At 40.3% G+C, this 144179-nt stretch overlaps 2 protein-coding genes across 2 annotated transcripts in view; both read left to right on the top strand.

Annotated features, from left to right (window-relative positions):
* The first annotated feature begins 31581 nt into the window (after positions 1–31581).
* cachd1 (cache domain containing 1) lies at positions 31582–127262 on the top strand. Its single transcript, XM_073475753.1, has 27 exons — positions 31582–32084; positions 68740–68802; positions 75645–75793; positions 83506–83612; positions 90268–90394; positions 91810–91954; positions 92058–92274; positions 92409–92558; positions 95885–96169; positions 96845–96994; positions 101032–101155; positions 101288–101405; positions 103661–103829; positions 103985–104127; positions 104970–105151; positions 107366–107476; positions 109114–109236; positions 109872–109971; positions 110077–110193; positions 111365–111525; positions 111888–111974; positions 113929–114045; positions 114714–114865; positions 115348–115509; positions 116452–116529; positions 117342–117443; positions 123351–127262. The coding sequence occupies exons 1-27, from the start codon at positions 31836–31838 to the stop codon at positions 123599–123601; spliced, it is 3939 nt and encodes a 1312-aa protein (XP_073331854.1). The 5' UTR covers positions 31582–31835; the 3' UTR covers positions 123602–127262.
* A 9359-nt stretch (positions 127263–136621) lies between these two features.
* raver2 (ribonucleoprotein, PTB-binding 2) overlaps positions 136622–144179 on the top strand; it is a 94844-nt gene continuing 87286 nt past the window's right edge. Inside the window, exon 1 of the mRNA XM_073476943.1 lies at positions 136622–136894. Within this exon, the coding sequence (XP_073333044.1) occupies positions 136622–136894 (273 nt within the window). The remainder of the gene's footprint in view (positions 136895–144179) is intronic.

Here is a 144179-nt window from a genome sequence, read left to right as displayed (position 1 = left end):
TATTTTTCATGAATATTTTAATGAAAAATCACCATTTTTGGCGAATACACCGCCCAATTTTTTCAATAGCTCCCAGGTCATTTGAGCCATCGACTCCAAATCAATGGCCAAAGGTCTTGTTATACTGGTAGAATGAGACACAGCAGTTTTTATTGGATTTTAGTGGAATTTCTATTTTTCATGAATATTTTAATGAAAAATCACCATTTTAGGCGAATACACTGCCCGATTTTTTCAATAGCTCCCAGGTCATTTGAGCCATCGACTCCAAATCAATGGCCAAAGGTCTTGTTATACTGGTAGAATGAGACACAGCAGTTTTTATTGGATTTTAGTGGAATTTCTATTTTTCATGAATATTTTAATGAAAAATCACCATTTTTGGCGAATACACCGCCCGATATTTTTCAATAGCTCCCAGGTCATTTGAGCCATAGACTCGAAATCAATGCCGACATGTCTTGTTATACTGGTAGAATGAGACACAGCAGTTTTTATTGGATTTTAGTGGAATTTCTATTTTTCATGAATATTTTAATGAAAAATCACCATTTTTGGCGAATACACCGCCCGATATTTTTCAATAGCTCCCAGGTCATTTGAGCCATCGACTCGAAATCAATGCCGACATGTCTTGTTATACTGGTAGAATGAGACACAGCAGTTTTTATTGGATTTTAGTGGAATTTCTATTTTTCATGAATATTTTTTTCAAAGAATCACCATTTTTGGCGAATACACCGCCCGATTTTTTCAATAGCTCCCAGGTCATTTGAGCCATCGACTCCAAATCAATGGCCACAGGTCTTGTTATACTGGTAGAATGAGACACAGCAGTTTTTATTGGATTTTAGTGGAATTTCTATTTTTCCTGAATATTTTTTTCAAAGAATCACCATTTTTGGCGAATACACCGCCCGATTTTTTCAATAGCTCCCAGGTCATTTGAGCCATCGACTCGAAATCAATGCCGACATGTCTTGTTATACTGGTAGAATGAGACACAGCAGTTTTTATTGGATTTTAGTGGAATTTCTATTTTTCATGAATATTTTTTTCAAAGAATCACCATTTTTGGTGAATACACCGCCCGATTTTTTCAATAGCTCCCAGGTCATTTGAGCCATCGACTCGAAATCAATGGCCACAGGTCTTGTTATACTGGTAGAATGAGACACAGCAGTTTTTATTGGATTTTAGTGGAATTTCTATTTTTCATGAATATTTTAATGAAAAATCACCATTTTTGGCAAATACACCGCACGATTTTTTCAATAGCTCCCAGGTCGTTTGAGCCATCGACTCCAAATCAATGGCCAAAGGTCTTGTTATACTGGTAGAATGAGACACAGCAGTTTTTATTGGATTTTAGTGGAATTTCTATTTTTCATGAATATTTTAATGAAAAATCACCATTTTTGGCGAATACACCGCCCGATTTTTTCAATAGCTCCCAGGTCATTTGAGCCATCGACTCCAAATCAATGCCGACATGTCTTGTTATACTGGTAGAATGAGACACAGCAGTTTTTATTGGATTTTAGTGGAATTTCTATTTTTCATGAATATTTTTTTCAAAGAATCACCATTTTTGGCGAATACACCGCCCGATTTTTTCAATAGCTCCCAGGTCATTTGAGCCATCGACTCCAAATCAATGGCCAAAGGTCTTGTTATACTGGTAGAATGAGACACAGCAGTTTTTATTGGATTTTAGTGGAATTTCTATTTTTCATGAATATTTTTTTCAAAGAATCACCATTTTTGGCGAATACAACGCCCGATTTTTTCAATAGCTCCCAGGTCATTTGAGCCATCGACTCCAAATCAATGCCGACATGTCTTGTTATACTGGTAGAATGAGACACAGCAGTTTTTATTGGATTTTAGTGGAATTTCTATTTTTCATGAATATTTTAATGAAAAATCACCATTTTAGGCGAATACACCGCCCGATTTTTTTCAATAGCTCCCATGTCATTTGAGCCATCGACTCCAAATCAATGCCGACATGTCTTGTTATACTGGTAGAATGAGACACAGCAGTTTTTATTGGATTTTAGTGGAATTTCTATTTTTCCTGAATATTTTTTTCAAAGAATCACCATTTTTGGCGAATACACCGCCCGATTTTTTCAATAGCTCCCAGGTCATTTGAGCCATCGACTCCAAATGAATGGCCAAAGGTCTTGTTATACTGGTAGAATGAGACACAGCAGTTTTTATTGGATTTTAGTGGAATTTCTATTTTTCATGAATATTTTTTTCAAAGAATCACCATTTTTGGCGAATACACCGCCCGATTTTTTCAATAGCTCCCAGGTCATTTGAGCCATCGACTCCAAATCAATGGCCAAAGGTCTTGTTATACTGGTAGAATGAGACACAGCAGTTTTTATTGGATTTTAGTGGAATTTCTATTTTTCATGAATATTTTAATGAAAAATCACCATTTTTGGCGAATACACCGCCCGATTTTTTTCAATAGCTCCCAGGTCATTTGAGCCATCGACTCGAAATCAATGCCGACATGTCTTGTTATACTGGTAGAATGAGACACAGCAGTTTTTATTGGATTTTAGTGGAATTTCTATTTTTCATGAATATTTTAATGAAAAATCACCATTTTTGGCGAATACACCGCCCGATATTTTCAATAACTCCCAGGTCATTTGAGCCATCGACTCCAAATCAATGGCCAAAGGTCTTGTTATACTGGTAGAATGAGACACAGCAGTTTTTATTGGATTTTAGTTGAATTTCTATTTTTCATGAATATTTTCATGAAAAATCACCATTTTTGGCGAATACACCGCCCAATTTTTTCAATAGCTCCCAGGTCATTTGAGCCATCGACTCGAAATCAATGCCGACATGTCTTGTTATACTGGTAGAATGAGACACAGCAGTTTTTATTGGATTTTAGTGGAATTTCTATTTTTCATGAATATTTTTTTCAAAGAATCACCATTTTTGGCGAATACACCGCCCGATTTTTTCAATAGCTCCCAGGTCATTTGAGCCATCGACTCCAAATCAATGGCCACAGGTCTTGTTATACTGGTAGAATGAGACACAGCAGTTTTTATTGGATTTTAGTGGAATTTCTATTTTTCATGAATATTTTTTTCAAAGAATCACCATTTTTGGCGAATACACCGCCCGATTTTTTCAATAGCTCCCAGGTCATTTGAGCCATCGACTCCAAATCAATGGCCAAAGGTCTTGTTATACTGGTAGAATGAGACACAGCAGTTTTTATTGGATTTTAGTGGAATTTCTATTTTTCATGAATATTTTTTTCAAAGAATCACCATTTTTGGCGAATACAACGCCCGATTTTTTCAATAGCTCCCAGGTCATTTGAGCCATCGACTCGAAATCAATGGCCAAAGGTCTTGTTATACTGGTAGAATGAGACACAGCAGTTTTTATTGGATTTTAGTGGAATTTCTATTTTTCATGAATATTTTAATGAAAAATCACCATTTTTGGCGAATACACCGCCCGATTTTTTTCAATAGCTCCCAGGTCATTTGAGCCATCGACTCGAAATCAATGCCGACATGTCTTGTTATACTGGTAGAATGAGACACAGCAGTTTTTATTGGATTTTAGTGGAATTTCTATTTTTCATGAATATTTTAATGAAAAATCACCATTTTTGGCGAATACACCGCCCAATTTTTTCAATAGCTCCCAGGTCATTTGAGCCATCGACTCCAAATCATTGGCCAAAGGTCTTGTTATACTGGTAGAATGAGACACAGCAGTTTTTATTGGATTTTAGTGGAATTTCTATTTTTCATGAATATTTTTTTCAAAGAATCACCATTTTTGGCGAATACACCGCCCGATTTTTTCAATAGCTCCCAGGTCATTTGAGCCATCGACTCGAAATCAATGGCCAAAGGTCTTGTTATACTGGTAGAATGAGACACAGCAGTTTTTATTGGATTTTAGTGGAATTTCTATTTTTCATGAATATTTTAATGAAAAATCACCATTTTAGGCGAATACACCGCCCGATTTTTTCAATAGCTCCCAGGTCATTTGAGCCATCGACTCCAAATCAATGCCGACATGTCTTGTTATACTGGTAGAATGAGACACAGCAGTTTTTATTGGATTTTAGTGGAATTTCTATTTTTCATGAATATTTTAATGAAAAATCACCATTTTTGGCGAATACACCGCCCAATTTTTTCAATAGCTCCCAGGTCATTTGAGCCATCGACTCCAAATCAATGGCCAAAGGTCTTGTTATACTGGTAGAATGAGACACAGCAGTTTTTATTGGATTTTAGTGGAATTTCTATTTTTCATGAATATTTTTTTCAAAGAATCACCATTTTTGGCGAATACACCGCCCGATTTTTTCAATAGCTCCCAGGTCATTTGAGCCATCGACTCCAAATCAATGGCCACAGGTCTTGTTATACTGGTAGAATGAGACACAGCAGTTTTTATTTGATTTTAGTGGAATTTCTATTTTTCATGAATATTTTAATGAAAAATCACCATTTTTGGCGAATACACCGCCCGATTTTTTCAATAGCTCCCACGTCATTTGAGCCATCGACTCGAAATCAATGCCGACATGTCTTGTTATACTGGTAGAATGAGACACAGCAGTTTTTATTGGATTTTAGTGGAATTTCTATTTTTCATGAATATTTTAATGAAAAATCACCATTTTTGGCGAATACACCGCCCGATTTTTTCAATAGCTCCCAGGTCATTTGAGCCATCGACTCCAAATCAATGGCCAAAGGTCTTGTTATACTGGTAGAATGAGACACAGCAGTTTTTATTGGATTTTAGTGGAATTTCTATTTTTCATGAATATTTTAATGAAAAATCACCATTTTTGGCGAATACACCGCCCAATTTTTTCAATAGCTCCCAGGTCATTTGAGCCATCGACTCCAAATCAATGGCCAAAGGTCTTGTTATACTGGTAGAATGAGACACAGCAGTTTTTATTGGATTTTAGTGGAATTTCTATTTTTCATGAATATTTTAATGAAAAATCACCATTTTAGGCGAATACACTGCCCGATTTTTTCAATAGCTCCCAGGTCATTTGAGCCATCGACTCCAAATCAATGGCCAAAGGTCTTGTTATACTGGTAGAATGAGACACAGCAGTTTTTATTGGATTTTAGTGGAATTTCTATTTTTCATGAATATTTTAATGAAAAATCACCATTTTTGGCGAATACACCGCCCGATATTTTTCAATAGCTCCCAGGTCATTTGAGCCATAGACTCGAAATCAATGCCGACATGTCTTGTTATACTGGTAGAATGAGACACAGCAGTTTTTATTGGATTTTAGTGGAATTTCTATTTTTCATGAATATTTTAATGAAAAATCACCATTTTTGGCGAATACACCGCCCGATATTTTTCAATAGCTCCCAGGTCATTTGAGCCATCGACTCGAAATCAATGCCGACATGTCTTGTTATACTGGTAGAATGAGACACAGCAGTTTTTATTGGATTTTAGTGGAATTTCTATTTTTCATGAATATTTTTTTCAAAGAATCACCATTTTTGGCGAATACACCGCCCGATTTTTTCAATAGCTCCCAGGTCATTTGAGCCATCGACTCCAAATCAATGGCCACAGGTCTTGTTATACTGGTAGAATGAGACACAGCAGTTTTTATTGGATTTTAGTGGAATTTCTATTTTTCCTGAATATTTTTTTCAAAGAATCACCATTTTTGGCGAATACACCGCCCGATTTTTTCAATAGCTCCCAGGTCATTTGAGCCATCGACTCGAAATCAATGCCGACATGTCTTGTTATACTGGTAGAATGAGACACAGCAGTTTTTATTGGATTTTAGTGGAATTTCTATTTTTCATGAATATTTTTTTCAAAGAATCACCATTTTTGGTGAATACACCGCCCGATTTTTTCAATAGCTCCCAGGTCATTTGAGCCATCGACTCGAAATCAATGGCCACAGGTCTTGTTATACTGGTAGAATGAGACACAGCAGTTTTTATTGGATTTTAGTGGAATTTCTATTTTTCATGAATATTTTAATGAAAAATCACCATTTTTGGCAAATACACCGCACGATTTTTTCAATAGCTCCCAGGTCGTTTGAGCCATCGACTCCAAATCAATGGCCAAAGGTCTTGTTATACTGGTAGAATGAGACACAGCAGTTTTTATTGGATTTTAGTGGAATTTCTATTTTTCATGAATATTTTAATGAAAAATCACCATTTTTGGCGAATACACCGCCCGATTTTTTCAATAGCTCCCAGGTCATTTGAGCCATCGACTCCAAATCAATGCCGACATGTCTTGTTATACTGGTAGAATGAGACACAGCAGTTTTTATTGGATTTTAGTGGAATTTCTATTTTTCATGAATATTTTTTTCAAAGAATCACCATTTTTGGCGAATACACCGCCCGATTTTTTCAATAGCTCCCAGGTCATTTGAGCCATCGACTCCAAATCAATGGCCAAAGGTCTTGTTATACTGGTAGAATGAGACACAGCAGTTTTTATTGGATTTTAGTGGAATTTCTATTTTTCATGAATATTTTTTTCAAAGAATCACCATTTTTGGCGAATACAACGCCCGATTTTTTCAATAGCTCCCAGGTCATTTGAGCCATCGACTCCAAATCAATGCCGACATGTCTTGTTATACTGGTAGAATGAGACACAGCAGTTTTTATTGGATTTTAGTGGAATTTCTATTTTTCATGAATATTTTAATGAAAAATCACCATTTTAGGCGAATACACCGCCCGATTTTTTCAATAGCTCCCATGTCATTTGAGCCATCGACTCCAAATCAATGCCGACATGTCTTGTTATACTGGTAGAATGAGACACAGCAGTTTTTATTGGATTTTAGTGGAATTTCTATTTTTCCTGAATATTTTTTTCAAAGAATCACCATTTTTGGCGAATACACCGCCCGATTTTTTCAATAGCTCCCAGGTCATTTGAGCCATCGACTCCAAATGAATGGCCAAAGGTCTTGTTATACTGGTAGAATGAGACACAGCAGTTTTTATTGGATTTTAGTGGAATTTCTATTTTTCATGAATATTTTTTTCAAAGAATCACCATTTTTGGCGAATACACCGCCCGATTTTTTCAATAGCTCCCAGGTCATTTGAGCCATCGACTCCAAATCAATGGCCAAAGGTCTTGTTATACTGGTAGAATGAGACACAGCAGTTTTTATTGGATTTTAGTGGAATTTCTATTTTTCATGAATATTTTAATGAAAAATCACCATTTTTGGCGAATACACCGCCCGATTTTTTTCAATAGCTCCCAGGTCATTTGAGCCATCGACTCGAAATCAATGCCGACATGTCTTGTTATACTGGTAGAATGAGACACAGCAGTTTTTATTGGATTTTAGTGGAATTTCTATTTTTCATGAATATTTTAATGAAAAATCACCATTTTTGGCGAATACACCGCCCGATATTTTCAATAACTCCCAGGTCATTTGAGCCATCGACTCCAAATCAATGGCCAAAGGTCTTGTTATACTGGTAGAATGAGACACAGCAGTTTTTATTGGATTTTAGTTGAATTTCTATTTTTCATGAATATTTTCATGAAAAATCACCATTTTTGGCGAATACACCGCCCAATTTTTTCAATAGCTCCCAGGTCATTTGAGCCATCGACTCGAAATCAATGCCGACATGTCTTGTTATACTGGTAGAATGAGACACAGCAGTTTTTATTGGATTTTAGTGGAATTTCTATTTTTCATGAATATTTTTTTCAAAGAATCACCATTTTTGGCGAATACACCGCCCGATTTTTTCAATAGCTCCCAGGTCATTTGAGCCATCGACTCCAAATCAATGGCCACAGGTCTTGTTATACTGGTAGAATGAGACACAGCAGTTTTTATTGGATTTTAGTGGAATTTCTATTTTTCATGAATATTTTTTTCAAAGAATCACCATTTTTGGCGAATACACCGCCCGATTTTTTCAATAGCTCCCAGGTCATTTGAGCCATCGACTCCAAATCAATGGCCAAAGGTCTTGTTATACTGGTAGAATGAGACACAGCAGTTTTTATTGGATTTTAGTGGAATTTCTATTTTTCATGAATATTTTTTTCAAAGAATCACCATTTTTGGCGAATACAACGCCCGATTTTTTCAATAGCTCCCAGGTCATTTGAGCCATCGACTCGAAATCAATGGCCAAAGGTCTTGTTATACTGGTAGAATGAGACACAGCAGTTTTTATTGGATTTTAGTGGAATTTCTATTTTTCATGAATATTTTAATGAAAAATCACCATTTTTGGCGAATACACCGCCCGATTTTTTTCAATAGCTCCCAGGTCATTTGAGCCATCGACTCGAAATCAATGCCGACATGTCTTGTTATACTGGTAGAATGAGACACAGCAGTTTTTATTGGATTTTAGTGGAATTTCTATTTTTCATGAATATTTTAATGAAAAATCACCATTTTTGGCGAATACACCGCCCAATTTTTTCAATAGCTCCCAGGTCATTTGAGCCATCGACTCCAAATCAATGGCCAAAGGTCTTGTTATACTGGTAGAATGAGACACAGCAGTTTTTATTGGATTTTAGTGGAATTTCTATTTTTCATGAATATTTTTTTCAAAGAATCACCATTTTTGGCGAATACACCGCCCGATTTTTTCAATAGCTCCCAGGTCATTTGAGCCATCGACTCGAAATCAATGGCCAAAGGTCTTGTTATACTGGTAGAATGAGACACAGCAGTTTTTATTGGATTTTAGTGGAATTTCTATTTTTCATGAATATTTTAATGAAAAATCACCATTTTAGGCGAATACACCGCCCGATTTTTTCAATAGCTCCCAGGTCATTTGAGCCATCGACTCCAAATCAATGCCGACATGTCTTGTTATACTGGTAGAATGAGACACAGCAGTTTTTATTGGATTTTAGTGGAATTTCTATTTTTCATGAATATTTTTTTCAAAGAATCACCATTTTTGGCGAATACACCGCCCGATTTTTTCAATAGCTCCCAGGTCATTTGAGCCATCGACTCGAAATCAATGGCCAAAGGTCTTGTTATACTGGTAGAATGAGACACAGCAGTTTTTATTGGATTTTAGTGGAATTTCTATTTTTCATGAATATTTTAATGAAAAATCACCATTTTTGGCGAATACACCGCCCGATTTTTTTCAATAGCTCCCAGGTCATTTGAGCCATCGACTCGAAATCAATGCCGACATGTCTTGTTATACTGGTAGAATGAGCCACAGCAGTTTTTATTGGATTTTAGTGGAATTTCTATTTTTCATGAATATTTTAATGAAAAATCACCATTTTTGGCGAATACACCGCCCGATATTTTCAATAACTCCCAGGTCATTTGAGCCATCGACTCCAAATCAATGGCCAAAGGTCTTGTTATACTGGTAGAATGAGACACAGCAGTTTTTATTGGATTTTAGTTGAATTTCTATTTTTCATGAATATTTTCATGAAAAATCACCATTTTTGGCGAATACACCGCCCAATTTTTTCAATAGCTCCCAGGTCATTTGAGCCATCGACTCCAAATCAATGGCCAAAGGTCTTGTTATACTGGTAGAATGAGACACAGCAGTTTTTATTGGATTTTAGTGGAATTTCTATTTTTCATGAATATTTTAATGAAAAATCACCATTTTTGGCGAATACACCGCCCAATTTTTTCAATAGCTCCCAGGTCATTTGAGCCATCGACTCCAAATCAATGGCCAAAGGTCTTGTTATACTGGTAGAATGAGACACAGCAGTTTTTATTGGATTTTAGTGGAATTTCTATTTTTCATGAATATTTTTTTCAAAGAATCACCATTTTTGGCGAATACACCGCCCGATTTTTTCAATAGCTCCCAGGTCATTTGAGCCATCGACTCCAAATCAATGGCCACAGGTCTTGTTATACTGGTAGAATGAGACACAGCAGTTTTTATTTGATTTTAGTGGAATTTCTATTTTTCATGAATATTTTAATGAAAAATCACCATTTTTGGCGAATACACCGCCCGATTTTTTCAATAGCTCCCACGTCATTTGAGCCATCGACTCGAAATCAATGCCGACATGTCTTGTTATACTGGTAGAATGAGACACAGCAGTTTTTATTGGATTTTAGTGGAATTTCTATTTTTCATGAATATTTTAATGAAAAATCACCATTTTTGGCAAATACACCGCCCGATTTTTTCAATAGCTCCCAGGTCATTTGAGCCATCGACTCCAAATCAATGGCCAAAGGTCTTGTTATACTGGTAGAATGAGACACAGCAGTTTTTATTGGATTTTAGTGGAATTTCTATTTTTCATGAATATTTTAATGAAAAATCACCATTTTTGGCGAATACACCGCCCAATTTTTTCAATAGCTCCCAGGTCATTTGAGCCATCGACTCGAAATCAATGGCCAAAGGTCTTGTTATACTGGTAGAATGAGACACAGCAGTTTTTATTGGATTTTAGTGGAATTTCTATTTTTCATGAATATTTTAATGAAAAATCACCATTTTAGGCGAATACACTGCCCGATTTTTTCAATAGCTCCCAGGTCATTTGAGCCATCGACTCCAAATCAATGGCCAAAGGTCTTGTTATACTGGTAGAATGAGACACAGCAGTTTTTATTGGATTTTAGTGGAATTTCTATTTTTCATGAATATTTTAATGAAAAATCACCATTTTTGGCGAATACACCGCCCGATATTTTTCAATAGCTCCCAGGTCATTTGAGCCATAGACTCGAAATCAATGCCGACATGTCTTGTTATACTGGTAGAATGAGACACAGCAGTTTTTATTGGATTTTAGTGGAATTTCTATTTTTCATGAATATTTTAATGAAAAATCACCATTTTTGGCGAATACACCGCCCGATATTTTTCAATAGCTCCCAGGTCATTTGAGCCATCGACTCGAAATCAATGCCGACATGTCTTGTTATACTGGTAGAATGAGACACAGCAGTTTTTATTGGATTTTAGTGGAATTTCTATTTTTCATGAATATTTTTTTCAAAGAATCACCATTTTTGGCGAATACACCGCCCGATTTTTTCAATAGCTCCCAGGTCATTTGAGCCATCGACTCCAAATCAATGGCCACAGGTCTTGTTATACTGGTAGAATGAGACACAGCAGTTTTTATTGGATTTTAGTGGAATTTCTATTTTTCCTGAATATTTTTTTCAAAGAATCACCATTTTTGGCGAATACACCGCCCGATTTTTTCAATAGCTCCCAGGTCATTTGAGCCATCGACTCGAAATCAATGCCGACATGTCTTGTTATACTGGTAGAATGAGACACAGCAGTTTTTATTGGATTTTAGTGGAATTTCTATTTTTCATGAATATTTTTTTCAAAGAATCACCATTTTTGGTGAATACACCGCCCGATTTTTTCAATAGCTCCCAGGTCATTTGAGCCATCGACTCGAAATCAATGGCCACAGGTCTTGTTATACTGGTAGAATGAGACACAGCAGTTTTTATTGGATTTTAGTGGAATTTCTATTTTTCATGAATATTTTAATGAAAAATCACCATTTTTGGCAAATACACCGCACGATTTTTTCAATAGCTCCCAGGTCGTTTGAGCCATCGACTCCAAATCAATGGCCAAAGGTCTTGTTATACTGGTAGAATGAGACACAGCAGTTTTTATTGGATTTTAGTGGAATTTCTATTTTTCATGAATATTTTAATGAAAAATCACCATTTTTGGCGAATACACCGCCCGATTTTTTCAATAGCTCCCAGGTCATTTGAGCCATCGACTCCAAATCAATGCCGACATGTCTTGTTATACTGGTAGAATGAGACACAGCAGTTTTTATTGGATTTTAGTGGAATTTCTATTTTTCATGAATATTTTTTTCAAAGAATCACCATTTTTGGCGAATACACCGCCCGATTTTTTCAATAGCTCCCAGGTCATTTGAGCCATCGACTCCAAATCAATGGCCAAAGGTCTTGTTATACTGGTAGAATGAGACACAGCAGTTTTTATTGGATTTTAGTGGAATTTCTATTTTTCATGAATATTTTAATGAAAAATCACCATTTTAGGCGAATACACCGCCCGATTTTTTCAATAGCTCCCATGTCATTTGAGCCATCGACTCCAAATCAATGCCGACATGTCTTGTTATACTGGTAGAATGAGACACAGCAGTTTTTATTGGATTTTAGTGGAATTTCTATTTTTCCTGAATATTTTTTTCAAAGAATCACCATTTTTGGCGAATACACCGCCCGATTTTTTCAATAGCTCCCAGGTCATTTGAGCCATCGACTCCAAATGAATGGCCAAAGGTCTTGTTATACTGGTAGAATGAGACACAGCAGTTTTTATTGGATTTTAGTGGAATTTCTATTTTTCATGAATATTTTTTTCAAAGAATCACCATTTTTGGCGAATACACCGCCCGATTTTTTCAATAGCTCCCAGGTCATTTGAGCCATCGACTCGAAATCAATGGCCAAAGGTCTTGTTATACTGGTAGAATGAGACACAGCAGTTTTTATTGGATTTTAGTGGAATTTCTATTTTTCATGAATATTTTAATGAAAAATCACCATTTTTGGCGAATACACCGCCCGATTTTTTTCAATAGCTCCCAGGTCATTTGAGCCATCGACTCGAAATCAATGCCGACATGTCTTGTTATACTGGTAGAATGAGACACAGCAGTTTTTATTGGATTTTAGTGGAATTTCTATTTTTCATGAATATTTTAATGAAAAATCACCATTTTTGGCGAATACACCGCCCGATATTTTCAATAACTCCCAGGTCATTTGAGCCATCGACTCCAAATCAATGGCCAAAGGTCTTGTTATACTGGTAGAATGAGACACAGCAGTTTTTATTGGATTTTAGTTGAATTTCTATTTTTCATGAATATTTTCATGAAAAATCACCATTTTTGGCGAATACACCGCCCAATTTTTTCAATAGCTCCCAGGTCATTTGAGCCATCGACTCGAAATCAATGCCGACATGTCTTGTTATACTGGTAGAATGAGACACAGCAGTTTTTATTGGATTTTAGTGGAATTTCTATTTTTCATGAATATTTTTTTCAAAGAATCACCATTTTTGGCGAATACACCGCCCGATTTTTTCAATAGCTCCCAGGTCATTTGAGCCATCGACTCCAAATCAATGGCCACAGGTCTTGTTATACTGGTAGAATGAGACACAGCAGTTTTTATTGGATTTTAGTGGAATTTCTATTTTTCATGAATATTTTTTTCAAAGAATCACCATTTTTGGCGAATACACCGCCCGATTTTTTCAATAGCTCCCAGGTCATTTGAGCCATCGACTCCAAATCAATGGCCAAAGGTCTTGTTATACTGGTAGAATGAGACACAGCAGTTTTTATTGGATTTTAGTGGAATTTCTATTTTTCATGAATATTTTTTTCAAAGAATCACCATTTTTGGCGAATACAACGCCCGATTTTTTCAATAGCTCCCAGGTCATTTGAGCCATCGACTCGAAATCAATGGCCAAAGGTCTTGTTATACTGGTAGAATGAGACACAGCAGTTTTTATTGGATTTTAGTGGAATTTCTATTTTTCATGAATATTTTAATGAAAAATCACCATTTTTGGCGAATACACCGCCCGATTTTTTTCAATAGCTCCCAGGTCATTTGAGCCATCGACTCGAAATCAATGCCGACATGTCTTGTTATACTGGTAGAATGAGACACAGCAGTTTTTATTGGATTTTAGTGGAATTTCTATTTTTCATGAATATTTTAATGAAAAATCACCATTTTTGGCGAATACACCGCCCAATTTTTTCAATAGCTCCCAGGTCATTTGAGCCATCGACTCCAAATCAATGGCCAAAGGTCTTGTTATACTGGTAGAATGAGACACAGCAGTTTTTATTGGATTTTAGTGGAATTTCTATTTTTCATGAATATTTTTTTCAAAGAATCACCATTTTTGGCGAATACACCGCCCGATTTTTTCAATAGCTCCCAGGTCATTTGAGCCATCGACTCGAAATCAATGGCCAAAGGTCTTGTTATACTGGTAGAATGAGACACAGCAGTTTTTATTGGATTTTAGTGGAATTTCTATTTTTCATGAATATTTTAATGAAAAATCACCATTTTTGGCGAATACACCGCCCGATTTTTTTCAATAGCTCCTAGGTCATTTGAGCCATCGACTCGAAATCAATGCCGACATGTCTTGTTATACTGGTAGAATGAGACACAGCAGTTTTTATTGGATTTTAGTGGAATTTCTATTTTTCATGAATATTTTAATGAAAAATCACCATTTTTGGCGAATACACCGCCCGATTTTTTTCAATAGCTCCCAGGTCATTTGAGCCATCGACTCCAAATCAATGGCCAAAGGTCTTGTTATACTGGTAGAATGAGACACAGCAGTTTTTATTGGATTTTAGTGGAATTTCTATTTTTCATGAATATTTTAATGAAAAATCACCATTTTTGGCGAATACACCGCCCGATTTTTTCAATAGCTCCCAGGTCATTTGAGCCATAGACTCCAAATCAATGCCGACATGTCTTGTTATACTGGTAGAATGAGACACAGCAGTTTTTTTATTGGATTTTAGTGGAATTTCTATTTTTCATGAATATTTCATGAAAAATCACCATTTTTGGCAAATACACCACCCGATTTTTTCAATAGCTCCCAGGTCGTTTGAGCCATCGACTCGAAATCAATGGCCACAGGTCTTGTTATACTGGTAGAATGAGACACAGCAGATTTTATTGGATTTTAGTGGAATTTCTATTTTTCATGAATATTTTTTTCAAAGAATCACCATTTTTGGCGAATACACCGCCCGATTTTTTCAATAGCTCCCAGGTCATTTGAGCCATCGACTCGAAATCAATGCCGACATGTCTTGTTATACTGGTAGAATGAGACACAGCAGTTTTTATTGGATTTTAGTGGAATTTCTATTTTTCATGAATATTTTAATGAAAAATCACCATTTTTGGCGAATACACCGCCCGATTTTTTCAATAGCTCCCAGGTCATTTGAGCCATCGACTCGAAATCAATGGCCAAAGGTCTTGTTATACTGGTAGAATGAGACACAGCAGTTTTTATTGGATTTTAGTGGAATTTCTATTTTTCATGAATATTTTAATGAAAAATCACCATTTTTGGCGAATACACCGCCCGATTTTTTCAATAGCTCCCAGGTCATTTGAGCCATCGACTCCAAATCAATGCCGACATGTCTTGTTATACTGGTAGAATGAGACACAGCAGTTTTTATTGGATTTTAGTGGAATTTCTATTTTTCATGAATATTTTAATGAAAAATCACCATTTTTGGCGAATACACCGCCCGATTTTTTCAATAGCTCCCAGGTCATTTGAGCCATCGACTCCAAATCAATGGCCAAAGGTCTTGTTATACTGGTAGAATGAGACACAGCAGTTTTTATTGGATTTTAGTGGAATTTCTATTTTTCATGAATATTTTAATGAAAAATCACCATTTTTGGCGAATACACCGCCCGATTTTTTCAATAGCTCCCAGGTCATTTGAGCCATCGACTCGAAATCAATGGCCAAAGGTCTTGTTATACTGGTAGAATGAGACACAGCAGTTTTTATTGGATTTTAGTGGAATTTCTATTTTTCATGAATATTTTAATGAAAAATCACCATTTTTGGCGAATACACCGCCCGATTTTTTCAATAGCTCCCAGGTCATTTGAGCCCTCGACTCCAAATCAATGCCGACATGTCTTGTTATACTGGTAGAATGAGACACAGCAGTTTTTATTGGATTTTAGTGGAATTTCTATTTTTCATGAATATTTTTTTCAAAGAATCACCATTTTTGGCGAATACACCGCCCGATTTTTTCAATAGCTCCCAGGTCATTTGAGCCATCGACTCGAAATCAATGCCGACATGTCTTGTTATACTGGTAGAATGAGACACAGCAGTTTTTATTGGATTTTAGTGGAATTTCTATTTTTCATGAATATTTTAATGAAAAATCACCATTTTTGGCAAATACACCACCCGATTTTTTCAATAGCTCCCAGGTCATTTGAGCCATCGACTCGAAATCAATGGCCAAAGGTCTTGTTATACTGGTAGAATGAGACACAGCAGTTTTTATTGTATTTTAGTGGAATTTCTATTTTTCATGAATATTGTTTTCAAAGAATCACCATTTTTGGCGAATACACCGCCCAATTTTTTCAATAGCTCCCAGGTCATTTGAGCCATCGACTCGAAATCAATGCCGACATGTCTTGTTATACTGGTAGAATGAGACACAGCAGTTTTTATTGGATTTTAGTGGAATTTCTATTTTTCATGAATATTTTAATGAAAAATCACCATTTTTGGCAAAAACACCGCCCGATATTTTCAATAGCTCCCAGGTCATTTGAGCCATCGACTCGAAATCAATGGCCACAGGTCTTGTTATACCGGTAGAATGAGACACAGCAGTTTTTATTGGATTTTAGTGGAATTTCTATTTTTCATGAATATTTTTTTCAAAGAATCACCATTTTTGGCGAATACACCGCCCGATTTTTTCAATAGCTCCCAGGTCATTTGAGCCATCGACTCGAAATCAATGGCCAAAGGTCTTGTTATACTGGTAGAATGAGTCACAGCAGTTTTTATTGGATTTTAGTGGAATTTCTATTTTTCATGAATATTTTTTTCAAAGAATCACCATTTTTGGCGAATACACCGCCCGATTTTTTCAATAGCTCCCAGGTCATTTGAGCCATCGACTCCAAATCAATGGCCAAAGGTCGTGTTATACTGGTAGAATGAGACACAGCAGTTTTTATTGGATTTTAGTGGAATTTCTATTTTTCATGAATATTTTAATGAAAAATCAACATTTTTGGCGAATACACTGCCCGATTTTTTTCAATAGCTCCCAGGTCATTTGAGCCATCGACTCCAAATCAATGGCCAAATGTCTTGTTATACTGGTTGAATGAGACACAGCAGTTTTTATTGGATTTTAGTGGAATTTCTATTTTTCATTAATATTTTAAAACCTGCCTCTAACCTAACCCTTGATCCAACTATGAGATCCAACAAAATGTCAATACAAATAGGCAAACCCTTCTGGAGAAACAATTTTCGCCCAAGTTCCATCCCATTCACTTTCCATAGGGACACATTTTGGCGAATATTTTCAATAGCTTCCAAATCATTTGAAAATTGTTCCTCCAGAAAGTGTCTAGGAGCATATTTCAGGCCATTTGGAGTCGGTTGGTACCTATTTGTATTGTCACTTTTTTGGATCACATAGTTTGATTTAAGGTTAGGGTTAGGTTAGAGGCAGGCTTTAAAACATTCATAAAAAATAGAAAAATAGAAATTCCAGCAAAATCGAATAAAAACAGGCGTGTCTCATTCGACCAGTATAGGAAGACATTTCGGCATAGATTTTCCGTCAATGGGTCAAATGACCTGGAAGCTATTGAAAAAAAACGACATATTCATTAAAAATGTAGATTTTTCTTCAAAATATTCATGAAAAAAAGAAATTCCACTAAAATACAATAAAAACAGGTCTGTCTCAGTCAACCAGTATAGGAAGACATTTTGGCATTGATTTTGAGTCAATGGGTCAAATGACCTGTCCAATTTGTTCCGTACAAAATGCAAACCATTAAACCAGTTTATAAAATTAGAAAAAAAATCCTTCAAAAGCCTTCAAAAAAGCATTATATAATGAATTTAATATAGTTTAAAGAATAGATTGGAGAAATATGTTCACTTTCTTTGAAGACTTAGATGAGTGGGTTGGATTGTTCGTACACTAAATATATAGCAACAGTCAAAATCCAATTAGCTTATATTAACACAAGGACAGGAAACAGCTAGCCTCCCTCTGTTAAAAGTTATAAAACCTGCCTACAGTTCCTCTGAAGCTCACTAATGAACACTAACAAGTAATTTGTTTAAGAATGCTTTTATTTGTACAGATTAAACATACAGAATAAAATATTAAATAGTGAAGAGGTAAACGTATTTTGTTATCTTTAGACATAGCTGGGCTAACTGTTAAAGATAAGCTAACCAACTGGTCACTTCATATTAATCGTAGGGAAATGATGGTGATATCAATCTTCTTTTGTCTTTGAGTATTCTCAAATTATTGAAGTATTCCTTTGATCGGATTCATGGCTGTTTGTGGGCCACTTAAAGCTGTGGGGGGTGAGATTGTCGAAACCAGGCTCAGTTTTGAAAGCATCCAACTGAAAAATTCCCAGTTACTCCATCCAGGCCATCCTCCAAAGGTTAGATGCTGCCATTCCGACAGACTGCCATTACGACATACCGCCATTCCAACATTGTACTATTCAGACATGTCACCATTCCGACATACCACTATTCCGACATGCGAATGTCCCGCCATTCCGACAAAGTTTCGTCCCGACAAGGCTAACCGTAACCCATAACCCTAACCCTAACCCTTTTAAAAGATTTGTCGGAATGGCAACACGTTTAAAAAAGAAATAAATACCACCATTCCGACCTTAGGAGGCAAAAAATGTCGGAATGATGGGACGTTTAATTAAAGGTTTAAGTGTTGCCATTCTGACAATTAGGGCCTAATGGCGGTATGTCGGAATGGCGGTTGCCTCCCCCTCCAAACCACACCGACCTCACTGGCTAGCTTGGAGATAATGTGTTGCACAAGCTCTCTCAGCTTTTTCAAACTGATAAATACATGAATAAACAACAATGCCACAGTCATATAAACAGAAGCAAAATAGCCATCACAATGGCAAAGGATAGTTACTCCTTTGCCATAGGTGAATGCTTCGTGCCAACTGGGTTAGCTTGGCTCAGGGGCTGTGTGCTTTTTTGATAATGTTAGCCGCTGAAGTTGGCTGTCGCTGCTGCTGTTCTTTGGCTCAGGGGCTGTGTCTCTATAGTGGCTGAACAACAGGCCTAGGGGCTGTGTCCTGGGAGCACAGCGCATCATCATTGCTAACCGTATCCAACTAGCATTACCTTGTGTCTCACATGTCAGAAATTACCTATCATAATTAACGTAAACCACAAACATGGCTATTGTAAGTACGCACAAGCTAGCATGTTAGTATTGGAAATTTTGGCTACGCTACCTTGCCAGCTTTAGCAATACATCCACTTGGCCTTGTGAAAGACTCCTGTCGTGGACATTGAGTGCATGGTATGTGTAGCTCTCTTCACAACAGGACAGACACAGGTCGTTCTTTGAAACGGGCGTTTATTGCTGCAGACATATCTTGCTTCTCATCCCTGCACGTCTTGCTCACGCCGTGAGAACTGTATATACATGAACAAACATATTGCAAACACACGTAGGAGCTACGTTAGCATGTAGAATGAAATGCAAATGCGGTGCGTATAAAACAAAGAAATACAAACTTCAACAAATACCTCGTTGGCCGCTTGCCGTGAAAAGAGGTTAAAGTCCTTTTAGAGTCCTTTTAGAGTCCTTCGTTGTCTTCTTTTAGCTTCATAATTTAGCATAACGAACGAATGACGATAACAAAGTCTGATGACATGCGTAACATGTGTCCTATACAGTGTCTCCACAAATCTCACCGTAGTGATAACACACCTGGGAAACATTAGTTCCGGCCATGAAATAATTACTGATTACAATGACTAATAACATTTTCATCTGTCCCATGACGTTTTAACACCTCAATTTTACATTTGCATCATATTATTTATTTATTTATTTAACTTAAAATTATCGTTTAATTTATGAATTATTTATGCCTAATGAACTTAAATTTTATACGGCACTTACAGTATGTAGGTATACAGACAGGTAGCCTGTTAAATTATTTTGTATGGGACGAACAAAACAATTAGATGGACTTCTTAGAGGCATGCGATGGCCAAAGATACTGGACTTTTTCTTTTGTTTGTCAGAGAATTTGCTGTATTGATTGTTGTCGGGATGTGAAGAGATTTTCTTCAAATCCAACAAAAAATGCTTCTAGAATAACCTAACAAACCTGACCTTAAGCTCATTAAACCCTTATTTTCTCTTATTTTATAAACTGGAGGCTTCAGATGTATGTTAGTCCAGTTATACTGTGTACATCAAACTGCTTTCCTAATTAAAAATGGCCCTATTTGAACAACTAGGATTGACACCAGGCTTTGAAACTCACAGATCTGTGGGTGTAGAGTTTGGTCTGAGCTGCATGTGGCTGTTCAAATTAATATTGTATCTTTATCTGTGTGAGACACAGAATTGGAAACATGATGACACAACACTGGCATCTTTCAGTGCTTCACCTCCCCCTGTCTTCCTCTTCCTGTCTCACTCCTCTTCCTCTCCATCCCCCCTCTGCTCCTTTTATCTCCTCTTCTCTCGCCTTCCCTCTCTTCCTCCCCCCTCTCTCCCCTCCTTCTCTTTTGATATGTTTTTTTTTTTTTAAGGTCCGTGTCTGTACTTGCATGCAACACACACACACACACACACATTCAAACACATGAAACAACATTTCTCATTATCGGCCCCAACCAGCAGGCGGCTTTGTAATCAGACTGTTTGTTTATGTTTGTTATCCTGCAAAAACACACACACACACACACACACACACACACACACCTATACCTATCGCTTCTGGTTTTCCACACGCATCTTTTATACAAATGCACACTGAGTCATATTTTTTCTGTCTCACACACACAGATGTCAAACACAGCACAGCACAAAGCCACAGCCCCAGCATTGAATGGAGCCAGAAATAGCATTGGGTTTGACTTGGAATCGGCTTAAGTCTTCAAAGAGAAAATTTTGATGTTGCAAAGGGAGTGAAAGAGTGAGAGGGGTGAGAGAGGGAGACGGTGGGAGGAAACTGAGGGGAGAAGCGAGCAGATCTGGTTGTTATATCCAGCTGCAAAAAGGGGGCAAAAACTTCAAAGACTCATGTTGCCATGGTAACTGTATGGTGCCTGCTTTAAAGCCCCGCCCCCCCGCCGCCCCGCTCAGACACGGATTGACATACATGTAGCAAATGTATTCATAAAAAATGATGGCAGCTGAGGAGAGGAGTGTGTCCTAATACTTTATTTTTCCATCTCCCTCCCTTTCTTCATGCGCTGCTCTCAATATCCAGCAGAGATGGTATTGATGTGTGTAGTGATGGGTACTGCTGCAGCTAATTAAAACCCAATAGGGTTAGCAGCACAGTTCCCCCGTGTGAAATGATTGGTTTAGTTTTATCTGACTCTGTGAAGGAGTTTCTTCATGTTTTTTTCTGTATTGATGTTTGGGGCTTGTTCCCTGTAATTATGACATAGTATCACTTCATAGCCAGTGGATCTAAATTCCAGTTGTAATCAGATCCATCTCCCACTCTGTCCTTTTACTGTGTTTTCGTGTTTGTGCAGACTGTATTTGCCTGTGTTGCAGCTCTTTTAATGACTGTTAATTGGATTTTTAAGCACAAGCTAAACCTTCGTCCTTTTGAAGATAAAGTGCCAACAGAGAGAAGTTCCTTTATTTTTGTTTACTTGAGCAGCTTTGATTTGATCATTCTCACATTTTAATGTCTGTATGTCTGTTGTGAGTTGGTCAGTCCAACACTTAAGTCACCACTGAAATATTGTAACAACTTTTGGATGAAAATTTTCCATAAAATTGGGTACCGACATTCATATTCACCTCAAGTCAAAATGTAATTTATCCAGTACTATCCAATACAATATTACTCTATATTCTTTGTTTTCTCAATAATGATGTCTTGGTTCCAGCCACAATACCGTCGATTAGTAATGTTTTCTCCGTGTGTGTGTGTGTGTGTGTGTGTGTGTGTGTGTGTGTGTGTGTGTGTGTGTGTGTGTGTGTGTGTGTGTGTGTGTGTGTGTCATCATGGAAAATGTGTCCCTGCAGACATGTATTGTAGCAGGAACTGCCACAGAAGCAGTTGTGAGTACTTTGCCAGGTATTTATAAATCCCAAATGTCTGTCTGTCATGCGAGATCGTAAATGGATTTGCATTTATATCACCTTTATCTGGTCTACCAACCACCCAAAGCGCTTTACAGCACTTGTCATATTCGCATGCACACATTAATAAACTCGCAAAGAGGCTGCTATGCAAACAAACCAATCAGAAATCCAATCCAAACCAAAGTGGCCCGTTGAGCAAGTTGGTGTTCAGTGTCTTGCCCAAGGACACATATAACCACCGACCCTCTGATTCGTGGACCACCCTCTCTTCCTCCTTAACCACAGCGCCTCAGATGCAGTCATGAAACTTTACAGGTGTGTTGTTGAGATGAAAGTGAGTTTGAAGATGGATGTGGTCCGACCATGGGGACATGAAGTAGGCAGGTAGAAAGTGGAGAAGGGTTTCAGTCATTCCCGTTCAGCTTAAGATTTTAGGTACAACTAAAGACTGTCTCACGATGGGATCACACCAGCTACGACCCTAGTGGATGAAAATAAACGTATCATTATTACTACAATTATCAAGCCATTGCTAATAATGCTTTAAAGGTTTCAAGGTCACATAGGTCAACAGACATGTATAGTTGTGTCTCCATGCCTGTCTGTAACCACTGAACAACGTGATCCTCTCTGCCTTTTTGATCCATTTCTCTCAGTTTTTCGCTGTCCTTCTCTCATGACCACGCGAAGCACAAGAGTCTGTCATGCATTAAGAAGAACTGGGTCTCACTAGTTTGTCCCTGGAGCGTTTCCTGTCTGCAGATGGATGGATGGATGCCAAGAGACTCTGAAACTGAAGCTCTAATGCTGCCGTAAGTTCAAGTCAGCTGGGAACTGAGAGGTTGTTTACGTCTAAAATGATTTCTGTTTTTACCACGGGGTGATCACCAAGGCGCCATGATCATGAAGAGGGAAAATCAGGTTAGGAGGACAGGATCTCTTCTCTATACTTTAATTAGAGGTTTTATAGTTCTTGTTAGGGTCATATAATGTTGGGTAACGGTTCTATTGAACTGATTATTGACTGTTCAGTGTGTTAACAGCTAACCACAGACGTGGATAATTCAGAGTAAGATAACATGCCACAGATAAGTCACAGTAGTCCATGAATTAACTCTCTAACTGACCAGTTTATTGCTCTGTTTGTTGTGCTCTCTTTGAAGACATTTAGAGAGGATGACTGATGATTTTCCTCAACATGCTGATGCAGTTGTCTAAACCAAAGAGTATTGGGAGCAGCAGTACCCAAAACATTTCCTCTACGTGGTTTGAGGCTGATCCAGTACCAGCTGGAAGAAGGCGATGGCAGAGAGCTGCGGTAAATCATGACAATCATGCAGTGGCTCAGAATCAATGTCATGCAACCTCATACCTCCAGTCAGTCAACTTACCAAATGAAAGCAGGTTGATTCCCATGCACATGAATATCTTTCATTCTCTAAACAGACGGCACTTTGTATTATTTTCTGCTGCCATGAGGTGTGATGCTCAAAGGAGCAATAGTAAAGAAATTAGCTTAGCTTAGCATAAAAACTGGAAGCTGTGGTAAAACAGCTAGCCATTATCTGTTAAAATATCTGCCCACTCTAAAGTTCATGTATGTATGCACAGAATGTATATAACTATTATTGATCAAAACAATCACCAGAGTAAATGCTGGCAATGTACATTTCTGCAAATCACTGATATGTTGTAATTTTATGTTTCTTTATCTTCAGTTTTCAGTTTCATGTTGTGATAACACTGTGTTTATGGTCTCGTTAGGTTTGGGCACAAAACCTACTTGATTAGGGTAAAGAAAAGATCATGTTTTGGCCTACCTGGTTCTGTTGCTACAAACAATAGACAGTGGTTTAGGAATTACAAATGATTAAACATTGTCTCCAAAAGTGGTCTCACTGTCAGGCTACCACCGTCCTTTCCTCCTCCTAATATTAAGGTTCATATGCATGTCAATATGTCGAATGGGATGTAGCATGTATGTAGAACTGTAGACATGTATGAAACTTAGAAATTTGACATGTCTGTAGTTTGCAGAAACATATAATGCCAACATTTTACTCTGGCAACTGGGCTGTATTAGTTTAATCCGTAATAAAAAAGTGTGAATATTACAATATGTGCTTTTATGCTGCGTTACTTGTTCTATTTACTAGGCAACAATCAATTGTCAGGTTTCCATAAATATAGTGAAAACTTAAACCAAATTTACAGAAAATCTGCAAAACAAAATGTTTTTATGAACAAATAGAAAATGTGCATGAAAATAGGTGAATAACACGGCACTTATATACTGCACAGACCTCCTAACAACTAAAAACTAATGCAATATAAATCATTAATTAGTCAGCTTTGGACAGCTTTCAGTCTTTTATGCGAGGCAAAGATAACTGGCTAGTTCTTTAGCTTCATATTTAACATACGGACATGAGAGTGATGTCGATCGTCAAATAAGAATATTTATGGAAATGTCGAAAGATTCTTGCAGTCTAATTTTGACCCAGCCAAATGTGAAAAGGATTTTTTTTTAAATCATTAAAATCACATTTACATCAGCTTTTCAGTCCCTTTGCACATAAATATGGGTGCCTGCTGTGCCTACCAACCCACAACCCTGTTCTTTTTTCATTGGTTGCCTCTGTCAAAAGATGTGATTAAACAAGCCATTTTGATTTGCATGCACGTCCTCTATGGGCCTGATTTAAATTATACTGCCTCCTATGTGAGCATCTTCTATAGCATTAGGGAAGTCTATATACAATAAAACCGACAATGAAGTTTTAGCACGAGCAAAACCATACGGCCATTTAGATTCTATGTTCATCCTCTCTGTTTGTTGACTTCCTCTGTAAATAATCTTCTGCCTGTCATATCCTACTTGTGTACCATACTTCATAATGTTATGTAAGGGGCTTTGTTGTGCCAGGAGGAGGATTGCTGTGAAAAATCTAACAAGCTTCTGTTGCACTATCAACCCCTGTGTTTACTGATTATTGCAGTAGGGAATTGCCATGCTCAGACAGTCAGCTTTATTCACGCAGCATGAGAAAATCCAGTGGTAGCGTTGTCTCCTTCCCACACACAGACACGCACAACAGTATTCTAATTTTAGAAGCTGTGTCACATTCGCTGAATTTGGCATCAAATCCAGTCTCGACTTCCTCAGGTAACAAGTATTATTGGATCCTGAGCCAAAACTTTTCTGTTCAGATGTAATAAAAAAATCTCTCTCAGTCAGAGCTGCCTTTTATTGCCAGATGTGAAACCCCCGAGTCTTCCTGTCTTGCTTTGAACAGACCCTCTCTGCATCTCAACCCAAGTCTTATTTAAAATATTCACAAATCCAGAATTCTGGACTAATCAGTCTCACTTTCTCCTCTTCTCCCCTTTATCTTCCCCAACCAGGTGGCTTTGTTGGTCTATGCTGTAATTAAAATAATGCAAATGAGGTAATCCTGTAAAACAAATCCTTCTGTCTCTGTTAATGAAGACCCCGACCCGCTTTCTTGTGTAATGAAATATTTTACTCTGAATAAAACCAGCAGCGCTCTCTCCACAGAGATATAGCAGCCCGACAGCCAGTCAAGATTAGCAGTTTTACAGACGACGGCCTCCATTGGCTGAGCTGCAGTGTGAAAATGATCCAAGAGATAAAATTAAAAAAAACAATGAGAGCAAGTCAAACTAATGTTGCGGAGTTTTTTATGGCTTGACAAGCCAACAATCTGTGTCATGCAGGAGTAATCTATATACCTGTTGTTGCTCTTTTGGAAATCAAACAATGAGTTCTCTCATGAGCTGCAATCATCACCGTTGTTGTGGTCACTAGACGAAGCAGTAAAGGCTTCAATAAAACATCCAGGTTAAAATACAACCACAGATTATGTTTAATGACCCCCGCCTCTGTTGTCTCATTCCAACATTGTGTTTCCACTTTATTATGTACTTGTAGCTAAAGCTAACACAATTCAGTACAACAGCCCTGCAATCATTCCTACACTGATGAAGCTTATTATATTCAGGTTCTTCAGACTGTCCCTGAGACTGTTTGATTGAACTTAATTGTAATTTTGTAGGCTGTATTTTGTGATGCTGTTAAATGAAATCAGTTATTTATTATGGAAACCTACCAGTACTGTTGTGTGCCTTTTTTAAGAAAAAATAAAGTGGTAACAGACAACTTTCCCTCCTGTAGCATTTCGAAGTGGTATTGTTGGTGCTGCTCACACAAAAACAACTGGATCGTTCTGTTTTCCTGAGTCACAAATAACAACTACACAGGACAAAACATCGAGTTTATTCAGTCATTTAGTCTACAATGGAGACATGAAAGTGTCTGGATCAGGATCACCAAATCAGTTTTGCCTGGTAACAAACAAAACTGCATAGTGAAAGTGAGTTTTATAGGCCACCAATCTAAACACAGATTGTCTCATTTTATAACCATTATATTGTGTAATCAACATTTACATCCAATAATACATTAAAACAAAATATTGTATTGTGATTTTAATATTGGTAAGGAATTAAATAATCAAAACATCAAACATGGCACACAGGTGGTGCAGAGGCAAACCACTTGCTCGTGATTCTTGGCAGTGGAACCTCAGCACAGCATAGAGTATGTTTGCTGGTGAGAAGCTGGTGAGGGATCATGCACCTGTTATGTTCACTACCAAATGTTACTGGTTGCTCTGGATGCAGGGAGCGGATTCATATCTGCCAAAGTTTGATGGATGAGTCCAAGCCTGTGTTTCCTGTTTGACTGAAGCGTCACACACCGTTTGCAGTCTATGGTCGTTTATTATCAATGTCAGAAACGTCGAGTGTGCATGTGCTCTCCTTTTACACCTTCACTTTTATCGTGGGCAGCACCTCTCCAACATTGGTGTGTGTTCCTCCATTCACTCATGTTGAAATATGTTTCCTTGAACAGAAACATAATGTGACTGTACCTTTAAGAATCCTTTGGTTAATCTTTGGAAAATCAATGATCTGCATTTTAATCACATCACAGACCAAGTCCTTAAACAAACAGTCTCTCTTCTTAATGGAAATTAAGGATGCAAAAAGACCACATGGTGAGTCTTTTTCTGTCCCTGACCTCTTACTCTGAACATCTGTGCATCGGTGCTGCGAACAGAGTACACCTGTGGTAGCACCACGCACGCGCGCGCGCGCGCACACACACACACACACACACACACACACACACACACACACACACAGGTGTGGAGCAGAGAGAGTTGAGTAGGTTTTAAAAATCCTCCAGACTCACAAACACGTCTCTCACCCAGATGAGAGCTTTGATGAGGTCAGCTCTGCCTCTGTGGCTGAGTGGAGAGGAGAAATTGACCACATAATTTAAAAAAGTTGTGGCATTGAAATTTCACTTTGTGTTATTTTAGTCTGCTTCAAATTATGTAAATGTATTCATCCTTTCTAACGTTTGCACAAGGATCCTTATATATATTCTCCTGTGCAAATATTGCAACCAATTCAGGAAATTAATTTCCTTCAAAAACAGTTACTTTTTGTGTCGTTATAAATAAATAAATAAAGGCTCGCAAATAAACTTCACTTCTGCCTGTTGAACTGGCAGGTGAAACAACCTCTAGAAAACAGGGATTTTCTGATAATGTATGCTGTGCACACACTACATGTAACCACTCAACAAACATCCTTGTGTTTGTAAGTGTCTAAAAGAATCTGACGGCCATGCCAACATCTGATGGCGTCTGCAGCCAAAGACACAGACAGACGACCCATTCAGGAGCATAGCAGAGTCTGGAGTTGGAAACTGTTCCTGCTGCAGATCCATGGTTTGCAAAGTGCTTCCCAGCTGCATCAATCACACTTGTATTTCAAAAACAGAGCCATCCATGTGAATTAAAATCACGAGGGGACAATTAGAAACAAATGAGAAGTTTGGTAAAAGAAAGAAGAGGTCTAAATTATGAGTTTTGGTAGCTATAAAATCCACATCTGATTTGTTCCACTGCAACATTAATCTCACAGCCCATGTTACAATGGCAGGTTCGTGGACTTAACTCTCTAAATACCAAAAACCAAAATACCTCTTCATTTGACAGATGTTACTTCAGTTAAAAGGCACTGAAGTTATTTTGGCTCCAGTTTGAAACGATTATGGTGAGCAGGCTGCTCTGTACTCACTGTGATCAAGACCATAACTAAACATGGTTGACTGACTAAAACATGAAAATTATATATTTATAAACACTGTGTTGATGACGCATCATGAAGAAAAGAAAATGAAAAATAATCATAACACAGCTAATGCGAAAATGACTCACTAACAGAGGTGAGGTTGGTTATTCCAGCAGAAGCATGACTATCAGTGATAAACATTTGAAAAGTTACCTGTATAGCCTCCCATAGTCTGTGATAATTAGATGCGAGTTTAGGGGTTAAAGACTCCACTGTTAATTCTATTGTAAATGAGAAGCAATACACCGCCACCTGGGGCCTCATTAAACAACCAACAGAGCTGGACTGAAGTTAAGTTTTCATCCTGTTCCACCTCCACAAGCTATCTCTGAAAGTTATGGAAAGAATTAATCAAAGCACTGGACTGAACTGTGGCATCTAGTGTTTTATGTTTTTAACAAAAGGGTCATTCACTTTTTCAAATATCGATTTAATGTCAAGGACAAAGAGACATATCACCTCTCAGCAACATCTGTAAATAATTTGTCCTCTCCAATTTATTCAGTCAGTTTACTTCCACTCAACTACATTTCGGAAGCAAATATTGAGCTTGTTAGTCCACTACATTTATTTGATAACTGTAGTTACCACTTAGTTCAGCATCAGAGCCAAAGTCAACCCCATCGCCTGGATAAAGCATGGCAAATTATGTTTCTGCAAAACCACAGATAAGTTCAAACTTTACGTTTCTTTCTTTCTTCTTATGTTGAAACTTTACATTATGGTTACATTTAGGCACAATAACCACTTGGTTAGGGTTAGGTGAACATCATGATTTTACCTGCTTTGGTCGCCATAAAACACTGCTTGAAATTGTCCTGAGGTCTCCTTTACAAATGTAGAAACATAGACTCAATCTGCGGTCACTGGCTTGGCAGTAATTTACTTTTACTTACATAGTACATGTATTGAAAGAAAATTACTTTTGATTCTACGTTTAATATCTGATACTGTAAGACTTTCACTTTAGCACTATTTGTTTGACTTTCACTTTTACCAAAGTAATATTTTAACATGTTACACAACTGTTGGTTAACTCTCTCCTCTGGGAGTTTTAATATGGGCAGAAAGTCTACATGTCTACAGGATGTCTTTAGTTGAATCCAGATCTTTGTAAAATTGGAAAAACAAACAAACATGCGAGCTGTTTATTTCCTCCAAACAAACAGCCGACAGATATTTTGTGCCTGAATGTGACACTGATTAACCAGAAAATCTCCCAAAAGTTATTAGAAGTCGTGAGGTGGCTGGTTGCGCAGCTGCAAATCAGATTCACTCTGCAGTGAAATAGGCTCTATAGAGACAGACAGAGACAGAGCACTGATTAGAGGTCAGCTGTTGGATGGGTTGAAGTGCTGTTATACTTCAAAGCCTCACATCATCGGCCTTGATGACAAGATTCTTTAATAAATTAGTTATCTGTCAGGGTTTTCTTTTAATGTTGCAATCAAGATGTGATTTGCTCAAATACACAAGCCTCTGATCTTTGTCAAAGCAGCCTGAGTGAAATTGAAGCTGCAACGAAAACAAGAAGTGGATCTAACAGGAGTGGAGTCTCTGCGTGCTGATTTCATTCGTCTTCATTCAAATGATGCAGTTTTACCTACCACGATTACCTGCAAGAGAAATGATTCTGACAGTGATGTGATTTCACAGTCTCACATATGTCACCAGTTTACTCATGTGCCTGTGTGGACTTTTACCTCCATTCTGTCTTCTTTAAATACTTTGCTGTTATCTAAAACTGTTTAAAGACACAATCCCACACACTGGCTTGCAGAAAAGATCTATAATTATCCTTTCGCCTCATGAAAATTAAATGCCCTGTTAAAAACCCTTCACGATAAAAGAAAAACACAAACAGCATAAAGTGACTGGAATTAATGGGATACTTTGAGGGCAGTTTGGCTGCTGAATTGATCAGTAAGCCACTTCTCTACTTGCATTCAAGGTAGCTTTGTTCAATTAATCGCATCGCATGTCTGACTGTCCTGGAAAATAAATCTCTCCTCTGTCGAGGTTTGCCCCCCTTTTTCCCCCATCAAAAGCATTTTATTGTGGAGGTTTTCTTTTTTGGATTGTTAAAAGGTGTCATTGTCAATTCATCTCATTTCATTTTGGTGATTATTTTCTTGATTAGTCAATAAGTTGTTTGGTCATTAAAATGTCTGAAAATGGTGAAGAATGTCGATCAGTGTTTCCCAAAGCCCAAGATGACGTCCTCAAAGGTCTTGTTTTGTCCACAACACAAAGATATTCAGTTTACTGTCATAAAGGGAGTAAAGAGAGCAGAAAATATGCACATTAAAGAAGGTGGAATCAGAGAACTTTGACTTTATTCCTTAAAAATGTACTCAAACCAATTAATTGATTGATAAATAGTTGGCGATTAATTAAATAGTTAACGACTAAGCGTTGCAGCTCTAGAGGGTGTTGTGTGATTTTCGGCTGTATGAATGAATTTGACTTAACTTTTAAGCCAACAATAATAAAAGTAAATAAATTATTCAGCAACATTTTATTCCTGGCAGTGTAAAAGATTTGCAGCCCCATTTAGATCTTCATGTTAGGGAATAAAATATAGTTATCATCATTAATGAAAATATGAAAATATCTAAATATCGGCAAATATTTTGTAGACTCACGAATGTTCGAAGTGGGTGGAGATTTGAGTTGCAATGATTAGGCGATGGAGAGAAAATTACTTGTCAACTGTTCCTAATAAGTTAACTGTTTTAGTCATTTGCTGGTCCCAGCTTCTTAAATGTGAAGATTTCCTGCTTTTCTTTGTCATTTCTGACAAGTGACTTTTGGTTTTGAACTGTTGGTCAGACGAAAGAAGCAATTTGAAGACGTCACATTTGATGTTTCATGGACAAAACAATCGATTAATCGTGAAAATAATCGTCAGATTAATCGATAATGAATATAATCGTTTTTTGCAACCCTAGAGGAAGCACTGGGCGGGTGCACTGAGGGAAACTGGACATTTTTGCGGCATTTCTTAAATCCTCGCTACAGTCCTGCGAACTACTCCATGCATACATGTGCTTCATATATCAGCAATGACTTAATAAGTAGTTAGATAAAAAATAAAAAATGATCCTTGATGTTTTTGTCTATTTAGGATCACTCTACGCCCGCCGTGTTTTTTCCCAGCAGCAGTTGAACGCATCATGAAACCCTGATCCATAGATCCGGAGATCCAGGCGCCGGTAGGACTCCTGTGTTTCCACGCCTCCCACTTTCACCCCCATTGTGGTGAATCTCCGGCTCACACACACTTTGCCAGACTTCCAGGAGTTGGAGCGACTGACCGAAGACGGAACAGCGACGAGGTTTTCAGAAAAAGAGAAACTCTCCTGTGTCGCGCATGGATCTACTTTGTTCTCTCGGGGGATTTCACGGAGCTGCGATGGTTTGCGCCGCTGGAAATAGTGGAGACTCGTACCGGAGAGAAGGGGCACACGGACTCTACGCTGCAAAGTTGTAAAAGTAGTTTCCCTTGAAGTTTTTTTCCTTTCCGCCACCAGCTCAGACTCCGTGTTTCTCCAGCCTGCAGACCCACAGCCATCATGGCGAGGCGGACAGGGGACAAACCTCCGCCGTTCACGCCGAATACGCGCGCTGCTCTCGGGGATACGCACCTTCGCTTTCACGGGGGCTTCTCGGCTTTTTCGTGGAGCTTCGTTCTAATGTGCGCGGCTCTTTCTTGTGGATATTGCGGAGCCGAGACGGAGTTTTCCATCCTGGAAGAGGCGCAAGTTTTGGCCGATCAGATGAAGAAGCTGTCCTCTCAGGAGCTGGGAGTCTTCACCATGCAGGTAAACGTGGAGGAGAAAGCTTTTTGGAAATGTGTCCGTGTTGTGTGTTTGCGTAAAAGCTGAGATATGGTTTAAAGAGCCAAAGTGGCGTAAACGGGATTGTTGAAGTAGTGTATTAATGACCACAGAGGACAAGTTTAGTTGACAGAGTTGTTGGGGAACAGTTGGACGTGTGGTCGCTCAGTGTTGCAGTGCAACAACAGGCGCTTTGAAGTAAGGACGCATTAAATCCGGAGGTTTGGCTTTTGTTTAACCTCTTTATCCCCTAATCTGGTTCAATAGACGCCTTTTTAATTTTTTTAATTTATTTATTTTTTTTTTTTACTAAAGATCAGTCATTTGAACACATTTGCGTGCTGATAAATCCAAATAACCAGGAGAATATTTCCTGTCACCCACAATGATCAGCCCTGAAGCAGCATTTCATTGTATCATCAGTGGGTTGACCTGATTTATCCTCATAATGAATAAGATCAGCTTAATACAATTAACCGTGACGTGTGCAGGGTCATAAGACTGAATATGAAGATGGACACATGCCATTGTGCACATGAAAAGCCAGTTAGTATGATGCCTTCAGAGGATCTGTGCTCTCAAGTCCTGAACATCAAATCACAAGAATGAATAAATTCTTCACAGGCCTGATCTGAAGATCTGCTCATGATCAAATACAACATGTCAGATTTTATTCGCAGGTCATGTGTCCAGCAGCAGCAGTTTGAATCAGGGCTGCAACCAATCATTGTTTTCATTCTCAGTCCATCTATTGTGATTTTTTTTTTTGAAGCATCAGTTCAGTGATGATTAATTAAATGCCCATCACATCACATGTGCCCAGAGCTGAGGGGGATGATGACTCTGCTATCAAAATATTCTTCGATTCATTTTCTGCCATCGACAAACCAATTCAGGGCTTCAGTGAACAATTGTTGTCACTATCGATTAATCTGGGGACCTCCATGATAAATCGATTAATCGTTTAGTTTATAGAAAGTGAGAATTTTGCTTCTTTTGTCTGACCAAAGAAAAGCAGCCAATGTTTGGCTGAAAAAATGTATTGATTTAAAAAAATTGTTGACAATACATTTTTTTTTTCGATCAACTAATCGATTAATCGTGGCAGCTCTGACTGACATGATTTTTGTGTTTGATTTTTGCTTTTTTCGTTCCCCATTGGAGACTTAAAATCCCATTGTTGGTGAATGTGTGCTCATATTAAACTATACAAGCCTTGATTGATCCTTTATTCTAGAGCTGTAATTGTTACATCAATTAGGTGTTTGACAAAATTTGAATTAGAGCTGAAACAATTTGTCAGTGAGTCGTTTAGTCAGTCAACAGAAAATTAACCGACATCTATCTGAAAATTTTCAAGTGAAAATAGAAAACGTTAGTTCCACCTTTTTAATTGTGAGGGTTATTATTTGTATTTTGAGTTAATAGATCGCACACTTTGTCTTTTGGTCTGTAGGTCGGACAAAACAAGAAACGTTGAGATTTAGGAAACTGTAACAAGCACTTCTCACTATTTTCTGTTGTTTCTTAGACCAAATCTGATCAATCAGACCTAATTAATCGAGATAATAATCAGCAGATGAATCAGTCATGACGTTTGTTGCGGCTCTAAATGAGTTTAAACACACGGTGTGAACACTGCAGAATCATTAGTTTGCTCTATCCATCCGTGCACGGCTGTGTTGAGTCACCAAATGGCAGGAGGTGCAGGGTGCAGTGCCTGGTGCTGCAGGGTGTGTGTGTGTGTGTGTGTGTGTGTGTGTGTGTGTGTGTGTGTGTGTGTATGTATAGGGGGGGTGTTTAGCACTTCAGAGGCAGAGGCGCTCACAGGCCCTGAACACAGAGGCGAGGCAGCGGGGGGCCCCGACCCCAAATGGTGTTTCATCTTCTCTGCTTCCACACTGAGCCGCCTTCATCCTGGCTCTGGGAGTCGGCTTTGAGGGCTTCCTCTGATCCCTCTGGATCCGCCTTTGTCACCGCTCATCCCTCCCTGAGCTCCAGTTTGTGCTCAGTGTCCATCTTTTCCTGCTCTTTGCATCATTGTCTCTGCTGTCTGTGCACTCTGTCTTTCTTTTTTTTTTTTTAACAGTGTATTAGTCTTGTTTTCAGCTCATGCTGGGTCATACATTTACAATTAATCTCCCTCTTTTACTCTTTCTGGTTCTGTCTTTAGTTCTGTTTTTCTCCCATAGCAGAGTACGATTGTTTTATCAGTGTGCTAATATTTTTATGACTGATTCTGATTTCTAATAGTCTGTTCTGTTCTATTAAAAATATGCATCCGGCTTCATCCCTATGTGTCGTGGGAAAACAGTTTTGAGGCCATCGTGTTGTTGTGCAAGCTGTGAAAATCTGACTTGGCACGACGCTAATGTGAGTTTGATTGAAGCGGCACATTTCATGGATTTGTCAGAGCGGTTTTCCACTAATGTAAGAGATGTGCATCCAGCATGAACAGCCTGCATCTGCCCACGAAAACAACTGCAGGAATCTGTCGGCCGTGCTGTCTGTGTGGACGCCTGCTCTGATGCTCAGATGTGGCCTGACTCTCAGCCTGCAGGTGTGTCTGTTGAACCACATTCACTTTATCTTCCTGCCTCTTCTCCCTGTGCAGTGAAGGAGGCATTCATTTTGTCCTCCCTAAAATTAGTTTGTATTGACTTTAAAAAAGATCTGATTTCTGGAGTCGTAGCCCACATTCATTTGTGTGTTTTCCTTTTTTGGCACAGCGTCATCAACCCGCAAAGTTCTCTCTGTGCTATTTGGGAGAAGATCTGAAGGTTTTGTTATCAAGCGAGTGTCCCGGCATCTCCATTTAAAGCGTAATTCTAGCCCTCTCCACTCCACCCCTCATTCTCCGGCAGATGTGTAATTTGAGGCCCCCCTTGTCAGCGCTTCTGAGTCACTGGGTCAACCTTGTTCAATCTGTCATTGAGTTACTCAATTATCAGGGGACGTGAGGGTGTACAGTCGACGCTTGAAGTTGATAGGTCAACTTTCAGAGGATGTTTTGTTGGATTTATATTGTTAAAGCGATGCCCTGTGAAGTTTGAGTGATCTTTTTAAGGTATTCTTTCGCAATATACTACATTTAGTTTATTTTTATGAAATCAGTTCATTTCTGTCTGATTACTGTAACAACGAACTGTAAAGTTTGATGTAGGGTTAAGTGTTACTCTCCACTCCCTTGATTATTTGATCATTGGTTTAATCTATAAAATATCAGTTGTGCCCATCAATAATTTCTTAGAACCAAAGATGATGTCTTGAAATGCTTTATTAATTATTATTATTAATTATACGGTCCAAAACTGAAATGTATTTATTTTGCTGTCATTATGACACAAAGGCAACATATCTTCAAATTTAAGAAACCAGAACCAGAGAATGTTTTCATCAGGAAATAACCTCATGAAGGTCTTTGTGCCAAAGCTTTGTTATTGAATTATATTCCTCAACTCAGTTGAAGTGAACAATGTGCAGGAGTTTTTGTTTGGATTTTGTCTGCCTGTGGTCTTCTCTTCACTTACGCACCTGTTGGCAGCTGCTCAAAAGTTTTGCTCTGTGAATGAGGAAGTTGATTGAAACAATTAATCAAGTGTCAAATTTGTTGCCAATAAATCTTCCTCGTCTTCTCAGTTGCTTAACAACTCCTTTTATTAGCTCATTTGTCTGACAGGTTCATAACAGAGTAATTATGATCGTTAGCTCTTGCACAGTATCAGCATTTGAGTCATATTTCAGTCGTCCCCACATGAGAGGTGCCCTGGTTAGTCATTTTGACATCATTTACATACTACATGTCCTTGTACCTGGTGTGTTAATCATTTAAAACAGCTGTTGTGTGGCTCTTGTTGTGAAATGTTCTGATATCGATATATTGGCCGACATACACACATTCTTTTCATTTGCAGTGATCCCTCAAAAGTGGTTGTCTAACACTTGTGACAAAGATTTGTTTAAAATGACAGCAGTGCACTGAAACAATAAAACTTCAGTGGGAACCCTGAGCATTTTTTTCCCCTCAAAATCTCTTCAATCAGACAAGACAGACGTAGTTACTGATACATCTGTGATCCGATGATGTTGGCCAAAGGATTTATCAGTCGGGCTCTGTTATGTATCACTTGTTTCATCTTTGATTCAGGGTTCGTACAAAGTCTTAACAGATTGATAAAATGCTGAATTTCAAGCATTGTGTTTTGGAGGTGAGGAATATTCTTGAATTTGAACATAATCTGGTGTTTTATTGACACAATCCCTCATGTAAACCAAAAATCTTTTATAATTGCCGATAAATTATCAGCCTGGCATTAAGACATTTATATCATCGACCTTTTTATTGTATTGGTTAAAAGAAATAATACATGTTTTGCAAGGAGAGGAAGGAGAAAGTCTTCAGTGTTAACACAACAAATCTTAGTAGAGCTTTGGAATTTTAAATCGTCTTTGCTCACTACACCTTTGCCTTTTCTACCCTTAGATGTGCAAATACTACAGGTAATGAACTTCTTCCGAAATATAAAAATGTAAAATCACCGGCCATTAAAAGTAAGTGCTCATCGGTTATTGGTATCAGCTGAAAGATATCCATATAATGTTGTGTCAGAATTATCAAGAATTATGAATCTTGATCAAATCATACGATTAAGGTGAATATGAATAGCTGGTAAAATAAACCAAGTGACATTATACAGTACATTGAATGCTGTAAAGGAATTAGATGTGATGATGAAGGCTTCAAGAATCTGGAAATTGTTAGTTAAGATACCTCGAAGGTGCTTGAATTTGACTAAACTGCTGTGCAAACCCTGTTGATTCATGTCAGCCTGGCTTTGTCTCTCAGACCTGCAGGCTCTCAGTGTCTAAAACAGAAAGTTAAGAAAGGTTTTCCACATTCAAGTAGATACATTTCACATCTTTTTAAAATGATTAATGACACTGACCTCTGCCATGTGACGCACTGAGTTTTTTGGGAAAGCGGACAGCCTTCTCTGATACATGTAACTAATGAGCACTTCACGTCAGCGTCTCTGTGGCTTACAGCAGCAGGTTTTACACGACTATTTGGACTTTGGCTTGGATGTAAATATGAAATCTGATCTCCTTTTCCATGTTATTAAAACACGGGCCTGGTGCTGCTCTTGTCATGTGGCCGCCTGCTCGAGCCAGGACCACAGTACGTTCCCAGCCACAGATATAGAAACACACACTTGATTGCTATTGGAAACCTAGAATAAAAGAGAATGTGTAAAAAGAGATCAGTCATCGCTGTGTGAGAAGTCCAGTTGGCTTGGTGTTACTGAGAGGGTATCGGGTGATTATTTACAAAAGACATTTCACTGTGTTAGTTTTAAGGGCCTTAATCCACAGAGAAGTGTGGTTTGTTATTGAGGCCGGCTCGTCCAGTATCCCCGACCCCCTAATTGAATACTGATAGTAATTTGAGGGCAGTGGAGGTTTGTGCAGGAAAAGGCTCCACCACTGTCATTAAGTTGTGATTTTCTGGGTTGAGTTTGGTCCAAGTGCAACACCAGCCCCAATCCCTGCTTTGTTGTTTCTCTTCACGTGGACTAGAAGTTTTTATTTAGGGCTCGTTCACATTTATAAATATCTTCTCTCTGCGCTCACTCGCTTTGTTTCCACCTGTGTATTTTTTTTAAGTTCATTTCTCTACTTCCTCTCGTCTCTCGCTAGCTTATGCTGTGTTTCTTCTCTTTTCCTCACTTTATATTGGATGAGTTGCAGAGATGAGGAGGAGGAGGAGGAGGAGAGTTAGAGGATATACAGCAGGACATCAGAATTCCTGCTAGGTTCTCTGCAGTAAAGCTTCAAAGCCTTCTTGCCTCTTACTGCATCGCCTGCCTGGCTGTGTGCTCAAACAGTCAAGGTTACTGTGAGCCTCACAGGCCCTCTGCTACATGTGGGACTATTACTACCTCTCACTCATTCTCTACTTTGACTTTGAGTCCACATTTCTCTCTGTTTTGCAGTCCAGCATCACGCATATCCAGGCGTGTTCTTTTTCAATTAATAATATGAAGCTGAATTTTGTATGAATGACTGTACATCCGGTTGGACATGCTGTTGCGCTCAATGCACGGCTTGTAGATGTTGACTGCATGTTAAACTGTACAAAAGTTTAAAGTGTGTGTATGAGCCAGGATGCGTGTAGAACATTCTTCTTCACAATAACACTCATCCAAAGGGCAAACAGACACTTAGGTGTCAAATATGTCCCTGAGCACATTCCTGCACTTGTCTTGTTGGGGGATATGATGGGGCTCTTTTTGTTGCCCACCCCTCAGGGCACTGAGGTTACATAATATAACCAACTACTCCCTGCCAGTTAGTCCAGTGTACCAAATCACAGAATATGGAAACATAACATAGATGGATAGATATCGTCTCTTGTTTTGGCCCCCTTTGTCACGGTTTAACTGCAGTTTTCACACAAAAATTTGAGTTTTATGCAGGATATTGAGTTGAACTCCAGGTTCATGGATGAGTGTTTTGTTTATCACAGCATCAGTCAAGACTTTGGTGTGAGCTGTAGCTCCATACCATCCAGTCGAGATTTTGTTTTATTTAAATATGGATTCATTGATTTTTTTTTTTTTTTTTTTTTTTTTTTATATATCTGCAAAGAAGGTTATGTTTTTTTACCCATGTCCGTTTGCTGGTTTGTCAGCAGGACTACACTGGTCTCGGCCCAGAAAAAACCCCATTTAGTTTTGGCGTGGATTCAGATAAAGGGACAGATCAAGGATTTTTTTTTCTCAGAGAATAATGCATGGATCTTGGAAGAAAAAAAACAGATGTATTTAGGTGGCTGGTGTTTATGAGTGAGTATAAATTGATGCAGATTTTAGATCTGGAGATTTTAAATTATGGTTAAGCAGTTGTGGGTTGTTTAAAATTAAGAAGGATACAGAGCTATGGAGTTTGATATTGGATTAGGCTTGATTGAATTAAAGGGGACCGTTGGGCCCTGGTGGAAGTATGTGCTCCATCTACATTCTTGTTTTTGCTAAGAAATTGAAAATACAAAAATGAACATTCGATATTCATCAGCTTATTGCTAACTTTTCATGTCTGATGTTTGCTGGGCAGGTAGCGTTTTGTTTTTAGCCCCTTTGCTGAAAAACTTTAAGTGGTTTTAATTTAACAACTGGTGGTCAGACTGGTTAATATGATTTACCTCCAGCTCTCGTGTTGTCTCGCCACACTCACATAAACATCTGCCAGGTTTTGGAAGCTGTAGGAATTTCTTCTCTGTCACCATTCGTCTGACCTCCTCTCTCTCGTGTGGGATGTTCAGGTTGTCGGAGCAACAGGTGCTTTGCATTAGTCAGACTTGCATTGCACTGCACGGCACAATTCCTCGTTTTTTACTCCGGCCATAAATCGTGATGTGCCTCAGCGGTTTATGAGCCTTCGAGGCTCGGCTGAACTATCTGCTCCTCTCTTCTTTTTCCATTTTAACTGTCGCTTTTTTCCAAACTGTTATTGCAGGGAGTGTTTCTTTCTTTTTTTTTTGGGATTCATGGTCCCAAGTTAATGCTGATACATGAATACTTTATTACTCCAAGTTATTTTGTTCTGTCTGTGTGTGCTTTAGTGTGTTTTTATCCAAATTGGAAATGAACATGGTAACTGGTGTGATAAGCTGTTGGGTATACATGGCCTTATTCTGAACTGAATGTTTCTATCATGTAGAATTTAAAATTATTCATTAAAATGAGGAATTGTATTTCTTGAGTCCATTTTTCATGGAGAAACAAGGCTCTCTGCCAGCAGCTGCAAAACTCCACAGGGACATCTGCACTGTTTTAAAACTTGGAATGACTTCGATATCAGTCATCAAAATTCTTGGCCTGTCCAAAACCCGGGAAACAACCTAGTTCTGTCAACTATTACCTTTATCATCCCGTCACAATGCAGGAGAGAACAGAGCAGACGGCCACGTTTTCATTAAATGTGGAGCCGTTGTATGTTTTGGCTCAAGTCCAAGCACCGAGAGGCTCTGGCGCCCCTTGTTTCCAACTGCTCTGCTTCAAACTGTCTCCAACCTCCAAACTGAACACATATCAGAAACCATGAAGTCCCCAGACTCGTTGGACAAAACTGGGATTTAAGTTCGGCTGTTAGACGGAAAACGGTGTCGCTTCTGGATTCAAGAAAAACAACCTCATGTAGTTGTCAATCTTATATATTTGAATTCATCCAAGGGAACACAAAAAGATGTCTCAGTGTTGCAGTTTCATGAAGAAAACATCTAATAAATTCACAAATCAACCCCAAATTGCTGTTTTATTCTTTGGCCACATCACCCAGCCCTACTTATATTAATTTTACAGGTTTAATCCTAATTGACAACAATAAAAGTTACATTTAGAGCATCAGGACTTGATTTTTTTCTTATAATGTGTGGAATGTGTGGTTTTCTGGTCACAAGTCACAGTTGATTTTGTAAAATGTCCCATTCAGTCTTTTGACCTGGCCATGAACATGTTGAACAGCTGCCAAACTACCTCCACAGAGACAGACACAGACATCATGTATCATTCGGAGTCTGGCTTCATCTTGATCTCAATCTACCTGCAGCCCACTTCCATATCTTACTTGGTGCTTTGAAGCCTGCTGGAAGAAAGATACGGAGAGAAAAACATTTTCAGGGACGTGTTTTCTTTTTTCCCCCTTCAGATTTTGGACAACACGACTCCCATTCATTTCAATCAAATCCCTTTAATTTTTTTCTTGCCTGTGTAAGTACAGCCTAGTGCACCGTCTCTTGGCTCCTGCTGGACTGCGGTCAGGATGGAGCAGAAAACTGATGTTCTTCCCCTTCTGCACCAGCTGTTGTGGTTTAAATCTGTCTGTACTGTCGTGGCCAGATCATTTATCTGACCGCTTTTTGATCTGTTTCCCGCATCTCCCAGTTGAAGAAGGCCTCTCTCTTTCTCTTTCTTTGGCCTTGGCTGAAATTGGTTCTGCAGTGATTTGCAGCGTCCTCAGCCTTGGCCTTTTTTGTCTGCCTTCTCTTGCTCTCTCCTCACTTTTATCCAGTTTTGACATGCCCTGTAATGCTAAGCTCCCGTTAAGAATCTAGACCATGATTTCTGTTGCTGCTATCTAAGTGCAGTGTCATTAAACACGGTCAGATCAGAGAAAAATAACATCTTTTCCGGTTGCAAACATCCTTTGGTTATCAGTTTGACCGGAGATAAACATCAGGATGCCAGGCGTGCACGCATACATTCACGTGTCTGTGTATTGTGTCATACTTAATTATAGAGCCGAAAAGGTTATTTAATGAGTTCAATCGTGTCAAGCCAAAATGTTAAATACTGACAAGACTGCTATTTCACATTCGTTTCACTGCTGCGCCCACCTTTTTAATTTAAGTGCACGGCACATAATTAAGGAGCACCCAGTAGGGCTGAACGATTTATCGTTTTCTGATCGACATTGCGATTTCAGACAACGCGATCATGTGATCACCAAAGCTGCGGTCTTTGCAGTGCTCCTGACTGACCCAGGATCTGTTGTGTCAACTAATTTACACATACATGCCGTCTCCCTACCATCCTGCCAAGCTCACCAATCAGAAGCGGCATGCTACTCGTGGACAGGTCACGCTAACCAATCAGTATTAACCTGCTCCTTAACTTGTTCTGAAATGGCTTCAGCTGGACCAGAAGCGGTGTTAGGGGTTTTAATCCCTAAGAAAAACAGCACATCGGTCATTTGGGAGTATTTCAGGTTTGAGGCTGCAGACGTGTACCAGAAACAGGTACTGTGCAAAACCTGTCGCGCTAAAGTTGCAACATCCAGCGGAAACGCAACCAATTTATACCGGAACTTGAAAAATCACCACAGGCATTTGCATGATGAGTGCATGACGAAAAAGTCTGGTGAAAAGTCCGGTGAAAATGATACTCAGGCCCACTGTAGCAAACAGACTACAATTACAGCATCTTTTGCCAGTGTAACTCCGTATATAAATATCTAATATATAATATCCGTTAATAAATACATTTGGAAGCAATTTTTAACTTTAGTTTTCATCCTTGCATTAGAGTAATAGCAATAGCAAGTAATTGAATCAAATCAAAATCGCAATATTTGCCAGAAAAATCGCAATTAGATCTTTTCCTAAAATCATTCAGCCCTAGCACCCAGTAATACATTTTAACTTCACTTCTTATCACATTATGTAACGATTGTAAACAGGAAAGATGGTGGAAATACTAACAGGTTTTTCTTCATTTAAATCACATGTAACAAGACATTGCCATAATATCAATTGTTTACCAGTGCGACACGTAAACAGTTTAGTCGCCCTTTTTTGGTGCATGTGCAACCAAAATACTCGCACCCTGACGCCCTGCTTACCACGTCTAGTTTAAGTTTAAGTATTTGCTGAATTGATCTGTTTTGATCATTCATTGTAAGCTGAAAGTCTTGGAAAGTTTTAGGTTTTGAAGAGTAGCTGAGACCAAAGAAACAGACATTTGAAGAAATCATTCAATCATTCATCACAATCATCAATCACAGCGCACTTTCACATTATTTATTTATTTTTTTACATTTTATAGATGAACTGATTAATTTATTGACTGATAACGTAATGGTTTGTTGTCGGGATTCGACCACAGGGCTCATTCCCATTATTAGTAATGAAGGATACCAATAATATTAGGAACCGCTACACATTTGCAATAAAAGTTTTAAATCTTTGTGTCGAAGTTTAGAACAAACAGAGATGGAATGTGACTACATGCAATTAACTCTTGTACTCTACTGAAGTACAATTTTGATGTACTTTATTTGAGTATTTCCATTTTCTGCTACTTTATACTCCACTACATTTATTGACAAAATATGTATGTTATTTTGCAGGTTCAGAATAATTAAATGTTGATTGGCTATTGCTTGTGATGCATGGCCAATCAGATAGTGTTGTGGGCTGGACATTGGACAGATTTTTTTATCAGCAATCAGACACAAATAACACAGATGCTGATAATCAGAAAAATGCTGAATCGGTCTGTCCCTAGTTTCTTGCAGCCCCTATCATGTCACATAATTGGTACCTGAATCCGGACCTGTTCACTCTCGGCTCACAGATGCAGGTTTTGATTCCCTCAAATTATTTATTAAAATTATTAAAATGTGAAAATAGTGAAGCATGCCATCACATACTGCCATTAAACCCATCTTCACAAGATCTTCACTTTATTTTTATGCCATAAAAAGAGAGAAAAGCAGATCATTCTTACTGCAGATATTTTGAGTATAATAATGGGTTCTATGAGAATTCAGTTATCAAAACAGTTTTCGATTAATTTCCTCTCTGCAGAACAACGCTAATTTCCGGTGTATTGAACTGAGTTGTGTGCAGCCAAGCCTTCCAGGTTTTCAGTGAAATTAGCTAACACTTTCCTCTGCTTATTAAACAGGAGAGCTAATTAACTGGCTGTGTTTAATCAGCTCATTCTCACTTTTTTAATGATTCTCCCTTTCTCTATTGCCTCTCTCAGTCTTTATCTCCCATACACTGTCACTCCGGCTGCCTAGTCTTTACTCACACACACACACACACACACACACACACACACACACACACACACACACACACACACACACACACACACACACACACAAAAAGCGATAACAAATGCACTCAATGAGAGAGAGAAAAGGATCTTCACTGGTGATCCAGGCTTTGTGTTTTTCTTCTCCAGATTCCTGCCAGTGTTACTTAGTTAGCTCCAACAGGGCTGACCTGGCAGTGTGAGCCAAGGGACCCCAGGCCACCCCTTAGCAAGTCAGTCCCTTCACTCGCCACAATGGGCAAGACTCAAAATGAACTCTCCCTGAAAGAGAGAAAGAGGGAAAAGGAAGGGGCGGGGGCTTCTGGTGAAGGCAAGGGGGCAGCGAGCAAAATACCCGATTGGGAGGGCAAGGAGAGTAGAGGCACCGGTTCCCTCCCCTAGACACCATGCATTTGTAAGGCCCCCATCCCCCCTCACAATGCACACACACACATCCACATACACTCCTGCAGAAGAGGCTTTGCATTCTCGATGAGGAGAGAGTTGGAGCTTCTACTGTGGAGAAGCAGATCAGACTGTTTTTCATGCCTCTTTTCTCTCTCTCTCTCTGTTGATGCCTCTCTCTCAGGGCTCTGTGCTGCATACATAAACTCGCCGTAAACCCAAACTTCACAGTTGTGAAGAAGCAGTGTTTCCCAAGTTGTCTTAGATTCCATCCAATCTGTATGCCTGTTTGCAGTATTTTTGTGTTTTAATAGGCGCATTTTTTATCTGACTGTGAATATGAAATGGTGGGCTTTGGGGTTCTTCCTCGAGGCGGAGCGCTGTTAAGAGTGCAAAATGCTAAAATAGATGCTGAGGGTGGGTATAAAAGGAGACTAGAAGAGAAATTGTGCAGTGATGGCAGCCAAGAAATGTCTCACTGTCACCGACACGGTCACTGCAGTTTGCATCCTTCTGTCTGATGGTGAGGAATTGTATGACTCGGGGTCACGGGGTTGTGGAGGTCGGCTCAGTTAGTCTAACTTCTCTCCTCACGGCCATTCATACACATAATGACTTCTGCAAGTTAAAGGTGCAGTCAGTGATGATTAACACAGCATATATAGTCACTGTTATTAGGTCACTTCAATAGCTGCTGAGATTTCAAGTTTAAAGGTGCACTATGTAGTTTTTTTAGGATAAATTCAAACTCACAATTTTAATATTTACAATATTAATGAGGTGATAAAACAAACTTATTTATTTCTTCCATAACTGACATAACAAGCTGTTCTCAGGGGAATATAAGGTCCCCAGAACACTGTTTAAAGCTAGAAAGGTGGCAGGGTCCGCCACATATAAACAAAGTAAAACAGTATGAAACTGTGTTGTCCTTTTAAGGTTAGTTTGTTTATTCAATCATGAAAACAAAGAGAGTTTGTTTATTTAGGAATTAAAAACAATCATTCAGTGAAGATTTTTCTCCTCTGGTTAAAACTTGCTCCCCAAAACTCCCCAAAACATAGTGCACCTTTTTAATCAACAGGTTTATTTGCTGGGAAACATCCCCTGATGCTTTGTAGTACTTTACACGCATTCTGAATTGTGGATTATTTTCTCAAAACCCAGGGAGAACATTGGTGCACCAAATTAGAAGCAGGCAAGCTTTGAACTCCGCAAACTTGAATACAGATGTCGAGCTGCAGCCCATGATGAAGTCAACATCAGTCATATAGGCTGGAAAGCATAGCTTTGCAAATGTCTGCCTCCAAACATGTTTATTAAAAACATTCGAGGGCTCTTGGGTTAAGCACGTAAATCCTCACTAATGGGTATATTAGTAATTGTGGATTCACTTTTATTGTATGTGAATGAAAGGATGAAGAATGTTAAAAATAATGATGATGAAGAGCTGAAGGCAATAGTTCGCCATTTGCTGTCTTGCTAAGATTGACAACATATGTCTCCTCATGATTACACCAAAATAAGCCTGTAAATGCAGGGTTTTTTTAAACACAGGCAAACTCTAAAAATAGGCGAATGACTCTTTTCCCACTGATTGATGTTTGTGACCTCTGACGACAAGAAAGCACCAGAAAACCAGAAACTTTAGAAAACAGCATGGCGACCAGCAACAATGACAGTGGTTACTTGTTTTTATATCTTTTACCTCAGCCTTTTTGTCAAATAGAGATGCATGATAAATATGATTGGGACATTATATGATCAGTTATAGATTGGTATCAGTGATATTATAGCCTATAAATAGAGACAATGATACGAGCCATTGCTCTCACTAACTTGACAAGCGCAGCATCGACACACTCCAATACAGTGGGTGGTGGAAAGCACTTTTAAGTTGGTAAGCTAATAAATACAGAGAAGAAGAAGAACAAGTGCAGCACGGCGTTGTCGCAATCGTGGCGTCAAACTGCTGCACCGGTCTCGCTCACTTCATCTGTGCCTTTTTTACCCTCAGGTGTAAATAAACTACAGGTCACAAACTTCTTTTTGAAATATAAAAATGTGAAATGTGCCACAAAAACGAGGTAATTTTCAGTTATTGGTATCAGCTGCAAAAAGGAAATCTGTTTACGCACCATCGTCTGGAACTTTAACACAACGCATCACAGCATGGCGCCAGAGAAAGGGCAGAAATAAGCGTGTCCACCCGGGTGTCATGTCCCATCACTGCCAGTCTGAGCTGAAGCCAGTAAATACCTACAGAGTCATTTTACCCGGGACTTTACCCTTTTGAAGACAAAAGCCTGATGTCTGCTGCTAATGGGGTTTTTGTCAAGTGTGAAAGGGTAAAATATGGAGCTGATGCCTGGAGGTGATTAGCATAGAGACTGTAAGCAGTGGGAAATGGCTGGCCTGGCGTTGCACGTTCTGTCGTTCATATCCTTTTGACTGAATATTATGTGATATGATATTAAAAGAATGTAGATAATTGAACCCTTTTTGTCGCCCTTTTCTGTGTTTCTTTTGGTTTTCCTTTGTAGCTTGAGGTCTTCTCCTCGTCTTCACTACACTTCCTACTCTATCCTTTCTATCTCCTCCACCATCGTCTCATCTCCTCTGCTCCCCGTTCCTGTCTCTCGGTGTAATTGTGTCCGTGGGTGTCGGCATGTGAGGCTGTCCTGTGCCTTTTGTCTTGTGCTGCCTCGCCACCTTTGAAGAAAAGTCAGGAAGTGACCTGGGCTAATGAGTTGAACTTTCTTGCTCCCGTCTCCATAAGACAAGGCTGGTCGGAAGATGAAAAGAAGTGCAGCGTTTTTTCTTTTTTTTATTCTCGCAGAGAAAATGGCAAGGTGGAAAATGTGATGTAGCTCGCTAATTAGGAGGCAGGGAAGAGTTTCAGGGCTTTGAGTGTGAGATGAAATATGGGTAGACTGCGTCAGACACTTCCAATGTTCCAAACACATGTAAACACCTGAAGTCACAGTCTAACACTATCTGTACCTCGACCTGCACACACACACACACACCTCACATAAACAAGACTTGTTTGAAGCTACATGTACGGAGCGGCTGCAGCTGTGTTTAGCTATCAGTGTCTCCGAGCTCAGTTATGTGTTTGCCAAACGACTGGCTTATTTGATCTGGACTGACTCACGGGTAATGGAAGACGAGCATTAGGAAAGCCAAACAGGTTTTGGTGTTTTAACACTGAAATGGATGTTTTCTCCTGCCGGCATGCCAACGTGACTCCAAAACAAAAGAAGACAGCCAGGAAAAATGAGCTGCACGGAAGAAAGTGTCCTCTGTCAGACACTCTGCTTTCAATCTGAGTTTATTCAGAACTTCAGTGTGGTTTCAATATAATTATTTCAATGCAGAGAAATGGCAAAGCTATTGCACTGCGTCATCCTCAAGTGTGTGAGCATGGCGGTTTCTCACAGAGACAGTTCCTCCCCGTTGGAATGTCAGCCCAGCAGAGAAGAGAGCTCATTTAGGTTAGACACGATAACCAAGTCCTTAGTTCTTTAATGTATTCAGCTCTGTGCCCAAATGATCACCATAATGTGTCACGCCGGGTCCCAGACTCATAAAAACATATTGCTCTTGTTGTGTAGGGACCGTCTTGAATTCATCTCGCAGCACATTTCAGCTCTTCTCCTCTGGTTTCTGTCCTCTGCCAGGATTCTCATGATTTTTCCTCTATGAGTGTGCAGGTTCTCGTTATGGTTTAATTTCACTGCTAAGTTACAAAAAAAAGAGGCAGATAGGATCGTCTGGTCTCTGTGTTTGTCCACAAACTGGGCTCCCTATGGAGACCGACAGCAATTAATCCTTTGTGTCTGTCCCTTAAATCAAATTATTTAATTGCAGATTTTGCACAGAAAATTCTCTTAACACCACGGACGTTATTTGTTTTTATGTTTCTGGCAGCAGCACCAGTTTCATCCTCCTGTCCCCTGTCCAAAAGAAACCCCACTGTCAGCATGTAGTGTGCCCGTGCAGACTGAAATCAGTACTGGTGGTCCAGCTGAGAGGTCTAATGTTCAGCCAATTGTACAGCAAGCTGGTCTGTCTCACTACTTAAGCATTCATTTGCACAGTTAACTTTTTCTACAAGACAAATCGATTCCTCACTTTATCCAGTCTCATCCATCCTCTCCTCTCCTTCCAAACTTCCATCTCCACTACTTTTTTTCTTCTCTGCAGAAGCCCCGCTCGTTGCCAGGTTTGGCTGGCTGGTGCCGTGCCAGATTTTCTCGGTCTGTCTAGTCCTGGTGTTAGCACTGTCAGCCAGCTGGGGTTTCTGCTGGTATCTCTTGGCAGCTGAACAGGAAGAACAAATCCCGTCTTCCCGTTTTACATTTTATGGAACTTGCTAATTCATATGTGGATAAATGTTACAGTGAAGAAATGCAGAAAATGTGCTCTGGCAGTCAACTGCATAAAAACTTGCAGGTAGAGGCATATCGCTGAAGATGTCACTACTTTTGTTAGATAACCATTACATCTGTGCTATTTACAGACATTTTTGAACACTTCTCCGCAAAAAAACAAAAAACTTCCCATCCAACCTTGTCCTTTTATTTCATTGTTTCATCACAAAGTAAAAACTGTACGAGTTGTTGAGGGAGGAAATCCTAGGAGAGCTGCTTGTGTTCAGTCAATAATTCTCTAATTATCACAAAAGCACAGCGAGCATTAGTCACTTGATGAAGAGGTGCTAAAATTGAAACGGTGAGAAGAAAAGATAATCAATGGCAACCAGTTTTAGAATATTTCAGCATAGATGTAGCACTGTATCTGGTGTTATGTGAGATTGTCTTGCTCTCTGAGCAATCCTTTAAGTGAAGCGTACAGCAGCCTCAAACCTGCTCTGTCTGATAGAGAAGTTCAGTTGATGGTGAACAAACCAGATCTCTTACCTTTTCCAGGAACGTTAATCCTTCAGTGTTACATGGTCTGTGTGTGAAAGGGCTCTCCGACTGATACTGAGCTCTGTGGGAACACAAACCTGTGTGTGTTTGTGTTGTGCTCATTGGTGTGTGTACAGGTATTAGTGAGTTGTTTTTCATTCCTTTAATAAGGTTGAGTGATATGATGACGCACTGGAGATCATGAGATGATAGACATTTGTCACCTTGCAGTGATTGTGTTGAAGAGTGTTCTCCTCTTTGTTGACTCCGGGCATCACAGAAAATGTTACAAATCAGAGATCAGGCCAGGTAGTATGAGATTTACAGGAGTTTTGCATCGATGTGATGAAGTGCATTCATTCATTTACTAATTACTTCACTGGATTAGCTGCCAGAAAAGCCATTTTGACAGTATCAGTGAATAGTTTCTTTGTTGAAATCCATCAGAATTGACTTGGGCTGCAAAGTTAATTGAAATATAATCAAATCACAATTAGGCCAATTGCAATTATCCAAATTGCAGAAAACTGTAACTGTTTTTTCATAAAGGTAAAATGTGTGACAACAGCGTTACAGTGAAGTACTGTAGAGCTGCAGAGATGTCCTGACCCACAAATCTTGTTCTCCTGATGTAAGAAAACATGTTTGTTTGGTCCAGACCCCGACACATGTCACATCATCACGATTTCAATAGCTTTTTTCTGTGAAAATGATGATTGTGATGCACAAAGGATCATCCACACTCCTCATGATCATATCTCAATTGCAATATCTGTCAAAATAAAAGCAATCTGATTTTTTTGACCATATTGTGCAGCCACATAATTGACTATATAACAATATACGAATGAATGAATGAATTGCTTTTTAAATGTATTTTTTGTTGTTGCCATGCTATTAAAAGTCCAAAAATGGAAAACCTATTAGTTTTCACCATCAAATCCAGTTTTTGATTGTTTTTCTTGTCTTGTTGTCTGCACACCAAAACATTTCATTTCATAACAAAATAGGGGGCTGGATAATGCTATTAATATATTTTATCAATAAATAAAATGAGACACATTTAGAATGTGAAAATAGGAGTATTGTCAAGTATTTAATGAGGTCCCTAACGAGGCATTTTGATTGACCATTTCTGGAAGATTGTGCTTTGACAGAAGCTGTCATACGTCTCCTACATACCTAAAAACAGCATCACTGCTCTCCCTCTCCCTTTATTCACAGCAGCGAAGCCACTCATCATTTACATACCAGAAACTTGTGAATGTCCTTGGGGAACTCTCTCCCTCCCCCGTCTCTGTGTCTCTCTTTTGAAAGCACTCACACTTGAGCTTCTGCACACAGCGATGATCGACTCATGAATCTGAATAGGAGAGGTTTCCGATGTTTAGACAGCATAGGGAAGAAACCTGATGCATATTCAGTCGACACCCCCTATAGGCCTGCCTGCTGTCTGAGAGCTCGGCTTGACTCGTTTGTGGAACACAGACACTGTTGTGTGTATGTGTGTGCCTGGTGTTTGTGATTGTTAATGATCGTAAACAATATATTTTTTCTCCATATTTTTGCATATATGAGATTTGTGGATAGGAATCAAATGCCTGGGATTTGAGTCCCAGTACAAACACGCCTATTAATTGTAATTTGTCACACATTTAGGACTTTTTATTGAATATTCTCAGTTCTCGTACTGAGGGTGCTCATGGTTCTGTGCTTTCTTACACCCTGCCATTCATGGCACGGGTTTAATGAGGGAGGGAGAATGACACTTATTACTCAGGGAATTCAAAACCATCAAAACATCTGGCTCCTTCTTTTTCTGTAAACTTGATGTGTGCATGCTGCATAATGCACCCAGAAAAACCATCTCATTAATGTCTCTTTAAGTTACCATGCACAGTATGCTTGGAAAAGTCATGTTTTTTAGCTTGTAATGAGAACATTTCGTACTTGACAAGAAACCTCAGAATCTGCCAGTGGCTTTAGTTTGTCTTCACTCAGCCTGTCCAGGACGCAGAAGTTTTTCCTAGTAGGGGAAGATCGCTTGTTTGCCTTCCGGACTGTAGTAGCCCTTACTGGCAGTCACTCACATGGCTCCACCCGTCCTCTGGGGATTTGTTTTACCATATGTCACTTCCCAATGTAACTTCAAACTAAGCTGAAATGTGCCTATAAATTTAAAGAAATCCTGTGTATAGAGCCGTGGCAGCCCACAAGAGGTGTAAGGGTGAAAAAAATGAAAAAGTGATATGACTGTATTTATGGGGCTTCCCCTAGCAAACCACAGCCCAAACGTACTGAGTCAGCATGGACATTCTCCTAGCCTCCTGCGATGAAGGTGCACACAGGCTAACACTGGATTTATTAAAAAATAACTGTATATATATGTGTGTGTGTGTATATGTATATGTATATGTATATGTGTATATGTATGTGTATATATGTATATGTATATATATGTATATGTATATGTATATGTATATATGTATATGTATGTGTATATATGTATGTGTATATATGTATATGTATATATGTATATGTATGTGTATATATGTATGTGTATATATGTATATGTATGTGTATATATGTATATATGTATGTATGTATATATGTGTATATATATATATATATATATGTGTGTGTATATATATATATATATATATATATGAACTTAAGATAAAGCTAACAGTTGTAGCAATTCTAGAAAGCAGGCTACAGCAGCAGCTCAGATTTAGCCTGGGTGATTCTATCTTCTCTGTTCGGTTGGTTTACTATTTACTGGCTAAATTTGGAATAGATGCTAGTTAGCTAGTTTTTGGTCAGATAGCCTAGCTGGGGGCCCTCTACCTCAACAAAATACTGAAGCAAACCTCTCATTGAGACAAGACATTAACTTACAAACTTACATTTTTTTAAATAAAATTTTTTCATCAATGAGTATATTTTATAATAAGAAGCCTTGCTCTTCTTTATTAGCTGCTCCCGTTTGGTGTGTTAATTCTGCTGTTTTCTGATGATGCAAACTGACCAGCACATCAGTTTTAACTTTAAAGCTTGTCACTGTAAGACTGTAAATCCTGGATTCTATTGCGAAAACAACTTGACCTTGACCCAGCCTACTTACAACATCCCGAATGTTTCCCACAATGTTTAAACCCAAATAAAGACATTTGGTTCAAAGCAACAGTGTGTTACATTTGGTTGCCTGTCAATGGCGCCACATCTCCACACCTCCCTTTTATGAGGAAGGAAGTTGGTGAACTAGCTCACTGGCCACTCTATAGTATAGCTTATTCATGATGGAGCATATCTATTTGTATTCATTGTCAGTGTTGGTTGTTTAACAATAATGACAACAACTCCCATGATCCCACACTATGTCATCAAACTCTCTTGTTATTGTTGTGATTGTGAAAACCCTAGTGGCAGATTTTACACACCGTGTGGTTAAGTAAAATGAATCTTCGGATAAGAAAAGGACTGACTCAAATAAACTAACTCAGGACAACAGAGTGAAGAGTAAATCCATGCCCTGGCTGTCTTACCTGTGCAGTTTCCAGATATCCATTATAGTGGAGAATCTGTGAAATGTTTTTCTGATGCTGTATTTGTCTGTGACAGATGGAAACACCTGCACTGTGGATAAAGTCCACAAATCTTTTTCTGCATGAATTAGCAGTCTGAGATTGAATCAGTGAACAGAAGTTTATCTGACAGCTTTTTTGTCCAGATCTGCAAAGGCTCAAGGTGTGAGTTTGTAGCAGTGCTGACTGACCGTGCCTCACCTGAGCCAAAACCAACGGGTGGAAATTTATAAACTGTCTTTGTTTGTATTTCTATTCCCCCCTCTGTTTTAATACCTCCACACAAACATCATCCCTCTCTACTTTTATCAGACATATCTTCAAGCGTACTAGTTTTTACTTAAGTCATTTTTATCATCAACATCGATTTTTTTGATAGGTAAATATATCCATCTTTGCAGGATCTTTTTATCCATCATTCCCTTCCTTGCATATCCTCTTTCCCTTCATTCTTTATTTACTTTCTCACTTCTCTTTGTTTCTTTGTGCTTTGTTTCTTCTCCATTTGTGTCTCTGAAGATGTTCTGCTGACTTCTGAGACAGCTTCCTGATACAAATTGTGCTCTAACATTACCCCCTGTCACGACAGCACAGAGAAAAAGGAGATTTGTGTATATGCGTGTATTTTATGTGTGTACTTTGGCATCGTGGTTTCCTGCAGCAAGTGAGGGTCACAACTCATAAACTGTCCTCCCTTTAATTCACTTGTGTTTGTGCATGTGTGTGTGCAGTTGCGCTGGCTATGTAGACAAGACAGATGAAATTAGAATGAAAAAGTATTTACCGTGTCATGTTAAAAGCTGTTATTTGCCAGTAGATGCATGATGCATTTTGGCGAGTTGGTCATTTTTATGTGAGTCAATATGACTGCGCATAAATGTGCTTGTATATCCGTAATTCAGCCAAGCATGGGCCAATGTTTTCCTTCCTCACCACAGCTCCCAGGTTGCCTCCCTCAGCACACTGAGTAGCCAACACAAATCCTGCATCCAGTTAATCATCTCGTGTCATAAAGATTGGTGCTATGCTGTACTGTGCTGTGTTAGGCTGTGGCATGCATTACTCTACTCAGACGCTGAGCTACGCTCGAGATTATCATTCAATATCTCCATGTCCTTTACGGGCACACGTCTTTTACATACTGTAGCTTGCAGATGGGTTGTGTAAAATCATCAAGCTCACCTTTTGGCATCTGGGCAAACCCCATAATATCCCCCAATACAAGATGTTGTGTTTCTTTGTGTTTTTCTTGACACTAATACTCACACAAGCATTTTGAGCAGGTTTTTCCCCCAAAAAATTATTATTACTTTATGACCCATTCTTTTGAAGATCTGGAAGCAGCTGGATAAACTATTTTTACTCCGTGCACTGTACCTGTATATCTGGACAGTTATTGGCCATATAAAAAATATTTTAAAAAACTGTCAAAAGGAACATTAATAACGATACGCCGTTACAGCGTCTAGTCAGCCTGATCCAAAGAAGAAGTGGAAACACCGTCACCATCTGTTATGTTGTTATCACTACACTACAATTTTTCCCCGTAAATAGTATGCAATTTATGAACTACTGGTTTCGCACCAAGGTTTCCGGGCATACTAAAATAAATCTCAGACTGTTTAAGTGTACCAAAGACCATGTTGGTAAGGAATTTCAGATGCAGCCAGCGACTGAGTTCTGGCTGGTAAAAATGTGAGGATAATGTCAATCAAAACAATGAAAAAAGCAGGCGACGTTTCATTCTCCCAGGTACTGCAATTTGACACTGATTGATTTAACGTGAATGGTGGCACCAATTTAGTTCAGATGTTAAAAGTACAGTTTGGTACCCAATAGTGCTCTCAAGCCTGTTGTATACATTTTCCTTGATTGGAGTGGTAGGGTGGGGCTGCAGCCACGCCACGAATGGTCTGCAAATGTTAAAGGTGGGTTGAACAGTTGCAGCCTAAAATAGTTGATTGTTGAGTCTACCACCTGGGAATGAGACTCAACAATCAACTATCTTTCCCCACAATCAACTTTACCCACCTTTTTAAGTGTTCAGTGTAGCCAAAGGGTGAGACTGCATTAGTTTTAGCAAGGCCTACCAAATAAACTGTCATCATAGAACTGGCACACACAAATCATGCTAAACGCATGATAATGATCATGCATCCACCAACATATAACTCGTTTCTCCCAGACTGCTGCTAATGGTTAACTCAAGGTTAGAGGTGTAAACATGATGCTCAGCAGGACCAGGCTGCACTATTTTGGCTCGGCAAAGGCAAAACCAGTATCATATGTAGCTTTGGGCTTCTCAGCAGAGCGACCCATGTCTCTATTAATCAGTGCGTGTAACTGCCCTAAGAGTACATGAAGTAGAACAAAGCACCCTGTCTGTAGAGAGACCTTATAACAGTGGCCAGACATGATCTCACATCGTGCTCAGAAACCCGAGAAGGAGACCACCCCCGGAGGTTTCCTTTCCTCCACTCTATCCTATGTCTATACTCTTTATCTCTTCCACATCTCTCCTATCTGTTCCTCTTTTTTTTCCTACTGCTCCTTCACAATCACCGGCCTAAGACCTAAAGACACACATTATATTTGTTGTGGCCATTTTTACTATCCGTAATCTTCTCTCACTTTATCCCCTCCTATTTTAGTTTTTTTAAATCATGAAAAATACATCATCTCTGTCTATTATTATTTTACTATGGTGACAAGACTTTATCTATCGTGTGGCTCTTATGTACATGTGCAGATGCTTGTAAACTGCAAGTAAAACCCTTACAAATGAGTCCACAGCACAGGAATGTGAAGATAATCCAGGGTACTTTGTGCAGACAGTGCAGGCGCCCCATCTGAACATCCTCTCACTTGGCTGAGAGCGAGGCTCTGTTGGCAGGAAGCACATATCAAAGTTTCTGAATTTATTGGTGCGAGGCGATGAGCCCTTTGCCCCTTTACTTGCAGTTTATCAGTCTCAGTTCTTTCACACACTCTTTCTGATCTTTTTGACTTCTCTAAGGGGTCAGTACGAAGTTTTGGCCTTGGCAGGGTGCACCACCAGGGTGTGACTGGGGACTTGTGGTGCCAGAGGCTGCTGGCAGGCTGGCATCGGGCCTTGAGATGGCTGAAGTCCAGTATAGAGGTTAAATGTTTGTGAGATGCTTGTTTAGTTTTCACTGCTGTGCCGCCTGTTTGCTTCAGTCACGTTGTTTGCCATCTGATTTGGAACCAAGTTTATTTTTATTTTGTGATAAAATACCAATCCTGTTCTTTGAGCGAGGGGCAGCAAACTTGGAGTAGCACTTGTTGAATTTCATAGTTAAAGGCAAGTATAGTAGACATTAGCCAACCCTGATTTGCAGCAGAGGTTCTTTTTTAGTTTGAACTCTCTGACCCCTCAGTCCTCATAGTAATTTACTAGCATTCTTGATGTGAAGTTGGTCATACGAAATGAGCACAGTTCTTCATTTGGATCTCGACTAATTGCTGTACTCCCCAGTTTTTTACAAGATTTACACATCATCGATGACCTAGAGTGCACGGCTGCACACAGTGCACGACGATTCAACCACAATCATCCTCTGGCTCTCCGTCACGTTGTGTGGACCAAGCACCATAATTTATGGACTTCTTGATATGCAGAAACATTCAAAGTGCCTCTAAAGCACAGAATTTTCTCATTATGGTGCATTCCTGCATCGAACATTTTTGAAGGCAGTGTGTGAGGTTTTGTTTTCGTCCCACTTCGCTCACTAGATTTTATCAGCTTAATGGAGGCGCTCAGGTATGCAGCTTTGATCTGTCTTTGGAAAGTTTTCACATTGGCTCCACTTTAACAGCAAGATGCTATTCCCATAATGCACTGCTGGCTTGGCGCTACTGCTGCGACATACTGAATGAGTTGCTTTCAGGCTTAAATCCAAAACGTGGGGAAAGTCCATGTGGCGTCTGATATCTCATTAGCCTGAAGTGATGAGTCCATAACATAAAAATTCTGGTCCATCATGGATGTTCCATAGTGCTAACCAGGTTGTGTAAATCCTCATTAAAAAATTAGGATTGCCACCATCAAGAACTGAGTTTTAGTATTTCTAATTAGTCAGGTCTGATTAGCGCACGGTTACTGTGGCCTGCAGCCTCGTTTTAATGACTCGACTGCTTTGACATCAAAGAGGCCTTGTGTGGGGAAAACAACCTGCACCCCATGCCCTGTACCGCATGCCCTCTACATGCTCTCAGACACGCACACACTATATTTTAGATGAATTATATTATACTATGCAAGCTAACATATTGGTGTTATCCTGTCCTTCGCTCTCCTTTTCTAGCCTCAGTTAAGACCGTTTAATGACGAGTGCCCACAACATTCATTGTTTCTTAACACCCAAAGAAGAAAGCGAAAGGCGGAAACCTCATTTGCTCTCGCTAAGCTGCAAGATGATGTCTCTCATTTGAGTCACAATGCCTTATTTTCAGACTGTCGCTAAGCCACAGTTCTGCTGGTTCATTACCATCCTTTGTCTTGCAGGGGAGCTAAATGGGGCAATACATGACATGCTGGAAGTACGTTTCATTTCACTGAGACAAGAGGGTGAAACGCCTACAATGTGGCTCTTCTGCCATCATGTTATGTTGATTTACATCAGTTTTTAAACTTACAGTCCATTTTTTTTTTCAAGAGTTGGCTACAGAATAGCATTGTCAATTTATTTTTGGGGGAGAAATAATGAAAGGGAAGTACAAAATATTTTTTATAGAGGCAAAGCTGTGTGGTTGCATCAACCAAATGAATGGAAATGTATTTGGGATCCATGCCAGTAGTCCTATCAGTTATGATGAATCCTTTATATAACTGTCCTTGGTTCAATCCCATCACCAACTTCTCTCAGATTTTACTTCCCTCTTTATTACCAGCCATCAAATAAAAGGTAAAATACCGATAAATCTTCAAAAACGTACAGTCATAGCTTCAAATAAACAAGAAGTCTGGATTTGGTTTTCAGATGTTGTTATCAAACCACAATCCTGCTATCTTTTCCTTCTCTTCATGGCTCTTGTCTGACCCCGCCCGCTTTTCCACAGTCCTCCCCTTCCCCCCTATTTTCTCTCCTCCACCCTCCATTCCCTCCCTTTTTCTCCCACATGTGGAAAGCATTATATCCTGTCTGGTGGAGAGGGAGAGCAAACATCCCAGGCCGACACTGAGAGCCTCTCGGGTAGGTGTAGGGGGCGGCGGGGAGGCAGTTGGGAAACTGCATGGCGGTGACTCTCTCTCTCTCTTGGCCCTGATGCTGTTTGGACAAAAGGGGGTCTTGTTATTTCAGAACCACAGCACCCGATAGCTGACAGGCTTCACCCTCCCACCGCATTGGACTGGACAAGACCCTGGTTGAATGAGGGAGAGGGAGATAAAGAAAGGCCCAGTTAGAGGTCTTTGCGCTCCAGTATTTTTCTCATGAATAATTCCTATAGCATCTGTGGATGTGAGTTTAAAACTCTTGTAGGTCTCATTGTGCCTCATTAGGGAGCTGATTACAGCTGGTCACATGTGGCAGTGCTGTGACTTCTCACCTGATCGCTTCTGTTCAGCCTCTTTTGAGAGCACAGTTAGTTTTGGGGTTTTAAAGCTTCTTATACCAAAAAACTGACAAACAGAACTGAAATATTTATGGTGGCGAAAAAACATGTTCAACCAGGCCAAACAAATGCAACCACTGAACTATACAGAATAAGGCTGCAACAATTAATTGATTAGTCCATCAGTTGATCGTATCAAATCGAACGTTTGCGACAAAAGACATTTGATGATGTCACCTTGTGCTGTAGGATATTGTGGTGTGCATTTTCCTTGTTTTTTCATGTTTAATACACCAAATGACTTTTTATTGCTCATACTGATCAATATATTGTTGACCTTAGTTAAATAAGCACTGTTAAGGTCTAAATGTACAAGCTATTGCCTCATCAAGAAGTCGTCAACCTCTTTGGATCATGACTGTTGTTGAGAAATAGAATAAGTCCCTTATTCTATTTTTTTCAACAACAGTCATGTTGGAAAATGTGGTGGGAAATGTTTGAAATCAAATGTTATATGTTGCCCCACATTGAAAAGCCATCATGTATGTGGTCGGCGTGACACATTGGGACATGAGTTAAGACCGGGAACCTTTGTCCAAGACTTTTAGACCAAAGTTGGATACCACAACAGCAGGCTGGAATCACCACCACACCCTAAGTGCTTGGACCAGGGCCTGCTGAATTGTAATGTGCACAGTTTTCTCTCCATCTTTTTATTTTGTTTTTTTTTTTATTTACAAATCTGGCATTACTTACATCCAGAGTTTATATTCCTACACCAGATTCTCTGATTGCTTACAGAAGATCCAAACATTCTCAGTGGTACTATGACTGAAATCAACATTACTTGTAGTCCAGCAGTAGCAGTATGGGAGTGCAGTATAAAAAAAGGAGGATGAGGGGGGACAAGCTTGAATGTTCAGTGTTCCTGTGAAGCACCCAGTGCATGCTCGGATTTAGACCTTGCCTTAGAACGAACCTTGGACTGTTTTATCCATTACGGCTTAAAGTCACGTTACTACGACAACCAAGTTATGTTTTTATGAAGATATAGAGGCTAGGAGTCATTTCTTCATGTGGCAGCAATCCTACCTATTTTTTAAGTGCACATGAATGTCCAAAGCACACAGATACATGTAAAGATGATTAAGAATGCAGCACAGTAAATCAGAGCTATCCATGGTATTCCTTTGACTAGCAGGCTGCACTGATGCGTGCACTCCTCACACTAACTAACTCAGTGTGTGGGCCGGGGCTTTGGAGACATTGCCTCAGGTTGTCCGTTAGTTAGATTCAAGCAAATTTAATTGACCCCCAGCACCCTCTAAACGCAGCAGCGAGCGGTTGGCAGACGGCTCGTCATTTAATTAGCGAACCCACTCTGCTTGGTTGAAATGGAGACGCTCTTAATTAGCAACGGTTTGGTTTCTCTGTGGCCATTATAGTGACATTTAGAGATCCACATTTGACACGTCTCTTCCTGCGTGAGCGCCTCCTTTTTCTCTTCTCTTTTATGTTGCTGTGGTCAAAACCTTGATGAATTTAGGTTCATTCCACAGTCACTAAGGCGTGCTTTGAAATACATGCACGGGATTTGCTTACAGTGTGTTGAGCATCGAGCAAGTGATTAAGCTTTGGTGAAATTTTTAGAAATCATGAGAAGAAATTATATTGATTCTCTTGTATTTTCCATCAAATCCGTAGTTAACAATAAAGATGTGCAGAAAAAGTTTTTCCAACAAGGCAAACTCCCATTTCCCATCATAGGCTAACCTTCTCTTTGTCCAGTGACTGATAAATGTGAGCAACAAAACCTCCAATCACACACATGTGTATGTTCCACTGATTCAAAGTGAATCACAAGCCACTTTAATTGACTTAATTTGTCCGACTTCCTTCTGCCGTGTCTGTAGATTAGAGAAATTACAAGTCAAAAGTTAAATTATGAAATTAAAGTCAATAGAACCGTTGTGTTTGAGACCAGTGAATAGATTCACCCAGAACCAGAACTGCATGTGTTATCTGGTTTCTCACAGAGCTGAGGTTGTGTTGTGCACAGTTATAATTGATAGGAAACACGGTGAAGCCTTTCAAAGCATTCCTAGTTTAGTTCACCAGGTTTCTCCCAGTAGACAAATGGATGAATACAAATGCTCTTTTTCGTCTGTTGTTCTGGCCCGTGTGTTATGGAGCTGTAAGCTGCAGGTGCAATTATTTCAGACTTTTTGTGTTGTATTGCAGAAAATACAGAAACTGTGCTCTCTTTCCCTTCTCTCTCTCCCTCACTTCTCCACCTCCCAGGTGCCTGTTTCCTCACTCTGCTTTGTAGTGTTCGGAAAAAAAAAATGGAGAAGGGAGGGCGAGGTTGTGGAGACATGGCAAAGAGTCTAGGAATAAAGTAAAAAAAAGAAAAACAAATCAACACACACGGACATCAGAGGCGAAGCTCTGATGCCGCATCCCTGGCTCCAGCCCTTTGTAGTGCAATGAGCGGAGAGTTGGCTGGGGGCAGGGAGGGAAGGATGGAGGGAGGGAGAGAGGAAAAGCCAAGGGGGGGATAAAGCAGTGAAGGAAGGAGGAGGCTGAGCTGTATAGCAGCAGCATGAAGGAAGCAGCAGTTACTCTCCCATGGGCTTTGGGCTTTTATCTGTCAGTTGTATGGAAACCAATCTCTCAGGCCCTACAGCTCCAAAACATCTACACTGCAGCTTCATGTGTGGATGTGAAATGTGTGTGTTTGTGTGTGTGCGAGACGTTCACATTCACAGAAATTTCCCACAATGAGAAGCCTGTAGTGACGGCGGGTCGATGCCGTGCATACACACTCTGCAGGCGGGCGCATAGTCACTTCGACTTGTTCACACATATTCAAGATGCGCCCCGCCCGAACGATGCTCCCGTTTTTCTCTCCAGTGTGTTCACAGCTAAACCTCGGACCGGTGATCAACAAGCCCTGAAGACAGGATTAATGGGTGTTGTGTGCACATTTTTTTGTGTGCATGCTCACCAGTCCAATTTCAAATTATTGTGGCTTACAGCTCCACTCCGGCCTTTGAAGATGGGGGAATTGCTAATAGGTGTATTCCCTGTGCAGCCCTACCTTTGCAGTTGGCCTCCACTTCCTCTCTTCCTCCTTCCTGCCTTCCTCTTTTTCTTGCCTTCCTCACTCCTGCCTTCACCTCTTGGTAGTCTGTGCCATCTTTCCTTAACTTCTCTTTTACTCTGTATTAGAGCTGTGACAAACCGTTTCTTTTATTGTCAGTTAATCTGACTATTATGCCAAGGAGCTGGACATTTACTTTCCTTATGTCTGACCTCTAAAGCTCATCTAAATGTGAGCATAAACAGAGCATTTTTTTTCCTTCACTTGTTTTATTAGTTTTCACGACTAAAGAAAAAACATTATTTTAAAAAGTGCAGTGAGCAATGCACTTTTTTAATCTTAGAAGTAGGTTGCCAGTTTGACTTTCCTAAAGAGTTTTTCTGTGCTTGGCAACAGACAGAAATAATAAATGGGCCAATTAGCTGACTAATAAAATGATCAAAGGGCCAGACTGAGGTCGTTAAAGGGGCACATTCGGCCTACAGGACACCAGTTGAACAGATCTGATTTAGTCTATAAAATGCCAAAAAACAAAATGTGTGGAAAAATTGCTCATCACAATTTTACCAGAGGCCAAAGTTATGTTTTCAAAATTGTTTCTTTTGTCTAATCAACAGTCCAAAACCCAAAGACTCTTCATTTATTATCATATATGACAAAGAAAATAAGTAAAATCCTTCATTGTAGAAGCTGGAACCATCGAATGTTTGACATTTTTGCTTGAAAAACGACTGAAGCGATCAAGCGATTCTCAAAATAGACTTTTTTTCCCGATCTATATATCTGTGCCTATCTCTGCATGTCTTTCTCCCTAAAACATAAAGGGGTGTCTCTCAAAGTCACAGTGTTTGGCCTGGTATCATTGGTTGTCTGCCCCTCTAAGAACAAAAGAGTCTCTCAAAGGGAGAAGAGCCTCTTGGGGAAGTTTATGGCGCCCTCAAGAGAGCCTGACAGAGGAGCTGAAGAGGCAGGCCTAATTAAATGGATGCCATATAGATGGAAGGTTCCCATGGTTTAACCATTTAATCAAGCAGCTATAAGAGAGGAGGACTGGGGAAAGAGAAAGGCTGTGTGGTTTAGCCTGGGACTCAACACATCAACAGCAGGTACTAAAGCTAATGGTGAACCCTGAAACAGACAGGATTGCAAATATTTTCTTGTTATCTTTAAATCTGCTTCGTCTTACGTGTAAACGAATTCCACCGCAACGGGCCAGCAACCCTGTATCTTCATAACAAATATACTACAGGAATGAAACGACACAGGTTCTGGTGTTTATCTCCTGCCACTGAGGTTTAGTCATTCATGTGAACCAGTCGACTGTGGTCAGGATTATCCCTAAGGTGGGTGGATTTAAAAACCGGCCTAATGGGAGAGAGCCTGGTGCTCTGTGATCAATGGAGAGAGGAGTTTGAATGCATTTCTTGTGAGATTAGTGCTGAGTGAGCTGCCTGTTTGGACCCAGGGTCTGTTAAATGTCCCTCTTCAGTTTTCTTGTTAACAAACAAAAGTTGCGTTTACATTCAGTGTTACTCACCAAGGCACTTTGTGTGTGTATACTTGAGGTCCAACAAACACGTCAAGTGCATTTCACTCCTCATAAAACATTTGCAAAGCTGGTTCTTTAAAAGTGTTTTAAATCTTGTAGTGTTTACATCCATGTTTACTAGCTTGTCAGTCTTCTTCCTCCCGGCCTTTGTTGGCTCATTGAGTTTAGATACATGTTTTGATCATACATGTACATACATATACATATATGGAGTTTACATGGATCATGTAAACATATCCCTGTATATATGATCATAACAATATCCAGTTTTCTGATTGTCTCCCAACATCTCAACCACTTTGTCCTGTATGTTCATAAACCAGGATGAAGCGTTCACATGCCACAGTATTCTGGTTTCTATCACATTACTCCACAGGCCTGTACTATGAAGCAGGATTTGGGGTCAGCGAGGTTACTTCAGGGTTGTTTGTAACATAGTCCGCTCTGCACGCTCATGGCTATGTGTGGAAAATCTAGGTTGACTTATCGACTTGATAAGCTAATTCATGTGACCGCTTAGCGCGATCGTGGTGGTTGGTGTTAGTGAGGCCAGGTGACAGAAACGTATACTGGGTATGTTGAGCATGCTTCGTAGTTCAGGCCTCATTTGGGATATTCAGGATAATGTACGTGAAACATAACCAGGATATTGTTGCGCATGTAGACACTCTCAGTGATAGATCGTATATCAGTGGAATAGTGCATCAAAGTCTAAATCTCAACCTGTAAGCTCCTCCCTTTGACTCAGTGTTGGATTTCATCAACATTTCTCAACATTTTGGATATTCTAAAAAAAACGACTTGTTTGGAAGTCGGGTTCATTAGTCATTCAAATGGATCGGTACTGTATGTGCATTATTCCACAGCTTGATAAATGAGGTGAAAACAGTTCATTATGTTGCTGTTTAAGATGAAGTGTCTTCTGGAAAGTATGTCTGTTTCCTGCTGCTCTTCCCAGCTAGACAGATGGTGAATATGTGGACGTACTCACTGTATATTATGTGGTGTTTAATGGCTAACAGTCCAATGCTATTAAGAGATTTCATTGATGTCTGTGAATCACATTTTATTTTTTGGAGGAAAACTAATTTAGAAACTTTAATCTTTAAGCTTCCAGAAACAATCCCCATCTGACTTCCCATCAGTGTGCAGGACATCCTCTTGATAATATTATTGTTGATTTTTCTCATCCTGTGGTATCTCTGTACTGCCCGGCCCAGTAAGGTGTCTAGTGAAGTGTGAGTGTGACCCTAACACTGTATAGTCGCCTCTGTGTGTGACTTTGCACTGGTGTGTATGTGTCTGTGTACATTTCAGTGTTTGATTATGGGTCAGGGGAGGCCACAGGCCCACGGTGGCCTAGGCGGCCTCAGGCCTCTCAGGTTTCAGAGCTGAGCATTCCTCGCTGGCTGCTACATAGCTGTGAAAACCGCAAAGCAGCTCTAACAACAAACACTCGAGGCACTGGGGGAAAGACAGCTAACCTGTGGGCTAATCAACAACAGGAGTTTTCTCTCTCTCTGCAGGATTTGTTCCCAGTTTTTTCAGAATTGCTGTCTTAATGGAAACAAAGTATTTCTCCGTCCCAGTGCCCATTTCTCCCCCCATTTTCCTTCTATTCTGTTGGTGTAGTGTTTTGAGAGCACATGCTTCCTGCTAAGAAGTGGCAGCTCTGTTTGTGTGTGCTTGTTCGTGTTTATTTGACTGTTCAACGTCTTGGACTTTCTCTTTTTTTCCACCAAGAAAGGGTGTGGAACAGTAGACTGTCTGGGCTTGGTTTTGCACTTTGTAAATAACTCTGTAGTGAAGTATGCAGCTGCGTGTTTGTGTGTGTGTGTGTGTTTGTGTGTGTGTGTGTGTGTGTGTGTGTGTGTGTGTGTGTGTGTGTGTGTGTGTGTGATAATAACATAACAACACTGTTTGTATAGCACTTGTCTGTTAGTCTCATGCCACTGTAAAATGAAAAGAATACGCTCAAAAACATTCATAACAAGAACTGCTGACTCCATTTAGACAATCAGGACTAAAACTGAGCTCTTTGTTGAGGTTCTGTTGAAGACAGATTGACAGTTGGCAGTGTTTTTGTTTGTGCCAGACCGCTTTATAGGCTGTATGAGACATAATTGAATTTTCAGAAATTACATTTGATACTTAATCAACAAGAGCGTCAACTGAATGGCCTATTTATGGCCTAGAAGACGGCATTGTGAGGAGACTTTGGCGTATAGCAGCGCCTGTTTGTTTGCATCCGTCTCAGCCTGACTTTGTCTCTATGTGTTTGTATGTTTCCTTTTAATTGTATGAATGTATTTTTCAACTAGAGCTACAAACTTAGCTGCTTAATGGATTAATTGATTAACAGAAAATTGACTGGCAACTTCTTTGATAATCAGTTCAGTGTTTAAGTCAATTTACAAGCAAAAAAAAAGAAAACATTTTCTGGTTTTGGCTGTTCGGATGTCACAATTTGCTGCTGTTCCTTGTCTTTCATTAGGAAACTGGATATTTGTGTGGTTTGTACACAAACAGACACAAGAACATGAAATTTGTGATGTATGGTTTCCACTATTTTTTATTTTTCATTGGATTAAACCATAAATCTAGTATCTAGTAGCTATAGTGACATATCTGTGTCCTTTTTTAAATCGCTTCTAAAGACTTATTTATATCCAAGGCTTTCCTACAAAGGTGTTTACATTTTTAGGTTTATTTTGTTCTCTTTAATCACACTGTCCTCTTTTCTTGTCATTGCACTTAAATCTTGCACGGCTGGCATTGCATATTTTTTTGTGTTGGATAACCACACCATAGGGATTGCAAAAAAATGTGTCTATATGTCTGCTGATATAGTGATATCTGAATTTTTTACTTGCCAATATCTCCATCACAACTGCCCCAAAAATTGGTCGTAGTATTGGTCAACTCTATTAGGCTTTATTTTACCTTGAAAAAACAGCGGGGATGAATCCTTAATCAGTACTTGTGTCCCTACCTTCAATAGGGTGCTGTTAAATTACATTTCCCTGCAAGAGCCAGTGGTAACAGTCAAGTTGTGCCGACGTGTCAAAGGCGACAATATCTTGAAGAAACTGCTCGCCTTTCCCTTTGACTGTATGAAACCGGTGACATTTTGTTTTGTTACCTTTTGCAAAGCTCTGTCGAAAGGTGTGTAGGTGCAGCCATAGTTAGGCAATCAGATCCAGGTTAGTTTTGATGTGGTGCATTCTGGGTAATTGCCGTCCTCTGGAATGTGTCGAACAAAAGGTGTGGACAGGCAGCAGGAAACAGTTGCGGTGTGGAACCAGGTAATTTAAGGCTTTGTGCGCAGCGTGGCGGCTTACAGTGAAACACCTGCCTACCTGCTGCCTCAACACAAACATTAGTTTTACTTTGTTTGTAGCTGCCACATAGTCCTGCTGCCTGGAAGTGTGTGTGTGTGTGTCAGGAAGTAAGAGAAAGAGAATGTTTGGCTGATGGGACCCAGGAGACCATCTGAATAAAAGTGTGTGTGTTGTGTGTGTATGCGTGTTATTCGGGCAGCTCTTAAAATGTTTTCCTGGGGCTGTGTTAGCGTGTGTTCAGGCTGAGGTCACACCAGGACTCATTTTCTCCATGCCTTAATGTAGCGCTCCGCCTCCCATTCACTTAACAATATAAATCAGGGGCTATTAAAATGTTTCAGTCTGGAAGGTGAAGGGGGAAACTTAACATCACCTTGTGATCCGGGCTCATGAAGCCCTTCATTCTGTCTCGTGGCTGACCTCCAGACTTAGGCAGGTGACGCATTTTCCTCCCCGACCTAGAAGCTGATGTAAATGACAGGACGGTGCTGTCTGGGTCTGGGTCTAAGGCTTGGTTGTTTTGGCAGATAACCAGGTTTATCGTTCTCTCTGGACTGCTAATAAAATGGCTCCAGATGCACCTGCCTGAGCAGAGGGATCCACCTCTGCTATAGTTAATGCTAATGCTAATGTCTGTCTCACTCTGGATCTAGAGTCAAGACGGTAACTTGGAGCCTTTCCCACCTCATTCAGTGTAGTCAGTTTGGGTGTTACTTAGCTGTAGTCACGCAATATTTTGACAGGCTATCATAATACAACACCACCCACAGCTGTGGGAACCTGTAAATACATCATCAAGCAATTAACCATTAATATCCTGTGTATTTTGTAATATTATATGTTTGATGTCTCTGCATTTTGACTTGTTATAGCAGGAGGAGTGCAGGTGTCACTTTAAATACACAACATTAATGATGCTTTCATCACATTACGAGGTGCCAGTGAGTCAAAGTACACAAAACCAAGGCCCTGCCAAAGCCTTTAGAAAGGAATGAATTATGTGAATTTTGGATGTTTGTCCATTGAATAATGTTGCTAGTTTATTAAAATTAGCAGCCCTTTATCCAGATTCCTGAAGATATTTAGCCTCTGTTGCTATAAGCCACCTCAGTCAAGTTGCTGTTGCCTGCAGCACCTCTTGATATTCTGTGACCTTGATGACAGACAATGCTCACAAATAGGCCACAATTGTAAACCTGAGATCTCCTTTATTTGCACATTTAACAAGTCACTAACTGTCACTAACAAGGCAAACAAGGGTGACAAGATAACTCGTTTAAATACCTTGTGTCGTGCCAAATCACATTACCCCACCAGAAATCAATCAAGTGTGATGAACCAAGTGTTGATTTACATGACAGTGTAACAGGTTTGAGGTTCCTGTTGCCAGTGTTGTATGTGCCTGTAAGCCACAACATTAAAAGTACTAAGAGGAAGAGAAGAGAACAATATTTATCTAGTTGCGATGCTCTGCCAGGAAACCTTAGGAACTGTCACTCATGTAGATGACTTGATACACACGACACACCCAAACACCGTTGTAGACCAAGTATGGCAACGGCACCCACCGATGGCAGTGGCGCCGTGCCACACTGCAAAAACGGCTAAATAATGGCCTGAGGAATGTGACAAAGATCTTAAGGCCTCCAAATTCTCCAGATGCCAATTGAATCGAGCACCCATTGAACAAGTACGATCCATAGATCCACCTCACAACACACAGGACTCAAGCATCTGCTGCCAATGTCCTGGTGCCAGACCCCACAGGACACCATCAGAGAGGTCCTGTGTCAATGTCTCAATGGTTCAGAGCCAAGTCTGATCCACTATGGGGCCTCTAGTGTTGTTTGGGTGGGTGGTGCATGTTGAGTGGCATTCATAAGATTGCCAGGATCCAAGGTTTCCCAGCAGAACATTGCATTGGAACAAGATGATCAGTGTTATTTACTTCACCTTCACCTTCACCGCACCTGTTAGACCTTTCAATAACATGGCTGATCGGCAAAAAATATCAGGAAAAAAACTGCAAAGAATGAGCAGAGAAGGCCGAGAGTCTGAAGCTTTTATTTCTAACTCTTGGTCTTTGCGACGGCCATTACTAGAGCACGTTTTGATCTGCACTCAGAGTTCAGTCCTCAGCTCATTATAGCTGGTGCTCTTAATGAGCATGAATGGCGAGCAGCTTAGATAAAGGTCCTGTTTGGTTTCTCTTACAAATGTGAGGAAGCGCAGTTGTGACACTGAACATAAAAAGGCGTGAATGCTTGAACTTTTTTGGTAAACTGCGATAATGATGGCAAATTTAGTAGATTCTACAGGCAAAGAACATTTGCTGTTGAATCTTTTTCCACTAATCTGCAATTTTGACAGTTGTTGCAAATGTTCTCCCAGAGTGCTGATAACAAACGTCCCTGCTCAGCAACACCCGAAACCAAAATCTATCTATAAAGGAAGTCTGCCAATACTTATCCTCAGGTGATGGGTTTCAGTTATTGGATCCGAATCTTCAGCGTTCCTCCTGATCTAACCCAACTGTCTCTGCTTCCTTTTCTCTCCGTCTCCCCACAGAGGATTTTCAACTCGTTTGTGTACACGGAGAAGACATCAAACGGAGAGACAGAAGTGCAGCAGGTGAGTAACAAAGGCTTCTCCTTTCCGCTGTGTGTATGTGTGTACCTGCCTGTTTGTGCATGCATGTGTTGTGGATGGTGTCTGCTCAATTGAACACAGGACCACAGACACGCTCACACATACACTCGCCATCAGAGGAAAGAGGGGGTTTATTAAAATTCTAGGGCTGCTGTCTCATCGGCTTTGAAGTTCTCTCTGTTTTTCCACTTGTCTGTCTGCCGTCTCTCTCTCTGCTCATAACATGAGCGCAGAGCTGCAGGCAGAAAGAATCAGAAGGCTTGAAGGAGAGAGTGCCATCTTTCAGAATTTGGCAGATTTGTTTCATATGACCTTAAAACCACGAGTCAAAATGTCTGTGTGCCATTTTGGGAGGAAAACTATGCACAGAATTTCTGGCGTCCGGCGTCAAATCAAACATGATTGTATGCAGGCATGGTGTGTGTATATGTGTGTGCATGAGTGTGTGTGTGTTTGCACATCGGGGATCTTGGAAGAGTGACAATAAACACGAGACTGGTAAACAGCCACCAGCAAGAACAGACAGGCTGATGATTGTTTGTATTTCTCCTGTGACAGTGTTTCTGTGTGTGCACTAGTATATCCATCTGTGTCACTGTATGTGTGATAATGTATAGTATCTCTCACCTTCCAGAGGCAGCTCAGATTGGCCCTGAAGCACTGCTGTTTCTTGGTCTCAATGGAAAAAATAGTATACATACAACTCCTATTGTTTCAAGGCTATGGAGAGTCATGATAATTATAACCTGGTGCGCAGGGGCCACAGTACAAAACATTTCCCTACGGCTCGTCTTAACCTTCAAAGATCTGAAATCCTACTCTCCTATTACTGAAGCCATTCTGAATTCATAGCTGTGTCCTGTCCTATCAAAGACCTAGTATCTTAACTCAGTCACTCCTAACTACATCTGTAAACTAGATTCTTTAATCAGCACTCGTCCTGTCATAGCTGTATCTGTGTTTAGAACGTACACAAGACTGCCTGCGTCCATGACAACAGCTGTCTCTGAGCTAGCTAGGTTGCTATAATGGACAAGAAACGATGAATCGGAGGAATTAGTATTGTTGGTGGACAAGAGGATATACACCCCTTAATACATTGTCTGGGAAATTTGAAGCTAACAGACTAACATCAACGTCAGTGTCAGCCTCTCCAACATGCTAACATCACTGTTAGCCTTTCCAATAGGCTAACATCATTGTAAGCTTCTCCAACATGCTAACATCAGTGTGAACTTCTACAACAGGCTTGTATCAATGTTAGCTTCTCCAACAGGCTACCACCAGTGTTAGTGGCTCTCAGTGCAACCATTTTTGACAGTTATAATTGAACTTAGGAAAGGCTCTACATCATCTTATTACAGGATTCCCAACTCTTTCTGTAATATCAAATGTACTAAATGTCACCCTAAAGAGACATAAATTTGGATTTCAGTTTCTGTAATAAGGCAGGAACCTCAGCTACGATAGGCATGGCATACTGAGTCTGAAGTTTTCAATTAGTGTCACATGGATTCAGTGAATGTTGATTACTACCGGTCACGGAGCAGCTCCGACTTTGACTCATTTTGGGTCCTTGTTGGAATAGTTTAACCATTTTATATTGAAGGCCAGTTCATAGAGAAGCCATACATTCTAGCCGGGACCCTTCTGAAGCGGACGCCAACTAATGCAGATGACGGCTCTGACAGAGTTGGCTCGTGTGTTCTCTCTGGGCAGAGGGTCTGTGTCCATGAGCCAAAGTTGAGGCTCAATTAGGAGTGGATCTGCAGAGGAAGAGAGGGCAAGGGGCTGCAGAGAGGAGCCACCGGCCTCTCACACAAGTTTCTCCTCTGGAAATACATTATTCAAGGAGACATGCAGACATCTGTCCCTTTGTAACGACACCAGCCCTCCCTCTGTCTGGTGTCGAGTCTGTTCCTGTGTATTCTCTCAGTCTAGAGACAACCAAGAATTTATTCTGCTTGTTTTACTCGTTGACATGTGCTGTCAGAGTGGAACTACTGGCTGCCAATGTTTTTATGCTGGTCCACAATTCACACGGCTTGATGGCCTTTTTTACAATCAGCAGACATCATCTGCCAAGGCTTCAACACATTTTAGAGACACAATGCTGAAAAACACGCCCAGTTCAACTATGTTTATTAAAGCATGTCCCCACATTAGGTGCTGACAGTGTGGTGCACAGTTTCAGTTTCCAGCAATGTGTGTTGAGAGTGTTAAGGTTATCAGCTACAGCCCAGGTAGATGTAGCCCTCGCACAATGACATTTAAGAAATGGAAGGAAAAGGACATCCTGAAATGCTTCCATTCAAGTGAAAAATGAGATTTTGATTATTTCACCACTTTTCAGCTCCACACTGCTGACATGTTGTGTTAACCATTTTATTATGTTACTGCATTTACTCCTGCATCGACGACATCACTCACAGGCATAAGACCATTACTCCTTACAACATGCCAATCATCTTTGCTATTTCAGATCTTGCTATTTAAATCATATAAATTAAACAGCCTCTCACTGTATCCTTCCTTTGGGCACCATTATGGAGGTTTTGCTTTTCTTATGACGTGAACAAAGTCAGACGTATGGAAGTTCAACAAACCTTTTAGGCAATCATTGGAAGCAACATGTTCACTTCACATACAAGTGAGAATGCAAATAAATGTAGTTAATTTAAGGAGAAGTGCGTCATGTGAAAGTTTCTGCTGTGCCAGTCACTTGTGTGCTCACAGTTTGTTAGTTCTGCAGAATTCAACTAGTATCCCTCTTATCCCCAAACTAACCTTAACCCTGAACTCTAAAGTAGGTCTCGGTCTTCCCATAATCACCACTGCCAGCAGTGACTGTGGTTGAAGGCTGACTGGCAAACCTCAAAACTCCCAACACAAGATTTCAGGGTAGACCCGTTCCACTCACTCCAGATATGCGGTCGAACCAATCCCACTGGGTGCTGCAAACCCTAAAAGCCGGCTGGATGGGTCGGGGAGTGGAGAGAGGAGCCCTGTGTTTTGGAGAGTGTGGTTAATCTGCAGAGCGCAGGTTTGCTTTGGCTGCACTGTGGCAGCACTGTAACTGAAGCTTTAACTTGCACGGCTCGAAGTTTCTGGTTTCTCTTAAGTCACTCTGTTAAAAGTCGAGACTCACTCTCTCCGCCTGTGTGTGTCTCACTCTCTCTCTCTCTCTCTCTCTCTCTCTCTCCCCCCCCAGCTATGGAAACACTCCTCAGCTGAACACTGGCCCATTTTCCCCTTTTTAATGCAAAGTCCTCTGCAGCTAATTGCCATGCTGCAATGCACGGTCTTTACTGTGTGTGGGGGAGTACTACATCTGTGTGTTTAACTTTACGTCCGTGTGTGAGAGTGCACATGTTAGTGTCTAGGCGTGTGTGTGTGAGTGTGTTTGTGTGTGTGTGTGTGAGAGTGTGTTCGTTGTGGTGGAGCAGGAGTAATTGTGGGCTGTGCTTCAGGCCCCTGTTACACCCCTAATATGAATAGCGGCCGGCTGATTAGGTGTACAGGCGGTCAGTGGGTCGCGGTACGTTTCCCTGTTTCTGCCTTGAATCACAGCCCTTTTGCAGGCACCGGTAATTATGGGATGAGAACAAAGGGAGTCCAGTTACCGTGGAAATAAGCCTTTTTCTGTATTCAACAAGGCTCAGTAGGTAACTTACAATGGCTTCGGAAAGTATTCAGAGCACTGCCATTTATATACATTTTTTTTGCTATTTGTGCCATCAAAGCAAACACAATACCCAACGATGATTATTGTGAATTTTCTAATCTGAAAAGAGTTTGATTGGACCTCATTTGTGTCAAATTCTATTGAATGGTCATGATTGCAAGCTCTTTTCATATACTTACATCAGTTTGATTTGCCTACAAGCTTAGAATGTCAAACAGATTTAAACAATGTTGGTTTCTACCAGAAAAACTGTTTAATAAAGCCAATAAGTTTTGCTGAACAAAAGGTCTGTATGGCCCAAAACAAATCAGATGTGTAACTCGTTAGCATACAAAGAGAAAATACTGCCACTTTTATAGATTGACCAAATCATTAAAGTAAAAAAATCATATTGTGATGTGTTTTAAATTCCTGGACTTCCAGCTGAATAACCAATATTACCAAGAGGGTTCAAACCCAATCTACTCTCACCTATGCATTCTTGTTCACCCCTTTGTGAAGTGGGCATGATTGTTTTCGGAAGGTTTAAAAAAAGTCAGGCCATAGCTCCATATTTCCTGGTGAAGCATACTGAGGCCTTTAGGTTACATTAAGCTGGAAAATATGAGAGTCATAAGGAATGTTATTAAGGTATTGTAAAGATGATTTAGTACAGTAACTAAGTTCCCAGTAAGTTCCCACAGAAAGAAGCTTAAAACATGATTAATCCAGCAAAAGTGCACAGAAAGATAACTCGTAACAGCTCAACGGTAAAAAGAACGTTATGTTAGCAACACATTACATCACAGACAGATGGCAGCTTTGTTAGCTGTAAACTGATCATTGCAAGAAAAGAAAAATCGCCAAATCTGAGAGTAAAAATGGTGGACTAAAAGCTTAATTAAACCAAAACCAAACCAGTAACTGCAAGAGTTTAGTTCTCTTAACAGATTTTGAGTAAACCTGTGGATCATGTGACAGTTTTCAAGTTAGGAGAATACTCTGTATGATGTATGTGATGTTGAAGGTTAAGTGGATATGAGTTCCTCACTGTCCCCCATCACCTCCTTTTTGAGGCATTTTGGCAAAAGAAAGCAAGAACAGGAACCTGTTGTGAAGAGCCGGTGGTGCGCTGGTTATTAATGTCCCCCAGGAGGCTGCTGCAGAGCTGGTTATTAGTTTCCCCAAAGGAGCAGGAACCCTGTTTTGAAAGAGCGCTGTGAGATGTGTGCTCGACCAGAACCAGAGGAAGAAAGACAAAGTGTAATGTATGCATGTCCAGGCGCCTGTATTAAGGGCCCCAGTAAACACTGATTGAATTGGCTGTTTAGACACACTTATTTTCTCCTACCTGCTTTCTGGTTTTCATGCATTTTAAAGGTAAAGTACAACATGAACTCACTAGGGAACAAGTAGGGACCTTATACTGGATTATTGTCTCTTCTTTTAACCAAACGATGAAGGGTGTGCTGCGGTGTGGAAATGGAGAGTGTTGTTTGTTTTCCGGCCGCAGACATCCATCATTCGGCCGTGCTTTTAACAGTGATTGATTTCACACTTAGTGCAGCCTGAGTGCTGGGCATCTTTGATATTGTTTTGCTTCATTTGTGGTTATTGAGTTGTGTTCGTTCGTCTAGATGCGCAGAACTGAGTGAATGTGTGTATAAACATGTCTGTCTCACAGTTTACCTGAAGGTCCAGGTCAGTTTTCTTTTTTCAGCTGTATTTACAATTATTATGCATATAGCCAATTAAAATGAGTAAACAGAGGAGGCAGGAAGGGAAAGAACAAATGAAAGCATCTGAAATATTGTGACATTGAGAGTTAAAACATGAGTTAAAGAGTTAAACATGGTTACAAAAAATACAAACAAAACAAAATCTGGAATTTTAAACTTATACTACTTTCTGCACAATGCATAATTTTAGCCCCATAACACACTGAAGTTAGGAAGTCAGTGGTTTCTGTTGTTGTTCAGGGTCATTATTCCCACAAACGTGTGCTATTAATGTACAACACCTTGCAGCCACAGTTAAAAAAACCTAACTTGTAATCACTGCTTTTATGAGGTGACAATACCATATGAGTAGTCTTTGAAGAGGCTTATTAAAGTTTCAGCAATATTGAGCTGTCTGCCTTTGTTTGGATGTGTGTGCTTACTCCTGTAGATGCTTTATTCTTTATTCTTTAAGTGGATCCACATTAGCTTCCACAAAGTGTTAGCTAGTCTTTCTGGGGGTCCAGGCAAAATGAGATCAATAAAAAGAAAACAGTGTTTCATGCTGTTAATGGTGGAGAGAAATACCAGCTGAATGTAAAAAAAAAAAAAAAAAAAAAAGCAAGTGAACCAACTTTACTGCAGACAGACAGAATGATCACACATTTTGTTTTGTTTTTTCATCAGGTGTGTGTGTGTTTGTTTGTAAGTGTGTTTGTAGCTGTCATTTTCCCCCACAACTCAGTAATTAATCATAATCAATTTACTTCCATTCCTGAACCTTGATATACCATATGTAACATTAATAAATCGCATATTATATATGAATATATTTACATACATGCCCGTATATGTATATATACATATAATAAACAAACAAAAAGGTTCCAAAAGCTCCTTGTGATACCAGTAATCATTTGGAAACATATTATGCTTCAATGCTCAACACCCTGAATACCCAGTCTGCTCTGATTGGTCAGCTAACACACGCCTGAAGAGAGCAGCTGCGCTAGATTATCTCCTACGTGCCAAACTAGCGATGGTCATAAATTTTGCAAATGTGTGACATGGTGACATAGTGTGATGTCACAAAGTCACGGGATTAAAGGGGGGCTACTGACGAGGTGTTTCAGGAGTAATGTTTTCTGTGGGAGAGAGGAGCTTCTATTGGTGCAGACTTTGACCTTCTTTGACCTTCTATTTTACTTGCACAAGAACCTATATAACACACCAAAGGAAAGGGAAAAACAAAATCCTGGGTCTCCTTTAAGCTTGTTTATGTTTGTCAGATCTCAGGCAGAGTGGGGGCTGGATAATATCCCATCTAGCCTGGAGAGTGAAAGGTTTCTTGATCAGTCTTGCAGATGTTAAAAAAAGGAAATGAGACATCAATTTAGGCGTCACCACTAATAATAGTCTGTGTTTGTGTTTCTTTTGTGCAGCTGGCCAAAAAGATCCGTGAAAAGTTCAACCGCTACCTGGATGTGGTGAACAGGAACAAACAGGTGGTGGAGGCCTCGTACACCGCTCACCTCACCTCTCCACTCACTGCGATACAGGACTGCTGCTCCATACCTGCATCTATGATGGAGTGAGTACCTTTCTCTTTAACACACACACACACACACACACACACACACTTGTCTCGTGCTTTGTCTCTCTCATAACACTCTCACAATCGTCTCAGCAGGAGGTTCACTCTCTCTAAGCCCACCCCCCACTGTTAGCACCTGCACCCAGCTCTCCATACGTCGCTTTATGCTTCAACTGCACACACACAAATCCCCGTCTCTCCTTTGTTTCAACATGTTTTGATCACCATTGGATTACATCACGTAATTTACAGCCTTGAGCAGTACTGGCACGCTCTGATATTTGGCACCTACCTTAATTTCAGAACCTATTCAAGCAGTCAGTAGTTGTGCCAGTTGTTGCTTTGCTGCAATGTACCTTGACATTAAAAAGTTTTATGGCACTTGGAGCCCGGGGAGGCAGGGAGATGTTGGGGCTTTGTGTATAATGAGGTCTTTTGATGGCTGTGTCTGCATCCACTTGTACTCACTAGATTTTTGATTTCATCATGAAACTTGTCATTGTTGCTAATGACAATATGAACAAAATTCAATTTCAGCGTATTATCTTCATCGTGTTTCTTCTTCTTCTTCTTCCATGGGGCTTTGTGGAAAGGGTGCCCGCATGCTTTAAGAGTTTAAAATTTCCCCGTCCTGTAGACCCAGCTTTTCAGCCAATCACCAACTCCAGCAGGCAAAAACACAGTTCAAAGCTGAGCTCGGAGAGAGAGAGAGGGCTGCTTTCAGTTCTAATCTACAGAGCCACAGCTGTCTCTACCCCTCATCCCCCCCACCTCTCCATTTCTGTCTATCTCCCTCCCCTTTATCAGCCGATGTAACCAGTTATTGCTCTCTGAAGTTTTCGCGCTGCAGACTTCACAGGCTGCAAGGTCACCTGCCCTTTCTCCAGTCATGCAGAGAGGAGGCCGCCTGGCTGGGGGCCATCAGCCACCTGTAGCCGAATCATGCACACGACATACCGTACATGAGTTCAGCAATTGTTCACACGCAAACATGTTGTTTTTACACCCAGACATATGCAGTCTAAACCCTGGATTGACAGCTTTGAGAGACAGTTTATATAAGAGAAATATTATATAAGACTGTGGAAGGAAGGATGGAATGATGCAGGGGGAGTCGCATGGGTAGTGCTGGTGGTGGGTGGTGGTGGTGGTGGGGAGATCATGGACATACCAAACTGAAGCTGAGTCTGACAGATCCCTGAACTTCAAAGGATCTTCCTCAGGGGAGGAAAAAGACACGGAGCTCTCTTGCTTTCATTTTTTGGGTTTATGTGGGGTAGTGAGATACTTTCAGGAGCAGCATGTAGAATATTTCAGCTCTCTCTTCCTGAGTACTGCACATCATGAAAGTTAGCTGAAGAAACAAGCACCTTTTAGGTTAGGGTTTGATATATTCCAACTGAATGTCTAAAACTGATAGGAAATTTAGTTTTTGAATGCTAACAAAATCGTTGTTGTTGATAAAATTGTTAGTAGATCTGGACTAATTAATTACCAGCAGATTTTTTTAGCGTTTTGCACATCCATCAGCATCTGTGAATATGCTGGCTAGTACGCAATAAGAACTTAGAGCCTAGGAATGCCAAAGATGTGCTTAAAGTACATTTGAAAGAGCGGTGCTGGTACTTACTTCTACCAGAGAGAACTGACAGGTGTATCTTTCAGCTGATTTATGTGTGCTGCAAGAAATCTTTAAGAAAAATCAGGAGATCCTTATCACAAATATTCTCTATAATGTGCTTTATGGGGAAAAAAGGCTGTTTGCTGATGTATAACTATCTTTATATTTTTTAAACTCTCAAATACAAGTATTGGTAATAGCCTCAAACATCCAGTATCAGTCGTGCCATATATATTTAAACATTTTAGCAAATGGGTCAAGGTTAAGTACAATCCAGCTGTGATCAACCACAGCGTAACTAGTTCATTTCCACCCAAGGAATTTTTTTTGAATACATCCCCAGTCTCGCTTACAAAGCAGTTAAAAGAACAGTTCACCCAAAAATAAAAATTCAGTCATTATCTACTCATCCCCATGGCGACAAGAAATAGAGAGAAGTTTAGTAGTCATCAAAACATTTCTGGAGCTTCGCAGTAAAACAGCATTGCAGCATTCTCCTAAACAACCTTTAAGTGATCTGTTCCTTTAATAAAGGCATAATATGCAGAACAAAAAGGTTTAAATAGAAGGAAAAAAGGAAGGTAAGTGGACATTAAAGGCCTCATGTTCCTGGCTGAACAGGATCCATGCCTGAATCGGGACGGGATTTCCCTCCCTGTGGTCCTCTTCAGAGTGTCCTTCATTAGTCTCGGGCATCAGCTGCTTCTGGGGGTCTCAGTCAGGTCAGCCAGTTTAGAGGGGGATCAGGTGGTTCACAGGGTGTCTATGTCTGTTAGCCGTCAAGCTAGCAGGCTATCATTTCACAGGGAGGCCACAGAGGGCAGTGCTTAGTGCCCGGTGGTATGCTTTAATCACTGCTCGCTCTCAACGACAGGCTGTGCCTGAAAATAGCAAATGTATGTGACTGGAAGAGTTGGTGTCTATGCATGTGTGTTTGTGTGTTTATATTTTTAACATGCTCCAGGTGCTCATTTCAACAGTTCCACTGATATGCAGTTGTAAAAGTGAGAAGTGTGCTTGGGAGCAGCCCAGATGGCATTTAACAGTCTCATTTCAACAGTAGTTCAAGAGGAGATAAACTGTAAATGGACTGTGGATGGAAAATGCCATTCAAATGATCCTGAGTTCTTTGAAGAGGCAAACAAACAGCCATCTACCAAAATAGAAAAGGAGAAATGCGGAGGGAAACAAAACATGGCAAGGTGTCCCTGAAGATGACCGGGCCTGTCCAGCTGCCTGCGGCCATGACCACATCACAGTGTTTGACCACAAGTTTGTTAAACCTCAGTGTTTTTCCCGTGACTTGCTCTCAAATAGCACCTGTATTCTCAAACAAATCCACAGTACTGAAAGGTTTGAGGTCAAGATGAAAAGTGAAGCCACCAAAGCAATTACTGATTATCCTGAAGGAAATATGAAGGTTTATTCCAGATGTCAGTGAAATCTCTCCAGTTATCAAGATATTTTACTCAAAACTAACTGCATGGTGCCGCTTTACGTACAGTCGGTGCCATAACTACCTCGATTACTGTGTCTAGAACAATTTCAAGAACTACTTTTTGCAACCATGCTGCTTTTTGTGGCAGATACTGATCTCTCTCCATGAATCAGGATTTGACTTTCCAACACCACAGACACCAGAAATGCAGATTTATAAAACTATGGTTTATATATAATATTTAGAGACATGTAAAATTCGAGAAAACTCCCTCAGACCTAAAAATTTTCGAGGTATTAATTGCAGATTTTTTTCAAATAAAAGTATTATACAAATGTTCTTGCACACCCGCATTAGCTGTGTCCCAACGCAGCAGAGTCACCAACATTTTTCAAGCGTCCGGGTTGCTAAACAGAGCACCAGATGCCTAACTACTCCAGTGCCCACAGGATTGCTCTGTAGTAATATCATATGAGGGATGATATTGCAGAATTTCCAGTACCTTCACTTGTAAATTAAACATAAAGATTAAAGACAACATAGTGCTAATGCAGAGCTCCTGTTTCTTCAGAGGAATTCTCACCATCTGAGCTACTGGCAGATTTACAGTCCAGATCAAGAGTATATGTGGCACCAGTGAGCAGCTCCTCAGAGTTAAAAGCTTCAGATCAAGCTGATGTTCTGGTTGCTCATTCAGCACGAGGATGATACCGCTCTTTGCACATTAGAGATGGAGATGGCAGAATACCAGGCAGGTTGGAAGGGGAGGGGGGTTGTTTAAGTGACCTTAGCAGGTGTAAATGTCCTGCCACGATCAGACCTTCTTTTCTTTCCCCACATGCCTCTGTTAATGTCAACCTCTTCCCCTTACCTTGTTCACTCTTCTCTTTTTTGTTGCTCCGTCCATGCCTCCGTCAAACTTTTCCCTTTCTTCCATGCCTCCATTTCTTCAATCCTCCTTCTAGCTTTTTCACTCCCTGAAATACTCCCTTCCTCCTCGCATGCCTTCCAATCCTTCACTGTCTTTCTTCCCCTGATCTGACATTCAAGGACAGATTAAGCAGTGAGGAGATCTTCAGATGTCCACTCTCTGGCCTGTTTTCAGTACTTGCATACCTATTCAGACTTATCATCCAATATCTCAGCCAAATGCATGATCACCAATAGCCAGAATATTTCTTTCTGACATATCCTAATGCAGCTGTGTTTAATAGTGGGTGAATTGGTGATCCACAGTGTAATCTTTTGGTCAAATAAAAGTCAGGGGATTTCCTCAATTTATGAGTTTCTTGGTTTACCTTGAAAATAAATTTTGAATAGTTTCTCTAATATAATTGTCCCACAGCTCAGGTTGTATTAGCACCACATTAGCCACAGATGGTTAGCTTGGTTAGCAGTAAAATGAATACAGAAAGACAACGGCTGCATTCATAAATAGTTACTCCAAGTGCCAGAGCGCACCCTGGCACAAACTCCACTGTTCATCACGCTCTGCTACTTTAAACAGCCACTCTCTTATTTTGTGTCGAGCTATAGAATCTATCTACAGACAATGTTCCAACAATGGCATTTGGGCAGTAGATAAAATATGTCTTTCAATATTTGTTCAGCCACAAATCTGACAAAATGGTGGTCGTCACAACGTCAGCTGTTAGTAGAGGTTGCTAATAGCAACAGAATGTTCAACTGAAATTAACTGCTGCTGTATAATGAGGGTTTTGGGAGGTTGATGCAACAAAAAGTCGTCATAATATTCAGTATTTCACTTAATTTTGCATTATTTTGCAAAATCATTGTTTTAGATTGTATGAATTTGAAAGGTGTTGCTAATATTTCGTCTGACTCCATTTACACACGTAAGGGAGGCCAAAATATATGAAACACCCCTCAGTTCAGTTCAGTTCAGTTCAGTTCAGTTCAGTTCAGTTCAGTTCAGTTCAGTCAGTCAGCCAGGATCAAAATGAACCGGAGCTTTTTCTCCCGTTTCAATCCAAAATCCATTTCCACTTTGCATGTTGATATCACAATCAAATCTGTTTGGATAGCACTTTCTTTAAGCACTCTCCATTCTGCAGCTAGCATGCTGCCTGCACCGCTGTTATTCACTGAGGGACTGCAAACACATTTAGAAAGGGTATTACTCTTGACGTCGGAGCTCGCACAACAGCAAGCCTCTTCAAGGTAATTGTGCACACTGGGCTTTTTGAATAGCGTATGATTGCCTCCTCAGTGGATATACATGGCTCCTGCTGCAGGTTACAGCTTACTATAATGGGTTTATATAAACAGTGGATGGCTAGTACTGCCGAACACAGCAGGTGTTGCCTTATTTAGAGGACTATAAGACACTCGCCGTCTTTTCTCCTGTGTCTGACTGAAGATTTGTATTTCCAAAATTGGAAAAATTCTTGCAGGACCTCCTTCAGTTTCATATTGTGTTAAAAAGCAGAGAGAAGATGTCAGGTTTCAGTCAGAACTCAAAGAAACATCAATAATTTGTCATTTGTATCTTTTTCAAGGACACTCACAGACCTATTACTGATGCTGTTCAATTATCTTCAGGATCATTTTATAATCACTGCATGGAGAAATATCCCTTTTGGGAGGTATGGTAATCAAGCAATCATTCCTACAATGCATTATTAATATGCATGTTCATTTGGAGAATTATTTAAAGCGGCAAGCCTTCCTGTTGGAACATTTATGGATAAGAGTTCAGATTTACACGATTATTTGTTTATATTCTGTAAATCAAATCAGGCTTGTGTCGTTGGTTTTTTGCATGTGTCTGTCCTTTTTGTTTTTCACCCTCATTAAGATGTCTGATCAGCCTCAGCCTCCTCCCTGCTCCCCCTCTCTCTCTCTCTCCCTCTGTCTCTCGCTCTCTCATATGTTTTTTTGATGTGGGATTCAAAGCGGCTGCAAATGTATTTTTTATCTGGCACACATTTTGCTGAGCGTCCTGCCCAGCCCTTCTATGCAAAGTGGGTTGAAGGAGAATGGTAATGACTTTGGCCTTATGGGACTCGAAATGAGTGAAGTTCAAATGCAGCCTGTACATCAGAGCATCTGTCAATCAAACCGGCCCACTGCCAGGTCTGCAAGCATAGGGAGCCAAAGAGTGTGTGTGTGTGTGTGTGTGCATTGTGTGTGTGTGTGTGTGTGTGTGTGTGTGTGTGTGTGCATTGTGTGTGTGTGTGTGTGTGTGTGCATTGTGTGTGTACAAATGTGAACATGTGTGTCTGTTCTTTGCTTAGCCAGAGGAAGGGAGGGAGGGCGCTGTAGTTGGTGGGATGGAAGGATCAAAGCACCCAGGCTTGGTGCAGTGCAGAGCGGGCTGCTCCTCTGCATACCTTCCCTTTTTGTCCGCTGTTAACTCCAGAGATATGTGCTCTCAGGAAACTGAGCTTTACCATCAATACATGCACACACACGAGACAAGACATTTTAAAATAACTCAACACTTAAACAAATGACTGAAAGACGAGATGTGCGGAGATGTCATATAAAATCCACGCGTTTAAGATGTGCTGATTGCAACACTCGTCTCATTCTTCTGACACCTCTTTAACACATTTGGGTGTGTGTGCTCAAGGACAACACTGCATTACTGCAACATCTTTTACACCACAGCAGAGCTCTTTAGAGGGGCCACTCAGAGTGCAAGCAAGCAACCCTGCTGCGAATTATGACTAACATGACACTTTTGAACAATTCATTTGTTGATGTTGAGCTCATTCAGATTGCAGATAAAGGGAATAATGCTGAGCCCCTTTCTGTCAAAGCTTTGCAAGCCATCAGAGACGTATCCTCAGTGCTAACAGTCACATTATTTAGTACATGAGAGGGAGAGTGTGCTAGAAAGTATTGCTGTTTAGTGCAAAATCAGATAAAGAATTATGATAATCACACCACAGAGACAGTCTGGTTGATGAAGATTTAAATTTCATGGCTCATTAATACTTCATAAATCACAATGCCACAAAGTTTGTGAGTCGTGAAGCGCAAGCAAACAATCTGACTCTGCATCAGCTCTGTTGTATCATTTTGAGTCTGATGTGACTGATACAAATGTCTAAAAACTCTTTTAGAATTTTCTCTGATCGTAGTCGCCAGGTCCCAATTTCATCCTCCCTGAATTGGATGATAGGTGTGCTTAGAGATTGATAGATTGAGCAGGCAGCCTTTCCTACAATCACATTCAGATGTATTCTGGGAACTGGGTATGAGCTTCATTGGGAGAAAAACAGAATTCCAGCAGTTTTCTGTGGAAAATATTATTCATTTGCCATAACTTGGACTTTTATAGGAGGTCTGGGCAACAGATGATACAGCCACCATTACAATTCAGCTCAAATGAAACAAGCAGGGGCTATTAGTTTCAACAGATGTTTCACGTAATTGGATTAACTTCATGGTTTCACATAGATTTATTCAAAGTTTGTGTAAATCATGTTCTCAGTCAAAAGCTGTCTTATTAAAACAATGACGTCAGAGGTATTTCAGTTTGGTTTTATTGGAAACAAAGCAGTGGAATAGTAAACCTGTTAGTGCTGAGAGAAAAGTCAGCGCCGCTCCACCAACAAATGAGCAGGACACGCTCTATAAATTTCTCAAATGTTGCCTGTTTGTGTGTGTGTGTGAGTGTAGGTTTGATGGAAACTTCAATACCAACGTCTCCAAGACCATCTGCTGCGACAGACTTTCCCCCACTGTCAACAGCCGAGCCTTCAACCCTGGACGGGACCTCAACTCAGGTTTGTTAGACACACACACACACACACACACACACAAAACACACACACAAAAACACCAGATGAAGCCTACAAACTGACCTGGTTTAACAAATGTAACATGGCTACACAAAGCTTACACTATTTAAAGTTTGGAGTCTGTGGACTGCATGCCAAATGCTGAATAATTTAACAGCGTTTGCCATGGAAACGGTTTTTAATTAAGAAGTTTTGTTATCTTTTCTATTCTTCGTCATCTGAAATATTAAAAGGAGGGGACACTGATCTGAGATAGAAATAATTAGCTGTGCATTTCTAAACGAGATGATTTTACAGTCTCTTCTGTGCTTCCTCACTCGCACTTTCTTCCCTCTCTCTTTCCGCCTCTCATCTGTTTTTTCCCTCCCTTTGATTTCAAAATGATTTTTATAGCCTGAGATCAAATGCACTCGGTTGACTTTGAACTCTTTCTGCAATTGGCAGGATATGTTTTTATCATCTTGTTGTTAAGGGCTCTGTCAGTTCTGTCCTCACTTTACCTCAAATTGAAATCGATCAACCGTCACAAAAATCAGGCGTGTTGTTGTGGTCCATACATCCAACCTCAGCTTCAAAAGTCATACAAGAGAGAGCAGTGGAAAACAGTTTGATGGTGTTCTCACTGCTCCCTCAATACATTTATCCAGGCTCCAGATTGCGTCAGCACATTGCACAACATTACAATGTAAAACCCACATGTGCCTGCACCACATATGTCGGTCTGCATCTGATTATGAAGAAAATGGACCAAATTGCCCAACAACCGGGCAAAGGCCAACTTTCCCCTGCTGTTTTTTCTGTTCTTTTGCCATTGGTTGCTTCATGGTATGTTCCGTCTGCATTTGTGATGCTTACAAGCTGAATTTCCCAGAATATTGAAAGCACTTTCCCTGTGTCTTCTAACCCTCCAGTTTCAGTACAATTGTAAAACCACTAGTTTCTCAAGGGATTTGTGATTGTTTGACTGTAGTTAGAAGGTAAGGTATAAGATAACAATGTTCATTTTAGGTGAGTATAAGCCAATGAAAACATAATTATGAAAATGTTATTCCATGTTTGCCCCTAAGTCTTGCACACTCAACCTTTAGAGCAACTCTACCAAACTGTGTAAGATTTGCAAGTAAGATTGTTGTAAGTAAGATGTTTCTACCAAATTGTTCAAATTAGAAGCCGAGCACTGCAGTTTTCTGGCCAAAAGAAATCAATTTCATAACCACTTTTACCGAAGTCAAATAAAAATCCTGCTTTTTACATAGTGGGGGGGACGGTTTCCCAATAACTTGTCTTGTCATGCAGTGCTTACCCACTTGCTAATCATTTCAAGAAACAAACTTCTCCCAGTACATAACTAATATAATACCCAAACCAAACCCAATTTGGTTTGCGGAGCTTGTTGACAACCCTGTATGGCATGCTACAAAGCACTGAGGTTGACTTATAGACTGATTTCAGGGGGAAATAAGTTACACCAGCATGCTCAATTATCTGAGTAGCTTACTTACCACAGTGTATTATAAAAAAAAACAAAAGAATATTGCAAATTTAGCTCAGGGTTTAAAAAAATTGCTGCAGATTAATTTATGTTGGAAACAATAGTCACAAAGGAACTCTGCAAAATCCTTGAGGGGACTGCTTGAAGACCTCAGTATGCTCCAATGAAGTTCTTGAAAGTCCTTGAGTCCTGAAACGTTACGCCCCTCTGCAGCGACTGTCCATGTGTTTGTCGGTGAGAAAGTAAGACGAAAAATGAAGTTCTCCATGACCACGACAGCCTTTTAGGAAATGCTAACTCAGAGTTTGTCCTGTTAGCCCAATTTGTATGATTCTTTGCATCTCGTCCCTCTCTTAGACTTCAACTTTTTCATCCTATTTTTTAAGTGTAGCCATTGGAAAATGGAGATAAGCACCTTTTACTTGCGTTCAGAGGACACTTGATACGAACTAATTTATTTTGAGCGTACTGAACCCTTTACTCTTCCGTTGCACCCTGGATATTGCAATGGCCCCTCTTTTCCTTCTTTTTTTCCAGGAAACATCCAACATCATTTGTTCTTCTTCTGCCATCCCATTGCTGCTGCCCCCCAAACCTCTTCCCAGCCTGCTCCTCTCTCTGCAAACCATTCATAATGACTGCCATTCATAACACGTCACCATCGGCTGGGTTTTATTTTCCTTACAGGCCAGTCATGGCGAGTTCAAGTTACCCCACCGCCTCCCCTCGCCTCTCCCTGTCCCTCACACTCAGCCCTCCTTGACCCCTACGTTCCCAGCGTATTCATTCTCTCCCATTTGTCTCAGCCCAGTCTAAACAAGCAGCTACAGAGGGGAGGGAAGGGAGGGAGAGCGGGTGAGAGAGGGAGGGATAATTGAGAGGGAGAGAATGATGAATGAAGAGGAAGAAAGGAGGGGTGAGAGCTGATTGAAATGGAGTAATTGTATCAAGACTATATTGCGCTCCTCTCAACTTCCATTTCATTTATTTTTTGGAAGATGGGGGGTTGAGAGAGAGATAGTGGATGTGGGAGGCTTCAGTAGTGATACCAGCAGGTGGGAGTGAAAAGACAGATAGATGAGACGGGAGTTGGTTGGAGTGCTGCGTGATTGGAGGACTAGTTTGATCCATTCTCCTCCATTTTATTCTAGTTGCAGCCTTCTTTCCTGCAATTTCAACCATTTCTCTGACTTTCTGATGTTACATCTCCTCCAATTTGCTATCGTTCCTCCAATACTCTCTCCCTCCTTGTCATCTATAACCCTCACTTCTTGGATGGATGCAAAAAGGTGCATTTTTTCAGGAACTGAACCATATGTGCATTTTTTTTTTCAGTTTTTCCAACAAGTTAATCTCCAATTCCAGGTTGGAACACGCTGGCACATTGACTCGTGTTCACCATGCCAAGTTGTTTGGTTATGTGTTTGATAAGCTTGGAGACAAAATTGAAATTGAATAGGTGGAAGGATAAACCAAATCTTTTTTTGTCACCACTACAAGACCTCTCCTTCATTTGCACGAGGCTAACAGAGCTTGAAGTGAGAGTGAGACTGAACCCAAATGGATTAGAGCAGGTTGTGAATGGTGTTGTGCCAGGTTTTGCTTTAAAAACGTGATGTGATTAGAAGTACAAATCAAGCACCAGACACAGAATGCAGATGCTCATCATGATTTGCAGTCTACTTTTGTCTCGGTTTCTTCTTTGTAAGCCGTGCTAGCACCGGGACTCTGTGGATGACTAGGCCGATTGGTCTGTCGCTCTGGCTTTTGGGCCACCACTGTCATCCCCACTAAAGTATTCCAACTACTATTTAATTGATTGCTGCTAAACATCAGCATGTAAACATTACCGTCGCTAACATGTTAGCATGCTGATGTTGGCCTTTGGTCAAAGCAATGCTGTGCAACGTTTTAGGAGCTTGAAAAGGCCAACTTGGGTTCTAGAGTGTAATCTTTTGAAAACGCCACCCTTATCGTTGTCGTCTAAACTGGCAATATGCAGTTCCTGTGATGTGATGGCTCACCGCTCTGTGGAAGAACGCGTTTGTGTGCAGGTGCATAGTGTTACTCCGTGGTGTTTAATTTCCAAGTTACACCGCCACCTACTGGCCTGGCATGCATACTACAGTGTTTTCAATCGATCGTAGATCGGGGTTGACGGAATTTTTTAAAAACTAAAAGGAAAAACCTTTCTGTTTTTAGAAAAGCTGCTGCCTCGTAAACAGGGTCTCATTCGTACACAGAGAAAGAGGAATAAACAAGAAAGAAAAATATGCTGTAATGTTAGGGTTAAAGTACAACTGTTTTATAACTCCCTATAAATGACAGTCTATTCTTACTGCCTAGCAGTTCAGATTTCTTTGCATTATCTGTATCATTGTGTCTCAGTGTGTGATACTTCTAGCTTTACATATGGTTTGTTTATATAAGGATGTAGATGCACATGTATCAAAGCAGGTCATTTACTAGTCCATAGCACTACATGTGTAGGAAATGGGTGTCATTTGGGTCCTATTTCTCGACTTGTCCATCTGTTTCTGGGGAGCTCTAAACATCAGTGGCAGAGTGGAGCACTGTAGCCTGACAGATGTATATAGAGCCCTTCTTCCACTGTCAACACAACTGAGTGTTTCCTGTTTATATGAGCATCAGGGATGGATAGAGTGACGGGTCAGGGATGATGGAAGGACCTGTCGTGTCTCAACAAGGTTCTTTGCAGGGTCAATGTAGACATTTGGTGCTGTTTGTAATGTTTGGCAGTTGGATGATTTTACAGTTCATTTAATTTGTTTTGGATTTTCGTCTCTTACGTATGATTTTTTTTCACCCTTCTCATAGAAGAACTATGTCTGTGGCTCATAATATCGCTGGAGGGTTGGAAAAGCTCAAAACAGGTTCTCTTTAGCAGATGATTAATTCAATGTGATCACAAGCCAAAAACCACATTTGAGGACTTTTTAGACCAAGCTGACATGCAAGAATGGCAGTTAGCATGTCTGGCAAAGACTGTAGACTTAATTAACAAGATATAAGTCAATGGGAACCTCCCTCTGAAGAATAACAAATAGTCAAAATAGTTGGTGAATATATAGAGCTGCTAATGACCTGTGGAAACCACAGTGAATATTTATTAACTGTAAGAAATTAAACATTGAAAAACCTGGTAAAAATCAAACCAAGCTTCCTCTGAAAAAATCTGATATTGGGCCCTATAGCGTGAGCTCCTGAAAATCGATTTATTGATTCATGGTGTTCTAATGAAACCCACTCTGAAGGCTACGCTCTGTTTCTTTCCTCTGTTTTTGCCTGGTAAAGGGCCCAAACTTTCTATTTGTGTCCCTCTCGCTCCGCCCGCCCCCCCACCTCTTTGTGAAAGGCCGTTTTGTGTTGCAGCGAGCGGAAAGGAAGTTGCCGGCTTTGTGATGGGATCTCTGTGAAGATACTGTTGACCCTTTAAAAGAAAAAAAAAATCTCTGCTAGTGTTGAGCAAATACTCAGTGTCTCTGCAGAGGCTGTAGTAAAGGCTGTTATTTCAGCTTGTCCTGCAGTCACAGTTGTGACACACCGATCTGCATCCGGTATCCACATGAAAGAAGTGTACTGTAGTCTGCAGTCATCCAACACCTCAAACTTATTCTTCTTCACTGCGTTCATTTAATCCACCAGAGGTGTGAATGGGTAAAGAACTTACATGTGTAAAGTAAACGTCCACTCAGAATGTAATTGTCATGCCTGAGTTGGCAGCTTAGCATAGAACTGAAGTGCGTGTTAACAGGCCAATAACAGAAAACAATGCACTAATGTTTAGCAGGGGAAAGTTACTAACAGTTTGTGTGCAGCCGCTCGCAACATGATTGATTGTGATTCCCCAAAGTAAGTAGTAGACATTCTTTTCAATGAAACATGTTTTCGATGAAATTCGAGACAGGGGAGTCGGGGGGTGGGCGTGCTCACGACGAAATGCCAAATTCCTCCTGCAGACTTTGCAAAACGATTTGTTTGCATCGCGTAAGGTATCAGTAATCCACTGGTGTTTCCCTCCCCACTCCTCCCGATACTCGTACTGTATCAGCAGTACTACACTGGTACTGCTATGTACTAGTGTAGCCAATGCAAACATGTGTTTCGCAGTGATCAGTGTTTAATGTTTTATCAGGCTATAACTAATCAGAACTCTGGTTTAGTCTAATTTTTGGGATATTTAGCACAGGGTTCGGGATTTGCGACAACTGCTTGTAATTCAGGACGGTCCTAAATCAACAAAATTAATTAATTAATTCTTAATTTCCAATCAGGCACAAAACTGAAAACAGGGTTCATAAAAAGTCTTGAAAGTTTAGAAAATGCTGAGTTTTAACCCTTATGTCTTCGAGGTTAGGGTTATTCTTGAATTTGAATGTACATCCCGGAAAAATGCTTGAACATAATCTGCTGTTTCATCTGAACTATCACTCATGTGCAGTAAACAAAATGAGAATATACGATATTATCGCAATATATCGATTGCTGAAGGTATAAAGGAAATCTGTTAGGGTTACATTTTTGCAATTGCATCTATAGAAGCAATTTGGATTTTATGATAAAGCCAAAACGATAGATACCTTGAAAGTACATGATAAGAGCTTGAATGTTACTGTAAAATGCCAGTGTGTCAGGTATAAGCTATAATAATGTTAATGATAATAATAATAATAATAATGATAATACATTTATTTATATAGCCCTTTTCAAAAACAGAGTTACAAAGTGCTGTACATGAATACAACATGGCAAACAAGGAAAATGTCAAATGAAAGAGTCTGTCGTCTTCTGCATGATCCATGAACTTCTGTTTTTGGACCGACCTTGTCATGCAAGAGGTTTTTCTCACCACTTCTGATTCACATTTGAATCACAGTTAACTCCTGAACTTGAAAGGTCTCCTCCTGGAAGAGGTTGTGGTGCTCAGTAACATTAAAGTTTGAATCTAAACAAAGAGAAACTCTTAAAAGTGCTGAACTCCTTATGTACTCGTGCATTTTACCTCCTGCCTTTCCCAATTTGTTTTTGCCTCCCTTGATCTCCCCCCTCCCTGTTTCCCTCTGTCTCTTTATCCTCCCCTCATTTTTAACATATTTGCTGTTCCCTCTCTGTCTCTTCCCTCTGCAGTGTTGGCAGACAACCTGAAGTCCAACCCGGGGATAAAGTGGCAGTACTTCAGCTCAGAGGAGGGCATCTTCACAGTCTTCCCTGCCCACAAGTTCCAGTGCAAGGGCAGTTATGAGCACCGCAGCAGGTATAGACCAACTTTTGGTTTTCTTTTATCATCAAGCTCAAAAACACAGTTTCTCAGCAGATAGGACTCACTTTGTCCTCACACTCTTCCACCCTCTGCCCTCGTCCTCTTCGTCACCCCTCCTCTCTGTCAGTTGCTGTGGGGTGGCTCAGAGGGCGAGCTGATGGCATGCCGCCCTCACACACCCTGACCACACATGCCCGTGGCAGGAATGTGGCTCTGTACCGCTAAAGCCTGTTGGAATTTCACACCTTCAGTGTTGTGGGTTTTTTTGCGGCCACGACTGAAAGACATCTTTCTCTCTCGTCTTCTCTTTCTGTATCCTTTTGTCTCCCTGGTGATTTTTTTTGCTGGATTTTGGATTTTTTCCCCTCCTTGTCGTTCAAGTCAGTGAGCGAGCGTACAGCCATGAGAGAAATGACGTTTCTTGGCTCACTTCGAGTGTGAATGAGGCTTTGTGAGTACATCACTCCCCTTCTCTCCGCCTTGTGTTAGTGTCTCCTTGTCCAGCAGACCACACACAGACTGGCACTGACCGGCCCACCCTTAGTACCCCATTAAGCTGATAATATACGTATATTAACACTAGAGCTGCATTGATTGGTCGATTTAATTGATTAGTCGATCAAATTAAAATTAATCACCAATTTTTTTGATAACCGATGAATTGTTTCAGTCATTTTTTGGGCATAAATGTCAAACATCTGCTGGTTCCGACCTCTGAACTGTGAGGATTTTCATTTGTCATTTATGAAAAAAATGAAAAAATTTAAGAAATTTAGAAATGATGTCCAGGTTCAGATTTGGTTTGGTTACATCAATTGACATGTTGCTTTTTAGTTTCTCTAGTGAAAATACAGTGCAAAAATTGATGTGCGTAACCATCGATATATTTTTAATTTTCTATCTATATGCATACAACATAGCCTTATCATGGTCATCTACACTGTACTTGTCTGTAATCCGGACAAACAGGCAAACTTAAAGGCTTCCCGTATAGCTGTAGGAAGCCGTGCACACATGGTTTTCCCTAAATTACTCAGCAGTGACGACGTGAGGAGCAGAAAATGTTGAACATCCACCAAAAATAACAGTAAAAGGGCAGAGATCTCTTATGAAAACTGTAGCTGAGTGCAAACTGGACAAAAAAAGAAACTATGACAAAAGAAAGAGGAAGAAAAAAGAAAGACGTGGCTTTTGGTAAGCATTTTCTCTTGCTCACAGGAAACTACGTCATGTGTTTCCATAGTTAATGCACCTTAATCTGTTGTTAACCAGTTTATTTTTGCCTGTATTATATTTATTATCAGTGTACAAATACTCTCACAGTATGTGTTTATAGTGGGTTGAGGATGTATGTATTTTACTGAGCAGTCAAGTGTCTGATCTCGACATGCATGTTTGTGTTGCTGCAGGCCTGTGTATGTGTCTGCGGTGCGTCCTCAGTCTAAACACATCGTGGTGATGGTCGACCACGGAGCGTCTGTCACTGACACCCAGCTTCAGATCGCCAGGGACTCTGCACTGGTCATCCTCAACGCCGTAGATGAACATGACAAGGTTAGTGAAAGGGATTATTCCTCTCACTTTGCTTTATTTAGAAGAATGCACATTCAATTCGCACATGTTCTCTCATTTAATGTCACTGTCACTCCTCCTCCAGATCTCCATCCTGTCAGTGGCAGAGACGGTTCGCTCCTGTTCTCTGGACCAGTGCTATAAGAGTCTGCTCTCTCCAGCCACCAGTGAGACCAAGAGGAAGATGAGCACCTTCATCTCCAACATCAAGGCGTCTGATGGAGCCACACAGCACGCAGCGGGCTTCCAGAAGGCCTTCCAGCTGCTCCGAAACACCAGCAGTCTCTGCAAACAGAGCACCAGTAAGAGAACGCTGCAGATTAGGAATGTGTCCTGCCTCAGGGATCAATTCCAGCTCTTGTGGAAAGGTTTTATGGGGATATTTTGTTTTATATCAGTTGATATAAATGTTGTGTTTGTTTCTGTCTTCTTACAGCCACAGACATGGTGATCATCTACCTGTCCTCTGGTATCACGACTCGAGAGTCGTCCGAGCAGGAGAAGAGAGCGACGCTCAGTGTGGTCAGAGAGGAGAACCGACACCTCAACAACTCGGTCATGATCCTCACCTACGCTCTCATGAATGGTAGGTCACTTGTATTTAAGACTAAACCTTGATTTTTTTATTTTTTTATTTTTACTGAGTGGCTTTGATTGATTTTCACCTGCTCTATCCATTTTGACTATTTGTCCATAATGTGTCCAACTGTGTTACAGTGTTCAATAGTAGACCAGTGGATTGCTTTTCAAAACCTGATGCCCACATTACCCACAATGCAAATTAGCCATTAGCCATTGAGGAACATCACTGGAGGCAATTTTTCAGATGCAGCTTCTTCTGGAGCCACAAAAGGCTTTATATGACTTTTTCAGATATGCAGTAGAACACCCCAAGACCTCTAAATACACTTAAATGTGTAAAATTGGTGGAGTTACCCTTTAAATAAACTAAATAAAGAGCTATAGCCTTCCAGGTTATTTCATGTATTACAACACTTAGCTGGAATATGTGATTGTTTTACTTCACTTGGGTATTTTGAACAGAATCTCAGCTGAAAAATCAGATCTTTTAGAAATTGAGTACAAAACCATTGAACATGGACCATTCTGGCCTTTTATGAGTCACTTGTTCTCCGTATTAATGTTGATTATTAATGTTTTCATTAGTTTCGCACACATGTAGAGCTTCTCTTTTTTGCTCTGCTGGGAGCTGTTTCCGTGTTTTTGATATATCTCCTCTATGTTCTTGGGTACAATGTGCTCAGGAGAAGACTGAAGGTTGAGAGGTGCTCAGAACCTCAAAGGCTTTTTTTCCTGTATGTGTGTGTTGTTGTGGTGTGTATGCTTCCTTTTCTTCTTTCATTGTCCTTGTCCATCCATCTGCCCCATCTAATTCCCACCTCCCTCTGCAACACACACATACACTCACGCCTGCTGTGCATGCATTAGTCCACCATTATTACAAATCATTTTTGCATCTGAGAATGGAAATGAGGTACATCTAAGAGAGGGCAGAGTGAGACTTCAAAGGCTGCACTGCTCACTCTGTGTGTGACTGACAGAGGACCTTGGCTGTTTATTATTAAAGAGCTCCATGATGAAAAGGATGCAGAAATCTATCGTCCTCTGAGTTGTATTAGCATTGCATATCCAAAAAGACATTTGTTTTGTTGCGGATGCTGGTGCACACAGCTGAAAGGCCCACTGATGGTGTGTGTGTCTTATTCCCTGCATCCCCTGCCAAATGTGAAGTGCTGATTGTTGGAGGAGATCAGCAGTCCCTTGGCACTATGATGCGTGGCTGAAACAAAGCGTGGGCTCTAGGTATAGGTGATACAACTTAACATTTATATCACAGTATTTTGTTTCTTTTTACGGTGATGGTATTAAATCGCAGTATTAGAAAACTAAGGGATACTCTGCTCAAACATGATTCTGCCACTATATCTTGATAAAGAAAAAAAACAAACATGTATTTATGGCTTCAAATAACAAAAAAGATGAGGTACAGGCATGTATAGATGTGTTCTGGGAGGATTAGCCTGCCTGATCATGTAGGATAATTTATAAATGTAATGTGATTTATTCTCAGAGTTAGACAAAGGGCAGGATTGGGCACCTCGACAGCATTTACTTGGCAGAAAAAGCAAGGTATATTTATGTGAGTAAGTACAATAGTCAGTGAAGCGCAGACTGTCAATCAAGTACATTTATATATGTCACCAACAGACACACACACTGGCGAGGATCACAGAGCAGAAGGACCTTTAACAACAGAGCCAGCTGAGCTTGAGTTGCAGTATTAAGTTCCACAAAGAGCGATCTGAAAAAACACACATGTAACCTGCTACTTTGGTTATTTAATCGGCTGTCCATCTAAAACAAAGCGAATCCACTGGGTCCTCACTTCCTCAGATGGTGTCTTTTATCAGATAGATAAAGACATTTGTGTGAGTCTTGCAGACGACAACTGCGAAACTGGGGTCCTCTGTTTATCTTCCACATGTTTGTGTTACTGAAGACGGCAATAGCGAACTAGTTCAGTGAGTACATGTGTAACCCTCTAACTGCGTGTTATCACAGCCTCAAAACATTTATCATGGTAATGATGGTATAGAAAAAATCATGTCCTAGCAGAGCGTGACACCAGTAACAGTGATGAAACTGTATACTGTTAGGCTCTATCTAGAACGTTTAGATATTATCATGCATGTTAAGTCTTTTATCTCCTCTTTCTCCTCTGACGTAACTGATGACGGTGATGATGGACTGATGACTTGCTGTTGTAAGGAGTGATGAGGAAAGATTGAGCACAGACAAGCTGTGAAAGGTTCAGCATAATTACCACAAAATAGCCTACAGTATAATACATATACAACATTTTAGTGAGAAACACTAACTGTGCGTCTTTTGAGAGTTAGATTTTCCTAATTGACACTCCCTCCTAAATTAAAGCGCACAGAAACCTGTTCCATCAGCAACATTTCTCCTTTGTGCTTGTTTGACATTGCCACCCATGACGACTCTGCCTCCCATCAGTCGCCCAGCGTGCTGATCAGCAGAGTGAGGCCTTGGCATTAAAACGGGATTCTGCTGTAATCCAGTCAATGAGTGGATACTGGCAGACATTCTGTGCTCTATCCTCCCCAATAGGTCGTTGGATGCCAAATGTTCCAGGTGACAGCTGCAGAGCCGTGGTTATCCATTCTCCTCTAAATGACCTTATGAGGCTCGGAAAGATAGAGTCTGAGCTGTGCATTAATGTCTCAGCTGCATATTTTCTTTAAAGTAATGAAGGATTTATTTGTGTTGTGATCTCTGAGCTTCACAGATGACAATTGGGTTATGGCAGATGCATGGGATTGTACGAATAAAGCTCGTAGAGATCATGATGCAGGATCCCAAGTCAGGACCTGCATGTATGAAATATCTCTGCTGATGATGCCAATAAAGATTGAGTAATCCATGTGGCAATGTATAGAATATACTGTGATTAATGATCCCCTCTAATGCAAGCCTCTTAGTGCTTTACTGTGTAAGCTGCAGGAGGTTAAACACATTTCTCATTTCAAAGAATCTTGATGAATTCAGCCCACTTGGTGGCAGATTATTTTTTTCCCTTTTCTTGAAGGAATTGTTTTTGTTTTTATTACAGCTAGAGGGGAAAGAGAGCAGTTGGTTGCCTTTTATAATAGGAATTTGAGTCATGTGCTCTTTGCTGAAGAGCTGTTTACTCTTTGTACCTCCTTTCAACCACTCCCTCCTCTTTCCAGTTGCACAATTACCCTGTTCAATAGGCCCTTAAGCCAGGCCGTCAGTCATGGATTTGTTCCTAATATCCCTGCTTGATTAAATCAAACATATTCCGTCATGTCCTAAACTCACTCTCTATCCCTTCCCCTCCTTCCTCAGAGGGAGTAACAGGCCTGAAGGAGCTGGCCTTCTTGAGGGATCTTGCCGAGCAGAATTCGGTGAAATACGGTGTCGACCGAATGTCCGACCGAGACCGCTCCTCTTTGGCGGCATCATCTGGATCAGCAGGAGCGTCCATGATGCCGGTGGTGAAGGGAAGCATGATGGTACTGAACCAGCTGAGCAACCTGGAGACAACAGTGGGCCGCTTCTACATCAACCTGCCCAACCGCATGATCGACCTGGCCCGCTTCAGCCTGCCCTACTCTGACCCCATGGGAGATGGTGGGTGGTTTGGTTGTAACTGTAGAGAGTCTGGACGGATATTAAATTAAATTCCCATTTTTGGCCTGAACAACGAAGGAGCTCAACCAGAGCAAGTTTCAGCTGAATGAATTACTCTACGTAATCCAATGTAGATCAAATGTGTCAGGTGCTGTTGGCAGACGAGGAAAAAATATTACTTTTAAACAAGAAGGCAATCCATTCACATGTTAGCTTTTTAAAAAAAGATTTAGCCATTTTATTGAAGGCTTTCTAATATTTCCTTCCTTGTTTGTTACGGCCAGAAGCATTATGTTTTTGGGTTGTCTGTCTGCTTCTTGTGAACACGATATCTCAAGAACATCTTGAGTCAAATTTGGCCCAAATGACCTTTGAACAGAGTCAGGCAACCTGTTTCCCCTTGATTCGAGTCTTTTAGGCACATACGACATGAGAGTTGTAATGATCTTCTCATTCAACTCTCTGCAAGGAAGTGAATCAGTGCATCTCCAAATCTTCCCCAACAATTCCTTTTGATAAACACTTTTACCGAAGGCCAAACTGATAAAACCGCTAAGTTTGCACTAAAATGAATGGAACAAGCTCAACAGAACTAAACTACAATCACACATTGAGCTCAGAAAGATAAGAGAGATGTTGCATGAACTAATTTAAATTTTTTGTTCCTGTCTCCAGGCTTTATTATGACTGTGAGCCGGCCGTGTTACTTCGGTAACCTGCTCCTGGGCGTGGTCGGGGTGGACGTGAACCTGGCCTACATCTTGGAGGATGTCACCTACTACCAAGACTCACTGGCTTCATACACATTCCTCATTGACAACAAAGGTCAGTTACATAGAGACAGGCGAGGTGTTCAAATGTTTTCTGTTGGGCTCCTGACTTTCCCACAAGTTCATCATGTAAGAATCAGCAAGACTAGCTACCGCAGTGCAGGATGTGATGCCTTTTCCAACTTGTGGTCAGCCACATGAGCAGTGTTTGCAGGTTTACAACCAAACAAGGCTTAAAAACCGTGACAGCCTGTTCTCCAAATAAAGTTTCCTCCATGTTCAGTAATAACAGGTCTACAGGGTAAGACAACAAATATAGCAGAACAAATCAGTCGCCCATTGCCTGTTGCTTAAATTTCCAAGCCAGTAACAAAACAAGCAACAATCAGGAATCAAAATGATGCTGCAGGTCAAACAGACTCCAGTGGTCTACGAAACATTCCTCTGCACATTCAGGGTATCAATCTCTATTAGTCACAGCCTCGGAGCAACCCTCCAAACAGTTGCACGGAAGAGTATTTTGCTGTTCTTGTTTCACATACAAGTGGAGCTCCATTTTATTTTGTCTGTCTCAACCTCCTCCACAGCCATTATCCCATATTAGACTTAATTGACATCTTCTTGGTAACACTGGCACTTCTTTGGCATTTCATCCTCTGTTGAGCCATGCCTCAGTGCGTTGCCACAGTGCAGGGCGGTAGTGCTCATGTCCGGTCTCAGTTTGTTTTGGCCTCAGCTGAGGGGGTCTTGACTCAAACCACTGGTGCTGTAGAGCAGGTAAGTTGTGCTCTGTAGGCCCGAAGAGCAGCGACTTTAATGGAATGAATACTTTAACGTGGCATTTGTCAGTACTTGAGATGAAAACTACAATAGAGCTGCAACGTGAGTTATCAACTTTTAAATTAATCGCAGACTGTATTGATCAATTATCGGTTTGAGTAGTTTTTTCATGAAAAGAAGTCAAAATTCTCTGATTCCTGCCTCTTAAATGTGAATATTTTCTGGTTTCTTTGGTCCTCTATGACAGTAAACTGAATATCTTTCTATTGTGGACAAAACAAGACATTTGAGCAGTGTTGTAAAAAGTACCCAAAAGTCATACTTGAGTCAAAGTAAAGGTCTCACTTTAACTTATAGTACTTTGGTAAAAGTGAAAGTCACCCATTCGAACAGTACTTAAGTACTTGAGTAAAAGTCTTAAAGTATCTGATGTTAAACGTACCGAAGTATCAAAAGGAATATTCTGATGTTCCGCTAAAATCCAATAAAAACAGGTGTGTCTCATTCAAACAGTATAGGATGACATTTCTGCATTGAATTTGAGTCAATGGGTCATTTGACCCGGAAGCTATTGGAAAAAAAATGCAGAGCTTTTCATAAAAAAATGACTTCAGTATCAAGAGTAAAAGTAAAGCATACATTTTTCCTACATGTGCTGTCGGATATACTGTATACTGCGGGTCGACCGATTATTGGATCCAATATTCAGCATTGGAATTATCGGAATCAGTGTTTATTTTATTAGATTGCAGATAAAATCAATTGATAATAAAATGTGATCGAGTAAAAAGTACAATAATTTCCCTCTAAAAAGAAGTGGAGTGGAACTGTAAAGTAACAGAAAATGGAAATACTCAAGTAAAGTCCAAGTAATTCAAAATTGTACTTAAGTACAGTACTTGAGTAGATGTACTTCATTCATCTTAGGCTTTAGGAAACGCTGATCATCATTTTTCAGCATTTTCTAAAATTTTACTGCCCAAACAACTAATCGATTAATCGAGATACTAATCAACAGATTAGCTGACAATGAAAATAATGGTTAGTTGCAGCTTAAACCAGATGTTAAAAATTGAAATTGATGGAAATTGAGATTTTATTATTGCGTTTACAGCTAAAACATCAGTGGTTACATTTACATTTGCAGGTGGATGAGTATGGCAATATGATGACATGCCCCTCCTTTTGTTCAGATTTCTCCTGAAAGTTTACTGCATCCATCACTCCCAAGTCCCAACATAGAAGAGAACAGCATTAACTATGTTGCCCAATATGCGCCAATATGAAAACCTGTGTTCTGGTAGAAATTATAATGCAGATAGATGCTTGGGGTAATTTATGACTATTCAATTCCCACTGATGTCCTTTTAGATTATAAATTGTATTTTTAAATTTTAAAATATCCTACCTCTGTTCCATATCTTTGTAACAAGTCTTTGATAACCACATTTGATGGATCATTGCAAAAAAAACAAAAAAAACCACACACTCTAATACACAAAGTGTTGAGTCTAATCTAAAAAGTTAAGTCTAATCTAAAAAAAGAGTCTTAAGGCAGGGAGGGCAGGTATGTCCAACATGACTGCTAACAAACAACACAATAACCAGACTGGGTTTGTGTGTGATTGGGGGGCTGGGAGGCAGTGCCATGCTGACATGAGGCAAGAAGAAGGCATAATTAAAACAAGCTGGAACAAGACAAAGTGTAAATGAAAGCTTGCGTGATGTCTGGAGGAGAGGAGAAATATTTAGGGACGTAGGTGAGAGGTGAGGTGAAGTGTCATGGAGCAAAACAGAGAACAGAGACAGATATTCACTTAGATAAGTGTTCAGCATCAGAATTTTCACTATTAAACTTAATTATTCCAGGTGAATTTTTGCAGCTGTGTGAGTTCTGCTCCTCTGCGCCGCCACTCAATGCGTCTCTTTTTCTTACCTCTGAAATGTTTGTTATTGTAATAAATATGCCATCAAATTACAGCTTATTACTGCAGCGTGCTTATTAGTGCTGCGACTTGGCCAACATTGACAAATGAGTCCAATTAAGGTTATTAGCTGGCATTTAAATCATCTGCTGCCAATTAGAGCGTAGGTAAATATGATTAGGAGAGTACACCGATGACAAGAGGCTTCCGGACCTGCAACTAAAAATAGCAGATGAGTAAAGTGAAAATATTTGAGGCATTTATCTTGTGACTTTTTCAATGTGTGTTTATGTTGAAAAGAAGTAAGCACCCAAACTGATTTATATATAGATTTATGTATAATCTATCTGAATGCTGTGGTCCTCTCCATGTGCCCTTTATGAGGACAGAGATGCCTTGTGTAATACAGCAGATGGATTCTTAATAAAGAGTGTGAGACGCCCCACCTGCTGCTTCTCCGACACAGCAACACACTCACTCTTTGAGGTTTAGAAGCATGTAAAAATAAAAAAACACATGATTTCTTTTTTCAAAACAGATGGGCTTTCAGTCCCAATCCTGCATCCCGAGGGCTTTTAGTATCTCCCCAGAATGATTACTGCTGCTGTTAGAAGCTGTGTTTATCACAACACCACACTCCTTAGCACCACCAGATACTGTTTAATACCGAGCCTCTGCCGATGCAGTCATCTTTCTCAGCGGAATTTTAAGATTTTGGATAGTGAGCAGCGTCTGCCACCCTCAGCTGTTTTTGGAAAGGCTACAAGCATAAAATTCTAAATGTTTTAAGTTTGACAAACAGCCGAAAAATGTGTAATTCTACGCTGCAGAACAGCACACAGGCAGGAGGTGTTTTCCTAACTTTAAATCTGTTTATCTTTCCTTCATGCTTTCACGAAAAAGGGTTTGATAAGGAGGCGGCTGTATCTTGGCTAGACTTTCTGTTGAACTAACTTCAGAGCAGTTACTGCACAAGTTGCCTGAATAGGTGAATGGGATATGAAGTGGCATTTAGACTCAGCCATATTCAGGAACAATAATTAACTTATTGGGAGCAGTAAGTCATTATACCATGATATCATTAGTGGCATATATCAACCATGACAAAACAAGGATTTCACAGTCGTGCATTTTTAGTGAATGGGGCCTCATTTGTTATTTATTTAAGTACAGCTAAATACGTACAATGATGCCTATTCATTATATTCACTTTCTTCTTCGTGGTCATGTTTGACAGTGACCACAGAATTCCCTGTTGGTCTGTAACAGTTGTATTAATGCTGCTATCTGCAGATTCAGTTTTCCTTGATTGGTCTCTGTATGTCTTTATATTTACAAGCACTGATTAATGATGTTGCTTTTGTCAACTTTTTGTCTGATTTTCCAGGTTACACCCTGATGCATCCGTCACTGACACGGCCCTACCTGATGACTGAACCTCCCCTGCACACTGACATCATCCACTACGAGAACATCCCAGGATTCCCTGTTGTCAGACAGAACATCCTCAGGTAAGAAAGGATGAGAAACACTTAAATAACTGTTGAGTTCAAACAGCATTTAAAACCAGGATTCCTCCAGCCATTCACTTGTAGCGTAGTTTGTCTATTTTTTTGTTGTTTGATTGTGTGTATTTCCTGCAGCCTCCCTCTGGGCAGCCAGGTCATTGCTGTGCCTGTCAACTCCTCTCTGTCCTGGCACACCAACAGACTCAGAGACAACAGCAAAGACGCATACAACGTCAGCTACGCCTGGAAACTGGTAGGTGACATGTGTTCAATGGTGACATTTACCTTCACAGTCCAGACACCCACAAATGGTATCAGATAAACTTTGTTGATTCCGCCCTAGATTTTATTATTACAGCAGCTCAAGAATCAAAAGCAGGGGAAAGAACTGGTTGCGTGATGTTTAGAAAAAATGCACCAAAAGAATAACATGTATGCATAATATGAATGAATATAAAGGAGTCTGATCAAGAATGATCTGCATAAATACGTCTTCAACTTTATATATTATTTGAGTCATAGCGTTATGTTTTCCTAGTAATTTATGATAATTTTAAAGTTTCCCAGAGAAACTTGGAGTTCTCCAAAGAAGAGTCAAATAAATGATGTAAGAGGATGCAATCATTTGTTGCCAGAGAATAATTGTAAATTAAAACATGTGAAGCTGGAATTTTTAAAAAATTGCTTCTTGTTCCCCTCATTTGATGCCAGTTGTTCAGAGTAAAAGTGAGCAAATGCATCGTATATTTAAAGCAGAACAAAGCACTTGCACAGTCAGAGCCGAGACTTATGATGATCTTTGGCTGCAGGCCCACCAACCATTGTCGTGGTGGGAGGATACCCATCTCATATACTTCCTCTTTATCTATTCCATTTCGGTCTTCACCTCTTTATCATTACTGTACCACTGTCTGAAAGCAGTATAGAGATTTATGCTCCCAGCCTTAATGTCTTCACCAAACCTCCACCACCTTAAATTTAGTCGGTGTAATAAAACCGAGCGCTCCCACACCCAGAAACTGTCCGTGTCCCTCGAATCTGCTTTTCCTCTGCGGCCCAGAAATGTTGTGTTCAGGGAACGAATGGCAGCAGAACAGCAATAACATCACGCCATATTGAGACTTTTTGCCTTCTGACATTCAGGTTCTTGGCAGGAGCAAAAATATCACACTTAATTCAGGCTTTTCACTTTTTGCCTTTTTAAAAAGCTTTTGACATTTTTGTGTGTGTGTGTGTGGGGGGGGTGTTCACACAGGCACTGCAGTTCAAACACGTCACCTTTGCCATGAGTTTGGCAGCTGTCTGTTTTTTAATATGAGCTCTCCAGAGCCAGAAAAATGTCAAATTGACCTAGAAAGAAAAACTGAGAAGAGTCCGTTGTTTCCCACAAACATTCTGTCATCTTGTACATCCAAATAATGTCCAGGACTTCTTTATGACCATCACACACTGTTCATTTTGTGCTTGTGACTAAAGTAAGAAGAGAGTCACGAGAAGCTCCTGGGTCCTCCTGAAAACTGTTTGACACTTTACATGATTTAACAATAAAATCTCTAACCCTGCATGGTTTATTTAGAATCAGTGGTGTGGAAGCAGATGTTGAGCCGGGCACATTTATCTTCTCGGGGAGACGCCTGCAGCCCTTAAAACACTAAACACTGAACAAGAGGGCTGGTAGGGATGGGGAGTGTGTGTAATGTCACAGTGACTCTGGCTTCCAGTTTGTAAATAGTGTGTAGGAGCGGGGTGTAGAAATTACATCAACTACCAGTATTTTATTTATAAGTTCACTTTTCATCTTTCTTAGCAACCCTCTGTGCTTTCTGCAGCATTCTCTGGAGTCTCCCATTAAAATACCACAACCTACAATGAATTGATTCCACTAATAACAGGGCTTGCACAAAGTCTTAAAAGACTGGAAAATGCTTAGATTTAACTGCTATATTTTCAAGGTCAGGAATATGCTTGAATTTAGATATAATCTCTGAAAAATGCTTGATATTCTGCATATTCAGGTGTTTCCATCCACATAATCACTCATGGAACAAAAAAATCTTTTAACATTTGAAATTAAAAGAAGTATTAAAGCTGCTGTGAGCCGTGTCGTCATTTTAGCGAACTTCCTGTCCATTTTGCAGTTAGCAATCCTCTTCCTCCCTTACATCACTGCATGAACTTGGAGCGGTAATCACCAGACATAAAAGGAGGATCCTGCTCTCTGCGCTTTCATGAGCAGACAGGACCGCCTCTTTATGGAGTTGTCTCTCCTGAGACATTGTTGGTTTAGGTACCTTGAAAGTGCATGAATTTTACCCTTTTATACCTGTATGAACCTTTTATTGAAAGCCTGACCTGGATTATTGCTCTTTGCTGTAGAGCTCCATTATTGACCAGAAACTCTTACCCTCAGTTGTCGGTTTTTGTTAACTTCTTTTCATGGGATACATTGACAGTTATAGAAATATTGAAATAATGAGCCTTGTCCTCCACTCATATCTTGCCTTCTAGGTTCAGGACACGTCGTTCATCCTGTGTATCGTGTACGTGCAGCCGGAGATCCCAGTGAAGCAGCTGAAGAACCTGAACACAGCTCCCAGCTCCAAGCTACTGTACCATCGTTTGGACCTGCTGGGTCAGCCCAGCTCCTGCCTGCACTTCAAACAGCTCGCCACAGTTGGTAAGACAAGCACCAAATCCAAAGCAGTGGAGTAAAACACAATAAATTTAAGAAATAAATTAGTATACAGACTTTTATTTACATCCATAGTCGGCTCTAAAACTTTGATAAGCATCTCTGACTGTCCCTTGTTCCCCTTTCTGTCTCTTTCCCAGAGTCCCCCACTGTGATGTTGGCAGCTGGTAGTTTCTCCTCTCCCTACGAGCACCTCAGTCAGCCAGAAACAAAGCGCATGGTGGAGCACTACACCGCCTACCTGAGTGATAACACCAGGCTCATAGCCAACCCTGGCCTCAAGGTACACAAGCATGGGGAACTCACGGCTAAGACCAGCCTGCAGACACACACAGAGTTGATGCTGTTTACCTGACAAACACATGGCACACATCCAGCCCTCCTGTACACACATATTCATATTTTAATGGGTCCCGAGATAGTTTAAGTGTTAAATGCACTTTTTACTCACAATTTTAAATCTATTTATTGTGATTTCTGGCAAACATCTTTTCAGGCTGCTTTACATTACAGCTGAAATTCACAGATTTGAAATGAAGCTCTGCATCTTTAAGAAGGGGACAAACCCCAACGTGGTTTTGGCAGTGTGTGTGCATTCCTGTCCTGGGGGGAGTGGGGGGTTAGAGTTTGAACTCTAAGCCTCGGTCCCAGCTCTGATTCCCAGGCTAGTCTTAAAGGCCCCCTCCAGTGACCTCATCACCCCTTTCAAACTTTGAAGCCTCTCTGAAAATCGTACTGAGATGTGATTTTTCAGGGTGTTTTTCAGCGCTTTAGGCCGAATCGGGCCCCTTTTAATCCTATAAAACTGGTTTTCTGAGCTGTGCTGTTTGTGATTTCTTGATGATACTTTCATAGTTAATCTTCTAGTTAAAAGTAAGAATTACTATCTTAGCAGCAATACAGTAGAATGATAATTACCCTTCAGGTTTAGGTGGAAGGAGGATTGTGGTTGATGGAGACTGGAGGCAAACTTGCCAAAAGTTTTAGCCAACTTACATTTCAGGCCAACCCCAGATTAAGACTCTTCTCTCCTTCCTCTCCTTCTTCAACTCTTTTTACCTCCTCTTCCCTCACCGTCCCTCTCCTCTCTCTCTCCCTTCTCCCTTCGTCCTCTCCCCTCTGCAGTCCTCTGTCAGGAACGAGGTTATGGCGACCAGTCACGTCACGGATGAGTGGATGACACTAATGGAAATGAGTAGCCTCAACTGCTACATTGTGCGCCGTTACATAGCAACGCCCAGTGGGGTGCTCCGGATTTATCCAGGATCACTGATGGACAAAGCCTTCGACCCGACCCGCCGACAATGGTGAGGCTTGAGGGTGTGAAGGAGGGAGGGGGAGGGGGCAGGAGTGAAGACGTGTGTGCGCGCGCGCGCGTGTGTGTGTGTGTGTGTGTGTCTGTGTGCATGCTTAAGGGGAGCAAAAGGATGTATGAGATGATGTTGGGTAGGTAGGAGTTAAAGGTAATGAGTATGTGCAAACTGCAGTTCATTTCTGTGCTTGAATTGGTCAGCAGCCATTACTGAGTTGATTTAAGTGAAGATTTTCTCATCAAACTTTTTTTGGATTTTAATGAGCCAATAAAATGTAATGCAAAACACTGTTTTCCCCAACGTTTACTCAGAGGTTAAACTTTAATCAAAGTTGTTGTTTTTTTTAACTTAACGCAGTCTGGACTGTTTTGTGTTTTTACTAGTTTGTGTGATATCCATTAAAAGTTATCACGTCCGTTGACCGACTTAAACATTTCAGCCCAGGGCAAGTGTTTGCTTTAAAATGTCAACCCTGCTTTAATTACAACATTTCATCCTTTTTTACTACATTGTTGAAACAATTGTATACACAGAGTAATGAACCATATGACTTGTATAAAATATTTGCATACAAACACTTGTTACGCCCCTGGTCTAGGGGAACCAGAGACATGACATGATGTGCTCTCCCCCAGTCTTCCCACTCCCAAGAAGGCCAGTGTCACATGTTATATATATTTAAGGTAGCATTTATTTTCTCTTCAGAGGGAGACAAAGCCAAAACAGCAAACAAAAAGAGTCTAACCCCCTACCTTCCTAACACAAAACCAACAAATGGTAACAAAAAGACAAATTCTTACCTAACTCCTAAATGAGGAAAAACAGGAGAAAAAAGAGTTAACAAAAAGGCTTCTCCCTCCTACTGGGCTACCACACTCACTTTTCTATTTACAAAGTTACAACAATCAGATTATAAATTATACTGGATCTCACAAACTGGGTCTCACAGAAAACTAACTAACACACTAGACACCAGTCCTAGTTGGATGTGGGGAAACAGGTTGAGAGAGGGAAGACTGCAGTCAGCCGGTGCTTCAAAAAGGCTCCTCTCCTGCCTCTGACCAATCCTGGGTTGGCAATCAGCCAGATCTAGCCAATCAGTAGGTCCAACCTGCTATCAATCACACACACCCACACACACACAAACTCAGAGGAGACTGCTCACACCTTACGAGGAGGAGGGACATATCAGTATACACAGTATACACAAAATAATGACCCAGGGTCATAACACACTGATGGAATGTAACCAAGTATATGTACTCAAGTACTGTACTTAAGTACAGTTTTGAGATATTTGTACTTTACTCAAGTATTTTCATTTCCTGCTACTTTACACTTCCACTCCACTACATTTTTGAGGCAAATTTTGTACTTTTACTGCAGCACATTTAGTTGATGACTTTAGTTACCAGTTATTTTGTGGATTGCATCGGAGCCAAAATCGCACATTTTTAAATGATTGTATTTAATCGACAGTTGGATAAAAAAAGAAAGATTGCAACCTTCAGAAAAATGCTGATAAGCATAGCATACAGTATAAACATTCATGTAAATATGTGTATAATTTTACTTGTACTTTTGATAGTTTAGTAGATTTAATATACCTAAGATACCTTTAAGACTTGTAATCAATTATTATTGGTATGGGTGACTTTCACTTTTACTGAATTAATATTTTAACATGATATCTTTACTTTTACTCAAGAATGACTTTTGGGTACTTTTTTTTACAACACTGCAAACATGCCAGGCTGAGTGGAATGATAAAAGAAAAGAAGTGATGATAATCATAATAATGTTATGTAAACTTTATTAAGCTTACAGGTGTTCAAACAGCTTTTTGTTGGTACATTCAGCTATAAATGAAATGTGTTGTTTGACATATATAATCATATCAGAAAAGTTTGACTACTTGCTTTTAAATTTAGATTTTCAAAACATGAAATCTATAAGAAATCTATAGAATAACCAAGTAAAACTGAGAACATGAGTGCAGGTCATACGCAGAGAGTCCAATCAAAACATTTTTCTAAAGTACAGTTTAATCATAATCAATAATCATAAATTGTGCTGGTATAATCCACAGTTATGTCCCCTCTCTCTCTGTAATGACTGTTTGGATAAAGCCTGTGAAAACATCTTCAAAACATCTCATTGACTTTGTTGTTAGTAAGAAAGAGAACTTAACTTTGTTGTCTTGTGCAGGTACCAGCATGCTGTGGCAAACCCTGGCCTCATCACCTTTACAGGACCCTACCTGGATGTGGGCGGTGCGGGCTACGTTGTCACCATCAGCCACACCATCCATGCATCCAGGTAAGAAGAAGACCCGAGTAAACTGCTCTGCTATCTAACATTTTACTGCCAGAGGAATCAAGTTCTAAGTCAAAGTCTTTTCCTGAATAAGTAGATGTTTAATCAACATTATGTAACTTTTACCTTTTTAAAATATCAGCTTCAAAATCATGTTGATGTCACAGTGTCTTGTAATAGAGTGAATGGTGTCTCTGTCTCAGCCACTCCGCCCCCCATCACGTGTTTCTGCTCTATGTAACTTCAGTGAGAGGGTAGGATCACAGCGTTACATACAAGTTTACTTCAACATACACGTTTTCAACACAAAACATTGTTATGATCTAATGAGTTTTGTATGTAGTTAGCACCTACATTACGTCTGACAAACTGTTATAGACCTGGGATTTGTATTTACAACAGTGCAGCATGGTGGTGCAGTGGTTAATACTCTTGCCTAATAGCAAGAAGGTCCTGGGATCGAACAACCCAGGACCTTTCTGTGCGAAGTTTGCATGTTCTCCCTGTGCTTGCGTGGCTTTCCTCCATGTATTCCGGTTTTTCCCACCATCAAAATTTGCACAAATAGGTTGATTCTCCCATCGATGCCATTGACCGAAGGCACTGGCTTAGATCTGGAGTTGGTCCCCCAGGTGCAGAGGTTAACCCGTGCCCACTGCTCCCTCGGGATGGGTTAAATGCAGAGTACCAGTTACACTATGCTGAACTGTCCGGCCCTTCTCAACACCAAACAGCAGGCACACAGTTAGAGACCAGCTGGTGAACAAAGTGGAACATTGAGCAGCTAAAGAGCCAGATATTTCCCTCACGAGTTGGTAGTCACCATAAAACACAGAATGAATAATGGGCAGTAATTTGCGGAGTGTTCAGAAACACAATAAAATGATCAGCTCTCTGTAGATATTGCTAATCAACAGTTTCATTGTTATGAGCCAAGACATTATTGTGGGCTGTTAGGCTGTCAGCCCGGAAGTCATTTGAGCAGAACACACGGTCTCTGAAGACGGGAGATAATTTGAAGGAGGCTAAAGGAGACTTTAGGGCTGCCTAAAACCAAATGGTGTGGGTTATCTTCAAGTATCTGCTCTTCAGAAGTGCCCTTGAGCAAGCCACTGTATTCCCGTGCTTTGGTTAATTGTTATAGACGTTAAAGCAGAATGTTTTGGACACAGCCTCTGAGTCAGAGGCTTTAAGAAGTTACTATGGCTGAGATTTACGTGTTTATGTTTCTAGTTCTGTGAGCTTAAAATGCAACCTAGAGCCACAATGCTGCCTGCACGAATACAATAGGAGCTGTTTACCAAATGTACAGTATAAACAGTCAGTATCAGTCTGGATTAGTGTGTTGATGACTGGCTCAGTAAGCATAACATTGCGCAGTCTGTATCCTGTGTAAACACAGGTTCAAAGAGAGTGTGTGTGTGATGTATTTTGTGTATGTGTTTAAAGGGGATTTTTTTTTTGGACTGCTGTTGCTAAATATTTATGTTCTCTGTAAGACAGTGACGTCTCTCTGCATACAGCTCAGCACACAATCCCAGCAAACAGTTTAACAGAAAAGTTAAACATTTTTCTTCATTTAAAAAAATCCTTTATGTTTTTCTTTTGTCTGCTCCTTTTCCCCGTCTCTTTCTCTGCAGCTCTCAGATGGCTCCTGGTTATGCCATCGCAGTGATGGGTATAGACTTCACCTTACGCTACTTCTATAAGGTCCTGCTGGATCTGCTTCCCATCTGCAACCAGGACAAGGGCAACAAGATCAGGTAGGAAGAGGATGGTTGGCTGACTCTTTTTAATCTTCTGACCCTCTCACTCCCTTCCATCCTTCTTTTTCTTTCTTTGCCTTTTCTCTTGAATGTATTCAGAGAGCGGCTAAACTTCCGTATTACTGAGCAAGACTTAAACTTGTGCAGAGATGGAGAAAAAATGAAAGGGGAAGAAGAGATAAGCGGATTATCACGGCATTCCTGCCGGAGATGTGACGTCGCTGCTGTCTCAGTCCTACATACCTTCTCCAGCTTTTTGTCTTCCTTTTTGTTTTTTTCTTCATCCTTTTTTTCCACCCCCTCCTCTCCCAGTGCCCCGTCTTTCTCCCCTCGTTCTCTCTAGCTCTTTCTCTCTCTCCATTTCCTTCATGCTCTCTCTCTCTGTTGGTGCTCAGGAGCCATATGAAACAGGATTAGCCCAAAGTGGGTGTGGGGAAGAGAGGAGCACTATTTGGCAGAGTGTTTAAGGAATGGAGTGAAGTAGAATGGAGCTGTATTATGCAGGGTGAAGTTGAATTAAGCACTGTGTGAAAAAGAAGGATTTAAAAAAAAAAGTATGACTAATGTAAAATTGCATATATCCAGTCACTGTGTCTGCTGTCTTTACATATACTTGTGTGTGCACATTGCAGGTGCTTCATCATGGAGGACAGAGGGTATCTGGTCGCTCACCCCACTCTGATTGACCCCAAAGGTCATGCCCCTGCAGAGCAGCAGCACATCACACACAAGGTAAAGGACCAGGAACGAATGTACAAAATTGAATTTGGCTTCTTTCTTCTCCTTTTCATGTTTTTCCTTTTCTCTCACACCGTCACCCCTTCTTGTTGACGACAGGAGCCACTGGTGGCCAATGACATCCTAAACCATCCCAACTTTGTCAAGAAAAACCTGTGCAACAGCTTCAGTGATCGCACCGTGCAGCGCTTCTACAAGTTCAACACCAGCATAATGGTGAGTCCGAAAAACTCAGATAACTGATGTCTTTATAATCTACTTGTATCAGATATTTTGTCATTGTAATCTGTATACTCTGAGGTATTCGTTCTATAGACGGGATATTTATTGCTTGTTGTTCACTCTACAGATTGTAAAGCCCTCTGAGGCAATGTGATCTGTGATGTGACTAACTGGATTTATGAATGACTGCACAGACACTCTGACAGTTATACTTAGTAATACACTCCTGGAGGCCCTCATGAGCAATGATGAATATGTGACAGTGTAACACTGCCACCTTGTGGTGATCCTTGGTGTTGCAGCCTTGAACTGTTCCTGTACCAATCCCATTACAACTGCTGTGTGGGTTTGTGTTGTTAGAAAGTCTGAGAGTATACAATCCCAATTTAAGGTTGTAGCTTTTAAATAATTAAGGTACATTTTAGAACATGTTAATAGTATTTAATTGGTGCCTACTTTTAGTTTAACGAGGAGCAGATTTTGTATAATGTCAATAAATCTAATCTGTTTAAGTACCTCAAGTCCCTTGCTAGTCACAGTGTTGCACTACTACTTGAAATATTATCACATTTGCAATATGTGCAAGACCCAACAGCAGGAGCTGCATTTTGTTTTTAAATAAAGATAAAATGTGTCGCAACATACATATTATATAAATAAAGTTATAAATAATGGAAACGTGCTTGTTTGGCACACTACCCAGAAAAAATCACATCATCATCATTTCAAAAAGAAAACAACTGAAACAAAATTCACCATTCCAACTAAAATTGTGACTCATATCCCAGTCGTAATATCTGACAAAAAATCACAAGATGATTTGTTTGTTTTTTCTCATATTAAGCCTTACTAGTGAATTTACTGATGTCTGGTTAATTTTGATGTTTTCAGGAGTTTGTGTTTAGGCTAAAACTTTTCCTTTTCTCTTCTGTCATTCACAATTCTTATTCTTTATTTTGTTTATAATCTTTTTACCTATTTGTTCAGTTTATTTCTTTTCCATGATTCTAGCTGCATGTCTGTTTCTGTGTAGCACACGGAGAGCAATTTAAACCAGAGTCTAATTCCTTGTATGTGTACGCAAACTTGGCCAATGCCTAATGATGTGTTGAAATGTCTCTCTATCACACTCCTCTCTCTCTCTCTCTCTCTCTCTCTCTCTCAGGGGGACCTAACCAACCTGGTCCATGGGAGCCATTGTTCTAAGTACCGTCTGACCCGAATCCCCGGCACCAACGCCTTCGCCGGTATCGTCAACGAGACATGTGACTCTCTGGCATTTTGCGCCTGCAGCACCGTGGACCGGCTCTGTCTCAACTGCCACAGGTCGGTCCTTCGCCCATACATTCATGAGGGATTCACTGTTTTACCTCTCTTTGAGGTGTCGCTGTCTAACAAGACACAATCCTACTGTAATGGGAAAACAGAATTGATGTTTTGCATATTTGTTCAGAAAAGATGAAGATCTGATCATATAATGCTGCAGCAGAGTCATTACAGAGTGTGTGAACTTCATTAACAATCACATCCTGATCCAGCAGAAGCTCAGTTAATGAAATACTGAATATGTGGACGTGTAAAAACATTACTACTTCATCAGAAAACAAATTAAATGTAGCTCATTGTGTGTCATATGAGAATAATGAGAATGTTTCTTACTCTCTCTCACTCTTGGTGTTTTTCTCCAGGATGGAACAGAATGAATGTGAGTGTCCATGTGAGTGCCCCCTGGAGGTCAATGAGTGCACTGGCAACCTCACCAATGCTGAAAACAGGTCAGTGCAAAACACATCTGTGCCGCAATAAATAAATAACATTTATATACACAAAGTCCGCACTGCTTGTGAATATAAGTCAGTCCGCTGATGCCTGATCCTTTTCTTCAGTAAGAGTGGACTGTTGGCAGTAATGTAGCCTGGTGTGAAGGGCAGTCATATCACATAGCACCAGCGCATATAATAACAGAGACCAGAGGAAATCCATCATTTGTATTACTAGGATTTTGCATTCAATTAAAATGCCTCAAACTCCTTTTGAAATGGAAAATGACTTAAGCTTGTTGTCTAAATGTTAATAATATTGTTTTCTCCTTTCTGTAAAGAAGTAGTCAAAAGTACTGGACAGTGGTTGTTTAAATGATTTCCAGAATCTCCTGAGCTTATTAGCAGACAGGTCTGGGCTTCCTCCAGGTGTATTTACAATAAACAATCAACAATTTGGACTTGTGCTGGCAGGCTTTATTGGTGCTTCAAGGACTGTTGTCCGCCAGTGGAAGAGTGCCACAATCTGTTTTGATGAATGGTTAAAGAGTGACCTTTCCTCATTCAAATATCAGTCACAAGGACTAATGATTACCAAGGCAGGTTATAAGAAGTCTGGTCTGTTTTTTTTAAATGTATATAAAGATAGAAACATAAAGGAATGGTAAGATTTCAGCTGTCTTAAGGAAAATGTGCAACTTTGTTTATCCTGTACTTATGTCATATTTAAGTTCATTCACACTTTGCATCTCATTTTGCCCTTTTTATCTGTAGAAGAACTTTATACCTTATTTTTCCCCCTTTCTTTTTTTATTTACTAGTGTCCAAACATGTTCTGTTTGCATTGTCAAGTGTACTTCAATCACTTATAATAATGTACTGAATTAAATTACATGTTTCTGTTTATAAAATGGATTAAAAAAAAAGAAAAAAGAAAAACAAAGTTCACTATAATGCCATAACTTACCACCATCAGTCACAGCCCAGGCAGATACAGTCTCAGAGGTCAGGAGCACACAGACGCTTTCCTTTGGAGGGCCATAACTGAAACTTAATGGTAGGCCACAGGCATAAAGCAAACACCTCTTGTGTTGCATTGTATTTTCTTATTAAGATGCAAGATGGTACGAGGATCCCAAGTTATGTTGGGCCAACTTTGGGCAACCCTGTCATAGGGTGATGTGAATTAGCCGTAAGGAAAGAGACAAATAAGAATGTTCCTCTCAGTACTTGTTTAATTATCTTTCAGGTGATAACCATGAACGTTTTGCCTTAAGTTAAAAATCACATTACAAATTTACATCATTGCACTCTTTATGTTTTATCTATTTGCATCATTAATATGTGAAATATCTCCAATATTAATTCTAAAAGATTTTTTTAACTTGCTGTCAGCAGTATTTAGCACTTATCATTCAATGTCAGAAGACACATTTGCCAAACAAAGTTCCTGTTGTTATCATTTTATCTGCAGATGTGTACGTGCTCCTGCAGACACTCTGGGAGCTGTGTAAATGTTTGTGGGTGTTTCCATATCTTCTGTTTCTTTCATACTATCTCTTTTGTCCTTTCAGTCCTGATCTTGTCTCTCACATCTCTCTCTTGTTTCTCCCATCTCCTTTCATCAGCCGTCAGCAGCCTTTGACAGCACGGCAATGTTTCAAATGCCAATTTCTTCTTTATTTCAGGAAGACATGCAATTATCATTCCTCACTGTCAGATTTTTCCTCTGTTATGTGTCAAGCAGCATTGGTGTTTGTCCTCTAGGAGGTGCTTTGCATAAATTGATGTGCTGATGACATTCCTTTGAGGGCTCATGCTTTGATTTCCTTTTTAAGTCAATTTCACTGTATTTGTGTTTCATTGGATGATCTGGATGGATGTTGTCAGCCAATGAATAGTTTCTGACCAAAATAATGAACTGTGCCTGCACCTTGCTGTATTTTCACCTTGTGTGTGTTATGTACAGGAATCCCAGCTGCGAGGTGCATCAGGAACCAGTCAGTCTGAACGTGATTGATCCCGCTCTGCATGACACCCTGCCCCAGTGTATCAACACTCGCTGTAGTCAGAGATACACCAGCAGGTAACCACACTGAATTACACACCTGTAAAGTACACGTTAACAGCTGTGATGAATAAATCAATGCATGTATGACGTTTATATCAACACACTCTTAGAGAACCATATACCACCAGACATTTGCAACACACACATGAATTTATCATGAGGTATATGGGATTTATTTACAAATAAGTTATAGGGCCAACCATGAAAATGTGATGAACAGCACAGCTCCACCCAGTGGTAACAAATGGGAAGTTTCTTCTATCCCTCATATCTTTTTATTTGCAGGTCACTATAGGAATAAATCCTTTTTTTTAATTTTTTTATTGTTAGTTCACATTTAACACAAAAACATGGCTTTGTGCATGCAGCAGCCAATCTGCTGTATGATATAAAAATTAGCCCCTTTGTCTCAGAAAGATTTGTTACTACTTGGGTCACGTTGAAAAGTTATTTTACGTGTAACCTTGCTGTTCAACATGGCAAGGAGGGTTTAATTCATTCATTTGCACATACTTCCAAAATTATTCGATACAAAGCTGGTTCCTGTTAAGATAACAAAAAAAATCAACAATAACAAAACCAAAACAATAGCTACAAATTAAATGCTATTGAAATAGCATTTAGAAGACGATACAAAAGCAATCAATTTAATACTGATCTCTATATTCTGTGATCTGTTTCAGTGACTGTTTCGGCGTGTTGGACTGTGAGTGGTGCATGGTGGACAGCGATGGTAAGACTCATCTCGACAAGCCATACTGTGCCCTGCAGAAGGAGTGTTTCGGGGGCATCGTTGGCGCCAAGAGTCCCTATGCAGACGGCATGGGACTGCTAGGTGAGTGAATGTGGATTTAGTCAAACTCTACAGAGGTGCCCGCTGTAAGGACATGGGATAACTAGATCCTTTATTGGATCTCATCAGCCCGAGAGTAAAGAAACAAACCAGCAGCAGAAGAAAGTGTAATTATTTCCAGGGTCTTTGGGGCAGTAGAAATGCTCTTTTTGCAGATCACAGATAACCAACATTTCAGATTGATTGAAACTTTTCTGTTGCTTTTTCTTTGCTTCCGTTATCAGCTTTTTCAAAGGGAGAATTGGCAGTCTGCCTGCCGTTGAATAATTTTTCTTCAGCATTTCACACTGATGAAAGAAAAGATGTGAAGTAGAAGATGTCTCAGCGTCGCTGCATGATTTAGGATCTGAGTCCGAGCTGTTTCATGTTAGCTTGCTGTCACATCTAGAGCGGTCTGAAATCTTTTGTACTTTAAATGACCTTCTGCCCATCCTTTTGTTTCTTCCTCTCCCTTTCCTCCACAGATGAAGAGGTGGCGTCTCTGAACATGATCAAGAGCGCCCCTGTGGGTCCAGTCGCTGGGGGCATTATGGGATGCATCATGGTGTTGGTGCTGGCTGTGTATGCATACAGACACCAGATCCACAGGCGATCGCACCAGCACATGTCACCACTGGCAGCACAGGGTAGGACTGATGGATGGAGTCTAATTTTGATAATTAATAAATTGATTAAGTCATTTTTGACAATAACCCACATCATCTCAGAGAGCATTGTGTTCTGCATTTGTGGTGGATTATTGAGTTATTTGCCCACTGGTTGGCCTCAAGTAAACTACAAGAGTAACTCTGTAAAAGCCAGCTGCTTGTATTAACCTTCACATCGGAACATGCTGGCATTTCCTTTAAATATCAACGGAAGACACAAAGTTTTTAAAGCAGCGTGATGAACGAGCGGCGTGTCAAGTGCTGCTTGAGCTAAACAGCTGACATTAGCATCACGTGGCGGCTGCTTCTGCTGCATGATTTGTGTAATTACTCAGTGTTATTGACAAAAACATCAAACAAGATTACAACCTCATTAAAACTCTTGAGTCCAAGTCACTTTCAGACTGATCGTTTGGTAAACAACTTGGGATAGATGGTGGAGAGTGTGGCTGCGTTATCACGAGGCATTAGGCTGAGGAATTGGCTCATAAGTCACTACACTCGGTGTGTGTGTGTGTGTGTGTGTGTGTGTGTGTGTGTGTGTGTGTGTGTGTGTGTGTGTGTGTGTGTGTGTGTGTGTGTGTGTGTGTGTGTGTGTGTGTGGGCCATGTTCAGTCTCTTCTGCAGCTGTACCAACATCACACACACACGATCAAACGAAAGGATAAAAGTAGTGCAGCATGTGTGTCCCTACTGTTTTACAAATTGAACCCTTATACACACATGCACTCACACTCATTATTATTATTATTATCTGGGCAAACGGCAATTCCAGCTGTCACCTTGATACAGATCTCAAATCCATAAGAAAATTATGGTTTTGCATAAAGAAACCCTGTTCACATATAATTCCTAATATATTAGTAACATTGAACTCATCTTGGCATTTTTCTCTTTCCCTTTACCTCCATGCTGCTCCAGAAATGTCGGTGAGAATGTCCAACCTGGATAACGAAAGAGACGAGAGAGATGAAGACAGCCACGAGGACAGAGGAATCAGTAAGTGTTGTTACAGAACATTTAAACCAACAACAAGGAACTTTTAACTGGTTATGAAACCGTCTCAGTCTAATACTGATGCCTCTATATGACATACACAAATAAGCAAGATCCTGAGCGAGAAGATCGGCCATGACTGTATAGTTATTATAGTTGCTCTTAATGCATGTGACAGGGTCAGATTCAGACTTATTCAGGTTGGATAAGTCATAAAAAAGTTTTTGCGGTAGAGTGCTGAGGATGCTTCAACCCATTGAGACCAGATGCAACATTTGTGTGGTTCTCCTTTTAGAGTCTGATGCGACATGAGCCCGCTTTGTATGATGTGACTGGAGAAATGCATTGTAATTTGTTAATGAACATCAGAGCAAAGGCGATAATTTCCAATTAAAGCCAATGTCTTAAGCTTCTGTCTGCTCCAGCGGCAGAGAAATGAAAGGTTTTAGTGAATGATGACAATTCTGTCAAGTTTTTCAGAAAACCCTCAGGTTTTAAGAGTGGTTTCCAAACAATTACTTAGATTCTAGAGTGCATTTTTAATGGGCACCCTAGGTCTCATTGGGTTAAGCTGTCTCACATCCTGAGGAGAGAAGCTGTTCTGTAGTCTGGTGGTACAGTACAGCAGAAAAAAACGTTCTATTTGTTTTACCCTCGTCATCTTTTCTTCAATGGAAGTTGCCTGAATCAACACAAAAGTTCCTTGTAGTCGCTTTAAATAAAGCGTTTGAATGAAGTAATTAAAGTGTTTTTATTTACAGCGCGACAGTGCATGTATCTAATTATGGCCTTTTGTGTGTTCTCTCCACTTTCAGTCAGTAACACTCGGTTTATTGCTGCGGTGATTGAGAGGCACACTCACACTCCTGAGCGGAGACGGAGGTACTGGGGACGATCTGGGACAGAGAGTGACCATGGTAAGAAGTAATAATGTTAATAATGTCTCACACTTATACATAGATCAAGAGAAGCGGAAGTGTGATAATACTGAAAACCACTGTGCACTGTATTATGTCCTATGGTACATCAGCACTGACGGAAAGAGGAAGTGAGTAGGTTGCACCGGAAATGTCACTAATAATGTGTCAAAAACTATTTATATAATGCTTCTTTCTCAGTGGTGGTTGAATAGTTTCTCAGTAGGTTGAGAACAGCGGACCAGTATTTGCCTCCATGTCATGTCATTCTTACACAACAGATAGTTCAGACTAAAATAATCTGGAAAATGAATCATTCACTGGTTACAAAACTGCCCCATCTTGCAAAATAATAGTACGTACCACATGAAATCTGTTGAAATGTTGCCTTGGGCAGCATAAGGATATTATGGTTGGCTTGGTTTAACTCGATGTGTCAGGGATTTAAGTCTCCATTACAACAGGGCTACCTGCTTGAAGTTGTCTTTAACTGTGATGTTTAAAAGCAGCTTCTTTAGTGCTGTTTACTACAGTCGCTCCTACTGTAGTTACTTATTGGTGAAAAACGAAGACACGGCGACAAAATTGATCTAAAAAAGGGGAGAGGAAGCCACCATTTGTCTCTGATTGATGATGACGCCTATCCGACATCAACTCATCCCGCTTGGGGGCAGTCAGGCGCACTCCAGAGATGGTCTCTCTCTGGTGTGACTTGGCACAACTCGCCACATTTAAGCTGGTATTGGTAACCCAAATCAACACAGCATGGTTTCAACTGGTGCGGCCAAAAGTGCCAATGGAAAAGCCCTCCAGGAAAGTGTACATATTCGACCTGATGTAACTGCTAGATGTAGGAAGAAGGCTGGTTTACTTTGTGTTAGCTTCATCCTCAGTGAGCCAGGTCCAGGAAATGACATGAAATAAAGTTAATTTCCTCATCTACTGACTACATTATAGAACATAAAACCTTATTCATTTAATTTTGCTGATCAAATATCATATTTGAAGCGTAGGAATCATCTTTTTATGATCCAGTTCTCTCTCAGTTCTTTGGCAGGGCTTCAGCTCCTGGCTTGTTCTTGTCATTATATCACAGCTCAGTACCTTGTTTCCTCTCCTCTCCAGCTCTGGGAGAGTTGCTCATGCTCACTGTAAGCGCTTGTAGAACTTGTACGTCTGACACTCGATGAGCGTGGATGGACAGTTTGCACCCACACGGGCTCTTACCACCTACATATGGCATCACTCCACTTCCTGGCAATGAGTGCCTCCAATACTAGTTGCATAACTGATGATGACAGGGAAAAACAAGGATGAAGAGAGGAGAGTGGGCTAAAGTGAAACAAAGACACGAGTGAGAGCTTGTCAGCTGCACGCTGCGTACAGTAAAGCCGTTAAATCGGGGCAGATGAGATAGAGCTGTGTGGAAAATTAGTTTTAATTAGAGTTCATCTTTAATGACTCTGGTGTTATGTTCTCTGTAATCCATCTGTCCTGCATAACATATTTTCACCACAGAGTTGCAACTATTAATCAATTAGCTTCAACTATTAAATTAATCTCCAACTATTTTGATAATCAATTAGTCAGTTTGAGTGATGTTTTATTAAGAAGCAAAGTCAAAATTCTCTGATCCAGACTCCTAGTTATGATTTTTTTTCTGGTCTTTTAGTCCTCTGTGATAATAAACTGAATATGTTTGGGTTGTTGTCTTTGGGAAACACTAATCATTTGCTAGACAAAACAACCAATCAATGAATCGAGAAAAATAATCAGAAGCTCAATCGACAATGAAAATAATTGAGTTGCGAACATAGTTTACAATCCAGAATGATTAAAAAATGATCCTTTATATCAAAGATATGATTTTATCTAACATAATTTTTTTTAAGGAAAAGTGTCAAATAGATTAGTATTTTTTTCAGGCCGAACGTCATTCATGAAGGACACCACTCGATATTACATGATGTAATATAAAAAAGGTGAGCGCAAAACACAGTGAATCATCAGGGCAGTCTGGAGGAATGAACAGAAAAAGATGTTTCACATGTTGTATAACTGGGGATGGCGAAGGAGAAAACAAGAGAACAAGTGGAGAGATATAGAGATGCAAAAATGATGAAAGAGGGGAAATAAGAGCGAAATGTAAGGCCAAGAGGACAGAGACAGAGAGGAAGATGAGTCTGAAATAATGGAGCGAGGGGGTGTTCGTACGTCAGGGATTTAAACAAATTCATCACCAAGTTGAGGCTTCAAAGTTGCTGCTCCTCTCTGCATGGTCAGAGGTGGCCTCCTACTACCACTAAGCACTCACTCACACCGCTGCTGAAGGGCATGATGATACACACACATACACATACACGCACACAAGCTACATGCAGGTCGCAGAAGATAAGAACATCAAGTCTGTTAAGTGACGCACACATACTGTAGAGTGCTGGTTGGCAGCACTGTTAGATTACAGGAAGTGGCCAAAAGTATCCATTTAATAATGAATACTGTATGTACTGAATACATGTAATCACCACGGACCCTAACATTATACAGTTTGTGCTTGTACTTGTGACTGCTATGGACAGTATAATTGATATCTAGAGAGAGGAAGCAGCAGATGACATGAAGATTATAATTATTTCTATCTTTCATCTTTCAAATAAAATTCATGTTTAGAAGTCACATACACCAAGTCAGTAAAGTTAATCTTGACACCAAATTATGTCAATATGAAAGGAAATCCATATTTAATAGGGAAATTTGTATCATTTCTGATTCAGGCACTCTGTTAGAGACCTCAAAGATAACATTTACTTTGTATAGACGGGTAAGAGCAACACTTATTCACTTTTGTGAGAGTTAGATATAAAATTTTACCACAGTAGGTCAAAGCAGCCACGTCAACAACAGCAAGAAGATGAAGAGGGAGAGAAATTCCCCAGACTCCCTGATAAAATTGCTCAATTTTGTGAGTTGTTGAGATAGAAGACACTTTATAAATGTTGTGAAATGCAGTCTACAACAAATTCTGAATTATGTGGGCCTTCTCGTAAATTCGGCTTATTTTATACATTAAGTTCTTTCTTTCTTCGTGTTAAAAACATTGTGTCAAGACGCCCAATGCCAGGCGTGAACTGCTGAGCTGTCGCCTTGTGATCGGATCACCAAAGACGGATGTTAATATCAGGGATAGACAGCTTCAAAGTTTTTAATAATGCAGCACTGTGAAGATAGACACATCTCACTCATCCACATGTCTGCATCACACAATTTATCAGATGCTGCAGCCCCCTCAGCACCCCTAGTTCCCGTGTCCATGGTCTCAATGCAAAATCTGTAGCTACAGCCAGCAGCCAATTAGTTTAGATAAGCGAGTTACTTCCTCAGCCAAGAAATGCTGTACACTGGCACGAAGCACACATTAAACCACAAACTATACTTAGGTTTTTGTACAAGTTAAACAAATGAGATGTAACGTGTTAATTAGTGAGCTTTAACCTTTGAGCAGAGCCTGTTTCTGGACTTTAACTAACTGGCTGTTGGTGGTACTCAAAGGCATGAGATTGACATTGATCTTCTCATCTAAGTCTTGGTGAGAAGGTAATTAAGTGTATTTCAATTGTTGAACCTATTCCTTGAAATACAGGCATATTAGTCAACAAGTCATTCAGTTAATTGCTCTGTCTTTTAGCTTCATAAACTGTCCTGGATTTGTTTCCAGGATGTAGACTTCTGTCTTTCGTCTACCAGCTGTTAAAAGAAAAGTCTCAGAAATCTCACAGGTCCAATCATGATAAGGGATTTGGACTGACTGTCTCCAAGGTGCAATACCATGGTAGTTTACCCTGTCTCTACGCATCTCTTGACATTAAGAGGGATTTTCTCTCCTCACCCGGTGCAGCTGCAAACTGTGAACAGTACACAGTTAGCTGTAGTCCTGCCTCAAACTCCGGCTCTCGCTGTGGGGGAAAGAGGGATAAACTGTGCTGAAGTTGGCACCTTCCACGTCTGGAACTTCTTTGAAGTCGCCATCCCTCCTTTTCCTTTAATCCCTCCCTTCCTCCTCTCTCCATCCCTCAGCCACCCCCATCTTTTTCTCTCTTTGTCACCCCCTCTGCTCATTCGTCTGTCTCTCCTTTTTTTTGTAAGCTTTATTTCATTCAATATCAAAGCCCGGCTAATCTTCTGAGAATCAGCGAGGGACATTTCTGAGCAAACTTCTCAGTTTGACTCAGGATTTTGAGACACCTCAGCGAGACATACAGGACATTTACTACTTTTGCATTGCATTACATATACTTAACCCTCTATTATATGTGAAGATATGACAGGACATAGCTGAGCCTTCACAGTTACAAATCAGCGATGTTTTAAACCGCAGTAAATAGTGAAATCTGTTAATCGCTGTATCCCTAGTTTAGATGTTTAACTGTTCGATGGGGTCGAGGAAAGGTTGTTTGAGATCAATTTGACACAAGGCGTCACAAACATACACACATACTTCGACCTAACACCCTCTTCCTACATGCTACAGACATATGAACCCCCACTGACACACACCTGCTCACAAATCACTCGGTTCAGTATCTGTGGAGCTTTAATGTTTCATCATCCTAAATGTCAGTGATTTTTCTATAAATACAGTCATTGAGGCACTCAGGCTCACAGGCTTATTTGTTCAACTGTAAAAACAGATTGATGTTCATGTTGTGTAGCGCGTTGCTGGTGTCACTTCAGAATATGAAGAAAACGGCACTTAAGGAATTAAAGGAAATGAGCTTATTTCCAAATCAAACACCCAAATATTTTTTATAGTGAGACTGTGTGTTTCAGATGGATTTCATGGCCCTGAAGGTGCCGAGGCCCACTCAGTAGGTGATGGTTTATGTCGAATTTGGGTTCAAGTGAAAAAATTAAGCAGAGTGAATAAAACCCAGTGTTTCTTAATCATCACAAGCCTGAAGGGAAATCTGGCCCTGTGTACATTTAAAATAGTCTTTCATCAGTAGAATATATTAAAATATTGGTCTCTTTATGTTCATGTTATTGATTTATTCTCTGACCCAGTAATTCCTTTCCTCTATGACAGCAGTACTGCCCTCCCACTGCTCCACTTACCAATGTATCCAAACTGCCATGTTGGCTTATGTTTCTGTCTCCTCAGGCTGAACGTATGTGCAGGATGTGTAGGGAAGTGGTCATAAATATGCATGCTCCTTTTGTGTTTTTTCAAATTCTATGAGAAAGCTGAAAATGAGGAGCAAGAATGCCCAGTAGGGATATTCAGTTGTCGATGTGCCATCAAAGAGCCTGTACTGCTTTCAGCAGCATTGTGTTACCCTCTATTCACATGAATGTCTCTGTGTTGAATGTGTGACTGGAAGGCGTCATTTGCTGAGCAGTTTCTTTCATGGTGTCATCCCACTTCTTTAAAATGTTCCGCAGCTATGATGTACTGACACAATAATGGTTCAATTCTTTACTTTTGCTTTAACACCTCAATTAATGGCAGAAGAAGTAGAACAGCATATAAAATGATGTTGTATTATGTCGCACTTAAATTTTTTTATCGAAGTAAAACTGTTGGTGTAGGGTTTCAGTGGAAATCTGTAAATCAAGAATGTTTTGTTAACAGTTTAGTTTGGATAAAGCTTAAGTATAAGACATTTCTGTAATCATTTTTGGCTTGTGATCCAACTTTCAAGCGATAGTTAATATCTCTAAGCAGCTGAGCAGAGGCTTTCGCCCCCTGCCATGCCTGGCCCTCTGTAAACATCTTTTGTTTTGCCCCCTAGCAGCACAAGTTACATATTGTACGTTTAAATCACTTAAATGATTTATTTTGTACAAGGGAGTTGTCAGAGTGACAACGAGTGCAGTGATACCAACCTCTGCCTGTTTTTCTGTCTCCAGGCTACAGCACCATGAGTCCACAGGAGGACAGCGAGAATCCACCCGGAAACAACGACCCGCTCTCAGCCGGCGTCGACGTCGGTAACCACGATGACGACCTCGACCTGGACACGCCTCCTCAGACGGCCGCACTGCTCAGCCACAAGTTTCACCCCTACCGGCACACGCATACACACCACCACCCGCTGCACACGCACTCGCACCACCTGCAGGCTGCGGTCACCGTGCACAGTGTGGACGCAGAGTGCTGATCTCCGGCACAGACATTCACCCTCCTGCCAGGGATGGAACTTTTTTTAATCAAAGACTATTTTTAAAAACGTTTGTGCTGGATTAGAGAGCGCACCATAGGTACTGTGAGTATGGACGTAGGGAGGGAGAAGCCCCAGCTGGACTCGAACCCACAGCGTCATGGCTGGGACCTCCGCCATGAATGGATGTTTAGCTTAATATGGGTATTAGCCTCACGGTCTCATTGTGCCAACATCTCCATCTCAACCCTTTTTTTCCAAACCCAGTCCAAAATCTGGCAGGTGTACACAGTTTTACCAGAATTGCCAGAAAAAAAAAATCAAATGGGATTATTTTGTTTGTTTTCTGAAGGAACATTTGTAAGAGCACACATCAACCTTTGGGAGCAAACAGTTTGAGCCGTTTCATTGAAAAGAGGATACAACTGGACCCTTAAAGCCTTGTGAGAGGACAAACGTCTTCATTTCCATGTGGAAGGCCAGAGCAAATACTTTATAGGACTGGAGGATAATCAAATTAACATAGAAATGTAGATGCTGATTGGACCCCTTTTAGCTCCTTATGTTGGATCCTATCATGGACTCTGTTAGAGCTTTACTCTCCGTGGTTCTGCAGATTGCGACTCCACAGTTGGTTTTCTCTGAAAGTTGTTACCGGCCTTACACAACGTGGTTTTGGGAAGATATTTGGACAGTTTCAGTGTCTGTGGACTTCAAAGTAGTCACATAAATATTGAAAGACACACTTCAAAGAAGAAAAGATTATTTTTCTACTATTTATTAAAAGAGGTAGATTTCGGGCAAGCAGCTGCAGCTAACACAAATAAGAAAGTAGTTAAGATAAATGAAACATACCGACCAACTTCCTGTAACTAATGCTCATATTTAGGGCTCATTATTTTCAGTTTTTGTTTCCGGAAAGTCTGTGACTGCTTGTGTTTATTTAGAAGTTTAAGAGTTTAAGAAGAAAGGACTTGGGTGCATAATCAGCGGCTCATTTTCTTTCAATTTTTTCTTCATTTTCTATCACCAGAAGCATATTTCTGAGCTATTTTGTCCATCAGAGCGTTTTTACTATATAGTGAGGTGACAGCGTTTCTTCTTCAAGCAGGAAACACTTTTGGATGAGCAGAGACCTTAAAATCGGAGTCAAAATCAGATCTGCTCCTTCAAAAAAAAAATCCAGGTATCTTTCGGTGAATATCGGTAAAAAACAAAAACGATGAGCCTTAATCGCATCCTGTGTCAGAGCAGTTTGGACAAGAAGTGGTCTTTTACATGTAGCACATTTTTCTCTCTGCATTCACGGTTCTGATCACTCAGGTCTGTGTGTTCTTGTAAGAATTGCTGTGCAGAAACGTCCTCATTCTGGACATGGAGGCAGCCAGCTGGGGATGGAGGAGGGACGAGGGAGTCTAACACCAGCAACACATTCCCAGCTTTAGGCACTGCTGGGGATTTGGTGTGTGAGGATAATTGGGGACCCTCACAGAGGTCCTTGGAGATTCTCAAAGACTAAAAGCTGTCCCCGTAATCTGAGAAAAAAAAACATTTTTACCCTAAACTTTTTGCCTCTGAGGCCAAGCTGATACTGTGTGTATGTTGTGGTTGTGTGCTGGATTTGGTGCAAAACGAGCTGAATTTCCAGTGATGCCCAAGATGGAGTCTCCCTCTCATTAAGGAGAGTGAAAGAGGGAGAGATGCTGCTGTTGTTGTACAGAGGTTACACCCATCTGTCGGCTCCTCTGTGGTTAACCACTCAAAATGTCTTTTTCTACAAATGTCTCTGGTTTAAAGGGTAATTCCACCAATTTTACACATTAAAGTACAGGTCTTGGGGAGTAGTCCTGTGCAAAAGTAGTATGAAACTTTTTGCATCTCCAGAGGTAGCTGCATGTAATCTGATAAATTGCCTTCAGTGATGGCACTCAGTGGTTAGGTTGCATTGTGGGTAATGTAGGCACAAGGTTTTGTACTCCTATAACAGCTAAACTCCTAAAAACAAATGATCAGAATCGATACAGCAGAAGCAGAAATATCACCTTTTTTATTCCACTCATTCTTCTTCCTTTTTTAAAACATGGTGCCTACATTACCCACAATGCAACTTGGCAACGGCTTGACATCAATGGGAGGCAATTTATCAGATCACATGCAGCTTCCTCTGGAGCCACTACTACTTTTTCCACATATGCAGTAGTACTCCTCAAGACCTGTAAACACGCTTTAATGTGGAAATTGGAGGAGTTACCCTTTAACTGTAATGTGTGTGTGTGTGTGTAAGAGAGAGAGAGAGAGAGAGAGAGAGTGTGAAGAATGATTATCCACCTGGAACATTTTCATTGAATGCATTATTGTATTTTTTTTAAAGATAGTATTAGAGAATTATAGGTGAAATTATTATGATCGAGAAATCCACTTATTTTTATTCTGATGAAGAGTCGCTCGACCCGATCTGTGCTGCGTGCATCTGATTGTTCACTTCAGTGTGGCATCCATTTGTGTCTGGGTGCAAAAAATGTTTTATTGTTTTTCAGCAATTCTTTATGAAGTGTAAATACAGAATCACAAATAGCTATTAATGTCCTGTACACTCCATATTTTTTTATGTTGGTAAGACATGACGCTCAGATATTTGGGTTGATATTTTTGAATTGTCTGTTCACGGTGTCTCACTATATTTCTGATGCCTTGGATGTTTTGTTTTTTCACATTGTTTTTATTTTTAGGTCCATATTGGATGGAAGTCAGTACTTGGAAAAACTAATACACACTTTTTTTGAGAGACTTCTAGTTTTTTAAGTTTTATCTTGTGTCTTCACAATGTTAAAGAAAGCTCATTTCTCCACGAACCATTTTTAGATTTTTAAAACAAACAGTACTACAACCGTTATTTTCAGTAATGACCAAAACAGCACCACTGTAGTGGATTCAGGGTTTACAGTGGGTTGCTGTAAGCTGTGCTATGGTTCTGTTGCTACTTAAGACTGTCAGCCATATTCATATACTGTTATTTTAGTGTGTTTGTCACTTGAGCAGAATATTTACATTTGCACACCCAATGTGAGCTCATTAAAGCTAAAGCTGCAGGAGTGCTAAATAATTTGATCACAACGAGGTTTATCATCATCGTTATGCAATCAGACCTTTTTCTGTTGGAAGATTTATTTACCTGCAGTCATTTGTAGCACAAACAAATCAAAGGTTTCCTGTTTGTCCCCTCATGGTGCATCATCTTGGCTCAGTTCCACATTGAAGCAGTCTTGTAGCGTTTCAGGGCAGTTTTTAAATCAAATGCAGTCTTGCGAGTATTTTTCGACGTGTGTGTTTCAGCAGATTTTTTTTTCTCCAAGTTGAGTTTGTTGGTAAAAGCATTTTTTTCTGGAGAACTTTGAAACAGTATTTACCAGCTGTTGTAAACAAGTATATGTGTGTGTGTCTGTGTGTGTCTGTGTGTGTGTGTGTGTGTCTGTGTGTGTGTGTGTGTGTGTGTGTGTGTGTATACAGAACACTCTGAATCGCATTAATTAATATACTGAAGGAACATGTGTACATCAACCCCCTCATGTATCATATAAAGTTATCAGATTGAGATTTATTGCAATGTGAATGTGATAAAGTCCATTTTACACTTAAACTGTCTGTCTGTTATTCACTGTCATTTAGTCTTGTCATTTTTTCAAATGAATCTACACTGAATGCTTCAAACTGCTGCTGCAAAGCTCATTGGGGTTTAAATTTAAAAGTATTGTGCACTTCAGGTCACCTCGGAAATGTAGACAGGTGTTCTTTACATTTTGTTGTCATAGCAGGAAAGGCACAGGTGTCAGAAAAACCTCCAATACAGCCTAAAGTGCTATACCACCTTATTTATTAGTCCCAAAACAGAACCCTGCTATTTCCCAGCAGCGTCCTGTACACCCAGTAGGGAGCTGTCAGATTTGAACAAATCTGACCCAGGCCATATTACAATGCAGACAGACGTGACTTGCATTTGGTCCAAGTCTCAAGTAAGTCCAAAGTCATTATTTCTTAGACGAGTCAAGTCAGATCACAGGTTGTGTCAAGTCGAGTCCTAAGTCACACCACTGCTCCTTAAGATCCTGCGGTCTTACCTGCAGTATCGGGTCATTTAAAAGAGAAAAGCTATTGGTACCTGCCTAATAATTATATTATTGGCCAATTTATCTAACCTGTTCAAAAAGTATAACAATTAATTGAAATTGTATGATTATTACTGATATCCAGTGAAATAAATATAATCAAACAAAAAAACATAACAAATATATTTATTAATTTATTCTCAAGAGAAAAAGTCCGTCCTCATCACTTTCAAACAGTGAAATACTGACAGCCAGTATTTTAAACAAATGAAAAACTTAAGCAAAAACATCAAATGAACAAGTTATTTGAGTCATCGTGTCTCAAGTCGAGTCTCAAGTCGTTTATTTTCTGTCAAGTAAAGTTGCAAATCATCAGAACAGTGACTCGAGTCGACCCAAGTCCAAGTCACAATGGCTTGTGTCCACATCTCTGCAGCAATCACATCCCATCCATACATTGTTAATAGTATTTTTTTATGTAGCCTCTCATATTTTTTGTAAATATTTTATATATATAGCCTATTTTTATTATTTTCAAACGTGATGGTATTGGATCGGTATCGGTGTCGGAGGGAAAAACAGAATCAGAACATCCCACTGAAGCTTCCCTTTGTGTGGTCCACTTGTTTTCTCACTGGCATTGCAAAGGACACCCGAATGGAATGGAGCCATCATCAACGTTATTACCTACACCTGTGCTTTTTTTGCTTTGACACAAACTGTTGTGAAACATATATACAGGTATCCAGTGTTGATTTAACCTGTAGAGCTATAATTATGTATTTATGCTTATTTTTTTATTTATTTTTTTTAAACCTGGGACACATGATCTCCACAAAAACTGGAAAAAACTGACATGCTGGCGCTAAATTTGTTAAGAGGTCGGTATGGCTAACATGTTAGCCAACAATTGCCTGGAGATGATATAATTGGAGTCCCGTCTCTGGTCACTTGATGAATGTAAGTCCAATATTCACTCTTCTTTTAGCTTAAGCAGCTCATGAGAGACAACATTTACAGTTTACTATCTTTCGACTCTCTTTAGCTTCTGAATTAGCGCTCGCAAGATGTTGGGGTTTGTTCACCAGCTAGCTAACATCAGTCTAGCTAACTTGATATTTGTTCTGGTGCAGTTGGCATTTGACCTGATGTCGCACAGTGAAACTGAATACTGTTTCCAAGAAATATTTGTGCAGACAATATCAAGTACAAAATACAGAATTATGCAGAGCTACAAACCAGGTGAGGTGAACACACACCCACACACGCAGAGACTCTTAAATACAAAAGTCTTTTAAGCTTGAACAAGTTGTTTCTATGATTCAGCATTGTTGGCAACTGATCTCACTTCATACAAACATTAAGGCAAAAAAATATTGTCACTGTACATGTAAAGGCCCTAAAGCTGCTCATGGTGTTTTTCTATTGTCAGTTGTCCTCACTGTCGGAGGTCATGGAACAGGTCACCCGCAAACTGCCTCACATGCAGTAAGCCAGGAGATTATATGTAGGGGATTTTGTGTGTGTTGTTTTAATACCTGGTCCACTATTCACATTCACTGACAGCAGAGTAATATCTTCTGATGTCTCTCGCCCGTATTATTCTCTCTGGTTCACGCAGGGACATTTAGGACACCTACACTCTGAGACGCTGCTCTTCAGAGGCTTTTGGCCTTGTTTGGAGGGGAGTATTTTTACATGTGTAAGTGTCTGCTTCTGTGTCTAACTGGGATATTTGTCTGACCCAGTAGTAGGACACTATTTTTTTAATAGTAAGATCCATATATGCCAGTGTCCACCCTGTCGGAAGTTTACTTGATAAGTAAAATTAAATTAATATATTCTGAAAATAACTGCAGTCAGAAAAATTGACCAACTAGAGGAAATGGGGCATTTCAGAGTAAAATGGTCATTCTGCACTTAGCTCCACAAGAGGCGCGTGTTCTTCAATGTATTTCATGCTGTTGGGAGTAGGTCATGCCATTTGTGGGTGGGGGAAGAATAGTGGTACATACTGCCTGGGAAGACCCTATTAGTTATTTATGAGGCCTTTCTGTACAGTGTTTCCTGGGGGAGCCGGGAAACAACCACAGATGGAGAGACAACATGGTCCTGAGACAACAGACCGCTTTGCTTTGGTTTTCTTTCTACTTTTAGAGAAAAAAAAAATGTTGCATTTTAATAGACAATTTGATGTTAAAGTTAAAATCACTTGCACCTTGTCAACCCATTTACCATCTGTTAAAGGTGCAATATGTAAGAATTCACATTGAACAAACAAAATGAACTAACATTATCAACTGAATGTAAAGAAACAACAGTTATAACGTTAGGTCAAAGACGTCTGCATTGTGGTGCAAAGGTGTCTACTGATGTTAGCATGCTAACCGACTAGCTCCGGCCCGTTCTGTCTCATAATACCATTCTGTTCCTCAAGAGAGTACGATAGTAGAGTTAAGGCCCCAGGAGTTAGGTGCTGATTCATGCCTGACCTCCCTTTGGCTCCTCACCTGTCCTCACCTGTACCCACCATATCTTTGTCATCCCCAAAGTCAGAGTTGTGGTTGGAGCTACTGTAAATCACCTCGGTACTGTACTCCGTCGTCAAAACCTCCTCCTGCCGGACACTCCATTGGAACTCTGTGCTCCAAGTCCAAGCAAAGCTCGCTATTATTATGATAGCTACACGGCTAACTAGCTAACGGCAGCTACAGTTAGCAGCTACAGTTCTTAAATATAGTAAGTACACAAACATTTCCACTAAAAAACAAACAAACAAACAATTATCTGATCGTACTAACAAGTGTAGAGCGTCCAGCAAAAGCATGATATATCGCACCTCTTTTTTGCCATTGTCTAAAAACTATTAAACCCCTGGGTGCAGTGGGGGGAAATGGGCACTGTGGTTCACTTTAAGTCGATTCCACACATACACCATACTACTGTGATAAATACTTATGAGTGCACCAAATCTAAAAGCTGAAAATACAGTGACCAGCTTTTAAAGGAAGTGATTTGTTTCACCACCAGCATTTGGTTTCAGTTTAACATTCAGTTGCTCATAGCAACCACTACTGACTATGTTCTCAGGCAGTCTGACAGTTTTATATTCAGCTTTTTGTCAATTGTCAAAAGTCTTCTCCCCCAAATTCCTTGTAAGAGCATATGTTCTTTTAATTCCTATTATTATTATTATTATTATTATTATTATTTTAGCTGTTTTGTGAATGTTTATTTGTAATTTGCTAGTTCTGTTTATTGCTAACAAAGCTAGCTACTATACTAGCCATCTGGCCGTTGTTAGAGGTGCAACATGTAAGAATTTTAATTGAAAACATTCAAAAATTAAATATAGAATGTGAGAAAATAACAGTTTTACTTCATGACGTACAGTGAATGCACTGTGTTGCATTCTGTGTTGCAGAGATATCTCCTGAAGTTAGCATGCTAACCAGCTAGCCCTGCCCCATCCCAGCTCAAAGCTCCAGTGCTAACAATAAAGACACCAACATTCCCCTGGTTCTACTCCTAGCTGCACAGCTAACTGAGCTAACTAGTGACTTGTTATTACTATTATTTAATTTGTTTTTTTTAACAGTTTTACAATTGCTTCCAATGAAAACTACAAACACCAGCCACTGTGTCAACCTTTTATAGAAGAGCACTTAGCAGAGAGAGAGGGGAGAAGATGAGATGGTACATATCTGTGACCTGTTTTTAAAGAATGGCATCTTCAGTAGGAACAAACGAGCTTGGGCACAGGCTCTGAAAGAATTAATAGTGGGACAAACACATTGTTGGTTTGTCTTTTCAGGTGATTTGTTTGTGATAAAAATATGTTCATCAACTTTTCTGGTAACATTCTGACCAAGCACTGAAGGGCTGTACATTTTTATTGTCCAATTCAGTACTAAGAAACTTTAATAATTGCACTGCAGGAATGTGTGCCGAGCTTTAGTGGACTCTTGTTAACATGAGGTTCACCAAATAAATGTACTTCATTGTTGTACAAGTGTTGTTAACCTCTGTTTCACGAGTCCTATTTTAACATTCCACAGAGACGGGACAAAGTTTTGCTCAGATCGTCACAGTCATAGCTATCGGAGCAGCTCAGGAGTTTGTTATTCAGGCACAGAAAGAGACATGAATGATGATGAATGAACGATAGAACAGGTGAGCATAGGTGGTTTCTAGAAATGTACTAAATTCCTGAAGGTCATAGATTACAGCTAGGTAAATTGTTTCTCCTTGAGTTGGATAGTGAAAATAGAGAGGGGCACACTGGGCTCATTTACAAAGCATCAGCTGGGAAGTAGTTCAGCACTGTTGAGAGCTGAAGGAGAGAAGGACAAGCTCTGTCCCCATGTCTCTGTCTGCCCGCCCGTCATCATGTCCCATAAACCTTATCAGTTTCTCGGCATTCATTCATACCTGCCCTACATGGCCCTGTCCCTGTCTCTTTTTCATTGTACCGCTCCCTCTTTCTCTCAAGCTGCCTGCTGCTCCCTGCCAAGGAAACGCTGTGAATTAGAGCACTGAGCTCGGTGTCCAAGCACCCTCGGGTCATTTCAGTCAGTCTTTGCTCTGCCAACTGGTACAGCAGACATGCACTAGCAGCATATTTTATACAGTCCAGAGTCCCAGTTTCCCAAACGCATCTTAGTAGTGTAATCATCTTAAGTCTTGCATGCAAGCAATTTATAGGACTTTGAAATCCCTTTGACAGACAGTGCTTTCTGTATTATCATGTGGGTTTTGCTAAGAACATGTCGAACAACTGACGGGTGAAGACATTAAAAAAAAAAAGTACACATACACAGGGAGCACTTGCATTAAAATAGATACAATTTTCTCATTACTGACTCATGCTGGCCACATGAAAGTAGTTTCCCTGATGCACTGGCGAAGAGGTATGCTTATGACTTCTGTAATTAGGACATGAATTGGACAGGGAACTCTTGTGCATACTGTCCCTGTGGCTTCAGGTCAGCTGTTTTTAGTAGGTCACATGTCCCTTAGTCTCTTCTATGCTTCAAGAGGAAGGAAGCCACGCCATCAGACTGCATCTGAGATCATTTATGAGAGCGCAGCACCGGCTCACAGTCCATTTTCACATCTCCTCCTGCGCTCTAATCAAGATTGCAGAGTGAGAAGTCCATAATCACACTGCACAATCATACAGGAAACACACGTGTATGTGCTCACCGTCAACTCCCACGCACAATGAACCGCTTTGCCATTTAGGTTTCACCCCTTCCCTCCCTCCCTCCCTCATCCCTCTCCTCCCCTCCCGTCCTCACGCCTACTGAGCTCATCCCAGGTGCCTGCTTTGCCCGTTCAGCCACTCTGCCCACCCACGCCCTCACACTCTCAGTCCCAGCGAGCGGCGGCAAACGTTTTCCCGCTTTCTTCTTCTCCTCTCTACTCCCACCCACTCCAAAAGGCTGTGAATCACTGGCTGACACGCTGATGCACCAGCAAGGCTCTTGTGTTTTATATGGAGAGGGACTAACATCTCTTTTTTTTTTGCCTTGGCTTGTGAAGCATAGCCCATTATGATGAGGTTTGACTTGCAAATAGGTAAAACACTTTGAAATACACAGTTTGTGTAACTGTGCGAGGCGGCTGTAGGCTGATATGAGTTAATGCACGCGTGTACATGTGGTGTGTGCGTGTGTGAGTGTGTTACAGTGTGTCTGTAATACCGTGCTGGTATGCGTTTGTGCCGGGGGACTGAGAGAACAAATTAATTGTTCTCTCATGGAAACGTTGTTTTGCACTTAGTGGAGTGATTCATGCGTCTACAAAATCAGCCTGTGCAAGTGACAGGCAAGTCCTTGCTGTCTTTTTAGTGAACCACTGCTCAATGATTCATGTCCCCCAATCTGTCAGCACGCACGGACTATTGTATGAGCTGCAGTTAGATCAAAACGTGAATTCTCATGAAAGTTTATGTATCTTTTGTTTTTGCTGATCGCAATTGGACATAAAACATTATCTTGCATTGAGGATGAACGTTTGTCAGGAGCCCTTCTCACTGATAATTTTGAAGGAGGAGAGTTTGTGACTTGGATTTGTAGCACATGAACGAATATATAAGGGTAGAAATCAGCCTGCTGCTCAGGAGTCTGAGATGCAGTCTTGTAGCGGGAAGTTCAGCCCCAAACTGTCCATTAGGCGTGCATCTAACAATTTATTTCCTGGATTAATCAAATAAAAGGTTTTTCTATAAAAATTTCAGAAAAAAGTGCCTATTACAAATTCCCGGAGCCTAAGAGGATCCTCAAATGTGTTGTTTTGTCCCTCCAACAGTAGTCTGACACAGTAGTGTGGGGTGGGGTCAATGGTTCAATTCCTGACCCTGGCAGTCCACGTGGCTTGTGTTGTAGTGCTTTGAGTGGTCACTAAAACTAGAGAAGTGCTATGTTCACCAAAATACAGTCCATTTGCAGTAAGGTAGCAAGTCTGCATGTTTGAAAAGCTGGAGACTGGTGTGCATAAAGAAATTACTAAAATAATTAACTGATTATCAAAAAAGTTGCTGCTTTTGAATAGAGCTGCAGTAATTAATCAATTAGTTGTCAACTATTTTGGTAATTGATTAATCAGTTTAAGTAATCTAAGAGAAAAAGCTTCTTAAATGTGAATATTTTCTGTTTTCTTTATGCCTCTGTGGCGGTTGACTGAATATCTTTGGATTGTAGGCCAACAAGACACGTGAGATGTCATCATGGGCTTTGGGAAACACTGATCAACATTTATAGGCCAAACAACTCATCAATTCATTGAGAAAATAATTGACAGATTAATGGACAACAATGATCCCTAGTTGCAGCCCTATCATTGGTTACCTCATTAATTAATCAACCTATTGTAAGCTGGTATCAATGCCTTTTGGAGATTAAATACACTCACCAACCACTTCATTAGGAACACTGTTCTTTCACAAAGCTAACAATTTTGCAAAAGTTCTTGTTTTGACACTGTCAGTAGGGTAATAATCTACTTTATGTTTATTACTGAGGTTGTGGAGTTGTGGGTGGTGGTGTTGTACTGGAGTGCATTATATTCAAAGGTTCCTCTATCAGTGTGCCACTCTCACGTATGTAAATAGGGTAGACAAAATATTAGGAACACCTCACGATACTATGCAGTCCAGTTCAACGACCGTGTCAATCAAAATGTAATGTTATTATTTTTGTATAAACAGAATTCATGGCAGAGCTGCTGTATTCAATCACTTTAGACTGTACAAGTGCACCCAATGAAGTGGCCAATGAGTGTGTGTCCTTCATACAGGTTTCATTATGGTGAGAGAGAATCTGTCATCTTTTCATTTACATGTTTGTGACGTGATACTAAATTAAATCAAACTGATACATAAGTATGTGCACTCTATTCTATTTGTTCTTAATAACATAAAATGTCCTTTTCTTTGGCCTTTCCTCTCTGGAGTGGACTCGAGCGTACGCTTGATTGAAGCATTCATACAGTCGGTGTGTTTCAGTTACACTGGTTGTTCAGCCACTTGGCAACGTGAGATCATTTTCACCCACTGACAACTGTGATTGTCTGGACCCCGATCTGCCAAGAAACGCTTCACACAGATGGCGAGAGAGAGAGAACATGGAGGTTGATTTCACCATCTCTTACAGGCCTCGGTATAATCGTGCTCTAAATATTTCCTCAGTGGGTTGATGTGTTCTCAGTGACATGTTTGTGGGCCTACATGAGTGTGAATGCATCTTGCGAGTGCGAGTATCCAGTGAGTGTGTCTCTCAGCGACTCATGCTGCCTGCGGAAGCTACATAGGCATTGTGAGGACTCGGCAGGGAGCTCTGTTCCCTTTGTGTTTGCCAGGAGCAGCTTTCCACCCACGGTGGGCAGGCAGGCAGGCAGGCAGGCAGGCTTGGTTGGCTGCTAGTTTGGCATTCACTGGATGACTTGGGAAGAGAGGAGGGAAGGCACACAGCCATTCATGGTCACATTATACACATGGGGAACATGAAAACTGTGGTGGTATAGAGATATTCTCCAATGAATGCCTCTCTCTCTCTCTTTGACCAGAAGAATAAATGTGTTAATTGGGCTATTGAGCAAGAAATAAGAGCAGTTTGTCTTTGTACACATCCGCTTAAGGCTGTGTGTGTATTTACCACTTGACTGTACATCTTTACAGAGCAGAAAACACTTGCCAGAATCAACATGTGGCTCATGATATATTCATTTTTGCCTAAAATCTGGAGATTACAGGATTTAAGTGGGTTAAGTAAGCTGGTGCCATGCAAAAATCAAACAAAGGCTGCAAGCTGCCTTCACGCGCGCAGACACACACGCACACACTCAACAAACAGTATCAGATGGTCTGACGGTGATTTTGACCGTACTTAATTGGCTTCTATACATCCAGCAGACAGTTGGGGTCGCCAGGAGTCCGAGGTGCAGCCTGACATGCGAGGAGCCGCGCGAGCCCCAAACTGCCCATTTGAACGAGTAGTTTCACCTGTCCCACACCGCCTCGTGCACCTTCCACCTCAAAGTAAATGCATGACTTATGTGACGGAACAAAATCCTGCTCTCTACAGTTTCACTCATCTTCTTTTTAAACCAGAAAAAGATGAAGAAAAAAGATTAAACAAACCAGAAGATGCTTGCACAAAGTTAAAGATCAAATCAAGTCATTTGATTATAAAGGCGGATATATAGATGCATAAGTAGCTTAAAAAAATTAATGTGATTCAACAAATAAATAATCTATTTTCTGCATTTTATCCGGGATGTGTTACCTTTCTCGCTCTTTCTCTCTTCCATTATCACACCTCCCACCTGCTCTCTCTCTCTCTCTCTCTCTCTCTCTCTCTCTCTCTCTCTCTCTCTCTCTCTCTCTCCCCTCACACTTTTCACTCAGCTACCCAAGATGGCGGCAGCCTCATCCATCCAGCCGCCGAGCGTTCACTCTTCTCTAGCCGGGGAGAGCGCACTTTCCCCGGAGATGGACAGCCCCGAAAGCCGGCAGCCGGAGGATGAGGAGGCGGCGGCAGCGCAGCCCTCCGACTCGGGGATTAGCCTCCGCGACCTGCCGGACCTGGAGCCGGAGGAGATCGAGAGGAGGCTGGCCAAAACTCGCCAGGAGCTGAGCAACAGGAGGAAAATCCTCATTAAGAACCTGCCGCCCGACACCACCAACCAGGTTAGTTTACGCAAGAAAAACTGGAGCAAAAGTAGCGCCGTTAAGTTAGTTTTCAGGTTTTACGCATATCAAGCGCTCAAAAGTCGCACTTTCCAATACAGTACAGTCTGTTGATGATAGAGACTTGGTGTCTGATGCTCTACACTGAGCTGAGCTTAATAGTATTTTTACCTCATTTAAAAGCCACATCCTTATAAGGAACTTTAGTTTTATAGTTTATTTGAATACATATCAGATTTATTATGGGATCTGGCTTACTGTGTCGTTTGTTAAACACCATGTAACTTTGCATTCTGTCAACATGATGTGAGGAAAGGGATCCCAAACTCACTTGACATATTCAAAAGCTAAAGTGGACTACTTGTTTGACCAAAAATGCTCACAGACTGTATATAGTTGCATTAAATCTGGTGACTAAATAGCCTATGATTGTACACTTATGTAATTAGTGACGTAAACAAACCACAATCAGAAAGCTGTAATATGATTCATCTGGATCGTCTTAAAAATGTCCCTCTGTATTCCAAAACAAGGTGACATGTCAATAAGTTCTCATCTGTCTTAATGGGTTTTTGCAAAAGCTGTCTGTGGCTTGCAAGTCTGTTGTTTTCCACGCAAAAGGAGGAGATAATGCCTCCGTCACTGGTTTCCCCTTGTTGTAGGGTAAACTAATCCCTGCACCTGTACTTACATCAGAAACATGTGACTTCTATGAGATTGTTCAAGTCAGAAAGCAGATGTCTTATGTCAATGTTGATATTATAGTTTATCCACATTTACATCCACCAACACGTCACTGGATAGTTTCACTGGAGCTGTGCATTGATATGCACATTTCGTTTGCAGTTGTCAGGAAGCATCTGTTGTGATTCTCCTTTTTTTTTTTTTATCCTTCTTAGCTTTTTGCAGCATGAATTTTAATATTCGACAGTGTAATCAGCTCATTTGCTAAACTCAGTGCATTGTAGAAAATACAAAATTGTAAAGTTGATGTCCCGAATATTGTTTGGAACAGTGTACTCAAGAGTCACAGCTATTTCAGCTAACTCAGATTGTTATGTTTTTAATGATTTCTGACTCTACGTGTTGTAAACAGTTTGCTTTAATCAGATTCCTTCACTGAAGCAGAGGCTGAATTCATCGTTTATGTTTATTGTACACGCAAGAACTTTGTGTGCATGTTTCCTGTCAGAGACCGACGCAGAGGGACGTCACTGTTTAGAACTTCAAGAGCCTTCTGGTCTCTCCGACTAAGCGTCGTTCATCACTTGTGTCAGCATGCAAGCCTTCACGAGACAGCGCGTGGAAGGCGCTGATGGTGTATTCCTTCAGGGTTGTAGCACCAAACATTCTTAGAAAGAGGCACAGTGCCAAGGAGAGCCAGCAACTCTGCGTGGTGTTTGAGCGTGTGTGTGTGAGAGAGAGAGAGACAGAGGGACTGTGAAACTGTGTGTGTGTGTGTGTGTGTGTGTGTGTGTGTGTGTGTGTGTGTGTGTGTGTGTGTGTGTGTGTAATGAGAGAGAGAGAGAGGGAGAGGTAAAGTCACTTGGATTAGGCGAAGCAACAGAAGTGGAATTTGTCTCTCCCTCTTTTTTCCACATCATTCATGTGCCAGAACGAGCGTGATATGTTTAGTGAGCCTGAGCGAAACAGTCGGAGAGCAGAGCTGCATGAAGCCTGAAGTCTGCTGAACATGACACATGATTTTATCCATTTAAAGAAGTCGTTCTGGTCGCGAGGCTGTTGAACTGAATTAGCTCACGCTGTGGAGTTATCTCAGTGATCTGTCAGAAATGAAGCTTTTAAACCAAATCAAAGCACTCCAAACTACTGTAACCGTCATTAACCAGATAAAACATTGCTGTGTTTAGTTTTTTTTAATGCTGTGCGGTGGTTAAAAATGCTCCTATTGCTGCGTCCTTTTCTGTTTTCTGAAAAGCTGAGATAATTACATGTTCAGCCACAGGATCTGTAGCCTGAGCTAATGCCCGTATATCAGCATCAGTGCTTAAACTCAATCGACAGGAAGATACAAAAGGAAGGAAGATTCGAAAAACGATGCAGGACTTTCATAATAACTCATCTAAGTCTTTTATTACACAGAAATGCAAAAACATTTTCTCGCTCCAGCTTCTCAAGTAGAAGGAGTTCTGTGTTTTATTTAAATGCAAATTGAGTATTCTTGGTTTCTCAGCAGTTTGGCTGAATGAAAAAAGGCTATTTGAAAATTTACCTAAGGAGGCTGTGATGAGCATCACTATTCTCTGACATTTAAAAGAATATTTGAGTTAATCCACAGAATAATCATGATTAATCAGTAATGAAATTAACCATCAGTTGCCGCCCTAATTGACATCTCTACACAGGTAGTATTGATTTTATTTCCTATTAGTCCACAGAGTTTAAAACCTATAGCTACTCCTGTTTGGTCCTGCATGTACGGGAATCCACAGAGCTGTTTTTGCCATTACATTATCTTCCATAGGGCTATAGATTTATGACGACGGAAACTCCTTGTCAAGTGTCTTATATAACCTGTCTGATGGACTCTACAACGCCCAGCCGACTCCATCTTCCATTCCCCTCATACCCGCTGCCCCATTAGTGAACACTATATCGCATATTGGATATGTGTGTGTGAGAGTGTGTGTGGAGTCCATGGTGCACTGTGTCAGATATATGGCCCTGCTGACAGTCTTCATCTCAGAGAGGGAGCTGGGGGATGGGAATAGTGGAGAGAAGAGTGCAGTGAGCAGAGGAGAGACAGGAAGACTGAAGAGTTGGTTGAGAGGAGAGGAAAGGATGAAGGGTGAAAGAAGGATGTAATGAAAAGAGAATAGAAAGAAGCTGGTGGAGGCATTTAGTTGAAAGCGCAATGGGGATGTGAGACTTCTCACACAGGAGACATTAATGACTCTTCTACTATAGCATTTGAACTAATAGGATTTGCTGAAATGCCATCAGTGGCATTTTACTGAATTGCCAAATCCTTTTGAAAAACAGTTCCGAAATAACCAAGAACTCAAAGATTCAGTTGAGATCTTTCGTTGGCTGAGAAGGCAGAGATGCTGCAGTATTGTGTGGCAGCCGGATTCATGTTTAAAACCCGTGACTTTAACCTGTAAATGAGATGAAAAGAAGAAAATATGAAATGCTGATATGTATCTGATGCTTTAGAATAATAGATGTATCATACCAAGTAGGGTTGGGCTGATGGATGATGCCATCAATCAGCGCTGAAAAAGTGTCCATATGTGGTTGTACAGCGGTGTTTGGTCGAGTATGGACGTTGGTCTAAAGACAGAACATTAACCAAACAACTTCTATTTTAGCTGTTTCTCCTGTATGATTGTTGGACCCACAATGGACCCTTGAAAAGAAACAGAGATATTGCAGTTACATATCAATCATTCTTCTTCCTTGTCATAGCCTGTTGCCGAAATTAACCACAATGCAAGTCAGCTGCTGATAGTTCAAGTTGAAGATTGTTCTTCCAGTGGCAGCTAGTGTAACTTTGAGCTGCTGACCTCAAGAAGTGATGAGGAGCAGGCTACTCTACAACTCCAGATTTCTTTACATTTTCAGACTGGTGTCATCAGATGCAACCAACATTGACAACCCAGACTTCCTGCAGCTCCTTCTTGAGCCCCAAACGACTTTTTACACATTTTTCACATTTGTCCTGTCCTTCCCAAGTCATGTAAACAGACCTTAAATGTGTAAAATCAGCGCAAACTGGCATTTTAGCCAGGGAAAATTGATGCTTGAAAATAAAAAAGTTTTGTTGGAAGTAGCTCTCGTTGGAGGTGAGCCCAAGTTGAGCAAGAACCTTGCCCCTTTCCCTAATGTGCACACCATACTCCACTTGGAGTTTCAAGAAGAATGAAAGTGATGTTTAATTAAATCCAAGCACGTAGTGTAAAAACATTTTTGCAGATGCACTGGAGGGTAAAATAAATATGGTGTGTGTGTGTGTGTGTGTGTGTGTGTGTGTGTGTGTGTGTGTGTGTGTGTGGGGGGAGAAGGTTAGCTTCCAAGGACTTCTGCAAAGTTCTTGAATTATTCAGAGTTTAGCAGAAATACACTAAACTTATGCAAGATGTGTATGTGCATGTGTTTATATGTTTCTTTTTGAACAATGGGCAGCATGTGTGTGCAGTTGTGTTTGCATATGTACACCCATACACAAATACATGTAAATGTCACAAAGCAGCGTGTGCCTGAGCTGTTCTCGTTCCACCCACTTCCTCCCCTCGCTTTACATGCTGTGATGTGTGTATGTGTGTGTCAGTAGCAGATGTTCATGAAAGCTCTGACAGTAAGCGGCCTTCCTCACCTTCATCACTTACGAGCCTGCGTGTACACACACACACACACACACACACACATGCTGTTTTTATTTAGCTGTTGGAATTAGTCACCTCCAAGTTTTGCAGATGTTTGTGCTGATATTATCCCGCAGGCATCCAAGATACACCTGTTTGACTGACTACTGTTTGTACAACCAGGGCAGACCAATACGTTCATACAGTCTATTAAATTTTTGACATTACATGACATAATTTGGCAATGGCTCAAACATGAAGGTGAAATTATATAGGTGAGATGATGAACTTGGCTCGCGATGCACCATACCTGCTGATGCTCAGTCAGTTGAAATCCTTTCTGATGGTAGAGAGGGTTGTGGTGTATAGTAGAGCTGGGTGATGTGGTTTAAATCAATATCAGGATATTAGTAAGAGCATGCGTTCAGAATTCGTATACGGTGTATCTGAAATTGCCGTGTTGGTGCTGGAACGTCATAATTAATGTTGCTCCAGGACCGTCATTTCTACTGAGGAAACAGAAACAAAGTCTGCAGCTGGAGCAGGCTGTTGTGGTTGAGTTGGTCGGGTATAAGTCTCTCACTTAAGATATAGGGATTGGTATCCTGTTTGGATCATATTTTTATTGCCTTTTATTATTTTTTCTTCTTTTTTTTGAGTTTATGAAACAAAATTAATTAGTTAGGCAACAAAATTTCTTGGTTAGGTTAAGGTAAGGTAAAAGATGGTTTGGCTTAAAATAGACCTTTTCACAAAGTTAAAGGTGAAATGTGTAAGAACTTTGTTACTTGTGGTTCCATTGCCCACCCGGTTCTGGTTGTGGTTCACATTATGTTGCTCCCTCCCACCAGCATTCCTTGCTTGGTCCCCCTTGTTCCAGGCCTGAAAACCTCCTCCTTCTGGTGCTACTGATATAAGTTCCTTTGCTAGCAATCTAAACTCCAACAACACTCCCCCCGGTTTTGAGCTTCTGAGCAGAGTCAGCTAATAGAACTGCTAGCTGCTACTGAAAGACAGTAATAACTGCATACAGGAAGCTTGTGATTGGTGAAATGCTTTTGAGAGTGAACTGGAATTGCGCTGATGGGATAAAAGGTTCAGGAGTAACCTAGAAAGAGGGTGAAATGCATCGACTGGACAAGTACAGAAGGAATGTGGTCTAGACTAATTGGATAAAAGGCTAATAATGAGTGTGTGTGAGGAGTGCTGAGGTGAGGTGGCCACTGTACAGCTTCATTCTAAGAGCCATTTTAGCTTCCAATAAGAGAATATCTTTGGTCTCTGCCTTGTTATTCCTCCTCATCCCAACTGTCTCTTACAGTGCTGGTTAAACTGTGTTTAAAGTGCAAAGCTATATTTAAAGCTATATGCACCTGCTTTTCACAACTGCTGCCATTATTGTGTGTGTGTGTGTGTGTTAGTATGGCATAGGGCAGATGGAGGGGTTCAGGATCCGTCTGGTCCCTGTTTACTAGATTTCTGGATCCTTGACGTTCAGCAGCCACACAGTGAAGTGAAGATGGGGGAGAGATTACTCTGTTATGGGACTGATGGGAGGAAAGACGTACAATGATTTTGAACAATTGGACATCAGTGTCAGAAGTGCAGTTTCTGTCAAATTGGAAACACCTGACCTCACCCATCAGAGTCTGTGGCAGCTCAGTGGGGGTAAACAACTCCGTAATGAGAGAGGTCTGACAAGAGGAAGCCGTGCCAAGTTCCACTTTGTTACCCAGGAACAACAAAGCTCACAATAAATCCAGCAAGTGATGACCTGACTGTAAAGACTGCTCATAGCTCTGTCTGGTGGACTTCAATTTCTGTTGATGCTGACGGCAGAGTCAGAGTTAATAGCATGAACCCATCAATCCTTCCTTGGGTCAGTGGTTTATTTTCATAAATTGTTTCAGGGTTTTTATTCTACCCATGGTGAACAATAGGATCTGTCATTTTGTCAGGATAGAAAGTATAAAAGGGACAGAAATGTCAGGATTTTAAACTTTGTAACCATTAATCAAGTCCTCCTGTCGAAATCATTCTGTTAGCTGAACTCGTCTGCAGTATGACTCAAATTATCAGGGACATTTATGCATGGCTGCCGTTATTTATGCCTTTAGTTAATCTTGCAGTTATCATGTCATTAATGAATTAATCGCTTTAGTTTATGTAAAATGACACAAGCCCATCACAAGTTGCAATAGACAAAATTTTTATAAGATTTTTAGTCTGATCAGCAGCCATTGTGTGTGTTAGGGTGTGTTCACTTGCAAATGTATGTAATAAAAGATTACTTTCAAAATGATTATTTTATCTGAATAATTAATGTATTTTTCAGCATTAGCCACAAATATTAAAGCAACAGGATGTAGAAATTGTAATTTTATGTGATAGCTATGTGAACACATTAACTCTCCGGTAGTGCTCCGAGTCCGCCATGCTAGCATGTACCTACAGTTACAGGTCGCTTTCAGGAAACTCTGTAAATCACAGAGAGTTCAGGCAAAGCAGTCCCATACGGAAATGTAATGTATTAGAAAGAGCCCCCAAAAAGCAATTTTTTTTTTTTAAGGTAAAATAGTCAGGCACTGTTGCTTTAACATAATGTTATGTTAAATGTTTGTCACTTTACAGTTACAGGTGCAAATTGTTTATTCAAATCAGTTCTAAAACTTTATTTTTTTATTACATATATTTTAAATAAAGCCATTACAAAGGTAATATTTATATTATATTTCAAATCTGTGTTTATGCAATGCCACTTTTCAAGCTGGGACTCATGACCACATGCTTGGTTTATGAATGCAGTAATGTGACGCATCTTTTTTTGTTTAAAATCAGTAACGAAACAAAATGTGTGTGATGCAAGCACAGAGGACATTAGCCTTTCCACATCCAGCCTGTTGATATGCATTATGCTTTCAATGGCGCCTTGGTGTAGGAGTACAAATGACTACAAGAGG

The sequence above is a fragment of the Pagrus major genome, chromosome 11, assembly GCF_040436345.1.
Source record: "Pagrus major chromosome 11, Pma_NU_1.0".
NCBI lineage: Eukaryota > Metazoa > Chordata > Actinopteri > Spariformes > Sparidae > Pagrus > Pagrus major.
This window is presented reverse-complemented; position numbering and strand designations above follow the sequence as displayed.

What these genes read in the sequence shown, in the direction of transcription:
- cachd1 (XM_073475753.1), top strand. Translation starts at nt 31,836, where the DNA reads ATGGCGAGGCGGACAGGGGACAAACCTCCGCCGTTCACGCCGAATACG. An exon ending in CACCTACGCTCTCATGAATG is followed by an intron (nt 92,559 to 95,884) that starts GTAGGTCACTTG and finishes CTCCTTCCTCAG; the next exon opens with AGGGAGTAACAGGCCTGAAG. An exon ending in TAGCCAACCCTGGCCTCAAG is followed by an intron (nt 104,128 to 104,969) that starts GTACACAAGCAT and finishes TCCCCTCTGCAG; the next exon opens with TCCTCTGTCAGGAACGAGGT.